This window comes from Pristiophorus japonicus, unplaced genomic scaffold, assembly GCF_044704955.1.
Source record: "Pristiophorus japonicus isolate sPriJap1 unplaced genomic scaffold, sPriJap1.hap1 HAP1_SCAFFOLD_637, whole genome shotgun sequence".
Taxonomy (NCBI): domain Eukaryota; kingdom Metazoa; phylum Chordata; class Chondrichthyes; family Pristiophoridae; genus Pristiophorus; species Pristiophorus japonicus.
The window spans coordinates 145,148-288,512 of NW_027254549.1; the positions used below are offsets into that span (position 1 = coordinate 145,148).

Genomic DNA, 143,365 nt, shown 5'->3' on the forward strand with positions numbered 1-143,365 from the left:
AGTTCACAAGTGATTGCAAGGGTTACATTCTGCTGTTATTGCTGCTGTTAATCTCATCCCGACTGAATCATCTTCATTCTGACAGTGGATTTTGTTTCTGCTGATATTAATAACCCCTGTAACTGGGCTGGAGTTTAATATTTTGATATTTCAAATAACAGTCTGTTGATATTTGATGTCTCCATGATGAGAGGAGACAAATTGTTGTCCTGTTACCGACTGCTCCATTTTGGGGCCTTTTCTCCTTCCTAACTAGATTATTTCAGTTCTCATACCTTTGGTTACTCTTATGGACAAGTTCCAGCTCCCCATACATTCCAGTGTGCCGCTCCTAGTCTTGGTATCCAGGGAAGGTCTCAGTAACAAGCCTAGGATCACAAAACCCAGTCCTATCTGCACAGGAGAAAGTCTGTTATCTAACTCCTCGAATAGGCAAAATAGAGAATGATCCCAACTCTAAGAACATCTAGAATCTGTTGTAAATATCTTCCAAATCCTTACTGGTACAATCTGTCAATTGAAGTGAATGGAAGATGAGAGCGGTGAGGGAACTTGGATTTTTTCATCATAGAATGTTTAGATTCAAAATATTACATTAGGATAAGAAAAGACTAAAGATCAGTGGTTTGTGCTTGCCACAGGAAGGCCACAGTGTTTTTATGTGCTTCTAACGTTGTTGACGTATGTTGAAGAAAATGTAGACTTGTGTCTCTGGACTATGCCGTATCCAGAGACTACCTTATTGGGCAATGCCCAATTATTGGGATAAATTATTATAAAATTGAATTGTTATAGAATGGAAAAGTAGTGAAGTAATGCTAAGCTTACATCAAACCTTGGTTAGAACACAGAGGGTGCAAAGAAGATTTACAAGTATGATACCAGAAATGAGAGTGTATACCTATCAGGAAAGGATAGGCAAGCTGGGTCTCTTTTCTCTTGAAAAAAGAAGGCTGAGTGGTGACCTAATAGAGGGCTTTAACATTATGAATGATTTTGATAGACTAAATACAGAGAGAGTGTTTCCACTTATGGGAAAGAGCATAATTAGAGGCCATAAATATAAGATAATCACCAAGAAATCAAATAGGGAATTCAGAAGAAACTTCTTTACCCAGAGAGTAGTGAGAATGTGGAATTCACTACCACAGGGAGTGGTTGAAGCGAATAGTATAGATGCATTTAAGGGGAGGCTAGACAAGCATATGAGGGAACAGGGAATAGAGGATTGTGCTGATAGAGTTAGATGAGGAAAGACAGGAGGAGGCTCGAGTGGAGTGTAAATGCCGGCATGAACTGGTTGGGCCGAATGGTATGTTTCTGTGCTGTATATCCTACGTAATCCTAAAGTAAAATACTGCAGATGCTGAAATCTGGAATAAAAACAAAATGCTGGCTATCTCAGCAGGTCAGGCAGCATCTGTGGAGAGAAAGCAGAGTCTCGGGTCGATGACCCTTCATCAGAACTGGAGAGTGTTTGGAAAGAACAGTTTCTTAACAAGTGCTGAAAGGAGGAGGGGAAGAAAGAAAAAAGGGAAGGTCTGTGATAGGTTGGAAGACAGGAGAGATTAGAGAAACAGAATGGATGATGGCCCAAATTCAAATGGCAATGCCAGGAGTTAGAAAAACATGAGTCAAGATAGGGTGTGAATGGCAGGATAATGACCAACTACCATTAGAGACAAGGAGAAAAAAAGAAACAGGCTGAGGGGGGGCGGGGGGGGGGGGGGCGGGTGCGCGGAAAGAGAGCCAAAGGTTGGCTCTGAAATTTTTGAACTCGATGTTGAGTCCCGAAGGCTGTGAAGTGCCTAAACGAAAGATGAGGTGCTGTTCCTCGAGTTTGCATTGAGCTTCATTGGAACAGTGTAGGAACCGAGTATGGAGAGGTCAGAGTGGGAATGGAGTGGAGAATTAAAGTAACAGGCGACCGGAAGCTCGGTCACACTTGCGGACTGAACAGAGGTGCTCCGCAAAGCAGTCACCCAATCTACGCTGTAGAGGAGACCACATCGTGAGCAGTGAATACAGTATACTAAATTGAAAGAAGTACAAGTAAATCGCTGTTTCACCTGGAAGGAGTGTTTGGGACCCTGGATAGTGGAAAGGGAGGAGATAAAAGGGCAGGTGTTGCATCTCCTGTGGTTGCATTGAAAGGTGCCGTGGGAAGGGGAGGGGTGCTAGGGGTGACTGTGGAATGGACCAGGGTGTCGCGGGGGAATGGTCCCTTTGGAATGCTGAGAGGGGAGGGGAGGGGAAGATGTGATTGGTGGTAGGACCTATCACAGACCTTCCCTTTTGTTCTTTCCCTCCCTCCCCCTTTCAGTGCTTGTTAAGAATCTGTTCTTTCCGAACACTCTCCAGGTCTGACGAAGAGTCATCGACCCGAAACGTTAACTCTGCTTCCTCTCCTATGTAATCCTATTTTTCAAGACACATTGGTCGAAGGGGAAGATAAATAGCTTGCATCCAAATGTAATTGTTACTTTTGTCTTCTTTGTAAAATCACAAAGTCTGGGCATAATTTTTTGTAAAATTAAAATTGATGATATAAATTGATAAGAGTTGCTGGTCAAGCACATGGGAAGGGAAATTTAGCTGAAATTTAAGGGGATAATCAAGTTTTATTTTTGAAAAGGTCCAGTCTATGTGGTTCCGTCCAAACTATGTATTCAGGAAGAAGTTTTGGGGGGGAAGGTTGTTGTGTTAAAGGTAACTAACATCCTTCATCTTGCAGACTGACGTGCTCTCTAGCATATTTTGGGGAATAAAAGGTCCAAGAAGAGGTTCGTTTAAATAAAATTAAATAAACAAAATGGGTTGAAACTTGGAGCAAGTGGGAATGTTTGATCTATATTTTAAGATATTATGATAATATTGTATTAGACAGTAAAGTTCCTCTGGGGCCCAGTGAACACTCCATAAAATTGAATGAGAGGACATGAGTGAGGATATAAGATGAAACCAGGAAAATTACACCATCAAATGGGAATTTTTTTAAATCATTGATATTTGGTGAATTGGCATAAATCACCTGGGTGCAATCTAATGTTAATGTAAATTCTTGTGAAAGTCAGAGAAGTGTAGTAAATTGATAAGCTTTCTCTTGGGGTGTTTGTCTCATTGCCTATACTGAACAATAAGGAAACTGAATTTGATAGCTTGGCCATTACCCGAGACATCGGGACCATGCAAAGGGAGATGAGCAAAGATCTGCAGACACCCTACGATTTTTTGATAAGATCACCTGAAAGCCCGAGAATGGCTTGGATCAGATGTTATGGCATGATATTAAGATACTCGTGTGTGTGTGTGTGTGTGTGAACAAACGAGTCTCAGACGTGCTCAGTTATCGACAACAGCACAACATGAAATGGCTACTGTGGCTCAGGTGAGACAGATTTTTAAACCATCAAGGCTATGACACATTCTCCAGAGAGAAACCAACTTTGAAATAATCAGGATAGAGTTAAACACATTGCTACCTGCCAGAGGCATTAATATTAAAAGTAAAGAGCATGCTGATCAAATTAGGATTTCCTTACAGCAAGAATGGTCATCAGTTTCAAGGCCTCCACTAAGTACTGAACAAAGAAAGCTTGTAGGGAGGCCAAAAACAAAAAATATCAGTCTGTCTTTGTCTGGATAAAGTGGCCATGGCTGTATAAAAATCAGCTACAAGCTGAAGGTGGGAGACAAGGAGGCCATACCTAACAGGTTCCATATCAAAGCATGGATCCAAGTGAGTGGTGTATTTGGACTTCCACAAGGCATTTGTTAAGGCGCCACATAAAAGGTTATTGCACAAGATAAAAGTTCATGGGGTTGGGGGTAATATATTAGCATGGATAGAGGATTGGTTAACTAACAGAAAACAGAGAGTTAGGATAAATGGTTCATTCTCGGGTTGGCAAACAGTGACTAGTGGGATACCGCAGGGATCAGTTCTGGGACACCAACTATTTACAATCTATATTAACGACCTGGATGAAGGGACCGAGTGTAATGTAACCAAGTTTTATGGTGATACAAAGATGGGAGGAAAAGCAATGTGTGAAGAGGATACAAACAATCTGCAAAAGAACATATATAGGCTAAGTGAGTGGGCAAAAGTTTGGCAGATGGGGTATAATGTTGGAAAGTGTGAGGTCATGTACTTTGGAAGAAAAAAAATCAAAGAGCAAGTTATTATTTAAATGGAGAAAAATTGCAAAGTGCTGCAGTACAGCGGGACCTGGGGGTGCTTGTGCATGAAACACAAAAGGTTAGTATGCAGGTACAGCAAGTGATCAGGAAGGCCAATGGAATCTTGGCCTTTATTGCAAAGGGGATGGAGTATCAAAGTAGGGAAGTCTAGCTACAGTTGTACAGGGTATAGGTGAGGCCACACCTGGAATACTGCATGCAGTTTTGGTTTCCATATTTACGAAAGGATATACTTGCTTTGGAGGCAGTTCAGAGAAGGTTCACAAGGTTGATTTTGGAGATGAGGGGGTTGACTTATGAGGAAAGGTTGAGTAGGTTGGTCCTCTACTCATTGGAATTCAGAAGAATGAGAGATGATCTTATTAAAACATATAAGATTATGAGGGGGCTTGACAAGGTGGATGCAGAGAGGATGTTTCCACTGATAGGGAAGAATAGAACTAGAGGGCATAATCTTAGAATAAGGGGCCACCCATTTAAAACTGTGCTGAGGAAGAATTTCTTCTCTCAGAGGGTTGTAAAATAATATGGTAGAATTCTTTATTAAGTTGGAGAGTGACACAGTTAATTCAGAGACTAGGGTCTTGAACTTAAAGAAAGGTAGCTTCGATGGTATGAGACGTGAATTGGCTAGGATAGACTGGCGAATGATACTCAAAGAGTTGACGGTGGATAGGCAATGGAAGACATTTTAGATCACATGGATGAACTTCAACAATTGTACATTCCTGTCTGGCATAAAAATAAAACGGGGAAGGTGGCTCAACCGTGGCTAACCAGGGAAATTAGGGATAGTGCTAAATCCAAGGAAGAGGCATATAAATTGGCCAGAAAAAGCAGCAAACCTGGGGACTGGGAGAAATTTAGAATTCAGCAGAGGAGGACAAAGATTTAATTAGAAGGGGGAAGATAGAGTATGAGAGTAAGCGTGCAGGGAACATAAAAACTGACTGCAAAGCTTCTAAAAATATGTAAAGAGAAAAAGATTAGTGAAGGCAAATGTACGTCCTTTGCAGTCAGAATCAGGGGAATTTATAACGGGGAACAAAGAAATGGCAGACCAATTGAACAAATACTTTGGTTCTGTCTTCACTAAGGAAGACACAAATAACCTTCCAGAAATACTAGGGGACCGAGGGTCTAGCGAGAAGGAGGAACTGAAGGAAATCCTTAATAGTCAGGAAATTGTGTTGGGGAAATTGATGGGGTTGAAGGCCGATAAATCCCCAGGGCCTGATAGTCTGTATCCCAGAGTACTGAAGGAAGTGGCCCTAGAAATAGTGGATGAAATAGTGGTCATTTTCCAACATTCTATAGACTCTGGATCAGTTCCTATGGATTGGAGGGTAGCTAATGTAACCCCACTCCCAAAGGAGGGAGAGAGAAAACAGGGAATTATAAACCAGTTAGCCTGACATTAGTAGTGGGGAAAATGTGGAATCAATTATTAAAGATGTAATGCAGTACATTTGGAAAGCAGTGACAGAATCAGTCCAAGTCAGCAAGGATTTATGAAAGGGAAATCATGCTTGACAAATTTTCTAGAATTTTTTGATGATATAACTAGTAGAGTGGACAAGGGAGAACCAGTGGATGTGGTGTATTTGGACTTTCAAAAGGCTTTTGACAAGGTCCCACACAAGAGATTAGTGTGCAAAATTAAAGCACATGGTATTGGGGGTAATGTATTGATGTGGATAGAGAACTGATTGGCAGACAAGAAGCAAAGTGTAGGAATAAACGGGTCCTTTTCAGGCAGTGACTAGTAGGGTACCACAAGGTTCCGTGCTGGGACCCCAGCTACTTACAATATACATTAATGATTTAGACGAAGGAATTGAATGTAATACCTCCAAATTTGCAGATGACACTAAGCTGGGTGGCAGTGTGAGCTGTGAGGAGGATGCTAAGAGGTTGCAGGGTGACTTGGACAGGTTAGCTGAGTGGGAAAATGCATGGCAAATGCAGTATAATGTAGATAATTGTGAGGTTATCCACTTTGGTGGCAAAAACAGGAAGGCAGAATAATATCTGAATGGTACAGTTGTACAGGGCATTGGTGAGGCCACACCTGGAGTATTGTGTACAGTTTTGGTCTCCTAACCTGAGGAAGGACATTCTTGCTATTGAGGGAGTGCAGCGAAGGTTCACCAGACTGATTCCCGGGATGGCGGGACTGACCTATCAAGAAAGACTGGATCAACTGGGCTTGTATTCACTGGAGTTCAGAAGAATGAGAGGGGACCTCATAGAAACGTTTAAAATTCTGACGGGGTTAGACAGGTTAGATGCAGGAAGAATGTTCCCAATGTTGGGGAAGTCCAGAACCAGAGGTCACAGTCTAAGGATAAGGGGTAAGCCATTTAGGACCGAGATGCGGAGGAACTTCTTCACCCAGAGAGTGGTGAACCTGTGGAATTCTCTACCACAGAAAGTTGTTGAGGCCAATTCACTAAATATATTCAAAAAGGAGTTAGATGAGGTCCTTACTACTAGGGGGATCAAGGGGTATGGCGAGAAAGCAGGAATGGGGTACTGAAGTTGAATGTTCAGCCATGAACTCATTGAATGGCGGTGCAGGCTAGAAGGGCCGAATGGCCTACTCCTGCACCTATTTTCTATGTTTCTATGTTTCTATGTGACAGATTAGGAAAAGAGGAGGTGCAATGAGACCTGGGTGTCATGGTACATCAGTCATTGAAAGTTGGCATGCAGGTACAGCAGGCGGTGAAGAAGGCAAATGGCATGTTGGCCTTCATAGCGAGAGAATTTGAGTATAGGAGCAGGCAGGTCTTACTGCAGTTGCACAGGGCCTTCATGAGGCCACACCTGGAATATTGTGTGCAGTTTGGTCTCCTAATCTGAGGAAGGACATTCTTGCTATTGAGCGAATGCAGCGAAGGTTCACCAGACTGATTCCCGGGATGGCAGGACTGACATATGAGGAAAAACTGGATTGAGTAGGCTTATGTTCACTGGAATTTAGAAGAATGAGAAGGGATCTCATAGAAACATATAAAATTCTGACGGGATTGGACAGGTTAGATGCAGGAAGAATGTTCCCGAAGTTGCGGAAGGCCAGAACTAAGGGTAAGGGGTAAGCCATTTAGGACCGAGATGAGAAACTTCTTCACTCAGAGAATTGTGAACCTGTGGAATTCACTGCCACAAAAAGTTGTTGAGGCCAGTTCGTTAGATATATTCAAAAGGGAGTTAGATGTGGCCCTTACAGCTAAAGGGATTAAGGGATGTGGAGAGAAAGCAGGAAAGTGGCACTGAAGTTGCATGATTAGCCATGATCATATTGAATGGTGGTGCAGGCTAGAAGGATGGAATGGCCTACTCTTGCACCTATTTTCTATGTTTCTATCTATCGTGTGTGACCTTTGTGATGAATGTGGTACAGAATGGACTGGGCAACACAGAGGGTAGTCAAACCCCTTTGTTTATTCAAGAAGAACAAATGCTTTAAAGGAACCAAGACATAAACTATGATGTGATGCAGAAAATGAGAATGGGGTCTTTGGCCCCCAGGGAACGGGAAATAAATGAAGATATTAGACTAGTGGGATCGGTCTTGTCTTTGTTAAGGAAAAATGGAAATGAAACGACACATTGGAAGGTGTAAAGGGTAGAATCGGTTGCAATGTTGGTAGACTCTGAGCTAGGTCTGATCCATAAACAGTATGAGGAGTATCCAAGATATCTGATTAAGAAGGGAGGAACTTGGATAGCACCAGATATGCAGTGGTGTACTCTGAAAGGGATAACATGGGTTTGTAGTTGTGACAAAGTCCATCAACACACTGTTCCAGCTTGTGGGTTCACCCTCAACAAAGAATCATCAAAATGCCAGATTGGAATAATTAAATGGGGCGAAGACCAAACTAATACCATGTATAAAGGAAAAGGACAGTTTTGTGTGGCTACTGCTGCCACGTAAATGATTGTGGGTTCAACCCGAAGCCCCATGCTAAAACATCACTTTTGCTTGATTTCACTGAGGAACATGCCTATCGGTGCTAAAACATTGGTACTGGTACATCATCATAATGCCACTAGTCTGTAGATAAGACAGCCTCTGGAGGATGAAGCCATTCGAGCCATTCCGCATCTGGGACACTATACACCTCCCCTGTCGATGACTTTAAAGCTCATAATTGAGTGAATTAAGATACCCCAGAAACACATAGTGCAAATGATACAGACAAATATCGAGACAGAAAAGGCAATCCTGGGCCTTGGGAATCATGAATGGTGTGAAGTAGGATCTAATGTTGAACTACATCCTTGGGCTAGACTGTTCCAGATGGGATTGGTGAGTAGTGGTGCGACCGAGTCAGCCTTAGTGATGGACTTTGGACTAATAAAGTTACGCACCAAACTTATGTATCTTTGTTAGTTTGTTGAATCGATTGACGTGCCACCTGGTGAGCGCGATAACGTCAAATCAATCAGCGTTAAGAAAGAAAAAGAGCACGTTTCATGGCCACAGGATGTCCCAAAGTGCTTTACAGCCAATTAAGTTTAGAAATGTAGGAAATATGACATACAATTTGTGCTCACAGCAAGCTCCCACAAACAGCAATGTGATAATATCCAGATTACCTGTGGTATTGGTTGTCATTTCGCTGTCATTCTGCCTTTGAAACTGACGGTAATTCAGGATTTAGCGCATCTGCAACATAATGCGTAAATACTAAAGTTGTGGTCTGTCATTCACTGCTCCCCCACAGGATGTGATGTTCCCCCCAGCGCAGAGTTGGCAATCATGGAATTCTCTCGACTCTGGGAAACTGATGAAAACTACTGCTCTTCCGCAGAAATACCGCTGTTAAATTCTCCATTAAAAGTTAGGTATAACTGGGATTTTAACAGCGTGCTGACTGCTTAAGAAAGAAAAAGGTTGGGCAGTGTCAAATTTATCCATTTTAATAAAAAAATAAAATTGTTAAGTAACTTTAAAAAAAAGTTAGTTCACCTTTATTTCAGATTTGTCATTTCCCCATGTGCAAGCCACAATCTTTGTTTTGCTCTAACATTTTTTAAGTTAGAATTTGAAGAGCTTAGCCACCTCCTTGTTCACGGCCTGTGAAAATTCTGCATTAAGATTGGATGTTTAGACAGCTTGTTGACATTGCAGCAGCTCGCGCTAGGAGATTCCCACTGTACTCTCTTGATTTGAATTACATGTCAGAAAACCCAAACTTCTTGACACAGAGATCGCCACATTTTTGTGCAAAGCTTACTTCGGGGCTGGGGGTGAAAGTCTTCGCTTCGCCACTGGCCGCAAATTCCGAGCCATTATGGAACAGTTTTTGCAGAGTGACCGAGGCTGCCTCTGAAACTGCATACAATTAGTATTTAAATAAGCTCGTATGGTGAAGCTGCTATCCCTTTGGCCCTTCGAAAAGCTGCTCATTGTGGCCCCTCTCCCAGATTCCAGCCCCAGCTCTGTGCTCACTGTGGTCCCTCTCCCAGATTCCAGTCCCAGCTCTGTGCTCACTGTGACCTCTCTCCCAGATTCCAGCCCCAGCTCTGTGCTCACTGTGACCTCTCTCCCAGATTCGGCCCCGCCCACAACCAGGCTCAACCCCGCCTCTCGCACACTCCGATTGGTTGGAGGACCAACTGCCCGCTCGATCCTCCAGCCCCGCCCCCGCTCTTTCTATTGGTCCAGAGCTGCTGTCAATCACCCGGGCAATGTGAGCTGAGCATGCGCGGTGGGGCGGCTGTGTCTGAGGCAGCAGGTGAGAGATGGGCGTAGGGAGGGAGCGGGTTAATAAACCCCGGGGGGGCCGCGGGCTTCACACACACCGAGTGCAGGCCCAGGCCCCGCCCGTCCAAGAGACAACATTCCGCATTATCCGCTTCACACACACCCGCTGTGGGCCTCAGGCCCCGAACAACAACCTGCGGCTCCGGCTCCGGCTCAGGGAGGTTGGTTGCTAGGCACTGCAGTGATGTCATAAAGCAGGGCCATTCAGCCCAGTGGGTCCTCTCCTTGTCCCTTTAAAGGTGGAGAGCTGGGACATCCTGTCTCAACACACATCCCCCTGTTCATACTGAGAATCCCCAGGGAAGCGCCAGGGCCAGGGCCCAGAGTGTGCAACACAACCAAGGGGGAAAGAGAAGGAGAGCTGGGACATCCTGTCTCAACACACATCTCCCTGTTCATACTGAGAATCCCCAGGGAAGGGCCAGGGCCCAGAGTGTGGAACACAACCAAGGGGGAAAGAGGAGAGCTGGGACATCCTGTCTCAACACACATCCCCCTGTTCATACTGAGAATCCCCGGGGAAGGGCCAGGGCCCAGAGTGTGCAACACAACCAAGGGGGAAAGAGGAGAGCTGGGACATCCTGTCTCAACACACATCTCCCTGTTCATACTGAGAATCCCCAGGGAAGGGCCAGGGCCCAGAGTGTGGAACACAACCAAGGGGGAAAGAGGAGAGCTGGGACATCCTGTCTCAACACACATCCCCCTGTTCATACTGAGAATCCCCGGGGAAGGGCCAGGGCCCAGAGTGTGGAACACAACTAAGGGGGAAAGAGGAGGCGAGACGGTGCAGTGTGGGAAATGAGGGAGGAATCTGCTCATTCCCAGGGGCAGATCGGACAAAGTGCTTTGAGTGGTGGGTCCAGCAATGAAAGTGAAACCAAACCAGAGGGAACAAATAAAATGCAATCCAAGGGAACGGGAAGCGGGAAGAAACCACAACCAGCCCAAAAGTGGGACTAATCACCCAAAAAGGTCACTCTAGACCGTTAGAAACTGCTCCTAGTGACTGTGTGGCTGCAGGACTCGGCTTCACACCAGTGTTTAACGGCACAGAGTGCTGGCCTCACACCCAGGAGTCAATGTGTTAGAATTCCAGGGGCAGTGAGAACATGCTTGGAAATATCCTGGAGAATATAAGAAATAGGAGCGGGAGTAGGCCATTTGGCCCCTCGAGCCTGCTCCGCCATTCAATAAGATCATGGCTGATTTGATCTTGGTCTCAACTCCACTTCCCTGCCCGTTCCCCAAGCCCTTGACTCCATTCTCCTTCAAAAATCTGTATCACCACCTTAAATATGTTCAAAGACCCATCCTCCACAGCTCTCTGGGATAGAGAATTCCAAAGATTCACGACCCTCTAAGAGAAGAAATTCCTCCTAATTTCTGTTTTAATTGGGCGACCCTTTATTCTGAAACTATGCTCCCTAGTTCTGGATTCCCCCATGAGGGGAAACATTCTTTCTCCGTCTACCCTGTCAGGAGCAGTGAAAGCTCACTGGGCCCCAGCATATGCTCATCGCAAAACACCGGGAAAGGGAAAAGTCAGCTCTGAAGCCAGTTTGCTGCTCCTTCTGCCCAGCACTGCCTGCACCCCCGGCACACGGAGGGGGAATTTTAGCCTCAGTATTACAGGTTTCATTTACAGGCTGGTGAGAGAAATAGTTCATACTGACACCGAGCTGTGTGATTGGTTCAGTCTGTATGTGACTGACGGGCTCTTTTAAATTTGAGTGGTCATGTATTCGAATTCCCCGTAACTCTAATGGTGGATATAAAAGAGAGATGTGTTCAAATCAAAGAGTCTCCTTGGAGATTCTCAGAGAAGTAACGGGTCAGCTTAAAACTCTGAAAAAGAGAAATTTTTTTAGAAGTTTCCAATCAGCAGTTTTTGACCGATATTGACTCCCACAGGGACGGAGAATTCTACAATAAGAAAGAACTGGTCACGATTTGAAAGGTATTAAAGGATTCGAGGTGCTCTTACATTTGGGCTCTTTATTTTGTTTACTCGAGGAGTTAGACAACAGACTTCCTGCTGTCAATAAGGAGTTGGATTATTGGACCATGATGTATTTACTTGTTCATATTTTGTTAAATAAATTTGCTGAGTGGATTTAAATTCAAGACGAGGTTTGCAGGCATGATGATTTATTCACACATCGAAAGTGAGAGAAATGCTGTGGGGCACATGCTAAGTCCAGTAGCTGAACGTGATTAACAAACTGTGTTTTGTGTTTAGTGATCCCGGGCATGTTACCGAGCCCGTCCCTGGATACCAAGGCAAGGAGAGGCACTCTGGAAGGTAGGGGGAGCTGGGACTTGTCTATGAGAGTAACGAACAGATTTGAGAACTGAAATAATCTAGAATTAGAAAGGAGAAAAGGCCCAAAATGGAGCAGTCAGTAACAGGACATCAATTAGTCTCCTCTTATCTTGGAACATTAAATATCGACACTGTTTTATTTGAAATATCAAAATATTAAACAGCAGCCCAGTTACAGGGGTTATTAACATCAGCAGAAACAAACCCCAACTGTCAGAATGAACATGGTTCAGCCGGGATGTGATTAACAGCAGCAATAATAGTAGACTCCCACCCCTGCAGTCACTTGTGAACTTGCTGGTGTGTCAGCAGGATGGATGAGTGAATCTCTTCCCACACTCAGAGCAGGTGAATGGGCTCTCCGTGGTGTGAACTTGCTGGTGCGATAGAAGGTTAAATGAACTAATGAATCTCTTTCCACACTCAGAGCAGGTGAACGGTCTCTCCCCAGTGTGAATACGCTGGTGCGTTAGAAGGTTGGATGAACTAGTAAATCCCTTCCCACACTCCAAACAGGTGAATGGCCTCTCCCCAGTGTGAACTCGGTGGTGTTTCAACAGACTGGATGACTGAGCGAATCCCTTCCCACACTCAGAGCAGGTGAACGGCCTCTCCCCAGTGTGAACTCGCTGGTGTGTCAGCAGGTTGGATGACTGAGTGAATCCCTTCCCTCACTCAGAGCAGGTGAACGGTCTATCCCCAATGTGAACTCGCTGGTGCTTTAGCAGGTCGGATGACAAATTGATTCCCTTCCCACACTCACAGGTGAACTGTCTCTCTGTAGTGTGAGCTCCCTGGTTTGTCAGCAGGTGGGATAACTGAGTGAATCCCTTCCCACACTCAGAGCAGGTGAAAGGCCTCTTCCCAGTGTGAATACGTTGGTGCTTTAGAAGGTTGGATGACTGAGCGAATCCCTTCCCACACCCAGAGCAGGTGAATGGCCTTTCCCCAGTGTGAACTTGCTGGTGTGTCAGCAGGTTGGATGACTGAGTGAAATGCTTTCCACAGTCAGAGCAGATGAACGGCCTCTCCCCAGTGTGAACTCGCTGGTGTGTCAGCAGGGTTGATGATGAAGGGAATCCCTTTCCACACATGGAGCAAGTGAATGGGCTCGCCCCAGTGTGAACTTGTTGGTGTGTCAGCAGGTTGGATGACTGAGTGAAAAGCTTCCCACAGTCAGTGCAGATGAACGGCCTCTCCCCAGTGTGAACTCGCTGGAGTGTCAGCAGATGGGATGACCGAGTGAATCCCTTCCCACACATGGAGCAGGTGAACGGTCTCTCCCCGGTGTGACTGCGTCGATGAGTTTCCAGCTCAGACGGGTAACTGAATCCCTTTCCACAGTCCCCACATTTCCACGGTTTCTCCGTGGTGCAGGTGTCCTTGTGACTCTCCATGGTTGGATGATCAGTTGAAGCCTCATCCACACACACAACACGTGTAATGCTTTCTCCGTGCTGTGAATGGTGCGATGTTTTTTCAGGTTGTGTAACTGGTTAAAGCTCCTTCCACAGTCAGTGCACTGGAACACTCACGCGGGTGTGTGTGTCTCGGTGCTTCTCTAGTCACGCCGATTTGTGAAATCTTTTCCTAAAGACAGAACAAGCAAATAATTCTCCTGCCATATTCAAAGGCCGATGATATTCAGGTCCGGAGGAATCAAGTGACTCTGTCAGATCTTGATGTGATGTTTGGTTTATGTTTCCTGTCTGAAAATCTCCCCTTCTAATACTCTGTAAAAGGAGATTACTGAACTCATCACTAAGTACAGAACAGACAATTCTAGTTTCTATGGAACATTCTTTCCTCTCTTGTTTCCCCAAAGCTGCAAATCCCCGTTCCGCACTCTCCCTCCTCCCTGTGCTGAAAGCCAAACACATCGCATGTCTCAAGACAGTTTGTCCTCCGCTCCCAGTTTTCACCACCAACTCTGGCTGGGTGCAGTTTTACACTCACTGGTTCCCCTCCCTCTCCTCCCCTGAAAGTGCTGACTCTGGCAGGTTTCAGTTCGACACTCACTGGTTCCCCTTCCTCTCCTCCCCTGAAGGTGCTGACTCTGGCAGGTTTCAGTTCGACACTCACTGGTTCCCCTTCCTCTCCTCCCCTGAAGGTGCTGACTCTGGCAGGTTTCAGTTCGACACTCACTGGTTCCCCTCCCTCTCCTTCCCTGAAGGTGCTGACTCTGGCTGGGTTCAGTTCTACACTCACTGGTTCCCCTCCCTCTCCTTCCCTGAAGGTGCTGACTCTGGCTGGGTTCAGTTCTACACTCACTGGTTCCCCTTCCTCTCCTCCCCTGAAGGTGCTGACTCTGGCTGGGTTCAGTGCTACACTCACTAGTTCCCCTCCCTCTCCTCCCCTGAAGGTGATGACTCTGGCAGGTTTCAGTTGTACACTCACTGGTAACCTGAAATATAACAGAAAATAATGGAAATACTCAGGCAACATCTGTAGAGATAGAAATTAGAGTTAAGGTATCAGGTCACTTTCTTTTCATCAGAACTGGAAAATAGGAGCAGGGGTCGGCCCTCCGCCCCCTCGAGCCTGCTCCGCCATTCAATAAGATCATGGCTGATCATCAACCTCAACTCCACTTTCCCGCCCCATCTCCCTATCTCTTGATTCCCCGAGACTCCAAAAATCTGTCTATCTCAGTCTTGAATATAAGTTTTAAATAAGTGCAGAGGCAGGGAAAGGGGAGGAAAGACAGGAGTGATTAAATGACAAAAGGGATGATGGAGCAAGGCAAAAGGAGATGGTGATGGGACAAGAAACAAAAGATGGGTCTGGAGGAGGTGTAAATGGTAATAGGAGATCATTACCAACAGCTGCTGTACTAAACAATGGGAGCAGTGGTTATGGTGAAATTGTGGAAATCAATGTTGAGTCCGGAAGATGAAATTCTGTGCCTCGAGCTTTATTAGAACAGTGGAGGAGGCCGAGGACAGCGAGGTCAGAGTGGGAGTGGTCCGGAGAATTTCAGTAACAAGCGATCGGAAACTCAGAGTCATGCTTGCGACTGAACGAAGGTATTCCGCGATGCGATCACCCAATCTGCATTTGGTCTCTCCAATGTCGAGGACACTGCATCACGAGCAGCGAATACAGTATACTAAATTCAAAGTAGTACAATAAATCGTTGTTTCACCTGGAAGGAGTGTCTGTGGCCCTGACGGTGGGAAGGGAGGAGGTGAAAGGGCAGGTGTTGTATTTCCGATTTTAAAGTAGGAAATGAGGCAATTAATTTGTGCACAGAAAGCTCCCACAAACAGCAATGAACAGATAACGTATTTTAGTGATGTTGATTGAGGGATATATATTGGCCAGGACACCGAGGTAACTCCCCTGCTCTTCTTCAATATAGTGCCATGGGATCTTTTAAATCTACTCTAGTTGCAGTCGGGTCCTCGGTTTAACGTCGCATCACAAGAGACGACACCTCTGACAGTGCAGTGCTGCACTGGAGTGCCAGCCTGGATTTTTGTGCTCAAGTCTCTGGAGTGGGACTTAAGCAGCTCTGAGAACAAGGGGATCTAAATCTGGACCCATCTGTTACAATTCTATGGGCTGTAAACTGTCTCCCCAGCATTTACCAGTGCCTTCAGGAGAGATGCTGAGAAAGCCCCTGTGTGCAGAGTGAGAACAAAATCAATGAGTCAATGATTTTCTCTCCCGGTCACTGGGACCCTGAAGCCCCGCCCACTCTTTGTTGCTTTACAAATATGGACAAAGAAGTTCCTTTGAACCATCCCGTAATATAACTATATCACATAAGATGTGAAATCAGTTATTTTCTGCATAATTTATCTTTTTTGATCCGATTTCATAAAAATCCTCCACACACATTGCATATGACAGGGGACAAGAGAGAGAGAGGGAAACCAGTCTCCATTTCTCCTTCATTTACAGACCCTCCCTGGTCTGTCACCAATTCTCCTTCATTTACAGATGCTCCCTGACCAATCACCAATTCTCCTTCATTTACAGACACTCCCTGACCATTCACCATTTCTCCCTCAATGACAGATGCTCCCTGACCAATCACCAATTCGCCTTCATTTACAGACCGGTCTGTCACCATTTCTCCTTCATTTACAGATGCTCCCTGACCACTCCATGTTTCTGCTTCATTTGCAGATGCTCCCTGACGAGTCACCGCTTTGTGGACCTTTCTGTTGTGGCTTTCAACAATAAAAACCCTGTGGGGTGGAGCAAACATTGCAACATTTGGTAGTGAAATGGATTAGTGCAGGACAGACAGCAGGGATTATTTGAGGAAATAACACAGTGCAGTGAGAAAGGAAATGCAGGGGATGTTGTGTAGATGGATTGTCAAAGGGTGTTTGATAAGGTGCCGGACAGGAGGCTTGTTGATCAAATCACGGTATTAAAGGGAGTGGGGCAGCGTGGAGAGGATGTTGGGTAAAGGGCAGAAAACAGAGAGTAGTGGTTAATGGAGGTTTTTCAGAGTGGAGGAATGTAAACAGTGGTGTCCCCAGGGTCAGTATTGGGACCATTGCTCTGCTCAATATAGAGAAATGATCTGGGCTTGGATATATGGGGCACACGATCAAAATCTCCAGAGGAGACCAAAAAAGGGACGATGGCCAACTGTGAAATGACTAAGTAGTTTCAGTATGAATACACAGGTTAGTAAATAGGGTGGGTAGATGTCAGATGAAATGTAACCGAGATAAATGTGAGGTGATATTTCTTTGTCCCAAAATGTGTGAGGAAAAGTACATTAAATGGTAAAAATGTAAAAGCAGTAGAGAAGCAGAAAAGGAAAGGGGTGTTAGATTCTAGCTAATGCCTTGTAACATCGGTGGTATGAGACGTGAATTGGCTAGAATAGACTGGCAAATGATACTTAAAGGGTTGGTGGTGGATAGGCAATGGCAAACATTTAAAGATCACATGGATGAACTTCAACAATTGTATATCCCTGTCTGGAGTAAAAATAAAACGGGGAAGGTGGCTCAACCGTGGCTAACAAGGGAAATTAGGGACAGTGTTAAGTCCAAGGAAGAGGCATATGAATTGGCCAGAAAAAGCAGCAAACCTGAGGACTAAGAGAAATTTAGAATCCAGCAGAGGAGGACAAAGTGTTTAATTCGGAGGGGGAAAATAGAGTATAAGAGGAAGCTTGCTGAGAACATAAAAACTGACTGCAAAAGCTTCTATAGATATGTGAAGAGAAAGAGATTAGTGAAGACAAATGTAGGTCCCTTGCAGTCAGAATCAGGTGAATTTATAATGGGGAACAAAGAAATGGTGGACCAATTGAACAAATACTTTGGCACTGTCTTCACGAAGGAAGACTCGAATAACCTTCCGAAAATACTAGGGGACCGAGGATCTAGCGAGAAGGAGGAACTGAAGGAAATTATTATTAGTCAGGAAATTGTGTTAGGGAAATTGATGGGATTGAAGGCTGATAAATCCCCACGGCCTGATAGTCTGCAGCCCAGAGTACTTAAAGAAGTGGCCTTAGAAATAGTGGATGCATTGGTGATCATTTTCTAACAGTCTGTCGACTCTGGATCAGTTCCTATGGACTGGAGGGTAGCTAATGTAACACCACTTTTTAAAAAAGGAGGGAGAGAGAAAACGGGGAATTATAGACCGGTTAGCCTGACATCGGTAGTGGGGAAAATGCTGGAATCAATTATTAAAGATGAAATAGCAGCGCATTTGGAAAGGATTGACAGGATCAGTCCAAGTCAGCATGGATTTATGAAAGGAAATCATGCTTGACAAATCTTCTATAATTTTTTGAGGATGTAACTAGTAGAGTGGACAAGGGAGAACCAGTGGATGTGATGTATTTGGACTTTCAAAAAGCTTTTGACAAGGTCCAACACAAGAGATTGGTGTGCAAAATTAAAGCACATGATATTGGGGGTAATGTATTGACGTGGATAGAGAACTGGTTGGCAGACAGCAAGCAGAAAGTCGGGATAATCGGGTCCTTTTCAGAATGGCAGGCTGTGATTAGTGGGGTACCATAGGGCTCAGTGCTGGAATCCCAGCTATTTACAATATACATCAATGATTTAGATGAAGGAATTGAGTGTAATATCTCCAAGTTTGCAGATGACACTAAGCTGGGTGGCTGTGTGAGCTGTGAGGAGGATGCTAAGAGGCTGCAGGGTGACTTGGACAGGTTAGGTGAGTGGGCAAATGCATGGCAGATGCAGTATAATGTGGATAAATGTGAGGTTATCCACTTAGGTGGCAAAAACATGAAGGCAGATTATTATCTGAATGGCGGGCAGATTAGGGAAAGGGGAGGTGCAACGAGACCTGGGTGTCATGGTACATCAGTCATTGAACGTTGGCATGCAGGTACAGCAGGCGGTGAAGAAGGCAAATGGCATGTTGGCCTTCATAGCTAGGGGATTTGAGTATAGGAGCAGGGAGGTCTTACTGCAGTTGTACAGAGCCTTGGTGAGGCCACACCTAGAATATTGTGTTCAGTTTTGGTCTCCTAATCTGAGGAAGTACGTTCTTGCTATTGAGGGAGTGCAGCGAAGGTTCACCAGACTGATTCCCGGGATGGCAGGACTGACATATGAGAAGAGACTGGATCGACTGGGCCCGTATTCACTGTAGTTTAGAAGAATGAGAGGGGGATCTCATAGAAACATATAAAATTCTGACCGTTAGATGCAGGAAGAAAGTTCCCAATGTTGGGGAAGTCTAGAATCAGGGGTCACAGAGTAAGACTAAGGGGTAAGCCATTTAGGACCAAGATGAGGAAAAACTTCTTCACTCAGAGAATTGTGAACCTGTGGAATTCTCTACCGCATAGAGTTGTTGATGTCAGTTCGTTAGATATATTCAAGAAGGAGTTTGATATGGCCCTTATGGCTAAAGGGATCAAGGGGTATGGAGAGAAAGCAGGAAAGGGGTACTGAGGTGAATGATCAGCCATGATCTTATTGGTGCAGGCTCGAAGGGCCGAATGGCCTACTCCTGCACCTATTTTTTATGTTTCTATGTTTCCAGACTCCCACCACCCTTTGGGTAAATAAATTTCCCCTCAATACTTCCATGCAATTACTTTAAATCTGGCCCTCTGGTTGTTGAACCCTCTGCCAAGGAACACAGGTCCTTTCTATCCACTCTATCCAGGCCCCTCATAATCTTATACACCTCAATCAGGTCTCCCCTCAGCCTGCTCTGTCCCAAAGAAAACAGACCTAGACTATCCAATCTTACCTCATAGCCAAAGTTCTACAGACCAGGCAACAATCTGGTAAATTTCCTCTGCACCCTTTGCTGTAATATGGTGACCAGAACTGCATACAGTACTCCAGCTGCAGCCTAACCAGTGTTTTATGCAGTTCAAGCATACGTCCTTGCCTCTTGTATTCCAGGCCTCGACTGATAAAGGTTAAGTATTCCACATGCCTTCTTAATCACCTTATCTACCTGGCCTGCTACCTTCAGGGATCTGTGAACCTGCACTCCAAGGTCCATTTGTTCCTCTACATCTTTCAATGCCGTACCAGTTAATGTGTATTCCTTTGTCTTGTTAGACCTCCCCAAATGCATTACCTCGCACTTCTCCGGATTGAATTCCATTTGTCACTGTTCTGCAGCTTTCTTAATTATCAACTACACAGCCTATTTTAGTGTCATCTGCAAACTTCTTAATCATATCCCCAACATTCAAGTCTAAGTCATTGATACATACCATAAAAAGCAAGGGACCCTGCACTGAGCCCTGCAGAATCTCACTGGATACAGCCTTCCAGTCACAAAAACAACCATCAACCATTACCCTTTGCTTCCTTCCTCTGAGCCAATTTTGGATCCAACTTGCCTCTTTACCTTGGATCCCATGGGCTTTTACTTTCGTAACCAGTCTGCCATGTGGGACCTGATCAAAAGATTTGCTAAAATTCATGTGCACGACAATATATGCACTGATCTCATCGACCCTTCTGGTTACCTCCTTGAAAAATTCAATCAAGTTAGTCAGGCACGACCTTCCCTTAACAAATCCATGCTGACTGTCCTTGATTAATCCATGTCTTTCCAAATGAAGATTTATTCTTTCCGTCAGGATTTTTTGCAATACTTTTCCCACCACTGAGGTTAGCTGACTGGCCTGTAATTACTTGGTCGATCCCTTTCTCCCTTTTTAAGCAAAGGCCTTGGTCGGCTGGCGCGGACACGATGGGCCGAAATGGCCTCCTTCTGTGCTGTACATTTTTATGATTCTATGAAAAAGTATCGTTTATTCCTACTCTGTTTTCTGTCCATTAACCAATCATCAATCCAAGATAATATATTACCCTTAATCCCATGAGATGTATTTTAGCCATATTATGTTAAAGGCAAAGAGGTTGTTTCCACTGGTCGGGAAGACTAGAACTAGGGGGCACAGCCTCAAAATACGGGGAAGCCAATTTAAAACCGAGTTGAAAAGGAATTTCTTCTCCCAGAGGGTTGTGAATCTGTGGAATTCTCTGCCCAAGGAAGCAGTTGAGGCTAGCTCATTGAATGTATTCAAGTCACAGATAGATAGATTTTTAACCAATAAGGGAATTAAGGGTTACGGGGAGAGGGCGGGTAAGTGGAGCTGAGTCCACGGCCAGATCAGTCATGATCTTATTGAATGGCGGAGCAGGCTCAAGGGGCTAGATGGCCTACTCCTGTTCCTAATTCTTATGTTCTTATGTTATCTCTAAAACCTACAAGGGGTTCAGATACACAAATCTTTAAAAGTAGGAGGACAAGTTGATAAAGTGGTTAAAAAACACATGGGATCCTAGGTTTTATAAATAGGGCTGTGGAGTACAAAAGGGCAAAGGTCATGTAAACCTGTACAAATCATTGGTTGGACTGCAGTTCGAATATTGTGTCAGGTTTTGGGGATCTTACACCAGGAAGGATGTGGAGGCCATGGAGAGGGTGCAGAGAGATTCACTGAGACATAGAAACATAGAAACATAGAAAAATAGGTGCAGGAGCAGGAGCAGGAGCAGGCCATTCAGCCCTTCTAGCCTGCACCGCCATTCAATGAGTTCATGGCTGAACATGAAACTTCAGTACCCCCTTCCTGCTTTCTCGCCATAACCCTTGATCCCCCGAGTAGTAAGGACTTCATCTAACTCCCTTTTGAATATATTTAGTGAATTGGCCTCAACTACTTTCTGTGGTAGAGAATTCCACAGGTTCACCACTCTCTGGGTGAAGAAGTTTCTCCTCATCTCGGTCCTAAATGGCTTACCCCTTATCCTCAGACTGTGACCCCTGGTTCTGGACTTCCCCAACATTGGGAACATTCTTTCTGCATCTAACCTGTCTAAACCCGTCAGAATTTTAAACGTTTCTATGAGGTCCCCTCTCATTCTTCTGAACTCCAGTGAATACAAGCCCAGTTGATCCAATCTTTCTTGATAGGTCAGTCCCGCCATCCCGGGAATCAGTCTGGTGAACCTTCGCTGCACTCCCTCAATAGCAAGAATGTCCTTCCTCAAGTTAGGAGACCAAAACTGTACACAATACTCCAGGTGTGGCCTCACCAAGGCCCTGTACAACTGTAGCAACACCTCCCTGCCCCTGTATTCAAATCCCCTCGCTATGAAGGCCAACATGCCATTTGCTTTCTTAACCGCCTGCTGTACCTGCATGCTAACCTTCAATGACTGATGTACCATGACACCCAGGTCTCGTTGCACCTTCCCTTTTCCTAATCTGTCACCATTCAGATAATAGTCTGTCTCTCTGTTTTTACCACCAAAGTGGATAACCTCACATTTATCCACATTATACTTCATCTGCCATGCATTTGCCCACTCACCTAACCTATCCAAGTCACTCTGCAGCCTAATAGCATCCTCCTCGCAGCTCACACTGCCACCCAACTTAGTATCATCCGCAAATTTGGAGATACTACATTTAATCCCCTCGTCTAAATCATTAATGTACAATGTAAACAGCTGGGGCCCCAGCACAGAACCTTGCGGCACTCCACTAGTCACTGCCTGCCATTCTGAAAAGTACCCATTTACTCCTACTCTTTGCTTCCTGTCTGACAACCAGTTCTCAATCCACGTCAGCACACTACCCCCAATCCCATGTGCTTTAACTTTGCACATTAATCTCTTGTGTGGGACCTTGTCGAAAGCCTTCTGAAAGTCCAAATATACCACATCAACTGGTTCTCCTTTGTCCACTTTACTGGAAACATCCTCAAAAAATTCCAGAAGATTTGTCAAGCATGATTTCCCTTTCACAAATCCATGCTGACTTGGACCTATCATGTCACCATTTTCCAGATGCACTGCTATGACATCCTTAATAATTGATTCCATCATTTTACCCACTACTGAGGTCAGGCTGACCGGTCTATAATTCCCTGTTTTCTCTCTCCCTCCTTTTTTAAAAAGTGGGGTTACATTGGCTACCCTCCACTCCATTGGAACTGATCCAGAGTCAATGGAATGTTGGAAAATGACTGTCAATGCATCCGCTATTTCCAAGGCCACCTCCTTAAGTACTCTAGGATGCAGTCCATCAGGCCCTGGGGATTTATCGGCCTTCAATCCCATCAATTTCCCCAACACAATTTCCCGACTAATAAAGATTTCCCTCAGTTCCCCCTCCTTACTAGACCCTCTGACCCCTTTTATATCCGGAAGGTTGTTTGTATCCTCCTTAGTGAATACCGAACCAAAGTACTTGTTCAATTGGTCTGCCATTTCTTTGTTCCCCGTTATGACTTCCCCTGATTCTGACTGCAGGGCACCTATGTTTGTCTTCACCAACCTTTTTCTCTTTACATACCTATAGAAACTTTTGCAATCCGCCTTAATGTTCCCTGCAAGCTTCTTCTCGTACTCCATTTTCCCTGCCCTAATCAAACCCTTTGTCCTCCTCTGCTGAGTTCTAAATTTCTCCCAGTCCCCAGGTTCGCTGCTATTTCTGGCCAATTTGTATGCCACTTCCTTGGCTTTAATACTATCCCTGATTTCCCTAGATAGCCACGGTTGAGCCACCTTCCCTTTTTTATTTTTACGCCAGACAGGAATGTACAATTGTTGTAATTCATCCATGCGGTCTCTAAATGTCTGCCATTGCCCATCCACAGTCAACCCCCTAAGTATCATTCGCCAATCTATCCTAGCCAATTCACGCCTCATACCTTCAAAGTTACCCTTCTTTAAGTTCTGGACCATGGTCTCTGAAATTACTGTTTCATTCTCCATCCTAATGCAGAATTCCACCATATTATGGTCACTCTTCCCCAAGGGGCCTCGCACAATGAGATTGCTAATTAATCCTCTCTCATTACACAACACCCAGTCTAAGATGGCCTCCCCCCTAGTTGGTTCCTCAACATATTGGTCGAGAAAACCATCCCTTATGCACTCCAGGAAATCCTCCTCCACCGTATTGCTTCCAGTTTGGCTAGCCCAATCTATGTGCATATTAAAGTCACCCATTATAACTGCTACACCTTTATTGCATGCACCCCTAATTTCCTGTTTGATGCCCTCCCCAACATCCCTATTACTGTTTGGAGGTCTGTACACAACTCCTACTAACGTTTTTTGCCCTTTGGTGTTCTGCAGCTCTACCCATATAGATTCCACATCATCCAAGCTAATGTCTTTCCTAACTATTGCATTAATCTCCTCTTTAACCAGCAATGCTACCCCACCTCCTTTTCCTTTTATTCTATCCTTCCTGAATGTTGAATACCCCTGAATGTTGAGTTCCCAGCCCTGATCATCCTGGAGCCACGTCTCCGTAATCCCAATCACATCATATTTGTTAACATCTATTTGCACAATTAATTCATCCACCTTATTGCGGATACTCCTTGCATTAAGACACAAAGCCTTCAGGCTTGTTTTATTAACACCCTTTGTCCTTTTAGAATTTTGCTGTACAGTGGCCCTTTTTGTTCTTTGCCTTGGGTTTCTCTGCCCTCCACTTTTCCTCATCTCCTTTCTGTCTTTTGCTTTTGTCTCCTTTTTGTTTCCCTCTGTCTCCCTGCATTGGTTCCCATCCCCCTGCCATATTAGTTTAAATCCTCCCCAACAGCACTAGCAAACACTCCCCCTAGGACATTGGTTCCGGTCCTGCCCAGGTGCAGACCGTCCGGTTTGTACTGGTCCCACCTCCCCCAGAACCGGTCCCAATGCCCCAGGAATTTGAATCCCTCCCTGCTGCACCACTGCTCAAGCCACATATTCATCTGCGCTAGCCTGCGATTCCTACTCTGACTATCACGTGGCACTGGTAGCAATCCCGAGATTACTACTTTTGAGGTCCTACTTTTTAATTTAGCTCCTAGCTCCTTAAATTCGTTTCGTAGGACCTCATCCCTTTTTTTACCTATGTCGTTGGTACCAATGTGCACCACGACAACTGGCTGTTCTCCCTCCCATTTCAGAATGTCCTGCACCCGCTCCGAGACATCCTTGACCCTTGCACCAGGGAGGCAACATACCATCCTGGAGTCTCGGTTGCGGCCGCAGAAACGCCTATCTATTCCCATCACAATTGAATCCCCTATCACTATCGCTCTCCCACTCTTTTTCTTGCCCTCCTGTGCAGCAGAGCCAGCCACGGTGCCATGAACTTGGCTGCTGCTGCCCTCCCCTGATGAGTCATTCCCCTCAACAGTACCCAAAGCGGTGTATCTGTTTTGCAGGGGGATGACCACAGGGGACCCCTACACTACCTTCCTTGCACTACTCTTCCTGCTGGTCTTCCATTCCCTATCTGGCTGTGGACCCTTTCCCTGCGGTAAGACCAACTCGCTACACGTGATACTCACGTCATTCTCAGCATCGTGGATGCTCCAGAGTAAATCCACCCTCAGCTCCAATTCCGTAACGCGGACCGTCAGGAGCCGGAGGTGGACACACTTCCCGCACACGTAGTCGTCAGGGACACCGGAAGTGTCCCTGAGTTCCCACATGGTACAGGAGGAGCACAACACCCGACCGAGCTCTCCTGCCATGTCTTAACCCTTAGATACACTTAAACTGGTAATAACAATGTTCAAAGTTACTGACCAATATAAGAAGAAAAAGAAAAACTACTCACCAATCACCAGCCAATCACTTACCCCCTAGACGATACCAGGGAAGAGAGGCTTTAGTTATCGGGAGATTGGAGAAACTGGGGCTCTTTTCATTAGAACAAAGGGTAATTGGAGATCTGAGGGAGGTGTTCAAAGTTTGATCAGGTAAATGAGGAAAAACTATTTCCACCAGTTGGAGAGTCAGTAACTCGAGGACATCAAATTCAAATCATCACCAAAAGGCTCAGACCCAGGGAGGAACTATCGAGCACACTATACAACAATGTTTGGGACACTCACTGTCCCTCCGGATCTGTGTCCGGGGGAGGAACTGATGCGTTTTTCTTATCTTTGTGTTAAATGATGTTCACATCGAGGTGACAGATGTCAGTGCTGGCGAATGGGGTATTCTGAGATCATATTGTCTGCCTGAAGCACTCTGCAGTCAGGTACAGCATGGGTTAAATACAGAGTAAAGCTCCCTCTACACTGTCCCATCAAACACTGCCAACCCATAATGAGCAGAGCTCAGGGAGATTGGTTGCTAGGCACTGCAGTGATGTCATAAACAGGGCCATTCAGCCCAGCTGGTCCTCTCCTTGTCCCTTTAAAGGTGGAGAGCTGGGACATCCTGTCTCAACACACATCCCGCCCTGTTCATACAGAGAATCCCCGGGGAAGGCCCAGGGCCCAGAGTGTGGAACACAACCAAGGGGGAAAGAGGAGGAGAGAAGAGGAGGTAAATGAAGGAGTTGGGACTGAGGGCCACCAAGCTGAAGTTTTAGAGGAAGAGTGAGTTCAGTAGTTTAAGATCCAGGGAGAGAACAAGGCACATTGCACAAATTGCTACTATTTTACCCTTCTCTTCACTCTACCCCTGAAGGTGCTGACTCTGGCTGGGTTCGGTTCTACACTCACTGAATCCCCTCCCTCTCCTCCCCTAAAGGTGCTGACTCTGGCTGGGTTCAGTTCTGCACTCACTGGTTCCCCTCCCTCTCCTCCCCTGAAGGTGCTGACTCTGGCTGGGTTCAGTTCTACACTCACCAGTTTCTCTCTAATATGTGACCCATGTGCCCAATCTCCATGTGTGAACCTCGACAGTGAGTGTCGACAGGCTATTCCACTGTCCTCACCCGAGGCCTCATACGTGCATTTTCCAGCAGGGTCACTGATCCCTCCTCCCAATGGCTCAGTGGGTAAAGGTAGCGCCCAGTGTGACTGAGTCACATTAACAGGACAGACCCAGGTTTAATCCCGTCTGCATATCCTCACCACCTAATCCCCTGTAAAAGGAGTTTACAAATGTCATCACTGTAGGAACATAGGAACAGGAAAAGGCCATTCGGCCCCTTGAGCCTGTTCCGCCATTCAATTAAATCATGGCTGATCAGTATTTCAACTCCGTCTACCTGCCTTGGTTCCATCGCCCTTAATACCCTTGCCTAAGGAGAATCCATCAATCTCAGTTTTGTAATTTTCAATTATCTCCCAGCCTCAGTTTTATTGGGAACAGAGTTCTGGATTTCCACTATCCTTGAAGAATATAAGAGGATATTAAATAGGAGCAGGAGTGGGCCATGCGATCCCTCGAGCCTGCTCCGCCATTCAATAAGATCAAGTCTGATCTTGTATTTCAGCTCCACTTTCCCGCCCTATCCCCTTTTCCCTTGATTTCTTTAGTGTCCAAAAATCTATCGATCTCAGCCCTGAATATACTCAATGAGCATTTAGGGCAGAGAATTCCAAAGATTCACTACCCTCTGAATGAAGAAATTTCTCCTCATCTCGGTCATCTCTGGGCCTTAGCCTGAAACTGTGACCCCCTAGTTCTAGACTCTGAGCCAAGAGAAACAGCCTCTCAGCATTTGTGTGAGGAAGTGCTTCCTGACATCACCCTGAACGGCCTAGCTCTGATTTGAAGGTTATTTCCCCATGTTGTGGACTCCCTCTCCACTCCTTAAGTGGTCTGCACAGAGTGGTCTTAAACGGAGTGCACTTAAACAGAATGGTTTATTTGGGAACTTGGAAAGAGTGGGAATTGGGAGAAGAGGGGGAAGGAGTTGCAGTTTTTTGCCCACACTGTTTGTAGTGTTTTGTGTTACAGGTAGATATTTAATGTCATTATCCATTATTAAATGCAGATCAAGTAAGAAGTCAAAGAACTAAACTGTAAACTAAGTTACTTAAATACAAATGTAATTACATTTAATTAAATAGAACAAGGTGATACAAGGCTGACAGTGCAGGTGGTGTGCCACAATTGCAGCATGTGGGAGTTTGTGAGAGCATTGTGATATCCCAGACAAACACCTTTGCAGGAAGTACCTGCATCTTGAGGAGTTTCAGCTCAGAGTTGTTGAGCTGGAGTCTGAGGTGCAGATATTGCAGGGTATCCAGGAGGGGGAGAGTTACCTGGACACTTTGAAAAGGAATGTAGTTGTGGCAGGGGACAGTATAGTCAGAGGGATAGATACTGTTCTCTGCAGACGCGACCGGGATTTTTGACGGTTGTATTGCCTGCCTGGTGCCGGGGCTAAAGAATCTCCTCACGGCTGCAGAAGAACTTGGAGTGGGAAGGGGAGGATCAGTTGTCGTGGTCCATGTAGGAGCCAACGACATAGGTAGAACTAGGAATGAGGTTCTGCTGAAAGAGTTTCAGGAGTTGGGGTCCAAATTAAAAAGCATTTTCAGGTTGGCAGGCTGTAACTAGTGGGGTGCCGCAAGGATCAATGCTTGGGGCCTCAGCTATTCACAATATATATCAATGATTGGGATGAGGGGACCAAATGTAATATATCCAAGTTTGCTGATGACACAAGCTAGGTGGGAATGTAGTTGTGAGGAGGCTGCAAAGAGGCTTCAAGGGGATATAGACAGGCTACGTGAGTGGGAAAGAACATGGCAAGTGGAATATAATGTGGAGAAATGTGAGGTTATCCACTTTAGTAGGAAAAATAGAAAAGCGGAGTATTTTTTTAAATTGTGAGAGATTGGGAAATGTTGGTGATCGGGTGTCCTTGCATACAAATCACTGAAAGTTAACATGTAGGTACAGTAAGCAATTAAGAAAGGAAATGATATGTTGGCCTTTATTATACGGGGATTTGAGCATAAGAGCAAAGATGTCTTGCTGTAATTATATAGAGCCACGGTGAGACCACACCGAGAGTATTGTGTACAGTTTTGGTCTCCTTACCTAAGGAAGGATATACTTGCCACAGAGAGAGTTCAACAAAGGTTCACCAGACTGATTCCTGGGATAGGGGGATTGTCCTCTGAGGAGAGATTGAGTAGACTAGGCCTATATTTTCTAGAGTTTAGATGAAATGCAATCTCATTGAAACATACACAATTCTTACAGGACTTGACAGGGTAGATACAAGGAGGATGTTTCCTCCCTGGCTGGGGAGTCTAGAACCAGGGGTCACAGTCTCAGAATAAGGGGTCGGCCATTTCGGACCGCGATGAGAAGAAATGTCTTCACTCAGAGGGTGGTGAATCTTTGGAATTCTCTATTCTAGAGGTCTGTGGCGGCTCAGTCGTTGAGTATATTCAAGACAGAGATTGATAGATTTTTGAATATTAAAAGGAATCAAGGGATATTGGGACAGTGCAGGAAAGTGGAGTTGAGGCAGAGGATCTTATTGACTGGCGGAGCAGGCTCGAGGGGCTGAATGGCCAACTCCTGCTCTTATTTCTTGTGTCTTATCTCCTTACGGACCTGCCACATAAATACTGTGGCTACAAGAGCAGGTCAGAGGCTGGGTAATCTGCAGCAAGTGTCTTAACTCCTGACTCCCCAAGCCTTTCCACCATCGACAAGGCACAAGTCAGGAGTGTGATGGAATACTCTCCATTTGCCTGGAAGAGTGCAGCTGCAACACTCAGAAGCTCAACATCCAGGACAAAGCAGCCCGCTTCATTGACACCCCATCCACCACCTTAAACATTCACTCCCACCACCACCAGCGCACCGTGGCTGCAGTGTGTACCATCTACAAGATGCACTGCAGCAACTCCCCAAGGCTTCTTCGACAGCAGCTGCCAAACCCACAACCTCTACCAGCTAGAAGGACACAGGCAGCAGGCACATGGGAACATCACCACCTCCACGTTCCCTTCCAAGCCACCAAGACACCATCCTGATGGGAATATATCACTGTTCCTTTATCGTCGCTGAGTCAAAATCCTGGAACTCCCTCACTAACAGCACTGTGAAAATACCTTCACCACGCGGACTACAGCAGTTCAAGAAGGCGGCTCACCATCACCTTCTCAAGGGAATTGTTTAACAGGGGTTCACACTGACTCACCTGACAGGCCGACTCAGGATCCACCCCTCAAGCACTGCGATTGGTTGTAGAACACGCTGCTCCCTGGGCCCTCCGGCCTCTGAGCTCTCTTCCTGTTGGTTCCCAGGGCAATCAATCACCACTCGCCAACATTATACTGCCAGATGAAGTTGAGGGGCTCAGAGGAAAAAATATAATGAGGCCGTGAATCTGAGTTAATAAATAAAATTAGAGAAGCATGATTAAATTTATAAACAAAACTATTGAAAGTCAAATCAAATGGATTGTTGCACTTAATATATTCCTTTTGGGCCAAGTGGAAAACTTGTGATGTGTGGGCTGTGCAGAGTGACTGTGCCCGGTTACACAGCGTGTCCCTGGCTCTCCGCTCCAAGTGCACATGTTTCAGCTCACATCCAACTGACTGGATAAACCTCGTCCGTCTAAACTCCATCACAGAAATATCAGCATTTGATGTTTAGTTATGCTAAACCTTTATAAAACACTGGTTAGGCCTCAGCTGACACATTGTGTTCAATTGTGGGCACCACACTTTCAGAAGGATGTCTATGCCTTAGAGAGGGTGCAGAAGAGATTTACTAGAATGGTACCAAGGATGAGGGACTTCAGTTATGTGGAGATACTGGAGAAGCTGCGGTTATTCTCCTTGGAGCAGAAAAGGTATAGAGGAGATTTGATAAGAGTGTTCAAAATCATGAAGAGTTTTAATAGACTAAATAAGGCGCAACACTTTCCAGTGGCAGAAGGTTTGGTAACATGAGGACACAGAGTTCAGGTGATTGGCAAAAGAAGCAGAGGCGACATGAGGAAACATTTTATAAGCAGCGAGTTGTTGCAATCTGGAATGCACTGCCTGATAGGGTGGTGGAAGCAGATTCAATAATAACTTTCAAAAGTGAATTGGATAAATACTAAAGGGACAATATTTGCAGAGTTATGGGGAAAGAGCAGGGGAGTGGAACAAACTGGATAGCTCTACCATAGAGCCAGCACAGGCATGATGGGCCGAATGGCCTCCTGCGCTTTTTCATTCTATGAAAATGGCAGATGATCTTCCCAGAATGCTCCGACCACATATCGCCAGCATAACCAAGACTGCCTATTTCCACCTCCATAACATCGGCGGTATCCGCCCTTGCCTCAGCTCATTCTCTGCTGAAACCCTCATTCATTCCTCGGTTACCTCTAGACTTGATTATTCCGACACAGTCCTGGCTGGCCTTCCACATTCAACCCGACATAATCTTGAGCTCAGTCAAAACTCAGCAGCCCGTGTCCTAACTCGCACCAAGTCCCGCTCACCCATCACCCCTGTGCTCGCTGACCGACATTGGATCCCAGTTAAGCAACATCTCGATTTCAAGATTCTCATCCTTGTTTACAATTCCTTCCATAGCTAACCCCTCCCTATCTCTGTTATCTCCTCCAGCCCCACAACCCGCCCCGCCCCCAGCCCCACCATGTCTGCGCTCCTCTAATTCTGCCCTCTTGAGCATCCCTGATTATAATCACTCAACCATTGGTGGCTTGTCTTCTGTTGCCGAGGCCCCAAGCTCTGGAACTCACTGCCTAAACCGCTGTGCCTCTCTACCTCTCTTTCCTCCTTTAAGATGCTCCTTACAACCTACCTCTTTGACCAAGCTTTTGGTCACCTGCCCTAATTTCACCATATGTGGCTCAGTGTCACATTTTTTGAGAAAAGCAATATATTATATAATATAATACAAGATTACAAGATGTCGTTGGCAGGACCACACCGCGCATGGTCAGCACACGACCACACCGAGCATGGTCAGCACACGACCACACCGCACATGGTCAGCACACGACCACACCGCACATGGTCAGCACACGACCACACCGCACATGGTCAGCACACGACCACACCGCACATGGTCAGCACACGAACACACTGCACATGGTCAGCACACGAACACACCGAACATGGTCAGCACACGACCACACCGAGCATGGTCAGCACACGAACACACCGCACATGGTCAGCACACGAACACACCGAGCATGGTCAGCACACGACCACACCGCACATGGTCAGCACACGAACACACCGCACATGGTCAGCACACGACCACACCGCACATGGTCAGTACACGACCACACCGCACATGGTCAGCACACGAACACACCGCGCGTGGTCAGCACACGAACACACCGCGCATGGTCAGCACAAGACCACACTGAGCATGGTCAGCACACGACCACACTGAGCATGGTCAGCACACGACCACACTGAGCATGGTCAGCACACGACCACACCGCACATGGTCAGCACACGACCACACCGCACATGGTCAGCACACGACCACACCGCACATGGTCAGCACACGACCACACTGAGCATGGTCAGCACACGACCACACCGCACATGGTCAGCACACGACCACACCGCACATGGTCAGCACATGACCACACCGCACATGGTCAGCACACGACCACACCGCACATGGTCAGCACACGAACAGACCGCACATGGTCAGCACACGACCACACCGCACATGGTCAGCACACGACCACACCGAGCATGGTCAGCACACGACCACACCGCGCATGGTCAGCACACGACCACTCCCCCATCCATCCGGCTCGCTCTCGCCTGCGCGCTGGCGGCCTTTACCCGAGGCTCTGTGGCGGGCGGTGATTCTCCCGACCCGGAAGCTCTCCGGGCGGGGGAGTGACGTTTGCTTAACATCCGAATGCAAGCAGGGCCGAGCCGGAAAATCGACCCCCAAGAGTCCCGGGTGGCCCACCCTGGCCACGAGCCGATTCCGTTTGACCACAGCCACGTGATCCGCACAGCGCCACAGTGAGTGGGCGGTGCCTGGAGGACAGAGAGCGCGGCGGATCCTCCAACCAATCCGGGGGCCCAAGGGGCAAGGCTTCAGGGGAACTTCACTCAGCATCAGTGCCGCACCTGCCCTGGGAGTGTTTGATGGGACAGTGTAGAGGGAGCTTTATTCTGCCCATCGTGTCCACGCCGGCTGACCAAGAGCTATCCAGCATAATCCCACTTTCCAGCTCTTGGTCCGTAGCCCTGTAGGTTACGCCACTTAAGTGCACATCCAAGTATTTTTTAAATGTGTTGAGGGTTTCTGCCTCTACCACCCTTTCAGGCAGTGAGTTCCAGACCCCTACCTCTCTGGGTGAAGAAATTTGCCCTCATATCTCCTCTAAATCTTCAACCAATTACTTTAAATCTGTGTCGCCTGATTGTTGAGCCCCTCCGCCAAGGGAAACATATCCTTCCTATCCACTCTATCCAGGCCCCTCATAATTTTATACACCTCAATCAGGTCTCCCCTCAGCCTCCTCTATTCTGAAAAAAACAGACCCAGCATGTCCAATCTTTTCTCATAGCCAAAATTCTCCAGTCCAGGTAACATTCTTGTCAATCTTCTCTGCACCTGTTCCAGTGCAATCACATCTTTCCTGTAATGTGGTGATCAGAACTGCACACAGTACTCCAGCTGCAGCCTGACCAGTGTTTTATACAGTTCAAGCATAACCTCCTTGCTCTTGTATTCCATGCCTCGACTAATAAAGGCAAGTATTCCACATGCCTTCTTAACAATTTTATCTACCTGGCCTGCTACCTTCAGGGATCTGTGAACTTGCACTCCAAGGGCCCTTTGTTCCTGTACACTTTTCAGTGTCGTACCATTTGATGCGTACTGCCTTGCCTTGTTAGACTTCGCTGAAGTGGGGCTAATGAGCTCTGTTATAATTAAAGCATTAAGAATGGATCTCGGAATTAAAACGAGCTGACATAGGCTTTTGTAGTGGTCAAATTTACAAGGGTGTTTAAAAGGAAATGACATATCAGAATGATTAATTGTTACAAGCTGTGTAACCTGAGGACAATTACAGGATGCCCAATTACAGGAGGCCCAACTGTTGAACCACCGGAAACCCAGAGGGGCAGATAAACAGGGCAAGGGGTCAAAAGTGACACAATGGAAAAACTCCATCTGGTCAAGGCAAGAGAGATAAGATAACATTCCAATTTGCTAATGAACTTTTGGGACACAGTGAGGTTTATGGAAAAATACTGGAGATAGGCGTGGTCAGGATTCTACCTTTTACTTTGAGTGACAAGGGTTTTGACCATTCAAATCAAAGTATGTCTCATATATTGAATGTCTGGCCATTATAGGCTGAGGAACTGTATTAAAAACCCTGTGTTTTCTTTGTTCTGAGGACAGCTCAGCAACCGATTGACTGCAGACTTGTCTCTCCCTTGCAAGAAATTAAAGACTACTTGAATCTTCGAATCCAGACCTGGTGTTGAGTGTTAATTTTAAAAATTCCACTACAATTGGCGCTGCGAGCAGGATCTCAAACAGGCGGCGGACACCAGCTGATGGAAGCCATGTCAAAGGTGTGAGTATGCTTTAATTACAACGCACAGTTAGGACAAGGGCAGAAATCTGTCTGATGTCAACTGCCTGAAAGATCTGAATCTGCAGATCTGGCCGAGACTTCAAGTAGTCAGCGGAAGATCTCAGGTGAAACAATTATGATTGGTTATGTAGAAGTGTGACTGTGTAACGTTGCGATTGATAATTGATAAGATTGCAAGTAATAGTCTCACTCATGAGGAGTAAGTAAGGGACGTACTGCTGACAACCAATAAGGTTGCAAGTATTAGTCTCACTCAGGGCAGGTAAGTAAGGGACGTACCGCTTACCACCAATAAGGTTGCAAGTAATGGTCTCACTCGTGAGGAGTAAGTAAGTAACATAGAAACATAGAAAATAGGTGCAGGAGTAGGCCATTTGGCCCTTTGGGCTTGCACCACCATTCAATATGATCATGGCTGATCATGCAACTTCAGTACCCCATTCCTGATTTCTCTCCATACCCCTTGATCCCTTTAGCTGTAAAGGCCATATCTAACTCCCTTTTGAAAATATCTAATGAACTGGCCTCAACAACTTTCTGTGGTATAGAATTTCACAGGTTTACAATTCTCTGAGTGAAGAAGTTTCTCCTCATTTCGGTCCTAAATGGCTTGCCCCTTATCCTTATACTGTGACCCCTGGTTCTGGACTTCCCCAACATCTGGAACATTCTTACTGCATCTAACCTGTCCAATCCCATCAGAATTGTAATATGTTTCTATGAGATCCCCTCTCATTCTTCTAAATTCCAGTGAATATAAGCCTAGGGATGTACCAATAGGTTACAAGTATTAGTCTCACTCAGGGACATACCGTTGATAACCTATAGCCATGGGAAGTGAGAAACTCGAGTGGGGACCAGGAATCCCTGACACGGTACCTAGCAGACAAAAATTGAAAACTAATTGAAATAATGATTAAACAAAATTGGAAACCAGACGACCCACCCGCTGAACAAAGAAAATGGTTGGAGTCGGAAAAGAAACAAAAGGAGGAGGAAGCCCTCGTTTTAGTCACTCACACGTATTATCAATTAAGTAAATGGCCCAGACTATTGACTGAGAAAGTGACGAAATAAACTGACAGTAGATGTGATGATGACAGCATCCATCAGGACACACAAAAAGGAACAAGAGTTATAACAGACTTCGGGTGTTCTACCCCCGCCAGCAGCCCCCATCAATTAGAAACGTGGGGGGAGCGGGGGTAGGACACCCGAAGTCTGTTATAACTGCAACAGACTGACAAATGTGGTGGAAATGTAGAGCGAGAAAGGCTCTTTGTAATGCAAAAAAATGAGGGGGTCGAAGTTAGTTGCTATGGCGACCATTTCAACAACAAAAAAAGCAGGAAGCAATTCTAAAAGGAGATGTTCAGGAATTGTAGGCATTTAACAGCAAAAAGTGCTAAAATCTACAGGGGCAACAGATTATGGTGCAGATTATAAAACTAACATTAAATGGTACGACACTGAAAAGTGTAGAGGAGCAAAGGGACCTTGGAGTGTAGGTCCACCGACCCCTGAAGCTAACAGGCTAGGTAGATAAGGTGGTTAAGAAGGCATATGGAATACTTGCCTTTATTAGTCACGGCATGGAATACAGGAGCAGAGACGTCATGCTTGAACTGTAGAAAACTAGTTGGGCCACCACATTACAGGAAAAATGTGATTGCATTGAAGAGTGCAGAGGAGATTTACAAGAATGTTGCCTGGACTGGAGAATTTGGCTGTGCAGAAAGATTAGAGATGCTGGGTCTCTTTTCTTTGGAATAGAGGAGGCCTGAGGGGAGAATTTATTGAGGTGTATAAAATTAGGTGGGGCCGAGATAGAGTGATAGGAAGGTCCTGTTTCCCTTGGCGGAGAGGTCAACAAGCAAAGAGCATAGGTTTAAAGTAATTGAAGGGAGGTTTAGAGGAGATATGATAGGGATCAGAAAATGAAAATTGATTTAAGGAATAATGGATAACTAGTTATGACCGAATCAAAAGGAGAAAAGGGAAGATCATGTTTCTTTCTTACTGTTCGTGTTTTTCTTTGATGTTTCAGCAAAGTTTTAAGAAAACATGTTTGGCTGTGGTTCCTCCCCCTTTTCCAAGTGGCATTGGGAAGTTTAATATTGGAGTTGCTGAGATTAATTAACCTATTAAAAACCAGACTTTTATTATGGCCATGATCAAATTCTGGTTGATGTAAATTGTGTGGAGAGTTTTTAGTTCCGGACATAAGGCATTTCACATTAATAATTGGTATGATTTTTTAAAAATTTTGACCAATGTGTAACTGGGGAGAAAACGATGAAATACTATTATGTGCAAAGGTGTTTTACTGAATGTTAATTTTGAGAATAAAAACACGGAGACTTTATAAAAGTAAAATTTTTAACTGGAGAGTTTAAACTGACAAAGACTGCAGGCTGAAGTCGACAATGATTAATGGTGTCTGTGTTTGTCAGCTTTCGAAACAAAGGAAGTTAACTCTTCACAGGCAGCTGTGAACTGTTTTAACTCAGTGGGTAATACTGTGGATATCTGAACGGAATATATGGAATTAAGGATAGTAAAGTAAACGGGATATATGAAAATGTATAAGCCATGGAAGAATAGCTGGGAGAATGTCAGATTGCAAATAGTGCAACATCAGCATAGCTAACAATCTGTCTCAAGGTTTCAAGTCACTAATCCTGCCAATAATATATAATTGTAACATGAAATACATCTGCAGAATTGCAAGGTCTCAGTAAATAGTCACACCATTAGATTGAAACATTTGGAGGCAATACTTGAGCTTTCAAGAAGAACATCTCATATAGATTGACTAATGAGTGTCTGAGTTAGACTGTCAATCCATTTGTATTTTGTTATCTGATTTCAAAACTGTATAACTGTTAACGCTTTACGATGTAACTTCACCTATCCGTAGGGAGTGTGTACGCTCTATCCAGAGAGTATATCTTCTGTCTGATAGGTCTTACTGGCCGGTAATAAAGACTGCTTTGTTCAAAGCACAAGAGGTATTCGACTCAGTAATTTTACTGAACCAGATTGAAGTAAAAGAATCCAGGAATTAACATTTGGTGTCAGAAGTGGGATCTCAACGGACGACTGCTGAAAACTTGCGAATTAAGAGCCAGACTAGCCTTGGACGAGACGAGGGGAAAATGGCCACTGGAGTGAGTATGATTTCAATACTGCTCCAGTTTCCCCCGGTTTCAAAAGTCTGAGGAAAGTTTAGCCACTCGCTGGTTCTCAGGTAGTGTCTGAACGAGATCCAGGACAATCTGGTGAATACCTTTCAAACTTAGAATAGGGATAGAGATAGGGAAATTGTGCGATGACGCAAACCAAGCGGCGACTTGGAAAGATAGTTAGAGCTAGATAGGGATAGATGATCAATCATGGATCCAAAAAAAAAAAAAAAAAAAATTAATAGGAAAGAAAAGAGACTCTTGTGAATGTCTGTTTAAATGAGAAATGCTTCTGTGACTTTTACTGTAAAAAAAAGCCGGGGAGTTGTGGTTTGTTTTATCTCAAACAGAATGAAAGTTTGTTTTAACCCTTCGTAGTGTTGTCCTGTATGTGGGAAGTTTAAGAGTGTGAACCTTATTGAATTACGTATATTCGGATGATAAGTTGCGGAGCCAGGAAATGCCCAAAGGATAGATTTGTTAAAAAAAGAAAAAATTACATGGTCCCGGTGGTTAAAAAAAAAAAGAAAAACTTGTTGAAAGCAAACATTCAGAGAAGGCACAGCAAAACAACTGAGATGGATTCAAAAGGATTTTTAAAAAAAAAATAATTATATTAAATAACACGACCTTGAGGCTGGAACAATTGAGATAACGAAAAGCAGTCCACAGCCTACGTGCCAGACTTCTCTCTAGTTATAAAAAAAAAGTAACGTACTAAATAGGTGCCGAAAGAAAAAAATGTTCTGAGATTTTAAATTATGAAAAATATAAAATCACTCCTGTCCAGTTGGCAGAAAAACTCCATTAAATTAGGGCTTTCATTGACTGATTGAATTTAAACTGCGCAGTGACGCGAAAGGATAGAGAAATTTGGAGACTAAAAGAAATTAATTGAGGCTCATAAGAAATCAAAATTAGAAAATTAGGCTCACAGGGAATAAAATGGGGATTTAAATAGAGGATAGGTGTTCAACTCAGGTACGACGTCGACCTTGAATATCACTTGGCCCGTCTAGGCTCTGATTGAATTTAAAAAAAAACCCCGCAGCAACTCGGAAGGTAGGGCCGACGCGAACGCGCGGCCGAGAGGAGAAGGGCCGAAGCGAACGCGCAGTGACATAAACGCGCAGTGAAGCGAACGCGCAGTGACGTCAACGCGCAGTGACGTAGACGCGCGGTGACGTAAACGCGTAGTGACGCAGAGGCGCAGCAACGCGAATCGCGAAAGTCAGTGCAAATGGCAGTAAGTCTGTAAGTCTTAAAGTGTTTAGAGTTTTAAGTTTAGTTTTAAGATCGCGCGGCTATGCGGACCGTGCGGCGATGCGGGTAATTTTGTAGACCGTGCGGCTATGCGGACCGTGCGGCGATGCGGGTAAGTGTTAGAAGTCTTTGTCTATTTTGTAGATCATGCGGCGATGCGGATCATGCGGGTAAGTGTTTGAAGTAAAGTTAAAGTATCTTAACTCGCGCGGCGACGCGAGCCACGGGTCGACGCGGATTGCGCGGCGGCGTGAACTGCGAGGCAACGCGGATTGCGAGGCGACGTGAACTGCGAGGCGACGTGGTAGTTTAGTATTGAGATCGTGCGGCGACGCGGACCGTGCGGCGATGCGGGTAAGTGTTAGATTTGGAGTTAGTTAAAGTCCGTGTTAGTTCTGTAAAGTCTGTGTCTATTTGTAAGTTTGTTTAAATTGCACGACGACACGAACGCGTAGCGACACAGTAATACGAGGGGCAGTGTGAAAATGGGTAATCAGTTAGATAAAACCACGGATGCGGATAGTCCGCTACAAAAGCTATATGAGGAATTCCCTGAAAGAGCTGAAGACTTTAGAAAATTATCAGGAGCCCTGAACAAATTATTAGGAGATGACCAGTGGCCTCTAAGTGACACTAGAAGCGTAGAGGTAAAAAAAAAAGCACAGGGATTAATTTGGAGAAGGGGACGAGGAAAAGGGGATGAAAAAATTTAATTGCAACCTGGCGACATTATTGTCAGAAATTAAAAGATGCATCACTTCTATCGAGTTGGCAAACAAATGCTATTAAATTAGGACTTGCATTGACAGAGGGAACACATGTTAAAACTGTAGACGTCTTTTAAAAAAAAAGAATGAATGTGCGCACGAGAAACTTGCTAAGAGATCCTCTGGGATCTCTGAGAAAGGTATTGATCAACTACAAGTTAAAATGGCTGGCTTTGTGTTAACCGAGGCTGATGATGAAATTGATGAGTGGCCACTGACTCAGCGCCCAACGGCGCCTCCCGCACCCCCTGGCCTCTTGCTCCAGTCCTCTTCCCAACACCCTCCACCTAACACTCCGGTAAAAAGAGTTAGGAACAACCACATATCACCAAAGCAACAAACCCAAACTGACTCCTCATCCTCTGATAGCGATTCGGATCCCCAGTTTACAAGCAATACAGCCGAAAGGACCAGATCTCACACTCGAAAGGGCAGAACTATATCTCAACATCACAAACAGTCCCGTAAATCTTCTAGTCAACCTACCAGTCCAAGTTGTGAAAGACATAGCAAACACCCCCGCCGATCGAGACGCAGAACTGTCAAGCAGTCAGACAGCTCTGAAACATCCTCCGGCCTGGAAATGATTTCCAAGATCCCAAAGTCCCGACACCAATTCCCTGTCAGACCAATGCCAAACCCTGATGCACAACAAGCTGCAGACCACCTCTCTATAGATGTCTGTGATCTTCAAACAACTATTTGATTGCTCACGCTATCCGGACAGATGGAAAGGGCAGTTAGATATTATTGGCAGAAAAAGAAAGGGGAGGGGGGAGGTGCGCCCCCAACCCGGGTCAAGACTGAATACGTGACTAGAAAGGAAGAGCCATCTCGGGAGGAAGGATCAATAGAACCGCAGTGTTGCATACAGGATTGGATGGATAAGCAAGGATACGGTTATACTAAACAACCAAACGGCCCGAGCCCTGCTAATAAACCTCCCTATTGTCCCCGGCATGGTATGGGAAGAGGCCGGGACTGGGTAAGAGGAATTGACTGTTTTAATTGTGGGCAGGAAGGACATTGGAATAAAAATTGCCCCTACCGTCAGCATGGAAAAGGAAGAGGAGGAAGAGGAGGAGGGCAAGGGGGGAGAGGAGGATCTTACACTAACTTCTCCCAGAACAACCCCTTTGGTCAATTGTCCCCCGATTGACTGCGCAGCTTGATTGTGCAGGGATCCTCCCCGGACGACGAACCCATTCTGAATGAGTGGCAACCCTTTTTGATAGATACGGGAGCCTTCATGTCTTCTGTACAATCAAAGCTTAAACTCCCTGCTTCTACTGAAACACAGGAACTTTCAGGATTCCTGGGACAAATCTCGACATTCCCAGTGTCAGAACCGGTTAAAATGGGTTACCAGGAAGAATCGGTGGAACATCGAGTTGTTATCACAACCAATCTGGACTGTAACTTGATGGCTAGAGACCTCCTTTGCAAATTCCAGTTGCATTTGGAGTGTGGAGATAATGGGATTATTGTAAAACAGGAAACCCTTAAGCGGCAGTATTATACCACTAGAACCCCTCAGTGGTGGTCTCTGGACCTGCCGCAGGCACCCTGTCACGTGACCCTAGCATACGATCCCAGTGGAAAGAATCAGGACCTGCAGAACTTTTATCAGAATCACGAAGGGGAAGTGAAGGGAATTCTATTAAGGGCTAGAGTGACTGGACTGGAAAGAGAGGCAGATTTTGTGGAAGTGGATAAGAATCTGTGGAAACAGCCCCTAACAATGGCACCGCATATTGCTCGTGAAGTATTAGCCCCTCACCATGCTAAGGATTTGGGAGTTATGGTACGCAAGGCCATAGATGAGGCTGACCCTACCAGCCGGGATGTGCAAATAAAACATGGCCGAACAGTCCAATTTAATGGGGACCCCGAGAAAGTATTAACAACTCTATGGCATCATACTGGCTCGGACATACCTGACTATGTGGATCCTCATGTGTGGGCAGAGGACCCCTCCCAAGTGGGTTATACTCCCATTAATTGAGATCCCAGTGCAGGGCAATGTGGACTGGCCCTCTATCCGACAGAACCCACTGAAATCACAGGCAATCCTAAACTGACTTTTCGGCACTGTACTGCAATTAATCCGGCCTGTTTTCTTACTGAGCCACCCCAAGATGAGGAAGAACCCAGTCATGATTGCTTATCTTTAATTTAAGAGGCCACATCAGTCAGGGAAGATTTAGTTGATGGAAGATCCAGACTGTATTCTTACTGAGCCACCCCAAGATGAGGAAGAACCCAGTCATGATTGTTTATGTTTGTTGACGGAAGTACTTCTATTAATCCAGAAGATACACAAATCTCAGGATACGCCATAGTAAACCAGGAGAATCAGGTCTTGGAATCTGCTGCTTTGAAACCGCCTATTCTGCTCAACAAGCTGAACTATTCGCCCTCACCCAAGCCTGTATCTTGGCCAACGATCTCAAAGTCAATATCTATACCGACTCTAGGTATGCCTTTGGGGTGGCGCATGATTTCGGACAATTATGGAAAAATAGGGGATTCCTAACCTCACAGGGGAATGAGATATCTCAAACAGCTAGTATCTGATTTGTTGCAAGCCCTCATGTTCCCCAAACGCATTGCCATTGTACCAAGAGGCCAAACAGGCCTCTCATGACCAACAGATGGTAGTGCCCAAAATTATGAGTCAGACTAAAAATCCTGCGAAGGATAAGTTAGCCTCGGAAAAACCAATGCCAACCATCCAAGATGTTATAAAAGCACAGGGGGACGCTCCTGAAAAAGATAAACTGTTGTGGAAATATTATGCATGTACTTATGACAATGTTTCTAAACTCTGGACCACTCCCGCGGAACAGACTTGCATGTCTGACGAGTTGGCTTCATGGGTTATAGAATGTCTGCATTTTGCTACTCATTGTGGAGCAAGGGCAACCAGTGATACGCTTTTGGCTACTTGGTGGCACCCTAAACTCCAGGCGCTCACCCAGAACATCAGTAGTCGTTGCCTGGTTGGCCAGCAACATATTCCAGGGAAGGGAGTCCCCTATGATTGGGGTAAAACCCCCTACCCGAAGGTCCCTTTGAGACATTTCAGTTGGACTACATTGAGTTGCAAAAAGTTCAGTGTTACAGATATGTGTTAGTAATAGTAGATGTGTTTAGCAGATGGATTGAAGCCTACCCTAACCTGGACAATAAGACTCAGACTGTTGTTAAGGTGTTAATGAGGGAAATTGTTCCTAGATATGAGATCTCAGCTAGACTGATGACCACCTATGTTCTTTCTCTGACTCAGGCTCTGCGACTAGTTCACAACCAGGTTCAAGATGCTCACCTCGACCTCCCAGTTTTACCCGAATTGTCCCTCGTGGCACCAGGGAAGTATGGATTCGGAAGGGATTAGAGCCACAATGGGAGGGGCCTTTTTAGGTGTCACTCACTACCCCCACTGCAGCCAAGGTTGAGGGGAAAAGTGCCTGGGTTCACCTGCACCACTGCAAGCTCATCACCATTTAAACAAATTTTGCTGGTTAGTCTAATTCCTGTTTCTGTTCCAGATCTCCTCCCTATAGCTGAATAAGGCAGTTGAAGGAGGATCAGTTTGAACTCTTACCTGTCAGAAAGCCAAATACACTGACGGAGACCTGAAGGGAAACGTGAAAACAGAACTCTTTTTATCAGCTAAATAATTGGACTATTTATAAGATGAGACTGTGTCTGTATGCTACTGTCTGCATAATAGTGTTGATATATGACAGTTTTGGTGAACGGGAAGGAAGACAAAGGCGAGAGCTCCATGTAAACACCTTTTTGTATATGTCTTACGTTTATGCGGAAAAAGGGCACTTCACTAGATGCTGGGTGTGTTCACATATCCCTATACATTCCAAAGGGGGAATTCCTTTGCGCACCGTTCCCCTGACCCTAACTGAGACTGTTAGATGGATTCAAAGAAACGATATTGGAACAGGTAGCTAACCGCACTGCTGAGGCTCTGGAGGGCATCACAGCTGAAATGGTAACGATAAGGACCGTAGCATTACAAAACCGAATGGCCCTCGATTACCTGTTAGCTGAAAAAGGGGGAACGTGTGCCCTGATAGGATCTGAATGTTGCACTTACATTCCTGATAGTTCAGAAAACATAACCCACCTTGCCGATCACATAAGGAAGGAGGTGAAAAAGTTATCCACACCAGCAAAAGAACTTAGCAGGTTTGATTGGTTTCTCATCATAATAATTACCTGCTGTTTGATTGTTGGTTGCCTTAACCTCTGCTGTAAAGCAATGACAAGGTTAGCAGACCCTCTTGTGGTCAAGGGTTCCCGGTTATGATCCAACAAACTAGAGAACTACTCAACAATGCAATACTCATAGAATGATCCTAAATGTTATCATAGAATGATAAAAGGGGGGATGTGGATATCTGAACGGAATATATGGAATTAAGGATAGTAAAGTAAACGGGATATATGAAAATGTATAAGCCATGGAAGAATAGCTGGGAGAATGTCAGATTGCAAATAGTGCAACATCAGCATAGCTAACAATCTGTCTCAAGGTTTCAAGTCACTAATCCTGCCAATAATATATAATTGTAACATGAAATACATCTGCAGAATTGCAAGGTCTCAGTAAATAGTCACACCATTAGATTGAAACATTTGGAGGCAATACTTGAGCTTTCAAGAAGAACATCTCATATAGATTGACTAATGAGTGTCTGAGTTAGACTGTCAATCCATTTGTATTTTGTTATCTGATTTCAAAACTGTATAACTGTTAACGCTTTACGATGTAACTTCACCTATCCGTAGGGAGTGTGTACGCTCTATCCAGAGAGTATATCTTCTGTCTGATAGGTCTTACTGGCCGGTAATAAAGACTGCTTTGTTCAAAGCACAAGAGGTATTCGACTCAGTAATTTTACTGAACCAGATTGAAGTAAAAGAATCCAGGAATTAACAATACCTTTGAAACAGTATGATCCAAAGGGAAGTGGACAGGACACGGGAACTGGAAGAATCTCCTCGGGTCCCAGATTTAGAACTACCTCCTGTCCACAGACATACCTCGCAAACCCTGCCAATCTCACAGAGTAGTAAGAGACATATCGTGAATGGTCGAAGTAGGGAACGGCCGACGGTATAGGATAGGGGTACATTTACAGCTGCATGGTAATCATACCGCTGTAACCGCCCATTATATCAAGGGGTGTAAGGACGGGAGCGCGGTTGTACAATCAGTAGTTTTAAAAAAAGACTCATCCAAAGGCTCCTTCTCCAACGAATAAACAGATTTGTGGGAAAAGCGAATTGTTTGTCATAAACACATCCCAGGGCCAACAAATGGGCTAATGGTAATCTCAACTCAGGTGATATTGTACCATGATGTGCATCACAAAGTGGCACCTGTAATATTGAATCTGACCAAAGTGGGACTACCTGGGTGGTGCAAGCCTAAAACAGCGCAGCTACATAGGAGAATGAGCAAGGGAGTTTGGAAAACAGCCAGTATAACCTGCACTGAATTCAGGGAGAGTGATGGGCTTGATCGTATCTTGTTAAGAATGATGCCGAGACTATTGGGGAGAATCATAACAGGAGGCAGTGAGGCCTGATTAATATGTTGCAACTGGTTTAATGCTAAAAGGGGGTAAACAAGATTATAGAAGGAGAACAAATAGTCTTCAACAAAACGGTTCGAAGTAATGTATGGATCTTGGTAAGTGGAACAAGCCCAAGGAAACCTGCAGCATATTGCAGAGGGAAAGCTCTCTTTCTGGGTAACTGATCAAGACCTAGGGCAATGTCCACTTATCAACTTACTAAGACTCTGTGCCAAGTCAGAAGGTTGGTACAGGTGTACCCGGTGGCACGAGTGTCATTTACAGGAACAGACTGACATCACCCTGTTAGAGATAGTAGGGTATTACTCAAGCATGCCGGAGAAAATTTAGTAGGATACAATGAACACGGAAAATTAACCCGGATGGATGGGATAACATGGAATTGCACCATGAAGGTAATTGCGGGACAGCATTTTCCTGTATGATCTGTATAAAGAGGGAAGGTGAATATTGTGTCAGCACCATACACCGGGAATACCAGTATGGTACCAACCTGACTTGTCCCATTGCGACAGGAACCTTTTGTATTACCCCAGTCCAAACTGTGAGATTTGGGGCGCGGGTTTCATTAAGTAATTATTTGCGAAGGTAATAAATATCATGAGAAAGGAGTTAAAAGTTTAGCTGCCAAAGGGAAGATATAATGAATTTGGATAGTTAATTGGGCCAATTGAGGACCAAGTACAATGGGCATTAAGCGAAATGGGGACGAGAGAGTCACAACGGTTAGACGCTGAGGTGATACTTATGGAACATATGATCGAGATAGTCCGACAATGAACCATGAGACTGTGTGGTTTTTATGTTATCTATTGTCTATCAACAACCGACACACACTATTGGTATGCGACAAGGGTGGCAGCTGTTAACACATTTGACATAGCCAGTATAGACCAAGATGTTCAAGACTTAGCCCATCGTTTGAGAACCCTTTTGCGAAAGAAAAACGATCGGACTTCGCAGTTGTCAGAAATTGGGGACGAGGTCGCCAGAAAAATGCTGCAAATCGAGGAAATCCGAGAGCCTCATGCCCAAACTGTCAATAAGATAAGTGTGCGACTTAATGATCTAACCCAAGAAACACAAAGAACTTGTATGTGCAATGTACATAGAACATAGAAAATATGTGCAGGAGTAGGCCATGGCTGATCATTCACCTCAGTATCCCTTTCCCGCTTTCTCTTCACACCCCTTGATCCCTTTAGTCGTAAGGGCCACATGTAACACCCCTTTGAATATATCTAATGAACTGGCCTCAACAACTTTCTGTGGGAGAGAATTCCACAGGTTCACAATTCTCTGTGTGAAGAAGTTTCTCCTCATCTCAGTCCTAAATGGCTTACCCCTTATCCTTAGGCTGTGACCCCTGGTTCTGGTCTTCCCCAACGTCGGGAACATTCTTCCTACATCTAACCTGTCCAATCCCGTCAGAATTTTATATGTTTCGATGAGATCCCCTTTCATTTTTCTAAATTCCAGTGAATACAAGCCCAGTTGATCCAGTCTTTCTTGATAGGTCAGTCCCACCATCCCGAGAATCAGTCTGGTGAATCTTCGCTGCACTCCCTCAATAGCAAGAATGTCCTTCCTCAGATTAGGAGACCAAAACTGGACACAATATTAAAAGTGTGGTCTCACCAAGGCCCTGTACAACTGCAGTAAGACCTCCCTGCTCCTGTACTCAAATCCTCTCGCTATGAAGGCCAACATGCCATTTGCCTTCTTCACCGCCTGCTGTACCTGTATGCCAACTTTTAATGACTGATGTTCCATGACACCCAGGTCTTGTTGCAGCTCCCCTTTTCCTAATCTGTCACCATTCAGATAATAGTCTGTCTCTCTGTTTTTGCCACCAAAGTGGATAACGTCACATTTATCTACATTATACTGCATCTGCCATGCATTTGCCCACCCACCGAACCTGTCCAAGTCACCCTGCAGCCTCTTGGCATTCCCCTCACAACTCACACTGCCACCCAGCTTAGTGTCATCTGCAAACTTGGAGATATTACATTCAATTCCTTCGTCTAAATCATTAATGTATATTGTAAATAGCTGGGGTCCCAGCACTGAACCTTGCAGTACCCCACAAGTCACTGCCTGCCATTCTGAAAAGGACCCGTTTATTCCGACTCTTTCTTTTCTGTCTGCCAACCAGTTCTCTATCCACGTCAATACATTACCCCCAATACCATGTGCTTTAATTTTGCACACTAATCTCTTGTGTGGGACCTTGCCAAAAGCCTTTTGAAAGTCCAAATACACCACAAAAGTTTCTATAGATATGTAAAGAGAAAAAGGTTAGTAAAGACAAACGTAGGTCCCCTGCAGTCAGAATCAGGGGAAGTCATAACGGGGAACAAAGAAATGGCGGACCAATTGAACATGTACTTTGGTTCGGTATTCACGAAGGAGGACACGAACAACCTTCCGGATATAAAAGGGGTCGGGGGGTCTAGTAAGGAGGAGGAACTGAGGGAAATCCTTATTAGCCGGGAAATTGTGTTGGGGAAATTGATGGGATTGAAGGCCGATAAATCCCCAGGGCCTGATGGACTGCATCCCAGAGTACTTAAGGAGGTGGACTTGGAAATAGTGGATGCATTGACAGTCATTTTCCAACATTCCATTGACTCTGGATCAGTTCCTATAGAGCGGAGGGTAGCCAATGTAACCCCACTTTTTAAAAAAGGAGGGAGAGAGAAAACAGGGAATTATAGACCGGTCAGCCTGACATCGGTAGTGGGTAAAATGATGGAATCAATTATTAAGGATGTCATAGCAGTGCATTTGGAAAGAGGTGACATGATAGGTCCAAGTCAGCATGGATTTGTGAAAGGGAAATCATGCTTGACAAATCTTCTGGAATTTTTTGAGGATATTTCCAGTAGAGTGGACAAGGGAGAACCAGTTGATGTGGTATATTTGGACTTTCAGAAGGCGTTCGACAAGGTCCCACACAAGAGATTGATGTGCAAAGTTAGAGCACATGGGATTGGGGGTAGTGTGCTGACATGGATTGAGAACTGGTTGTCAGACAGGAAGCAAAGAGTAGGAGTAAATGGGTACTTTTCAGAATGGCAGGCAGTGACTAGTGGGGTACCGCAAGGTTCTGTGCTGGGGCCCCAGCTGTTTACACTGTACATTAATGATTTAGATGAGGGGATTAAATGTAGTATCTCCAAATTTGCGGATGACACTAAGTTGGGTGGCAGTGTGAGCTGCGAGGAGGATGCTGTGAGGCTGCAGAGTGACTTGGATAGGTTAGATGAGTGGGCAAATGCATGGCAGATGAAGTATAATGTGGATAAATGTGAGGTTATCCACTTTGGTGGTAAAAACAGAGAGACAGACTATTATCTGAATGGTGACAGATTAGGAAAAGGGGAGGTGCAAAGAGAACTGGGTGTCATGGTACATCAGTCATTGAAGGTGCAGCAGGCGGTTAAGAAAGCAAATGGCATGTTGGCCTTCATAGCAAGAGGATTTGAGTACAGGGGCAGGGAGATGTTGCTACAGTTGTACAGGGCATTGGTGAGGCCACACCTGAAGTATTGTGTACAGTTTTGGTCTCCTAACCTGAGGAAGGACATTCTTGCTATTGAGGGAGTGCAGCGAAGGTTCACCAGACTGATTCCCGGGATGGCGGGACTGACCCATCAAGAAAGACTGGATCAACTGGGCTTGTATTCACTGGAGTTCAGAAGAATGAGAGGGGACCTCATAGAAACATTTAAAATTCTGACGGGGTTAGACAGGTTAGATGCAGGAAGAATGTTCCCAATGTTGGGGAAGTCCAGAACCAGAGGTCACAGTCTAAGGATAAGGGGTAAGCCATTTAGGACCGAGATGCGGAGGAACTTCTTCACCCAGAGAGTGGTGAACCTGTGGAATTCTCTACCACAGAAAGTTGTTGAGGCCAATTCACTAAATATATTCAAAAAGGAGTTAGATGAGGTCCTTACTACTAGGGGGATCAAGGGGAATGGCGAGAAAGCAGGAATGGGGTACTGAAGTTGAATGTTCAGCCATGAACTCATTGAATGGCGGTGCAGGCTAGAAGGGCCGAATGGCCTACTCCTGCACCTATTTTCTATGTTTCTATGTTTCTACATCCACTGGGTCTCCCTTATCCACTCTACTAGTTACATCCTCAAAAAATTGTAGAAGATTTGTCAAGCATGATTTCCCTTTCATAAATCCATGATGACTTGGACCTATCCTGTCACTGCTTTCCAAATGCGCTGCTATTACGTCTTTAATAATTGATTCCAACATTTTCCCCACTACCGATGTCAAGCTAACCCCTGTTTTCTCTCTCCCTCCTTTTTAAAAAAGTTGGCTTACATTAGCTACCCTCCAATCCATAGCAACTGATCCTGAGTCTATAGAATGTTGGAAAATGACCACCAATGTGTCCACTATTTCTCGGGCCACTTCCTTAAGTATTCTGGAATGCAGACTATCAGGCCCTGGGGATTTATCGGCCTTCAATCCCATCAATTTCCCAAACACAATTTCTTGACTAGTAAGGATTTCCTTCAGTTCCTCCTTCTCGCTAGACCCTCGGTCCCCTAGTATTTCCGGAAGGTTATTTGTGTCTTCCTTAGTGAAGACAGAACCAAAGTATTTGTTCAATTGATCTGCCATTTCTTTGTTCCCCATTATAATTTCACCTGATTCTGACTGCAAGGAACCTACATTTGTCTTCACTAATCTTTTTCTCTTCCTATATCTATAGAAGCTTTTGCAGTCAATTTTTATGTTCCCTGCAAGCTTACTCTCATACTCTATTTTCCCCCTCCTAATGAAACACTTTGTCCTCCACTGCTGAATTCTAAATTTCTCCCAGTCCTCAGGTTTGCTGCTTTTTCTGGCTAATTTATATGCCTCTTCCTTGAATTTCACACTATCTCTAATTTCCCTTGTTAGCCACGGGTGAGCCACCTTCCCCATTTTATTTTTACACCAGACAGGGATGTACAATTGTTGAAGTTCATCCATGTGATCTTTAAAAGTCTGCCATTGCCTATCCACCGTCAGCCCTTTAAGTTTCATTCGCCAGTCTATCCTAGCCAATTCACGTCTCATACCATCGAAGTTACCTTTCTTTAAGTTCAGGACCCTAGTCTCTGAATTAACTGTGTCACTCTCTTTCTTAATGAAGAATTCTCCTGTATTATGGTCACTCTTCCCCAAGGGGTCTCGCACAACAAGACTGATAATTAATCCTCTCTCATTACACAACATCCAGTCTAGGATGGCCAGCTCTCTAGTTGGTTCCTCGACATATTGGGCTAGAAAACCATCCCTCCATGCACTCCAGGAAATCCTCCACCGTATTGCTACCAGTTTGGTTAGCCCAATCTATATGTAGATTAAAGTCACCCATGATAACTGCTGTACCTTTATTGCACTGTTTGATGCCATCCCCAACCTCACTACCACTGTTCGGTGGTCTGTACATTTCTCCCACTAGCGTATTCTGCCCTTTGGTGTTCCGCAGCTCCACCCATACAGATTCCGCATCATCCAAGCTAATGTCCTTCCTTACTATTGTGTTAATTTCCTTTTTAACCAGCAACACTACCCCATCTCCTTTTCCTTTCTGTCTATCCTTCCTGAATATTGATTATCCCTGGATGTTGAGTTCCCACCCTTGGTCACCCTGGAGCCATGTCTCCGTAATCCCAATTACATCATATCCGTTAACAGCTATCTGCGCAGTTAATTCATCCACCTTATTACGAATGCTCCTCGCACTGAGACACAGAGCCTTCAGGCTTGTTTTTTTAACACTCTTTGTCCTTTTAGAATTATGTTGTAATGTGGCCGCTTTTGATTTTTGCCTTTGATTTCTCTGCCCTCCACCTTTCCTTATCTCCTTTCTACTTTTTGCTTCCGCCTCCATTTTACTCCCATCTGTCTCCCTGCATAGATTCCCATCCCACTGCCTTATTAGTTTAAACCCTCCCCAACAGTACTAGGAAACAATCCCCCTGGGACATTGGTTCCAGTCCTGCCCAGGTGCAGACCGTCCAGTTTGTACTAGTCCCACCTTCCCCAGAACTGGTTCTAATGTCCCAGGAATTTGAATCCCTCCCTCTTGCACCATTCCTCAAGCCACGTATTCATCTTAACTATCCTGCTATTTCTACTCTGACTAGCATGTGGCCCTGGTAGCAATCCTGAGATTACAACTTTGAAGTCCACCTTTTAATTTAATTCCTAGCTCCCTAAATTCAGCTTGTAGGGCCTCATCCCGTTTTTTACCTATATCGTTGGTACCTATATGCACCATGACAACTGGCTGTTCACCCTCTCCCTCCAAAATGCCCGGCAGCCACTCCGATACATCCTTGACCCTTGCACCAGGGAGGCAACATACCATCCTGGAGTCTCGATTGCGGCCGCAGAAACGAAATCCCCTACCACTAAAGCTTGCCCACTCTTTTTCCTGCTCTCCTGTGCAGCAGCGCCATCCATGGTGCCATGAACTTGGCTGCTGCTGCCTTCCCCTGATGAGTCATCTCCCCCAACAGTATCCAAAACGGTATATCTGTTTTGGAGGGAGATGACCGCAGCGGACCCCTGCATTACCTTCCTTCCACTGCTCTGCCTGATCGTTATCCATTCCCTATCTGCCTGAGTAACCTATACCTGCGGTGTGACCAACTGACTAAACGGGCTATTCACGACATCCTCAGCATTGCGGATGCTCCAGAGTGAGTCCATGCGCAGCTCCAGTGCTGCAATGCGGTCTGTCAGGAGCTGCAGCATTTATGAGAATGATTCCAGGGATGTGGGACTTCAGTAACATGGATTAACTGGAGAAGCTGGAGTTGTTCTCCTTAGAGCAGAGAAGATTTCATAGAGGTGTTCAAAATCCTGAGGGGTCTGGACAGAGTAGAGAGAAATTGTTCCCATTGGTGGAAGGATCGAGAACCAGAGCAAGTTGTCAGGATCCAGAATGCACTGCCTGAAGGGGTGGTGGAGGCAGAGTCAATCACTGCTTTCAAAAGGGAGTTGGATAAGTACCTGAAGGAGAGAAATCTGTCGGGCTGCAGGGAAAAGGCAGATGAGTGGGACTAGCTGAGGTGCTCTTGCAGAGAGCCGGCAAGGGTTCGATGGGCCCAATGGCCTCCTTCTGTGCTGTAACCATTCTATGATTCTAACGACACCCAGCTCTACCTCACCACCACTTCTCTCAACCCCTCCACAATCTCTAAATTGTCAGAGTGCTTGTACGACATCCAGTACCAGGTGAGCAGAAAATTCCCTGTCACAAAATCCGTTCCCTAGCCACCGACTCCATCTCTCTCTCTAGCATCTGCCTGAGGCTGAACCAGACTCATCACAAACTTGGTTTATATTTGACCCTGAAATGAGCTTCTGAGCACATATCTGCACCTTAACTAAAACCACCCATTTTCACCCCCATAACATTGCCCGTCTGCATTCCTGTCTCAGCTCATCTACTGCAGAAGCCATCAAGCATGCCTTTGTTACCTCTCGACTTGACTATTCCAACAAACTCCTGCTGGCCTCCCACAATATACGCTACATTATCCTGAGGTCATCCAAAACTCGGCGTCCTAACTTGCACCAAGTCCCGCTTACCCATCACCCCTGTGCTCGCTGACCTACACTGGCTCAGTTTTGCAACACCTCATTTTCAAAATTCTCATCCTTGTTTACAAATCCCTCCATGGCCTCGCCCCTCCCTATCTCTGTAATCTCATTCAGCCTCACAAGCCCAACCCTCTCCCCATATATCTGATCTCCTTAAATTCTGCCCTCATGAGGATCCCAAATTATAAACAGTTCGCCATTGGTGGTCCTGCCTTCTGTTTTTAGGCCCCAAACTCTGAAACTCCCTCACTCTGCAGGTAGGGGGATTAGAGGGTAAATTTCTTCACCCAGAATTTAGTGGGAGTCTGGAACTCACTGCCTGAAAGGGTGGTCGAGGCAGAAACCATCATAACATTTAAAAAGTGCTTGGATCTGCACTTGAAGTGCCGTAACCTACAGGGCTACAGACCAAGAGCTGGAAAGTGGGATTAAGATGGATAGCTGTTTGTCGGCCGGCGCGGTCATGATGGGCCGAAATGGTCTCCTTCCATGCTGTAAATTTCTGTGATTCTAAATCTCTCTGCTTCGGTGACAAACTATTCTCTTATAACGCTTCTCTCAAGCACCTTTGGATATTTTACTAGGTTGAAGGCGCTATATAAATCCAGGATGGTGTTGTGAGGTGATGAAAAGCCTGTGCCCTGGTTACGGTGGTGAGGTGATGACACGCCTGTTGCCAGGGTTACTATTGTGAGCTGATGACGCGCCTATTGCCCAGGTTACTGTGGTGAGGTGATGACGCGCCTGTTGCCAAGGTTACTCCATCTCGCGGGCACTGGGACACTGAAGCCCCGCCCACTCAGTGTTTCTGGCCATGGAGATTGCGCAAGCGCCGTGACCCCGCCCTGTGCAAAATGGAGGCCAGTGACCGCGCTGCCCGGGCCTGTCACCACGGGGCAAACCCGGGGCCTGTGGGCTATGATTCTGCGCCTGAGGCCTACAGCGGGGGTGGGGGTGTGTGTGTGTGAAGCTCCCCGGCCCACCTGCGGATCCAGATCCTCCCCCGCGCCCACAATCTCCTACCGCCTCCCTGAATAGTCCAGTCCAGTGACGTCCGTCTTCTCCGCTCGCGCATGCTCAGTGAGAGAGACACGGGCTCAGCCCCGCCCATTGGGGGCGCCTCAAACCCCGCCCCTCACACACTCCGATTGGTTGGAGGACCATTACCCGCTTGGTTCTCCTGTCCCGCCCCTGCTCTTCCTATTGGTCCGCAGCTGCCGTTAATCTCTCGGGCAGTGTGAGCTGAGCATGCGCAGAGCGAGCACTGGAGACACACGGACGCTGAGACGAGCTCAGGCTGGAGCGGGACTCTGCACCGGGTGAGAATCAGCGGGGCGCAGGGGAGTCATCGATCGGCAAGTGGGCGGGGAGGCTTCATAAACAACTGGTGTAGGCCGCCAGCCCCGAGTAATAACCCGGAACTCCCGCGTTTGCAACGACGGGTTTTTCTCCCAGGAACAGGCCCCGATTATCCGCCATCTTGGCACGGGAACACTGGGCGGGGCTTCAGTGTGTCATAAGAACCGGGTCATAACATAAGAATTAGGAACAGGAGTAGGCCCTCGAGCCTGCTCCGCCATTCAAAAAGATCATGGCTGATCTGGCCGTGGACTCAGCTCCACTTACCCGCCCTCTCCCCGTAACCCTTAATTCCCTTATTGGTTAAAAATCTATCTATCTGTGACTTGAATACATTCAATGAGCTAGCCTCAACTGCTTCCTTGGGCAGAGAATTCCACAGATTCACAATCATCTCGGAGAAGAAATTCCTTCTCAACTCGGTTTTAAATTGGCTCCCCCGTATTTTGAGGCTGTGTCCCCTAGTTCTAGTCTCCCCGACCAGTGGAAACAACCTCTCTGCCTCTATCTTGTCTATCCCTTTCATTATTTTAAATGTTTCTATTAGATCACCCCTCATCCTTCTGAACTCCAACGAGTAAAGACCCAGTCTACTCAATCTATCATCATAAGTTAACCCCCTCATCTCCGGAATCAGCCTAGTGAATCGTCTCTATATCCCCTCCAAAGCCAGTATATCCTTGAGTAAGGTGACCAAAACTGCACGTAGTACTCCAGGTGCAGCTTCACCAATACTCTGTACAGTTGCAGCAGGACTCCCTGCTTTTGTACTCCATCCCTCTCGCAATGAAGGCCAACATTCCATTCGCCTTCCTGATTACCTGCTGCACCTGCAAACTAACTTTTTGGAGGTTTCTGTAGTGTAGTGGTTATCATGTTTGCTTTACACGCAAAAGGTCCCTGGTTCAATCCTGGGCAGAAACATTATTCCTAAAAGAGTTTCATGCACAAACACCCCCAGGTCCCAATCTCCGGGAGTGAAAGTCATTGCCTCATTTATTTTATTCTCACTCTCCACACATCGGACTTTTCACCTTCTCTTCTGAAAGTGATGGTAAGTGCCTAACTTACGGTTTACATCACACAATTCTAACAGAAGAGCCCTCTTTCTACAGTCCCAGGCTTGGAATCCCCATGTACAGTCCCAGGGTTAGAATCCCCATGTACAGTCCCGAGGTTAGAATCCCCATGTACAGTCCCAGGGTTAGAATCCCCAGGTACAGTCCCAGGGTTAGAATCCCCATGTACAGTCCCAGGGTTAGAATCCCCATGTACAGTCCCAGGGTTATAATCCCCATGTACAGTCCCAGGGTTAGAATCCCCATGTACAGTCCCAGGGTTAGAATCCCCATGTACAGTCCCAGGGTTAGAATCCCCATGTACAGTCCCAGGGTTAGAATCCCCATGTACAGTCCCAGGGTTAGAATCCCCATGTACAGTCCCAGGGTTAGACTCCCCATGTACAGTCCCAGGTTTGGAACCCGGCGCACGGAAGTGAAATTTCAGCCTCAGTATTACAAGTTTCATTGGTTAGAGGTTGGAGAGAGGAATAATTCGCTGAGGGGTCGTTTTAAATTTGTGTGGTCGGGTATTCAAATTCCCCTTAACTCTAATCCTGGATTTAAAGGAGGGGAGAGCTGTGCTCTTTGGAGATTTTCTGAGAGAAGGATCTGGTCAGCTTGAAACTCTGAGTGTAAAAATCGGTTCGAAATTTACAATTAGGTTTTGACCAATATCGACTCCCATAGGGAGGGGGAATTCTGCAATAAGGAAGGAACCGGGTAAGATTTGAAAAATTTTAACACAGGATTCGAGGGACTCTTGCATTTGGCATCTTTATTTTGTACACTTGAGGATTTAGATAACAGACTCTCTCCTGTGAATATAGAGCTGTATTATTGGGCTGTGATCTGTTTACATGTTCATCTTCTGTTAAATAAATTTGCTGAGTGAATTTAAATGTAAAACCAGGTGTGCTGGTGTGATGCTCTATTCACATCAATGGTGAGAGAGATGCTGTGGGCACACGCTAAGTCCCCAACTGAAAGTAATTAACAGACTGGGTTTTGGATTAAATCATCCCCGGCATTTGAAGGAACATTGTATAGAAACCAGAGTTATCTGTTCTGAACTTCTATCCTGTACTTACAGTGATGACTTTTGTAAACTCCTTTTACAAGGTATTAGAAGGGGAGCATTTATAGATGGGAAACTCAAACGAAACAGTACATCAAGAGCTGCCAGAGTCACTCAATTCATCAGGACCTAAATATCATCGGCCTTTGTGGATGGAGAAATGTCTATCTGTTCTGTCTATGGGAACAGATTTCAAACATTAGTGTGACTGGAAAAGCACCAAGACACACACACCCGAGTGAGAGTGTTCCAGTGCACTGAATGTGGAAAGAGCTTTAACCAGTTACACAGCCTGAAAAAACATCGCACCATTCACAACGGGGAGAAACCGTACATGTGTTCTGTGTGTGGGCGAGGCTTCAACTGATCTTCCAACCTGGAGAGACACAAAGACACCCGCACCATGGAGAAACCGTGGAAATGTGGGGACTGTGGGAAGGGATTCAATTAGCTGTCCCGGCTGGAGATTCATCGGTGCAGTCACACCGGGGAGAGGCCGTTCACCTGCTCCATGTGTGGCAGAGGTTTTACTCAGTCAGATACCGTGTTGACACATCAGCAAGTTCACACTGGGGAGAAGCTGTTCACATGCTCCATGTGTGATAAGGGATTCGCTTGGTTATCCAACCTGCTGACACACAAACGAGTTCACACTGGGATGAGGCCATTCACCTGCTCCATCTGTGGGAAGGGATATGCTCGGTTAGCCATTTTCCAGAAACACCAGCGAATTCACACTGGAGAGAGGCTGTTCAGCTGTTCTGTCTGTGGGAAGAGATTCACTCAGTCATCCAGCCTGCTGGCACACAACAAGCAAGTTCACACGAAGGAGAGACCGTTCACCTGCTCTGAGTGTGGGAAGGGATTCACTTGGTCATCTGACCTCCTGAGACATCAGCGAATTCACACTGGGGAGAGGCCGTTCACTTGCTCCATGTGTGGGAAGGGATTCGCTGTCATCCAACATGCTGGCACACAACAAGCAAGTTCACACGAAGGAGAGGCCGTTCCCTTGCTTTGTGTGTGGCAAGGGATTCGCTGTGTCATCCGACCTCTTGAGACACCAGCAAATTCATACTGGGGAGAGGCCGTTCACCTGCTCTGTGTGTGGGAAGGGATTCACTCAGTCATCCGACTACCTGAAACACCAGCGAGTTCACACTTGACTGCAGGGGTTGGATTCTGCTGTTAATCACCATGTTCATTCTGGCAGTTGGCGTTTGTTTTTGCCGATGTTAATAACCCTGTAACTGGGCTATAGTTTGATATTCTGTAAATATCAATACATCAGCTTTCCTTTAAACACCCCGTGCCTAGTCCTTGATATCTCAATGATAAGACGAGCTGATTGACTTGTTATGAACTGGGTGGAATCTATCTTAGAACGGACATCGCACAACTTTTTAAAAGATGGATCTACAAGATGTCCAAGTCTGACATTCGATTTCACCCGATGAGAAATATTCTGATAATCTGTAACTGTCACGGAGCAAAGCAGCATTGTTACTTTAACATCAGTTTAATCAAACTCAATGGGCAATCCGATCTCCAAAGGGAAACGTCTCCTTAAAGCAGACGGTATCGGCAGTTCTGCAGCTCATCTCTCACTGTATTTGTTCTTTAATTATTCATTCTCGGGATGTGGGCGAACCAGCCTGCATTTATTGCCCATCCTTAATTGCCCCTTTAGAAGGTGATGGTGAGCCGCTGCCTTCTTGAACCGTGCTGCAGTCTATGTGGTGAAGGTGCACCCACAGTGCTGAGGTCAGGATGCTGCGTGACTTGGAGGGGAACTTGGAGGTGCCGGTATTCCCATGCACCTGCTGTCCTTGTTTTTCTACACGGAGGAGGTTGTCGGTTATGAAGGTGCTGTCGAAGAAGCCTTGCTGACGCTGCCGTAGATGGTGCACACTACAGCCATAGTGGCCTCATGTTTTTAGCCAAGGCAGGCCTCAGCCCAGTCATTTGTTCCCAATGTTGATGCAGTGGTTCAAGAGGTGCCGGGTGTCGGGAGCAGTATCGAGAGGTGCCGGATATCAGGAGCAGTATCGAGGGATGGGTGGGACAGTAAGCTGTGAGGAGAACACAAAGCATGTGCAGAGGGATATGGATAGGTTAAGAGAGTGGGCAATAAGGTGGCAGATGGAGCATAATGTGGGGAAATGTGAGGTTATTCACTTTATTAGGAAGGTCAGAAAAACTGAATTTTTTAAATTGTGAGAAAATGTTAAATGTTGGGTGTTCAGAGAGGCTTGGGTGTCCTCGTACAGGAAACACACAAAGTTAGCATGCAGGTACAGCAATCAATTAGGAAGGTGAATGGCATATTGACCTTTATTGCAAGGGGGTTGGAGTACAAGAGTAAGGAAGTCTTACTACAATTGTACAGGGTTTTGGTGAGACCACAGAGGCGGTCCAACGAAAGTTCACTAGATTGATCCTTGGGATGAGAGTGTTGTTGTATAAGGAGAGATTGAGTAGATTATACTCTCTGGAGTTTAGAAGAATGAGAGGGGATCTCATTGAAAAATATAAGATTCTGAGGGGCATTGACAGGGTAGATGCTGAGAGATTGCTTCCCCCAGCTGGAGAGTCTAGAAATAGGGGGCAGTCTCAGGATAAGGGGTGGGCCATTTCAGACTGAGTTGAGGAATGTCTTCACTCAGAGGGTTGTGAATCTTTGGAATTCTCTACCTGAAAGGACCGTGGATGCTGAGTCGTTGAGTATATTCAAGGCTAAGATAGATAGATTTATGGACTCTCAGGGAATCACGGGACTATGGGGAATAGGCGGGAAAGTGGAGTGGAGGTCGATGATCTTATCGAGTGACGGAGCAGGCCCAAAGTGCTGTATGGCCTACTCCTGCTTCAAATTCTTATGCTCTTGTGTTCTTAAATAGTTTCCAGAGGCTGAAGGGTCTGTAACCAGAGGACACAGATTTAACTAGCATAAGAATCAGAGGCAAAATGAGGAAATAAATACGCAATGAGCTGTTATGATCTGGAATACACGGCCTGAAAGGGGGCCAGGAGCAGATTCAGTAACAAGTTTCCAAAGGGAATTGGGTCAATGCTTGAATTGGAAAATTGCAGAGATATTGGGAAAGAGCAGGGGGAGTGGGACTAATTGGGATATTGGGAAGGAGCAGGGAGAGTGGGACTGATTGGGATAAGGGAAGAAGCAGGGAGAGTGGGATGAATTGGGATATTGGGAAGGAGCAGGGGGAGTGGGACTAATTGGGATATTGGGAAGGAGCAGGGAAGTGGGACTAATTGATTTATTGGGAAGGAGCAGGGGAAGTGGGACTAACTGGGATATTGGGAAGGAGCAGGGGAAGTGGGACTGATTGTGATATAGGGAAGGAGCAGGGAAGTGGGACTAATTGGGATATAGGGAAGGAGCAGGGAGAGTGGGACTGATTGGTTAGATCTTTCAAATGAGTGTCGGCACATGCACCAGTGGGCTGGATGTACACAATCTGAAATGTATCATTCTTCGATTCTGTGATTCTGTAACTACATCATGTCTCTGTTTATATTACACTAGACCCTGTCTCTGTTTATATTACATTACACCCTGTCTCTGTTTATATTACACGAGGCCCTGTCTCTGTTTATATTACACGAGGCCCTGTCTCTGTTTATATTACACGAGGCCCTGTCTCTGTTTATATTACACTAGACCCTGTCTCTGTTTATATTACACGAGGCCCTTTCTCTGTTTATATTACACTAGACCATGTCTCTGTTTATATTACACAAGGCCCTGTCTTTGTTTATATTACACTAGACACTGTCTCTGCTTATATTACACTAGACTCTATCTCTGTTTACATCACACTGGGCCCTGTGTCAGTTCTAACTGCACTAGACCCTGTCTCTGTTTATATTACACAAGACCCTGATTCTGTTTACTTGACACAATTTCCTTTCTCACTTTATATTACAATAGAACCTGTCTCCGCTAATACTGCAGTGGACCTTGTGTCTGTAAGATATATTTGCACGTGTGGGAGGATGCAATCATTTTTTTTTACTTAGAAGCAGATTTATTCTTGTTAATAGCTATCAGCAGCTGTGGGCAATGTCTAATTGATCTGGTATTGTGTGGGTAATCTTTGTGTTGAGAGGATAGGGTGAAGCTTGTAACAATCTCCCAGAGATGGACTGGGATTGAGGGACAGGACTGAGGGGAGCAATTCACTGCACTTTGCACTACTTAGTGGCACTCTGTGTGTTGAAGGTTACTAATTCACACTTGTGTTGTCCTATGCCTACTGCTGACAGATTTTAATGCAAAGGATTGTTTTTCCTGCAGTATTTTCCATTGAGCTTTGTCTGGCCCACTGATTGTGTCAGACAGAGCCTGGAACCGTGACCTCACATCACCACTGGATGGGCAGCCGCAGGGTCCTAATGTCCTAATAACTGTCATCTGGTTAAGAGGAACAACTGAAAAAAAACACACACCTCGCTCTATATATGTGTGATGTGTGGGTGTACAAAGTACATCATAATGTTTTCAAGTGCATTCTGCAAAAAATAAATGATTAACCTCACCATTTATCTTTCACCATTTTATATCCTTTTATTCAAAATGTAATTGCAGAGTGTTTAATATCATTACCATTTATTGATAACCCATTGTCTTGTGTGCTCTTGTTCAGAAAATGATGTCACACTGACCATTCTGTTACCAAGGTGACCATGTCTGTCCACAGTATTCAGTGGGAAGGGGATTAAATCACACTGAGGATAATGAGCAGCTCCCCACCAGTCTCTGAGCTTTATTGTCCAGTGATCACATCAGCATCACCCAGAAGCTCCTGATATACATGTCGAGTGTGTGATGATTGGTGAAAGTGATGGTAAAAATAAAACTACCTGTGCCTGACATGAAGTTAATAAACCTGTAATTCTCTGACCGAGTATTTCCCTCATTTGAAAAGAATGAAACACTTGTTACTCTCCAGAGAATTGTGCACTATTTCTGTTTCCACAGTCTTCTTTCTTTTGATTGTTACCTTCACTGTTTCCTCCTCAACCTCTTCCAACATTTGTGGGAATGGTCTAGTGTAGTAATAATTGGGGCCGGGACGAGGAAGAAACGAGTTTTTGTGATAATAGAAACAATATTTGCGCAATGATAACTGAAAGATGTCATAGTACTGTGTGTGGTCTAACCAAGGTTCGATACAGGTTTAGCATAACTTCCCTACTTTTCAATTCTATTATTTTTTTCCTATGTATCAAAAGAAAATTGAAATTTAGATGCTTCATCAACCATCCCCCATCTTTTAATCAAAAGCAGCAGTCATCAAATGCTCCCATGACTGTGCCAATAGCTTGACGTTGCTCCCAGGTGGTGTCCCAGAGCAGCCACCCTCTTGCTCAGGTAAAATTGTTTTGCTGCATTTCCTATACTACAACAGTGAATGCAGTTCAAATGTACTTTGATGTTGTTGTACTTCATTGGCTGTAAAGTACTTTGGGACATCCTGAGGTCACATAAGGAGCTACATAAGGACAAGTCTTTGTTAAATGGAGGAGAAAAGTTCCAAAAAAGGAACAGTCGGTAACAGGGTATCAATTAGTCTCCTCTTATTGGAGATATCAAGGAATCGACACAATGTGTGCTTGAACCAAAGCTGATTTATTTTCAGATATCCAGAAAATTAAAATCCAGCCCAGTTGCAGGGGAAACACAACCCAACTGTCAGAATGAACACGGTTCAGTCCTGATGTGATTATCAGCAGAATCCAAACCCTGCAGTCGCTTGTGAACTCGCTGGTGTTTCAGCAGGGTGGATGACTGAGTGAATCTCTTCCCACACACGGAGCAGGCGAATGGCCTCTCCCCAGTGTGAACTCGTTGGTGTTTCCTCAGATCACTTTTGCTTTTAAAGCTCTTCCCACAGTCAGAACATTTAAATGCTCTCCTATTGGTATGAACAACTTGGTGTGCAGTGAGGCTGGATGAACAAGTGAATCCCTTCCCACACTCAGCAGGTAAACGGCCTCTCCCCAGTGTGAATATGCTGGTGAGCCAGAAGATGGGGTGAATTTGTGAATCCCTTTCCACACACGGAGCAGGTGAATGGCTTCTCATCAGCGTGAAAATGCAGGTGTCTCAGATGGTGAGATGATTTCATGAATCGTTTCCCACACACACAGCATATGAACGGTCTCTCTCCAGAGTGAACTCGCTTGTGATCAGTGAGGTGAGATGAACAAGTGAATCTCTTCGCACAAATGGAGCTGGTGAACGGCCTCTCCCCAGTGTGAACCCGCTGGTGTTCATTGAGGTTGGATGAACAAGTGAATCCCTTCCCACACACAGAGCAGGTGAACGGCCTCTCCCCGGTGTGACTGCGTCAATGAGTTTCCAGCAGGGACGGGGAATTAAATCCCTTTCCACAGTCCCCACATTTCCACGGTTTCTCCGTGGTGCGGGTGTCCTTGTGTCTCTCCAGGTTGGACGATCTGTTGAAGCCTCGTCCACACAGAACACATGTACAATTTCTCCCTGCTGTGAATGGTGCGATGTTTTTTCCGGCTGTGTAAATGGTTAAAGCTCTTTCCACAGTCAGTGCACTGGAACACTCACTTGGGTGTGTGTGTCTCGATGATTTTCCATTCACACTGATGTTTGAAATCTTTTCCCACAGATAGAACAGACAAACATTACTCTTTCCACATTCAAAGGCTGATGATATTCATGTTGCGGTGGATTGAGTGACTGTCAGATCTTGGTGATGTTTGGTTCGAGTTTCCCTTCTGCAAATCCTCCCTTTCTAATCCCCTGTAAAATGAGTTTACAAAAGTCATCACTGTAAGGACAGGATAGACATTCAGAACAGTCAATTCTAGTTTCTATGGTACGCACATTCATAGAAACAAGAAACATAGAAAATAGGTGCAAGAGTAGGCCATTCGGCCCTTCTAGCCTGCACCGCCATTCAATGAGTTCATGGCTGAAAAATGCAACTTCAGTACCCATTCCTGCTTTCTCGCCAGACCCCTTGATCCCCCTAGTAGTAAGGACTTCATCTAACTCCTTTTTGAATATATTTAGTGAATTGGCCTCAACAACTTTCTGTGGTAGAGAATGCCACAGGTTCACCACTCTCTGGGTGAAGAAGTTTCTCCTCATCGCGGTCCTAAATGGCTTACCCCTTTTCCTTAGACTGTGACCCCTGGTTCTGGACTTCTCCAACATTGGGAACATTCTTCCTGCATCTAACCTGTCTGAACCCATCAGAATTTTAAACGTTTCTATGAGGTCCCCGCTCATTCTTCTGAACTCCAGTGAATACAAGCCCAGTTGATCCAGTCTTTCTTGATAGGTCAGTCCCACCATCCCGGGAATCAGTCTGGTGAACCTTCGCTGCACTCCCTCAATAGCAAGAATGTCCTTCCTCAAGTTAGGAGACCAAAACTGTACACAATACTCCAGGTGTGGCCTCACCAAGGCCCTGTACAACTGTAGCAACACCTCCCTGCCCCTGTACTCAAATCCCCTTGCTATGAAGGCCAACATGCCATTTGCTTTCTTAACCGCCTGCTGTACCTGCATGCCAACCTTCAATGACTGATGTACCATGACACCCAGGTCTCGTTGCACCTCTCCTTTTCCTAATTTGTCACCATTCAGATAATAGTCTGTCTCTCTGTTTTTACCACCAAACCTTACATTTATCCACATTATCCTTCATCTGCCATGCATTTGCCCACTCACCTAACCTATCCAAGTCACTCTGCAGCCTCATAGCATCCTCCTCGCAGCTCACACTGCCACCCAACTTAGTGTCATCCGCAAATTTGGAGATACTACATTTAATCCCCTCGTCTAAATCATTAATGTACAATGTAAACAGCTGGGGCCCCTCTCTGGTATCCCCACAACTGTAAATCCCAGTCCCACACACTATCCCTACTCCTCGTGCTGAAATCCAAATCCATTACATCAACTCCAACATTTTTTCCTTCTTGCTGAAGATGCTGACTCTGTCTGGGTTCAGTTCTACACTCAATGGTTTCCCCCTCCCTCTCTTCCCCTGAGGATGCTGACTCTGGCTGGGTTCAGTTCTACACTCACTGGTTCCCCTCCCTCTCTTCCCCTGAAATGCTGATTCTGGCTGGTTTCTAGTTAGGCCACAGCTAGAGTATGTGTACAATGTGTACCAGCCAGAGTCCGCACCTTCAGGGGAGAAAGGGTGCTCAGAATTCCCCGGCACTGACATCCATCACCTCGGTGAGAATAATATTTAATCCAAAGATAAAAGAAACCCATCAGATCCTCCCCTGAACACAGATCCGGAGGGATAGTGAGTGTCCCGAACATTGTTATACAGTGTGCTCAATAGTTCCTCCCTGGGTCTGAGCCTTTTGGTGATGATTTGAACTAAACCCAGAAAGAGTCAACACCTTCAGAAGAGGGAGAAAAGTCAACTTAAAAGAAAAATGTTGGGATGTCTGCACAGGGTGGAGGGATTTACAGCTTTGGGGGAACAAGAGAGGATAGAATGTTCCATAGAAACTAGAATGATCTTTTCTGAATTTATATCTTGTATTTAGTGATGAGTTTTGTAAACTCCTTTTACAGGGTATTAGAAGAGGAGGATTTGCAGACGAGAAACTCAAACCCAACATCACGTCAAGATCTCACAGAATCACTCAATACATCTGGATCTGAATATCATCGATGTTTGAATGTAGAAGGAGAAATCTTTTAACCAGTTACACAGCCTGAAATACATCGCACCATTCACAGCGGGGAGAAACTGTACACGTGTTCTGTGTGCAGGTGAAGCTTCAACTGATTATCTAACCTGGAGAGACACAAGAACACCCGCATCATGGAGATACCGTGGAAATGTGGGGACTGTGGGATAGGATTTAATTACCCATCCCTGCTGGAAACTCATCGACGCAGTCACACCGGGGAGAGGCCGTTCATCTGCCCTGTGTGTGAGAAGGGATTCACTCAGTTATCTGGCCTACTGGCACACCAGCGAGTTCACACTGGGGAGAGTCCGTTCACCTGCCCTGTGTGTGAGAAGGGATTCACTCAGTTATCTGGCCTACTGGCACACCAGCGAGTTCATCTGGGGAGAGTCCGTTCACCTGCCCTGTGTGTGAGAAGGGATTCACTCAGTTATCTGGCCTACTGGCACACCAGCGAGTTCACACCGGGGAGAGGCCATTCACCTGCCCTGTGTGTGAGAAGGGATTCACTCAGTTATCTGGCCTACTGGCACACCAGCGAGTTCACTCTGGGGAGAGGCCATTCACCCGCTCCGTGTGTGGGAAGGGATTTGCTCAGTTATCTGGGCTACTGGCACACCAGCGAGTTCACTCTGGGGAGAGGCCATTCACCTGCTCTGTGAGTGGGAAGGTATTCACTCAGTCATCCAATCTGCTGAAACACCAGCGAGTTCACAAGTGACTGCAAGGGTTGGAATCTGCTGTTATTGCTGCTGTTAATCACATCCCGACTGGACCATGTTCATTCTGACAGTTGGGGTTTGTTTCTGCTGATGTTAAAGCACTATAACTGGGCTGGACTTTAATATTCTGGACATATTGCTGATTGTGTTCTCGGGGCTGCAGTGTCCATTTAAGATCCGCTATCTGTGATCTTTCCCCTTAATTTAGGGACGCTCATCAGAAATTAGTTTAAAATAAAATTATGAACTTTTACTTCAATCCTAAATTGATCTTTGGTACAAAATCTAGAATTCACTGTCTGAAAGATTTCACTGATTAACTTCTCCAATTAGAAAGTGTTGGTTAATCCTTGCTGACAATTCTTACTGACTTGCACATTACACACAGTGGCCCCTCCATTATCCACCAGAAAGAAGGGGAATGGGAATTGTTGGGGAATCGGTGTCCCCAAATGTTGCCCCTCCGTCTGGTACAGCAACCCCCTCGGCACGGGAATGGAGATGTCCAGACCAAGTAACGGGCTGAGTTTAAACTTTCTGGGCCTGTGGGGTTGGTTTATATCAGACAGGAGGAGATTGGTATCAGTGACTGTGGGGTGGGTTTATATCAGACAGGAGGAGATTGGTGTCAGTGACTGTGGGGTGGGTTTATATCAGACAGGAGGAGATTGGTGTCAGTGACTGTGGGGTGGGTTTATATCAGACAGGAGGAGATTGGTGTCAGTGACTGTGGGGTGGGTTTATATCAGACAGGAGGAGATTGGTGTCAGTGACTGTGGGGTGGGTTTATATCAGACAGGAGGAGATTGGTGTCAGTGACTGTGGGGTTGATTTATATCAATCAGGAGGAGATTGGTGTCAGTGACTGTGGGGTGGGTTTATATCAGACAGGAGGAGATTGGTGTTAGTGATTGGGCTTGGTTTCTATCAGACATGATAAACTAATCACATTTGGAGAAGAGATATAATTTTTATATCTAATGTTATTCTTATATTTTAGAAGGGAGACACAACAAGTGCACTAAACCACAGACCAGCTTAATGCAGTCAGCATGGATTTCAAAAGGGAAGGTCATGCTTGACCAACGTTAGTGAATTCTTTGAAGAAGGAACAGAAACGGTAACCAAGGGTAATGTAATATACTTGGATTTTCAAAAGGCTTTCGATAAGATACCACACAGTGGACTCATGACTAAAGTCAGAGCATATGCCCCTGGTTGTTGACCCCTCTGCTAAGGGAAATAGGTCCTTCCTAGCCATTCTATCTAGGCCCCTCATAATTTTATACACCACAGTTAAATCTCCCCTCAGCCGCCTCTGTTCCACAGAAAACAACCCCAGCCTACCCAATCTTTCCTCATAGCTAAAATTCCCTAGTCCTAGCAACATCCTTGTAACCTGTACCCTGTTTAGTGCAATCACATCTTTCCTGTAATGTGGTGACCAGAACTGCATGCAGTACTCTAGCTGTGGTCTAACTAGTGCTTTATACAGTCCAAGCATAACCTCCCCGCTCTTATATTCTGCGGCTAATAAAGGCAAGTATTCCGTATGCCTTCATAATCACCTTATCTACCTGGCCTGCTACCTTCAGGGATCTGTGCACTCCAAGGTCCCTTTGTTCCTCTACACTTCTCAGAATCCTACCATTTAATATGTGTTCCCTTGCCTTGTTAGCCCTCCCCAAATGCATTACCTCACACTTCTCCAGATTGAATTCCATTTGCCACTTTTCTACCCACCTGACCGGTCCATTGATATCTTCCTGCAGTCTACAGCTTTCTTCCTCATCATTAATCACACGGCCAATTTTTGTATCGTCTGCAAACTTTTTAATCATGCACCCCTACATTCAAGTCTAAATCATTGATGTATACCACAAACAGCAAGAGACCCAGTACTGAACCCTGTGGAACCCCACTGGAAACAGTCTTCCAGTCACAAAAACACCAGTTGACCATTACCCTTTGCTTCCTGTCCATGAGCCAATTTTGGATCCAACTTGCCACCTTCCCTTGGATCCCAGGGCGTTTACTTTTCTGACCAGTCTGCAATGTGGAAACTTGTCGACGGCCTTGGCCAAGGGCAGGGGAGTGGGACTTGCTGAGGTGCTCTTGCAGAGAGCTGGCACAGGCTCAACAGGCCGCATAGTCCTCTTCCGTGCTGTAACCATTCTATGATTCTATGGGAAGATCCTTGTAGACTACATCAAATGCGCTCATTGACCTTCCTTGTTACCTCCTCAAAACATTCAATCAAGTTAGACACGACCTTCCCATAACAAATCCATGCGTACTGTTCTTGATTAATCGATACCTTTCTAAATGATAATTAATACTGTCCCTCAGAAATTCTTACATCAATTTTCTCACCACCGAGGTTAGGCTGACTGGCCTGTAATTACTCGGTCTATCCGTTTCTCCCTTTTTAAATAACAGTATAACGTTAGCAGTCCTCGGCACCACACCAGTAGCCAGAGAGAATTGAAAATGATGGTTAGAACCTCTGCTATTTTCTCCCTTGCTTCTCCTAACTGCCTGGAATACACTTCATCTGGGCCTGGGGATTTATCCACTTTCAAAAGATGCTACCCTTAATACTATCTCTCTCACTATATTTATCTCACCTAATATTTCACACTCCTCCTCCTTAACTACATTGTCTGCATCGATCCTCTCTTTTGCAATATATTCATTAAGAACCATTCCCACATCTTCCGTCTTCACACACAACCTTCTTTGTTGGTCTCCTACTCTTTCTTTAGTTATCCTCTTGCTCTTAATGTATTTATAAAACATCTTTGGGTTTTCTTTGACTTTACTTGCCAATATTTTTTCATGCTCTCCTAATTTCCTTTTTAGTTTCACCCCTGCACTTTCTATACTCGTCTCGGGTTTCTGCAGTATTGCGCTCTCGGTATCTGACATAAGCTTCCCTTTTTTGCCTTATCAAAACCTTTATGCCCCTTGATATCCAGGTGACTCTAGATTTGGGAGTCCCACCCTTTTTCTTGTGGGAACATATTTGGTCTGAACCCTCAGGATCTCCTCCTTGAATGCCTCCCACTGCTCTGACATTTCAAGTAGTTGTTTCCAGTCCACTTTTGCTAATTCACATCTCAGCTTATTAAAATTGGCCTTTCCCCCAATCGAGAACTTTTACTCTTTGTCTACTTTTGTCCTTTTCCATAACTACCCTAAATCTAACTGAGTTATGATCACTACCACCAAAATACTCTCCCACTGATACCCCTTCCACCTGCCCAGCTTCATTCCCTGAAACTAAATCCCTCACTTGTTGGGCTTGCTAGGTACTGGCTAAAAAAGTTCTCCTGAAAGCATTTTAAGAATTCTGCTCCCACTATACCTTTCACATTGATTCCATCCCAGTTAATGTTAGGGTAGTTGAAATGCCCTACTCTTATTGCCCTATTATTTTTGCACTTCTCAAAAATATGCCGACATATTTGCTCGTCTATCTCCTTCTGTCTTTTTGGGGGTCCCAGCATTGTAACAATCCCTTTACATGATGTTTGGTTTGCACTTCCTAGCTATAAATGCTCCACTTCTAAAACCCTGTAGTGAGTTTAGAAAGGGGTAACAAGGAGAATGTTGCCTCGTGTCCCCCTTTCCCTGCCCAGGGGCAGTGAAGCTGATTTTCAGGCCCCAGCTGCTGCACAGGTTGGTTGAAAGTATCAACAGTAATGGCGGCTGCAATACCCACAAGCCCCCACGTTCCAGCCGCCATGCTAAGTTGTCGCTGACAACACAAATGTGCCATTATCGATGGAACTTTCTCGGTGCCGTGCATGCTCACTTTCACATGGTTCATCTCTGACTCTTCCCTTCCCTTCCTCGACTTCTCTGTCTCCATTTCTAGGGACAGGCTATCGACAAACATCCACTATAAGCCCACTGACTCCCACAGCTACCTGGACTACACTTCTCCCACCCCACTTCCTGTAAGGACTCCATTCCATTCTCCCAGTTTCTCTTGTCTCCGTTGCATCTGTTCTGATGATGCCACCTTCCTTACTAGTGTTTCTGATAAGTTTTCCTTTTTCCTCAACCGAGGATTCCCTCGACCGTGTCCGTTCTATTTCCCGCACCTCTGCTCTCACCCCTTCCCCTCCCTCTCAGAACCACGACAGGGTTCCCCTTGTCCTCACCTTTCACCCCACCAGCCTCAACAGATCATCCTCTACCATGTCTGCCACCTCCAGCGTGATCCCACCACTAATCATATCTTCCCCTCCCCTCTCAGCATTCTGAAGGGACCGCTCCCTCCACAACACCCTGGTCCACTCCACAATCACCCCCAACACCCCCTCCCCTTCCCACGGCACCTTCCCGTGCAAGCACAGCAGATGCAACACCTGCCCTTTTCCCTCCTCCTTTCTCACTATCCAGGGGCCCAAACACTCCTTCCAGGTGAAACAGCGATTTTCTTGTGCTTTTTGCAATTTCGTATACTGTATTCATGATCACGATGCATAGGATTATATAGGATATACGGCACAGAAACAGGCCATTCGACCCCAGCAGACCATGCCGCTGTTTATGCTCCACTCCCATCTTTCCTTATCTAAATCTATCAGCATAACCCTCTATTCCCTTCTCCCTCATATGCTTGTCTAGCCTCCCCTTAAATGCATCTATACTATTCGCTTCAACCACTCCCTGTGGTAGCGAGTTCCACATTCTCACCACTCTCTGGGTAAAGGATTTTCTGAATTCCCTATTGGATTTCCTGGTGACTATCTTATATTAATAGCCTCTAGTTATGCTCTTCCCCACAAGTGGAAACATTCTCTCTATCCACCCTATCAAAAATGTTCATAATTTTAAAGATCTTTATTATGTCATCCCTCAGCCGCCTTTTTTCAAGAGAAAAGAGACTCAGCCTGTTCATCCTTTCCTGATGTGTATACTCTCGCATTTCTGGTATCATCCTTGTAAATCTTCTCTGCACCCTCTGCAGTGCCTCTATATCCTTTCTACAATATGGCGACCAGAACTGTACACAGTACTGTGTGTGGTCTAAGCAAGGTTCAATACAGGTTTAGCATAATTTCCCTATTTTTCAATTCTATACCTCCAGAAATAAACCCGAGTGCTTTGTTTGCATTTAAATGGCCTTGCTAACCTGGGTCACAACTTTTTGTAATTTGTGTACTTGTACTCCGAGATCCCTTTGTTCCCCTACCCCGCCCTTCTCACACCCTTCATAAAATAAATTAATTCCCTCTTCTTCCTAATAAAATATAATACAGGTACAACGTCTGAAATCCAGCAACCTCGGGACTGAATCCGTGCCGGTTTTTGCCTTTTGCCAGATTTCAGACCTCGCTGTTGGCGCTTCTCACTGGCCGCCGATTCATGCCGCCCGCGGCCCCCGGCACTGTGTTTTTTACCGGTTTCCTCGTCCCTCGCCGCCCGATGTTGCCATCTTGGCCGCCTCAAAAATGGCCGGTTTTCGGATAATTACGGTTTTCAGAATTCCGGATTCAGGACATTGCACCTGTACCTCACAATTATCCGTGCTAAACTTTATTTGCCAAATATATGCCCATTCTGCAAGTTTAGTAATGTCCTCCTGTAATTTCTTGCAGTCCTCCTATCTCCCCCAATTTGGTGTCATCCACAGATTTGGAAATTGTGTTTTTGGTTTCAAATATAATTTGTTATTATAAATTGTGAACAGCAGTGGTCCCAGCATTGATCCTTGTGGGACACCACTACCCCATTCTGCCACTGTGAATAGCTATCCTTTACCCCTATTCTCTGCTTTCTGTCTTGAAGCCAGATTGCTATCCATTCTGCTGCTTGTCCCCTGACTCTGCATTCTCTGACCTTGTTCATCAGTCTATTATGGTGTACATTATCGAAGGCCTTTTGAAAATCTAGATAAATTACATCAACTACATTATCATTGTCTACTCTCTTACCTCTTCAAAAAATTCAATGTTGATCAAGCAAGACTTTCCCTTTTGAAATCCATGCTGACTATTCATAATATATTTTGAGAAACATAGACATAGAAAACATAGAAAAATAGGTGCAGGAGTAGGCCATTCGGCCCTTCGAGCCTGCACCACCATTCAATAAGATCATGGCTGATCATTCACCTCAGTACCCCTTTCCTGCTTTCTTTCCATAACCCATGATCCCTTTAGTCATAAGGGCCATATCTAACTCCCTCTTGAATATATCTAATGAACTGGCATCAACAACTCTCTGCGGTAGAGAATTCCACAGGTTAACAACTCTCTGAGTGAAGAAGTTTCTCCTCATCTCAGACCTAAATGGCTTATCCCTTATCCTTAGACTGTGTCCCCTGGTTCTGGACTTCCCCAACATTGGGAACATTCTTCCTGCATCTAACCTGTCCAGTCCTGTCAGAATTTTATATGTTTCTATGAGATCCCCTCTCATCCTTCTGAACTCCAGTGAATACAGGCCCAGATGATCCAGTCTCTCATCATATGTCAGTCCAGCCATCCCGGGAATTAGTCTGGTGAACCTTCGCTGCACTCCCTCAATAACAAGAACGTCCTTCCTCAGGTTAGGAGACCAAAACTGAACACAATATTCCAGGTGAGGCCTCACCAAGGCCCTGTACAACTGCAGTAAGACCTCCCTGCTCCTATACTCAAATCCCCTAGCTATGAAGGCCAACATACCATTTGCCTTCTGCACCGCCTGCTGTACCTGCATGGCAACTTTCAATGACTGATGTTCTTCTATTTTTTCCTTTAGCAGGGATTCCATTATTTTTCCTACCTCCGATGTTAAACTGCCTGGTCTATAATTATCTGGACATGTTCTGTCCCCTTTCTTAAATATAGCTATTACATTAGCTATCCGCCAGTCATCTGGCACTACACCTTTTTCTAACGAATTACTAAACATGTACAGTAATGCCTTTTCTATCTTTTCCCTAGATTATTTTAAAATGCGTGGGTGCAATCCATCCGGACCAGGGGTTTTATCCTCTTTGAGCATGATTAGTTTATTTAATATATCCCCTTTTTTAATTTAAATGCACTTATCTAATTTCTAATCTCATCATCCAATGTCATGTCCACCTGTTCTATCTCCCTGGTAAATACTGAAGCGAAATAATTATTTAATATTGCTGCCGACTCTCCACCGTTACCGATGGTATTATCCTGTCTATCCCTTAATGGCTCTATTCCCATCCCAGCCTTCCTTATTTTATTGATGTGCCTGTAAAATATTTTACTATTTTGTTATTTAGCTGGTTCTGATTTGTCCCCATTTTTGAAAATGGGAACTACGTGCGCTATCTTCCAATTTTAGGCAACAATCCCTGACTCTGTTGAGCTGTTGAGGATACGGGCAAGGCGCTAACTCCTGGAGGCTCCACTCCATGAGCCTACAACCTTCAGCGGGGTCAGTGGTGGAGTTCCGCAGTGGGAGTGATCCCAGAGTAACTGTCGGGATCACACACCAGTGGAAGTTCCGGGTTGTGTATTTTTAGTTATCCTGGTGTCTAACTTGCACACATCACTAAAACAGGGAATTCCTGAAAACACACTGCAGGTCCTTTATTTGGAGATAAAATGTCTTGTTGTATAATTGTACTAGCAGTTAACAGGCTCCTGTGAACTTCTCCGTCTGCTATTTTAATGCAGACTTTAACCAATTTATTTTAAACGGATTTGTTTTAAATGTGTTAATGCCTGCCTTAAAATGGTAGACTCAGGACTGTCCCACAAACACATTAAATCTTCCTAGAATAATTACCACAGTCATCTTTATACTGGAAACATAAACCTGCCGTTCCACTTTCAGTCAGGACCAAATCACAGTTTTACACCAATCTCTGATTGGACAGCACGTTCCCAGCATTCACCGTTGTTCTTCCCGACTCTAAACACTATTGTAAAGGAGCCTTCTGTTCCATGCCCAGGAACTCTGAACCATGGACGAGACGGCTGGAACACTTTTCTTACACACCTCAAGATTACCTCGCACGGCGACTTTGCTGTCAGTGAAGAGAGCTGAGAAAGACCAAAGTGCCATTTGCTCCTCTCAGTGTGGCTCTGAAGGACTGTGTCCAGGCTGAAGTTCTGTTCCCGCCGTACAATCCTCCCCCCAGATTGTTCTCTCTGAGCTCCAGCCATGTGATGCTAAACACTCAGGTGGGAAAGTCAAAAATCTACAGCAAAGCTGATTTATTTGACTTCTATCCAGAATATCCTGGCCACCTACTCATCATCTTCTTCTTTTGTATAGCAGTAGCAAAGCAAATCAAATGTCAATATCTAAGTTGGATATCCAGGCCAAAGCTTCCTGTGTATCAGTGTGGGATATCTTGTAGGCTGCCTGCGAATGTCCTCTGATGGCAGTGGGAAGGATAGAGAGAAGCAAATTTGCAGGGAAATTACAGAGAGGTGCAAGAACTATAGAATAGTGATAACAGGGACTTCAATTATCTTAATATAGACTGGGATAGTAATAATGTAAAGGGCAGAGAGGGGGAAGAATTTCAAAAGCATGTTCAGGTGAACTTTCTTGATCAGTATGTTTCCGGCCCAATGAGGAAGGAGGTATTGCTGGATCTGGTCCTGGAGAATGAGGTGGGTCAAGTGGAGCATGTTTCACTTGGGGAACATTTAGGGAACAGTGATCGTAGTATCCTAATGTTTTGGTTAGCTATGAAAAAGAACAGAGAGCAATCTATAGTCAAAATACTTAATTGGAGGAAAGCCAATTTCAGTGGGATGAGAATGGATCTGGCCCAGGTAAATTAGAATCAAAGTTTGGCAGGCAAAACTGCAATTGAACAATGGAGATGGTTCGGACAAGTGTGGATTAATTAAGGAAAGCCAACATGGATTTGTTAAAGGCAAATCGTGTTGAAATAATTTGATTGAGATTTTTGATGAGGTGACAGAGACAGCTGATCAGGGCAAAGTGGTTGATGATCTGTACATGGACTTCCAATTTGTTTGTTAAAGTTCCACATTATAGGCTTGCCAGCAAAGTTGAAGCCCATGGAATAAAAGGGACAGTGGCAGCATGGATACAAAACTGGTTAAGTGACAGGAAAGCGAGAGTAGTGGTGAATGGTATACAGTGGTGTTCCCCATAGGTCGGTACGAGAACCACTGCTTTTCCTGATGTATATTAATGATTTGGACTTGGATGTAGAGTGCGGTATTTCAAAATTTGCAGATGACTCAAAACTTGGAAGTCTAGTGAACAGTGAGGAGGATGGTGATAGACTTCAAGAGATCATAGACAGGCTGGTGCAATTGGTGGACACTTGGCAGATGAAGTTTAACACACAAAAGTGCAAAATGATACATTTTGGGGGGAAGAATGAGAAGAGGCAATATAAATGAAAGGGTATATTTTGAGAGGGGGTGGGTGCAGGAACAGGGAGACCTGCTGGTATATGTGCACAAATTATTGAAGTTGACAGGGCAAGATGAGAAAGCAGTTTACAAAGTATAGGGGATCCTGGGCTTTATAATTTGAGACGTAGAGTATAAAAGCAAGGAAGTTATGATGAACTTTTATAAAACACTGGTTCAGCCACAATTGGAATATTGTGTCTAATTCTGGGCACCACACTTTAGGAAGGATGTGAAAGCTTTAGAGAGGGTTCAGAAAAGATTTACAAGAATGGTTCCAGGGAAGAGTGACTTCAGTCACGTGGCTAGACTGGAGAAGTTGTGGCTGCTCTCCTTAGAGCAGAGAAGATTGAGAGGAGAATTGATAGAGGTGTTCGAAATCATGAGGGGTCTGGACAGAGTGGATAAAGAGAAACTGTTCCCATTGGCCGAAGAATCGAGAACCAGAGGACACAGAGTTAAGGTGATTGGGCAGAGGAACCAAAGGCGACATGAGGAAAAACTTTTTAATGCAGCGATTGGCTAGGATCTGGCCTGAAAGAGTGGTGGAGGAAGATTCAATCGTGGCTTTCAAAAGGGAATTGGATAAGTACCTGAAAGAAATATATGTGCAGGGCCATGGGGAAAGGGCGAGGGAGTGGGACAAGCTGAAATGCTCCTGCACAGGTACAGGCTTGATGGGCTAAATGGCCTCCTTCTGTGCTGTAAGAATTCTATGATTAAACTCCAGCCCAGTTACAGGAGTTATTAACATCAGAAGAAACAAAGCCTAACTATCAGAATGAACAGCAGCAATAACAGCAGAATCCAACCCCTGCAGTCACTTGTGAACTTGCTGGTGTGTCAGCAGGTGGTATGACCGAGTGAATACCTTCCCACACTCAGAGCAGTTGAATGGCCTCTCCCCAGTGTCAGTGCGCTGGTGTACAGTGAGTCCAGATGATCGCCTGAACCCAGTCCCGCAGTGAGAGCACCTGAATGGACTATTGTCAGTGTGAACACGTTGATGACAGCTCAGTTCCCTGGAAGTTTTATAACACTTCCCACAGTCCGAGCATTTAAAAGGTCTATCCTCAGTGTGAACTCGCTGATGATTTTCCAGCTCAGATGGGTAATTGAATCACTTCCCACAGACCCCACATTTACACGGTTTCTCCCCGGTGTGACTGCATTTGTGTTTCGCCAGGCCAGAGGATCGACTGAAGCCCCGTCCACACAACAAACATGTACACGGTTTCTCCCCGCTGTCAACGCTGCTTTTTGATTCCATGTTCAAAGACTAGTGATAGTTAGGTCATGATGACACGAGTGACTCTGTCAGATCTTGATGTGATGTTTGGGTTGAGCTTCGCGTCTGCAAATCCTCCACTTCTAATGCCCTGGGAAATGAATATAAAACAGGAAAAAGGGAGTATGAGAGAGAAAAAATGAATGGCAGGTTGTGAAATTGAGCTGAGTGAATCTGGTCATTTATGGGTTCGCACTATAAAAAAGTGACCACCATTGGCGGAAGGGTCGAGAACCAGAGGACATAGATTCAAGGTGCTTGGCAAAAGAACCAAAGGTGACATAAGAAAAAAAATTTTTACGCAGCGAGTGTTTAGGATCTGGAATGCACGGCCTGAAAGGGTGGTGGAGGCAGACTCAACTGTGGCTTTCAAAAGGGAATTGAATAATTATCTAAAATAAAACTATTTGTAGGGCCACGGGGAAAGGATTGGGGAGTGGAACTTGCTGAAGTGCTCTTGCAAAGAGTCAGCATGGGCTCGACAGGCTGAATGGTCTCCTTCCACGCTGTAACCATTCTATGATTCTAACATCTCCAAGTTCCCCTCCAAGTCACACACTATCCTGAATCAGACATATATTGCCATTCCAGGTACTCCCTATCTAACTGTGGGAGCAAATGCGGACTGCAGCAATCAACGGGAAACTGGGGAGTGGCAATATATTGCCAGTGACTGCCACATCCAAAGAATGAATTAAAACAAATCTGTATATGTAAAAAGGACGTAAAGCCTCTGCAGAAATACTTAATCCTAAAACTCTTTTCTATTGTGCACAGTGTCTGTTTAACAATCTAATCTCCCCCAGAACCCATCACCCCGGACAGCCCCACATGGGCAATTGTTGGTCCCACTAGGCCCAGGGCCCAGAGCCCACCTCCCCGGACAGCCCCACATGGGGAATTGTTGGCCCCACTGGGCCCAGAGCCCACCTCCCCGGACAGCCCCACATGGGCAATTGTTGGTCCCACTGGGCCCAGAGCCCACCTCCCCGGACAGCCCCACATGGGCAATTGTTGGTCCCACTGGGCCCAGAAGTACCTGGGGTGAAACCCAGCAGCTTCTACTCCATCCCCACTCCCGCTCAAACTGCTGCAACAAACAGAGCCCCACAGGAGGCCCGGCAGCGCCTCCTACCCGCACCGAGTGCCCACCCCTGGACAGAGCGGCCTGCAATTGCTGGGCCTGCTGTATAAATACAAGGTGTTGTTGTCCTTGTGTGGGGGAGCCTCTCACTGCCCCCGGGCGGGTGGGCTCTGACTCGGGCCTGAGATCCGCACTTGGTGTTGCTGAGGCCGCGCTCAGTTTCCAGGAGCCGCACCGTGCATGCTCCACGCAGGGAGACGGTCTCCGGGCAGCAGCCCTTCACGCGCCTGCACGTTATGCCCCCACTGATGGAGATAGGGCCTATTCAACCACGCGGAGCCCTCTGCGTAAGGACATCCGCCATAATCGCTTTTTGCTCTAGCAACACTGAAAGAAGTTAATTTGGAGCGGAGACATGCTGTGTAATCGGGCGCAAACGCTCCTGCACAGCCCAGACATCACTTGTTTCCCACTTGGCATGAGATGAATATATTAATTGTAACAATTGATTTGATTTTAAATAATTTAGATTACATATTGAACCATGATTCTCTAATTGTATTTCCCAACTCAGATTCAACTCCTCGTTTATTTTCTTCCTCTCAACTAGACAGGTGTTGAAAAGATCATTCAGTTCCCTCTTTCCATGTCACTGTTAGTTAAAGATACAGAGGTTGATTGATTGTGGAAAACAGTGACTAGGCCCCCCACCCCCCCATCATGCAGCACCTTCAGTATTGACCCACAAGCTCAGAATTACTACTTGGCAAGGTACTGGAGGACAAACAGTGACTGGGACTAAACGCCAGCATCACGCAACAAGTTCAGGAGTGAAATGGAGAAAAATCCGAGAATGCGATGAATCTGGATTTTAAACAGCTAGGATGTGACAAGGAGGGTGTTATGCTCATAATAAATGGTCAGACCGAGTACTGTGTGTAATGAGCAAGTGTGACCGTAGCTCCTTTACTGTAGTTCCAGAACGCAGGCACTTGTGGGTGGTCTGTTTATATACTGTGCTCCCAAGGGATGCTGGGATCCCTTGGGACTCCCAACAGGTAGGCCCTCTGGTGGACAGGTGTGATGCAGGTTACAAGGGGTTAAATACATAACATCACTTCCCCGTAAAGTCAACAATATACACTTATTAACAAGGTGAGACGATCTGGGGCTTTGCGTTCCCTTGTCAATCGTCTCGGTACAAATACTGGTGTGGTTGGGTTGGTCAGTTCTTCATTGGGCTGTTGGGCAGCCAGCCTTGCCGGGCTGCTGGGGATGATGAGTTCTGTTTCGTGGTCAACTTGATGTCAGTTACCACGTGTGTGTGTGTTGGAAGGTCAAAGTTGGTGGTGTCCTCTTCAGGTTGTACGTAGCTGTTGGTGAACCGCAGCTTAATTTGGTCCAAGTGTTTTCTGTGCATTTGTCCATTGGTCAGTTTGACCTGAAACACCCGACTCCCCACTTTGGCTGTGACTATGCCAGCAAGTCATTTGGGCCCATGTCCATAATTGAGCATAAACACAGGATCATTGATCTCAATATCGCATGACAAGTTTGCGCAGTCATGGTACACACTTTGTTGAAGCCGCTTGTCCTCCACGTGATCATGTAGATCAGGGTGGACCAGTGAGAGCCTTGTTTTAAGCACCCTTTTCATGAGCAGCTCGGCGGGGGAATCCCTGTGAGTGAGTGGGGTTTGGTGCGGTAGCTGAGCAGTACTCGGGACAACTGGGTCTGCAGGGAGCCTTCCGACACGCGTTTCAAACTTTGCTTGATGGTCTGAACTGCCCGTTCTGCCTGGCCATTGGATGAGAGCTTGAACGGCGCAGGTGTGACATGTTTGATCCCATTGCAGGTCATGAACTCTTTGAATTCGGCAATGGTGAAGCACGGCCCATTGTCGCTGACTAGGACATTGGGCAGGAAATGCGTGGCAAACATAGCTCGTAGACTTTCAATGGTGGCCGTGGACGTGCTTACACAAATTATTGCACGTTCATTCCACTTTGAGTAAGCATCTACGACAACCAAAAACATTTTGCCTCAGAATGGGCCCGCATAGTCTACATTGATCCTCGACCACGGTTTGGATGTCCAGGACCATAAACTTAGCAGTGCATTGCTCAACTGAGAGCAAGTGTTGCTCTGGTGCACACATGACTCTAAATCTGAGTCGATGCCTGGCCACCAACATGGGATCTGGCTATGACTTTCATCATCACGATGCCTGGGTGGGTGCTGTGCAGTTCACAAATAAATGTGTCTCTGCCTTTCTTGGCCAAAACCACACGATTGCTTCACAAGAGACAGTCCGCCTGCAGGGACAGCTCATCTTTGCATCTGTGGAATGGCTTAATCGCTTCCTGCATCTGCACTGGGACACTGGACCAGCTCCCATGGAGGACACAGTTTTTTTTACCAGGGAAGTAAAGGATCCTGGCTGGTCCAGGTCCTAATCTGGCGGGCCGTAACAGGGGATTTCTCGTTCTCAAATGCCTCCATGACCATAAGTAAGTCCACTGGCTGTGCCATTTCCACCCTAGTGGTGGGCAATGGTAGCCAACTGAAAGCATCTGTGCCCGGTCTGTGGCGAATTACATAGTTGTATGCCGACAACGTGAGCGCCCATCTTTGGATGTGGACAAAGGCATTGGTATTAATCCCTTTGCTCTCCGAGAACAGTGATATGAGCGGCTTGTGGTCAGTTTTAAGCTCAAACTTGAGGCCAAACAAGTTCTGGTGCATTTTTTCTACCCCATAAATGTACGCCAGAGCCTCTTTTACAACCATGCTGTAGGCCCTTTTGGCCTTGGACAAACTCCTGAATGCATACGCAACCGGTTGCAAAATTCCCGATTCATTAGCCTGTTGTAACACACACCTGACCCCATATGATGATGCATCACAAGCTAACACTAGTCGTTTACATGGGTTATACAGGACAAGCAGTTTGTTAGAACACAGTAAATTTCTGGCTTTTTTAAAGATAGCCTCTTGTGAATTCCCCCATACCCAGTCATCTCCCTTGCGCAATAGAGCATGCAGGGGATCTAGCAGGGTGTTTAACTCAGGTCGGAAATTATCGAAGTAGTTAAGGAGTCCCAGGAACGACCGCAGCTCCGTCACTTTCCGTGGTCGTAGCGTGTTCTTGATGGCCTCCGTCTGAGCATCGGTGGGTCTGATGCCATCAGCTACAATCCTCCTTCCTAAGAATTCAACGTCCTGTGCCAGGAAAACACACTTTGAGCATTTCAACCTGAGCCCAACGCAATCCAACTGACTCAGAACCTCCTCCAGATTCTTCAAGTGCTCCATGGTGTCCCGACCTGTACCAATATATCGTCCTGGAAGACCACTGTGCAAGGAACTGACTTTAGCAGGCTTTCCATGTTTTGCTGGAAGATCGCTGCAGCCGACTGAATCCTGAAGGGGCACCGGTTGTAAATAAACAGACCTTTGTGCGTGCTGATGCAGGTGAGGCCCTTCGAAGACTCCTCCAGCTCCTGCATCATGTCCAGCTTGGTGAATGTCTTTCCTCCAGCTAGGGTCACAAATAGGTCGACTGCCTTGGGTAGCGGGTACTGGTCCTGCAGCGATAAACGGTTAATCATTATTTTATAACCCCACAAATTCTAACCGTACTATCCTCGAGTACCGGAACAATCAGACTGGCCCAGTTGTTGAATTCCACCAGTGTGATGATATCTTCATGTTGCAGCATGCCCAGCTCGATTTCCACTTTTTCACGCATCATGTACGGTATCACCCGAGCACTGTGATGGATGGGTTGGGTACCGGGAACCAAATGGATCCGCACTTCCGCCCCTGACAAACTTCCAATGCCTGGCTCAAATAACAAAAGGAATTTGCTTAGAAACTGGGTACATGCAGTGTCATCAACTGCCGAGAGCGCTCGGATGTCGTCCCAGTTCCAGCGGATTTTTCCCAGCCAGCTTCTGCCAAACAACGTGGGGCCATCCCCTGGCACAATCCACAGCATGAGTTCGTGTACTGCTCCATCATAGGAGACTATGACTTCAGCACTACCATTTATAGGGATTAGTTCCTTTGTATAAGTCCTTAGTTTGGTGTGAATGGGGCTGAGCTTTGGCCTGTGTGCCTTCTTCCCCGACAGCCTGTCGAAGGCCGTTTTACTAATTATGGACTGGCTTGCCTCCGTGTCCAGCTCCATAGACACTGGAATACCGTTCAGTTCAACTTTCAACATTATTGGTGGGCATTTCGTCATGAACATGTGTACCCCCGTACACCTCTGCCTCCTCCGTACGAGTTTCCAATTCCGTCTGATCCACTGAGGACTGATCTTCCCCTGCAACGTGGTAGTTTGCAGGGTTTGCAGCTCACCTGCACATTCGTTGGAGGTGTCCCATTGTTCTGCAACCATTGCATGCATAGTTCTTAAAGCGGCATTGATGGGGCCAATGATCACCCCCGCAGCGCCAACAGGGTGTTAACTGCCTCGCATTAATAGATGATGGCGGACTCTGGGTCAATTGAGGTCGGGCCACAGCAGCCGGCGTGTACATTCTGCCCTGTACATTTCTGCTCAAAATCGACATTACTTTATGCACAGTACTGGCCGATACTTCTTCTGCAAAAGCTGCTTGGTGTTGTCGCTGGTGGACATAGAAACATAGAAAATAGGTGCAGGAGTAGGTCATTCGGCCATTCTAGCCTGCACCGCCATTCAATGAGTTCATGGCTGAACATGCAACTTCAGTACCCCATTCCTGCTTTCTCACCATACCCCTTGATTCCCCTAGTAGTAAGGACTCCATCTAACTCCTTTTTGAAGATATTTAGTGAATTGGCCTCAACAACTTTCTGTGGTAGAGAATTCCACAGGTTCACCACTCTCTGGGTGAAGAAATTCCTCCTCATCTCGGTCCTAAATGGCTTACCCCTTATCCTTAAACTGTGTCCCCTGGTTCTGGACTTCCCCAACATTGGGAACATTCTTCCTGCTTCTAACCTGTCTAACCCCGTCAGAATTTTAAACGTTTCTATGAGGTCCCCTCTCATTCTTCTGAACTCCAGTGAATGCCTGGGCCTGGGCTATCGTTATGGCTTTACTCAGATTTGGGGTTTTAACAGTCAACAGTTTGCAAAGAATTGTCTCATGTCCGATGCCCAGTACAAAAAAGTCTCTGAGCATTTGTTCTTGGAATCCCTCAAACTCACAATATCCTGCAAGGCGCCATAGTTCAGCGACGTAGCTCGCCACTTCCTAGCCCTCCGATCATTGACATGTGTAGAACCGATATCTCACCATTAAAACACTTTCCTTAGGATTTAGGTACTTCCGGACCAGCGTACACAGTTCTTTGTAGGATTTCTCTGTTGGTGTAGCCGGGGCCACGAGGTTCTTCATGAAGCCATAGGTTGTTGCCCCACAGACAGTTAGGTGGATCGCCCTTCGTTTGACCGCGTTCTCGTCCCCTTCCAGCTCGTTGGCTACGAAGTATTGGTCGAGTCTCTCGACGAAGGCCTCCCAATCGTCCCCCTCTGAGAACTTCTCCAGGTTGCCGACTGTTCTTTGCATTTTTGCGCGGTTCATTACCTCGTCACCAATTGTTATGCTCATAATAAATGGTCAGGCTGAGTACTGTGTGCAATGAGCAATTGTTACTTTCCCATCCGCTGGGACTGTTCTAGAATCTAGGGAACTTTTCTAACATCACAGGGCAGGTACAGCATGGGATAAAATCAGAATAAAGCTCCCTCAACACGAGGGGTGTCAAACTCATTTTCTATGGTGGTCCGATATCTTGGCACTTGGCATGGCTCACATTCAGAAAAAGTTATTAAAATATGAATAAATGAAGATAATTTATGTCGGTCCTGATACCCGGCACCTCTGGATACTGCTCCTGATACCTGGCACATCTCAATACTGCTCCTGATACCTGGCACCTCTCGATACTGCTCCTGATACCTGGCACGTCTTGAACTACTGTATCAACATTGGGAACAAATGACTGGGCTGAGGCCTGTCTTGTATTAAAAAGATGAGGACCACTATGTCTGTAGTGTGCACCAACTAGAGCAACAAGTCACCAAAGCTTCTTCAACAGCACCTTCTAAACCCATAATCTCCACCGTGTAGAAGGACAAGGAGAGCAGATGTATGGAAAGACCAGCACCTCCAAGTTCCCTTCCAAGTCACGCACCATCTTGACCTCAGAAACATAGAAAATAGGTGTAGGAGTAGGTCATTTGGCCCTTCGAGCCTGCACCACCATTCAATATGATCATGGCTGATCATGCAACTTCAGTACCCAATTCCTGCTTTCTCTCCATGCCCCTTGATCCCTTTAGCCGCAAGGACCATATTTAACTCCCTTTTGAGGTCAGTTCGTTAGATATATTCAACAACTTTCTGTGGTAGAGAATTCCACAGGGTCACAACTCTCTGAGTGAAGAAGTTTCTCCTCATTTCAGTCCTAAATGGCTTACCCCTTATCCTTAGACTGTGACTCCTGGTTCTGGACTTCTCTAACATCGGGAACATTCTTCCTGCATCTAACCTGTCCAATCCCATCAGATTTTTATATGTTTCTATGATATCCCCTCTCATTCATAGACTGCAGCACGATTCAAGAAGGCAGCGGCTCACCACCTCCTAAACGGGCAATTATGGATGGGCAATGAATGCCAACCCGGCTCGCGCACCTCCCGAGAATGAATGAATAAATAAAGAATGAACACTGAGAAATGAGCTGCAGAACTACCGACACCGTCAGCTTTAAGGAGACGTTTAACTGTGGGGATCGGATTGAGATCATTGAGTTTGATTAAACTGATGTTAAAGTAACATTGCTGCTTTGCCCTGTGACAGTAACATATTATCAGAATATTTCCCATCGGGTGAAATCGAATGTCAGACTTGGACATCTTGTAGATTCATCTTTTAAAAAGTTGTGGGAACTCCGTTCCAAGATGTATTCCACTCAGTTCTGAACAAGTCCTCAATCAGCTCGTCTTATTATTTGAGATATCAAGGACTAGGCACACGGTGTTTAAAAGAAAGCCTATTTATTTGACATTTACAGAATATTAAACTATAGCCCAGTTATAGGGTTATTAACATCGGCAGAAACAAACTCCAACTGCCAGAATGAACATGGTTCAGTAACGAATGTGATTAACAGCAGATTCCAACCCCTGGAGTCAATTGTGAACTCGCTGGTGTCTCAGGAGGTCAGATGACACAATGAATCTCTTCCCACACACGGAGCAAGAGAATGGCCTCTCCCCAGTGTGAACTCGCTTGTTGTGTACCAGCAGGTCGGATGACTGAGCGAATCCCTTCTCACACATGGAGCAAGGGAACGGCCTCTCCCCAGTGTGAAATCGCTTGGTGTGTACCAGCAGGTCGGATGACCGAGTGAATCCCTTCCCACATTTGGAGCAAGAAAACGGTCTCTCCCTAGTGTGAACTCGCTGGTGTTTCAGGAGGCCGGATGACAGAGCGAATCCCTTCCCACATTCGGAGCAAGTGAATGGCCTGCCCTCAGTGTGAACTTGCTTGTTGTGTGCCAGCAGGTTGGAGGACTGAGTAAATCCCTTTCCACACTTCGAGCAGGTGAACAACCTCTCCCCAGTGTGAACTAGCTGGTGTTTCTGGAGACTGGCTAGTGCAGTGAATCCCTTCCCACAGACGGAGCAGGTGACCGGCCTCTCCCCAGTGTGAACTCGTTTATGCGCCAGCAGGTTGGATGACCGACTGAATCGCTTCTCACACACGAGGCAGGTGAACGGTCTCTCCCCAGTGTGAACTCGCTGGTGTATCAGCAAGCTGGATGAATCAGTGAAACCCTTCCCACACTCGGAGCAGGTGAACGGCCTCTCCCCAGTGTGAACTCGCTGGTGATTCCGCAAGGTGGATAACTGAGCAAATCCCTTCCCACACTCGGAGCAGGTGAACGGCCTCTCCCCAGTGTGAACTCGTTTGTGTGTCAGCAGGCTGGATAACTGAGCGAATCCCTTCTCACACACGGAACAAGTGAACGGCCTCTCCCCGGTGTGAACTTGCTTGTTGTGTGCCAGCAGGTTGGATGACCGAGTGAATCTCTTCCCACATTTTGAGCAAATGAATGGCCTCTCCCCAGTGTGAGCTCGCTGGTGATTCAGGAGGCCGGATGAATGAGTGAATCCCTTCCCACACTCAGAGCAGGTGAACGGTCTCTCCCCAGTATGAATTCGTTGGTGTTTCTGCAGGGTGGATAACTGAGTGAATCCCTTCCCACACTCAGAGCAGGTAAACGGCCTCTCCCCAGTGTGAACTCGTTTATGTGCCAGCAGGTTGGATGACAGAGTGAATCCCTTTCCACACACACAGCAGGTGAACGGCTTCTCCCCGGTGTGAATTCGCTGGTGCATCAGCAGTTTGGATGACTTAGTGAATCCCTTCCCACACACGGAGCAGATGAACGGCCTCTCCCCACTGTGACTGCGTCGATGAATCTCCAGCTCAGACGGGTAATTGAAGCCCTTCCCACATTCCCCACATTTCCACGCTTTTTCCGTGGTGCAGGTGTCCTTGTGCCTTTCCAGGTTGGACGATCAGTTGAAGCCTCGTTCACACACAGAATACGTGTATGGTTTCTCCCCGCTGTGAATGGTGCGATGTTTTTTCAGGCTGTGTAACTGGTTAAAGCCCTTTCTACAGTCAGTGCACTGGAACACTCTCACTCAGGTGTGTGTGTCGGTGCTTTTCCACTCACACTGATGTTTGAAATCCTTTCCCACAGACAGAACAGACAAGTATTTCTCCTTCCACATTCAAAGGCCGATAATATTCAGGTCCTGATGAATCGAGTGACTCTGTCAGATCTTGATATGATGTTTGGTTTGAGTTTCCCATCTATAAATCCTCTCTTTCTAATATCCTGTAAAAGGAGTTTACAAAAGTCATCACTGTAAGTACAGGATAGAAATACAGAACAGACAATTCTAGTTTCTATACAATGTTCCTTCACATGCCTGGGATCATTTAACCCATAACCTAGACTGTTAATCACTTTCAGCTAGGGACTTAGCATGTGCCCCACAGCATCTCTCTCACCTTTGCTGTGCGGATAGAGTCTGCAAACCAAGTTTTAAATTTAAATTCACTCAGAAAATGTATTTAACAGAAGATGAACATGTAAACAGATCACGGTCTAATACTCCAGCTCTACATTCACATGAGGAAGTTTGTTATCTAACTCCTCGAGTGGACAAAATAAAGATCCCAAATGTAAGAGTCTCTCGAACTCTTTGTTAAAACCTTTCAAATCTTGCCCGGTTCTTTCCTTGTTACAGAATTCCTCCTCCCTGGTGAAAAACAACTAATTGGAAATTTCCAACCAATTATTTCACTTTCAGAGTTTCAAACTGACCAGATTCTTCTCTCAGAAAATCTCCAAAAAACTATTTGATTTAAACACAGCTCTCCCCTCCTTTAAACCCAGGATTAGAGTTATCCGGGAATTTGAATACCTGACCACAAACATTTTAAAAGGCTATAACCGATGAAACTTGTAACACTGAAGCCTAATTTCCACTTCCGTGCGCCGGATTCTAAACCTGGGACTGTACATGGGGAGTCTAACCCTGCGACTGAACATGGGGATTCTAACCCTGCGACTGTACATGGGGATTCTAACCCTGCGACTGTACATGGGGATTCAAACCGTGAGACTGTACATGGGGATTCAAACCGTGAGACTGTACATGGGGATTCAAACCGTGAGACTATACATGGGGAGTCGAACCCTGGGAGTATACAAGGGGACCCAGCTCTGGGGCTCTTCTGTTAAAATTGTGTGGGATGTAAATCATAAGCTGGGCACTTACCAACGCCTTCAGGAGAGATGGTGAGAAATACGATTTGTGGAGAGTGGGAATAAAATAAATGAGACAATGATTTCTGTCCTGGGCACTGGAGCCCCGCCCACTAATTGTTGCCCTGCCAAGTTGGCTGCGCATGCGCGGTTACGCCGTGAAGCGAGCGGGCTGCACTCTGAACCTTCCTGCACAAAGATGGTGGTTAATCCGGGCCTGTTACCGGAAGAAAAAAATCCGTCGCTGCAAACGCGGGAGTTTCGGGTTATTACTCGGGGCTTGCGGCCTACACCAGTTGTTTATGAAGCCTCCCCGCCCACTTGCCGATCGATGACTCCCCTGCGCCCCGCTGACTCTCACCCGGTGTAGAGTCCGGCTCCAGCCTGAGCTCGTCTCAGCGTCCGTGTGTCTCCAGTGCTCGCTCTGCGCATGCTCAGCTCACACTGCCCGAGAGATTGACGCCAGCTCCGGAACAATAGGAAGAGCGGGGGCGGGGCTGGAGGAACAATAGGAAGAGCGGGGGCGGGGCTGGAGGACCTAGCGGGCGGTTGGTCCTCCAACCAATCGGAGTGAGAATGAGGCGGGGCTTCCTGCGGTGGGCGGCGCTGAGCCCGGATCTCCCTCAATGAGCATGCGCGGCTGGTGCAGCAGACGTTGGTCGAAGAGACGCTTCGGGTAGGCGGTAGGAGATTGTGGGCGCGGGGGAGGATGTGGACCCGTGGTTGGGCCGGGGAGCTTAATAAACACCCGGTGTAGGCCTCAGGCGCGGAATCAGAGTCCACAGGCCTCGTGTTTGCCCCGCGGTGACAGGCCCGGGTCAGCGGGATCACTGGCCGCCATCTTGCACAAGGCGGGGTCACGGCGCATGCGCGGCCACCTTGGGCAGGAACAATGAGTGGGCGGAGCTTTGGGATCCCAATGCTCGCGAGACGGAGCAACCTGGGCAACAGGTGCATCATCACCTCACAGCGGTAACCTGGGCAACAGGCTCTTCATCACCTCACAGCGGTAACTCGGGCAACAGGCTCTTCATCACCTCACAGCGGTAACTCGGGCAACAGGCTCTTCATCACCTCACAGCAGTAACCTGGGCAACAGGCTCTTCATCACCTCACAGCAGTAACCTGGGCAACAGGCTCTTCATCACCTCACAGCAGTAACCCGGGCAATAGGCTCTTCATCACCTCACAGCAGTAACCTGGGCAACAGGCTCTTCATCACCTCACAGCAGTAACCTGGGCAACAGGCTCTTCATCACCTCACAGCAGTAACCCGGGCAACAGGCTCTTCATCACCTCACAGCAGTAACCTGGGCAACAGGCTCTTCATCACCTCACAGCAGTAACCTGGGCAACAGGCTCTTCATCACCTCACAGCAGTAACCCGGGCAATAGGCTCTTCATCACCTCACAGCAGTAACCTGGGCAACAGGCTTTTCATCACCTCACAGCAGTAACCTGGGCAACAGGCTCTTCATCACCTCACAGCAGTAACCTGGGCAACAGGCTCTTTATCACCTCACAGCAGTAACCCGGGCAACAGGCTCTTCATCACCTCACAGCAGTAACCTGGACAACAGGCTCTTCATCACCTCACAGCAGTAACCTGGGCAACAGGCTCTTCATCACCTCACAGCAGTAACCTGGACAACAGGCTCTTCATCACCTCACAGCAGTAACCTGGGCAACAGGCTCTTCATCACCTCACAGCAGTAACCTGGGCAACAGGCTCTTCATCACCTCACAGCAGTAACCTGGGCAACAGGCTCTTCATCACCTCACAGCAGTAACCTTGCCAACAGGCTCTTCATCACCTCACAGCAGTAACCCGGGCAACAGGCTCTTCATCACCTCACAGCAGTAACCTGGGCAACAGGCTCTTCATCACCTCACAGCAGTAACCTGGGCAACAGGCTCTTCATCACCTCACAGCAGTAACCTGGGCAACAGGCTCTTCATCACCTCACAGCAGCAGCCTCTATTTATATTGCGCCTTTAATGTAGTAAAATATCCAAAGGCACTTCACAGGAGTGTTATAATTTGTCACCGAGGCGAAAAGATTTAGAATCATAGAATCACAGAAACTTACAGCATGGAAGGAGGCCATTTCGGCCCATCGTGTCCGTACCGGCCGACAAACAGCTATCCAGGCTAATCCCACTTTCCAGCTCTTGATCTGTAGCCCTGTAGGTTACGGCACTTCAAGTGCAGATCCAAGTACTTTTTAAATGTTATGATGGTTTCTGTCTCGACCACCCTTTTAGGCAGTGAGTTCCAGACTCCCACTAAATTCTGGGTGAAGAAATTTACCCTCTAAACCTCCTACCTGCAGAGTGAGGGAGTTTGAGTTTTGGGCCTAGGCAACAGAAGGCAGGACCACCAATGGTTTAAGTGTTTATAATTAGGGATCCTCAAGAGGGCAGAATTTGAGGAGATCAGATAAATGGGGAGATGTGGGCTTATGAGGCTGAAGGAGATTACAGAGATAGAGAGGGGCGAACCCATGGAGGTATATGTAAACAAGGATGAGTATTTTGAAATTGAGGTGTTGCAAAATGGAGCTAGTGTAGGTCAGCGAGCACAGGGATGATGGATGAACGGGATTTGGTGCGAATTAGGACATGGGCTGCCGAGTTTTGGATGACCTCAGGATAACGTAGGGTAGATTGTGGGAGGCCAGCCAGGAGTTTGTTGGAGTAGTCAAGTCTAGGGGTAACAAAGGCCTGCTTGAGGGCTTCTGCAGCAGATGAGCTGAGGCAAGGGCGGAGACGAGCAATGTTATGGGGGTGGAAATGGGTGTTTAATTAAGGTGCAGATATGTGCTCGGAGCCCATTTCAGGGTCAAATATGACACCAAGTTTGCGAACAGTCTGGTTCAGCCTCAGACAGATGCTAGAGAGAGGGATGGAGTTGGTGGCTAGAGACCGGAGTTTGTGATGGGGAAATTTCTGTTCACCTGCTACTGGATGTTGTACAAGCAGTCTGACAAATTAGAGACTGTGGAGAGGTTGAGAGAAGTGGTGGTGAGGTAGAGCTAGGTGTCGTTAGAATCACAGAATGGTTACAGCACTGAAGGACATTCGGCCTGTCAAACCGTTGCCGGCTTTCTGCAAGAGCACCTCAGCTAGTCCCACTTACTTGCCTTTGCCCCCTAGACCTAAAGATTTCCCTCCTTCAGGTACTTATCCAACTCCCTTTTGACTCAGCCTCCACCACCCCTTCAGGCCGTGCATTCCGGATCCTGACCACTTGCTCTGGTTCTTGACCCTTCCACCAATGGGAACAGTTTCTCTCTATCTACTGTGTCCAGACCCCGCATGATTTTGAACACCTCTGTTAAATCTGCTCTGCTCTAAGGAGAAACCCCAGCTTCTTAGTTTATCCACATTACTGAAGTCCCTCATCCTTGGCATCATTCCCATAAATCTTTTCTGCACCCTCTCTTAGGCCTTCACATCGCTCCTAAAGTGTGGTGCCCAGAATTGGACACACTACTCCAGTTGAGGCCGAACCAGTCTTTTATACAGGTTGATCATAATTTCCACGCTTTTGTACTCTAAACCTCTATTCATGAAGCCTAGGATCCTGGAAGCGTTTTGAACTGCTTTCATAACCTGTCCTGCCACCTTCAATGATTTGTGCACATAAACCGTTAGATCTCTCAGATGTATTCTCGACCTGACATCTGTCATACGCATTCTTTTTCTGCTTCATCCTACTCCCGGGCCGTCTGTGATGTTTGTGGCCTAGAGGAGTCCATGGGCCATGTATATATTCAGTGTGAGAAGTTGCAGCCCCTCAATAGTTACCTGAAGGGGCTGCTCCTTAACTCTTGGTTACAATTTAGCTCCGTGCTCCTAATCTTTGGTCGCCCGGTGCGGAGTGAGGGTGGGTAAGACAGAGGTTCTTCTCCTGGGCCTGGCTAAAACAGCAACTTGTAGGTCCAGAATGGGCAGGGCCCGGGGGTGGGTCACTCTGGCTGCCTGCCTCACTTCCACGGTCAAGAAAGGAGGGAGAGCGAAAACGGGGAACTGCGGGCCAGTTAGCCTGACATCAGTCATTGGGAAAATGCTGGAATCCATTACTACAGAAGTGGTAACAGGGCATTTAGAAAATCATGGTCTGGTTATGCAGAGTCAACATGATTTTATGGAAGGGAAATCGTGTTGAACAAATTTATTACCTTTTTAGCAGGGTGGATGAAGGGGAACCAGTGGATGTAATATTGCAGGATTTCCAAAATGCATTTGATGCGCCACATGGAATTGGGGGTAATATATTAGCATGGATAGAGGATTGGTTAACGGATGGAAAACAGAGATTAGGGATAAACGGGTTATTATCCGGTTGGCAGGCTGTAACTAGTGGGGTGCTAGTGCTTTGGTCTCAGCTATTTACAATCTATATTAAACATAATAAGAACATAACATAAGAACATAAGAATTAGGAACAGGAGTAGGCCATCTAGCCCCTCAAGCCTGCTCCGCCATTCAAAAAGATCATGGCTGATCTGGCCGTGGACTCAGCTCCACTTACCCGCCCGCTCCCCATAACCCTTAATTCCCTTATTGGTTAAAAATCTATTTATCTGCGATTTGAATACATTCAATGAGCTAGCCTCAACTGCTTCCTTGGGCAGAGAATTCCACAGATTCACAACCCTCTGGGAGAAGAAATTCCTTCTCAACTCGGTTTTAAATTGACTCCCCCATATTTTGAGGCTGTGCCCCCTAGTTCTAGTCTCCCCGACCAGTGGAAACAACCTCTCTGCCTCTATCTTGTCTATCCCTTTCATTATTTTAAATGTTTCTATAAGATCACCCCTCATCCTTCTGAACTCCAATGAGTATAGACCCAGTCTACTCAACCTATCATCATAAGGTAACCCCCTCATCTCCGGAATCAGCCCAGTGAATCGTCTCTGTACCCCCTCCAAGGCTAATATATCCTTCCTTAAGTAAGGTGACCAAAACTGCACGCAGTACTCCAGGTGCGGCCTTACCAATACCCTGTACAGTTGCAGCAGGACCTCCCTGCTTGGATGAAGGGATCAAGTACAGTGTATCCAAGTTTGCTGACGATACAAAGCCAGGTGGGAAAGTACGCTGTGAGGAGGACGCAAAGACCCTGCAAAGGGATATGGACAGTTTCAGTGAGTGGGCAATAAGGTGGCAGATGGAACATAATGTGGGGAAATGTGAGGTTATTCACTTTGGTAGGAAGAATAGAAAAACAGAATATTTTTTAAAAAGTGAAAAACTAATAAATGTTAGTGTTCAGAGAGATTTAGGTGTCCTCGCACAGGAAACACAGAGAGCTGGCATGCAGGTACAGTAAGCAATTAGGAAGGCATGTTGGCCTTTATTGCAAGATGGTTGGAGTACAAGAATAAGGAAGTCTTGCTACAACTGTAAAAGGCCTTGGTGAGACCACACCTGCAGTGCACAGTGTCCTTATCTGAGGAAGGGTCTACTTGTCTTAGAGGGAGTGCAATTCACCAGATTGATTCCTGAGTTGGGGGGATTGTCCTAATAGGAGAGATTGAGTAGAATGGGCCTATACTCTCTGGAGTTTAGAAGAATAAGAGGGGATCTCATTGAAAGATGTAAAATTCTGAGGGGCATTGACAGGGTAGATGCTGAGAGGTTGTTTCCCCTGGCTGGAGAATCTAGGAATAGGGCCCACAGTCTCAGGATAAGGGGGTTGGCCATTATAAGACTGAGATGAGGAGGAATTTGTTCACTCAGAGGGTTGTAAATCTTTGAAATTCTCCACCCCAAAGGACTGTGGGTGCTGAGGTGTTGAGTATATTCAAGACTGAGATAGATAGATTGTTGGACTCTGGGGTATCAAGGGATATGGAGATAGGGCAGGAAGGTGGAGCTGAGTTTGAAGATCAGCCATGAGCTTATTGAATGGTGGAGCAGGCTCGAGGGGCCGTATGGCCTATTCCTGCACCTAATTCTTGTGGTCTTTTGCCTTGTCGGTGCCCGGATGGCCCTGGAGAGGGAGCATGTGGTGTGCACTGGTTCCTTGATGCCTTCCGCGACGGTGGCACCTCAGGGTATAGAGTGTCTCATACACACTGGGAACAACATTCTGGTTCAGTTGGGAAGGTGCCCTTTGCTTTTGTTGCTTATTTTGGCTTCTTTTAGTTTGATTGGATCACATGTTTGTGGGAACAAAAGAGGAAAGAATATTCTATAGAAGCTGGAATTGTCTGTTTAGATTTTCTACCTACCCTGGACTTACATTGATGACTTTTGTAAACTCTTTTACAGCGTATTAGAAGGGGAGGATTTACAGACGGGAAACTCAAACCAAACATCACATCAAGATCTGACCGAGTCACTCGATTCATCGTTACCTGAATATCATTGGCCTTTGAATGTGGAAGGAGAAATGTTTGTCTGTTCTATCTGTGAGGAAAGATTTCAAACATTAGTGTGACTGGAAAAGCACCGAGACACATGAGTGGTAGTGTTCCAGTGCACTGCCTGAGGAAAGAGCTTTAACCAGTTACGCAGCCGTAAAAAACATTGCACCATTCACAGCAGGGAGAAACCGTACACGTGTTGTGCGTGTGGACAAGGCTTCAACTGATCGTTCAACCTGGAGAGACACAAGGACACCCGCACCATGGAGAAACCGTGGGAATGTGAGGACTGTGGCAAGGGATTCCGTTCCCCGTCCCTGCTGGAAATTCATTGGCGCAGTCACACCGGGGAGAGGCCGTTCACCTGCCCCGTGTGTGGGAAGGGATTCACTATTTCTTCCCAGCTGAAGACACACCAGCGAGTTCACACTGACGAGAGACCTTTTAAATGTCCGGACTGCGGGAAGTGCTTTAAAAGCTCCGGGGAGCTGAGGCGCCATAAACTTGTTCACTCTGACGAGAGGCCGTTCACCAGCTCCGTGTGTGGGAAGGAATTCACCTGTTCAGCGAATCTACTGTCACACCAACTTGTTCACTCTGATGAGAGAGCTTTTAAATGTTCTGACTGTGAGAAGAGCTTTAAAACCAAAATTGATCTGCTGAGACACCAGCGAGTACACACTGGGGAGAGGCTGTTTACCTGCTCCATGTGTGGGAAGGGATTCACTCAGTCATCCCAGCTCACTACACACCTCCTTATTCATACCAGTAAGAGGCCTTTTAAATGTTCTAACTGTGAGAAGAGCTTTAAAAGCAGAAATAGTCTGATGAGACACCAATCTTTTCACACAGGGGAGAGGCCGTTCACCTGCTCTGTGTGTGGGAAGGGATTCACTCAGTCATGCAATCTCACTACACACCAAGTTGTTCACACCAATAAGAAGCCTTTTAAATGTTCTGACTGTGAGAAGAGCTTTAAAAGCAGAAATCAGCTGATGATGCACCAACGCACTCACACTGGGGAGAGGCCGTTCACCTGCTCAGAGTGTGGGAAGAGATTCACTCGTTCATCCAGCCTCACTGCACACCAAGTTGTTCACTCTGATAAGAGACCATATAAATGTTCTGACTGTGAGAAGAGCTTTAAAACCAAAATGGAGCTGATGATACACCAACGTATCCACACAGGGGAGAGACCATTCATCTGCTGTGTGTGTGGAAAGCGATTCACTCAGTCATCCAACCTCACTGTACACCAGCTTGTTCACACCAATAAGAGACCATTTAAATGTTCTGACTGTGAGAAGAGCTTTAAAATCAGAAATCATCTGATGATGCACCAACGCACTCACACTGGGGAGAGGCCGTTCACCTGCTCTGTGTGTGGGAAGGGATTCTCTGATCCATCCAACCGGCTGAAACACCAGCAAGTTCACATGTGATTGCAGGGTTGGATTCTGCTGTTAATCACATCGGGACTGAACCGTGTTCATTCTGACAATTGGGCTGTGTGTCCCCTGTAACTGGGCCGGAGTTTAATTTTCTGGATATCTGACATAGCTTTCTGGATATAGCTTTGGTTCCAACACACAGTTTGTCGATTCCTTGATTTCTCCAATATAAGAGACGACTAATTGTTGTCCTGTTACCAACTGTTCCTTTTTTGGAGCTTTTCTCCTCCATTTAACAAAGACCTGTCCTTATGCAGCACCTCACATGACCTCAGGATGTCCCAAAGTGCTTTACAGCCAATGAAATACCACAACATCAATGTACATTTGAAGTACATTCACTGTTGTATCAGAAATGCAGCAGATGATTTGTGCACAGCAAGCTGCTATGAACAGCAATGGCCAGATAATCAGTTTGAGTGATATTGGTTGAGAGCTGATGGGGCCTCGGTTGAAATCCTGTGCTGTACCTGCCCTGGGAGTGTTTGATGGGACAGTGTGGAGGAAGCTTTACTCTGTATCTAACCCGTGCTGTACCTGACTGGAGAGTGTTTAGGCACACACTAGGTGCTCAGAATATCCCATTTCCCCAGCACTGACATCCATAACCTCGATGAGAACAAAATTTAACCCAAAGATAAGAGAAACCCATCAGGTTCTCCCTGGACACAGATCCGGAGAGACAGTGAGTGTCCCGAATATTGTTGTACAGAGTGTTCGATAGTTCCTTTCTGGGTCTGAGCCTTTTGGTGATGATTTGAATTTGATGCCCTCGAGTTACTGACTCACCGACTGGTGGAAATAGTTTATCCTCATTTACCTGATCCAATTTTGAACACCTCCCTCAGATCTCCAATTCCCCTTTGTTCTAATGAAAAGAGCCCCAGTTTCTCCAATCTCTCCAATAACTAAAGGCTCTTGTCCCTGGTATCATCTCAGTGAATCTCTCTGCACCCTCTCCATGGCCTTGACATCCTTCCTGGTGTAAGATGCCCTAAAGCCTGACACAATATTCGACCTGCAGCCTAACCAATGATTTGTGCAGGTTTACATGACCTTTGCCCTTTTGTACTCCACACCCCTATTTATAAAACCTAGGATCACATGTGCTTTTTAAACCACTTTATCAACTTGTCCTCCTACTTTTAAAGGTTTCTGTATCTGATCCCCTTGTAGGTTTGAGAGATATTAACATAACATGGCTAAAACACATTGACATAAACTGGCTGATATAATGTGTATAGCGTGAAAGAGAAGTTTAGTCTGAGTTAGAAACTCAAACAATCGATTCGCTGCAGACAGGTTGCCATGGCAACACTGATGAGACATTCCATTCACTGAACCCACTGTTGGAATCTGTAATCAGATCAGGGGAAAGAACAGGGTTTGTCTGTTAGTAACCACAATGTAAGCTCAAACCAGAGTGAGTAACACAATAGATTAGATTATAACATGTGATGTTTATACCTATAATTGTGAAACTATAAAAAATAACAACTAACAGCAGGCAGGGGAGTTTAGGGATGATGAGAAAATTACTGAAGAAAAGTAACTGCTGTGAACCAGGGAAAGTGTCCTTGTAAATCACAGATTAGAGAAGTTCCAGCTGTCTTTTCCCAGCTTCCTGCCAAAACCCAGCAGAGAAGACAAAGAAGAGTCAGGTGCCAGAGGTGGATCACTGCAGGGTATAAAAGTGACGGGAGACTGATGTAAGGGGGCAGTCAGGACTGGAGACACCGGAGATCAAGCTCAGGGCACCCGAGGTTTTATCCAGTGGGCTGACATCGTGTCAGTTACTGTGGACACACGGGACTTGCATGTTTACTCTGATAGAAACATAGACATAGAAAATAGGTGCAGGAGTAGGCCATTCGGCCCTTCAAGCCTGCACCGCCATTCAATGAGTTCATGGCGGAACATGCAACTTCAGTTCCCCATTCCTGCTTTCTCGCCATACCCCTTGATCCCCCTAGTAGTAAGGACTACATCTAACTTCTTTTTGAATATATTTAGTGAATTGGCCTCAACAACTTTCTGTGGTAGAGAATTCCACAGGTTCACCACTCTCTGGGTGAAGAAGTTTCTCCTCATCTCGGTCCTAAATGGCTTACCCCTTATCCTTAGACTGTGATCCCTGGTTCTGGACTTCTCCAACATTGGGAACATTCTTCCTGCATCTAACCTGTCTAAACCCGTCAGAATTTTAAACGTTTCGATGAGATCCCCTCTCATTCCAGTGAATACAAGCCCAGTTGATCCAGTCTTTCTTGATATGTCAGTCCCGCCATCCCGGGAATCAGTCTGGTGAACCTTCGCTGCACTCCCTCAATAGCAAGAATGTCCTTCCTCAAGTTAGGAGACCAAAACTTGTACACAATACTCCAGGTGTGGCCTCACCAATGCCCTGTACAACTGTAGTAACACCTCCCTGCCCCTGTAGTCAAATCCCCTCGCTATGAAGGCCAACATGCCATTTGCTTTCTTAACCGCCTGCTGTACCTGCATGCCAACATTCAATGACTGATGTACCATGACACCCAGGTCTCGTTGCACCTCCCCTTTTCCTAATCTGTCACCATTCAGATAATAGTCTGTCTCTCTGTTTTTACCACCAAAGTGGATAACCTCACATTTATCCACATTATACTTCATCTGCCATGCATTTGCCCACTCACCTAACCTATCCAAGTCACTCTGCAGCCTCATAGCATCCTCCTCGCAGCTCACATTGCCACCCAACTTAGTGTCATCCACAAATTTGGAGATACTACATTTAATCCCCTCGTCTAAATCATTAATGTACAATGTAAACAGCTGGGGCCCCAGCACAGAACCTTGCGATACCCCACTAGTCACTGCCTGCCATTCTGAAAAGTACCCATTTACTCCTACTCTGCTTCCTGTCTGACAACCAGTTCTCAACCCACGTCAGCACACTACCCCCATTCCCACGTGCTTTAACTTTGCACATTAATCTCCTGTGTGGGACCTTGTCGAAAGCCTTTTGAAAGTCCAAATATACCACATCTACTGGAAACACCCTCAAACAATTCCAGAAGATTTGTCAAGCATGATTTCCCTTTCACAAATCCATGCTGACTTGGACCTATCATGTCACCTCTTTCCAAATGCGCTGCTATGACATCCTTAGTAATTGATTCCATCATTTTACCCACTACTGATGTCAGGCTGACCGGTCTATAATTCCCTGTTTTTAAAAAGTGGGGTTACATTGGCTACCCAACACTCCATAGGAACTGATCCAGAGTCTATGGAATGTTGGAAAATGACTGTCAATGCATTGCTATTTCCAAGGCCACCTCCTTTAGTACTCTGGGATGCAGACCATCAGGCCCTGGGGATTTATCGGCCTTCAATCCCATCAATTTCTCCAACACAATTTCCCGACTAATAAGGATTTCCCTCAGTTCCTCCTTCTTACTAGACCCTCTGACCCCTTTTATATCCGGAAGGTTGTTTGTGTCCTCCTTAATGAATACCGAACCAAAGTACTTGTTCAATTGGTCTGCCATTTCTTTGTTCCCAGTTATGACTTCCCCTGATTCTGACTGCAGGGGATCTATGTTTGTCTTTACTAACCTTTTTCTCTTTACATATCTATTGAAGCTTTTGCAGTCCGTCTTAATGTTCCCTGCAAGCTTCCTCTTGTACTCTATTTTCCCTGCCCTAATCAAACCCTTTGTCCTCCTCTGCTGAGTTCTAAATTTCTTCCAGTCCCCGGGTTCGCTGCTATTTCCGGCCAATTTATATGCCACATCCTTGGCTTTAATACTATCCCTGATTTCCCTTGATAGCCACGGTTGAGCCATCTTCCCTTTTTTATTTTTACGCCAGACAGGGATGTACAATTGTTGTAGTTCATCCATGCGGTCTGTAAATGTCTGCCATTGCCCATCCACTGTCAACCACTTAAGTATCATTCGCCAGTCTATCCTAGCTAATTCATGCCTCATACCTTCAAAGTTACCCTTCTTTAAGTTCTGGACCATGGTCTCTGAATTAACTGTTTCATTCTCCATCCTAATGTAGAATTCCACCGTATTATGGTCACTCTTCCCCAAGGGGTCTCGCACAATGAGATTGCTAATTAATCCTCTCTCATTACACAACACCCAGTCTAAGATGGCCTCCCCTCTAGTTGGTTCCTCGACATATTGGTCCAGAAAACCATCCCTTATGCACTCCAGGAAATCCTCCTCCACCGTATTGCTTCCAGTTTGGTTAGCCCAATCTATATGCATATTAAAGTCACCCATGATAACTGCTGCACCTTTATTGCCTGCACCCCTAATTTCCTGTTTGATGCCCTCCCCAACATCACTACTGCTGTTTGGAGGTCTGTACACAACTCCCACTAACGTTTTTTGCCCTTTGGTGCTCTGCAGCTCTACCCATATAGATTCCACATCATCCAAGCTAATGTCCTTCCTAACTATTGCATTAATCTCCTCTTTAACCAGCAATGCTACTCCACCTTCTTTTCCTTTTATTCTATCCTTCCTGAATGTTGAATACCCTTGGATGTTGAGTTCCCAGCCCTGATCATCTTGGAGCCACGTCTCTGTAATCCCAATCACATCATATCTGTTAACATCTATTTGCAGTGTTAATTCATCCACCTTATTACGGATACTCCTTGCATTAAGACACAAAACCTTCAGGCTTGTTTTTTTAACACCCTTTGTCCTTTTAGAATTATGATGTAGTGTGGCCCTTTTTGTCTCTTGCCTTTGTTTGCCTGGCCTTCCACTATTGCTTTTTACCTTTCTACCATCTGTTTCTGACTCCATATTATTTCGCCCTGTCTCGCTGCATAGGTTCCCATCCCCCTGCCATATTAATTTAAACACTCCTGAACTGCATTAGCAAATGTTACCCCTAGGATATCAGTTGTGGTAGAGCACAGAGAATCTGGTCAAATTATATTTCTTAAGATATTAAAATTGCTAATAATAATCATTGAACATATTTAAGGTGGAGATAGACAGAGTTTTGAAAGATTAAGAGAGTCAAGGGTTATGGGGAGAGGGCAGGGAAGTGGAGTTGAGGCCAGGATCAGATCAGCCATGATCTTATTGAATGGTGGAGCAGGCTCGAGGAGCCAGATGGCCTACTCCTGCTCCTATTTCTTATGTTCTTATGTTCTAACACTAGACTCTCAGTCCTTAATAAGATAAGGAATTAGCTAGAATCTTACAACCCTAAATCTCTCTGCTCCTCTACTCCATTGAAAGTTTTACCATTTCCTCCCAAAATCTATCACAGCACATTTCTCTGAATTAAATTTCATTTCACATCTACCTGCCCCAATTACTAACCTGTGCATTGACAATGAAGGCACTTAAAGTACTCTTCACAGTTGGCCATGGGCCCTTTTTGGTGTTCCCTGGGGATTTTTATCGTGTGCCCCATATACCCAAGCCCAGATTATTTCTCTATATTGAGAAGAGCATTGGTCCCAACACTCTCCCTGGGGACACCACTGTTTACATCCCTCCAGTCTGAAGAACATCCATTAACCACTACTCTGTTTTCTGCCCTTTATCCAACTTCCTCTCCACACTGCCCCACTCCCTTTAATACCGTGAGCCTTAATTTGATCAACAAGCCTCCTGTCTGGTACCTTATCAAACACCTTTTGACAATCCATCTACACAACATCCACTGCATTTCCTTTCTCACTGCATTGTGTTATTTCCTGAATCCCTGCTGTCTGTCCTGAATCAATACATTTCACAAACAAATGATGCAATGTTTGCTCCACCCCACAGGGTTCCATCTGTTTAAAGCCACAACAGGAAGGTCCCGTTTCCTCCTGGAGTTTGAGAGAAATCAGCTTTAACAATGGGGCAGAGTTTCAGCCAATCAGGGAGATCCGGGCTCAGCCCCGCCCACTGGGTGCCGCAAGCCCCGCCCCTCGGACACTGATTGGTTGGAAGACCAGCCGACGACTTGCTCTGGCCCCGCCCCCGCTTTTCCTAACCCCTGGGGGGTCTTCACACACACCAAGTGCGGGCCCAGGCCCGAGAGACAACACTCCGCATTATCCACCTCCCCACAACTACCCGCCAGTTTCAGACACAAACTCCAGGTCAACCAGGAAGTGCCAGGAAATCCCCAGCGAGTCAGGAGCGTGTGTAAATGTAGGAGAAATGGGGACTGGTCAGGGAGTGTCTGTAAATGGAGGAGAAATGTGGACTGGTCAGGGAGCATCTGTAAATGGAGGAGAAATGTGGACTGGTCAGGGAGCATCTGTAAATGGAAGCAAAATGGGGTCTGGTCAGGGAGTGTCTGTAAATATAGGAGAAATGGGGACTGGTCAGAGAGCGTCTGTAAATATAGGAGAAATGGGGTCTGGTCAGGGAGTGTCTGTAAATATAGGAGAAATGGGGACTGGTCAGGGAGTGTCTGTAAATATAGAAGAAATGGGGACTGGTTAGGGAGCGTCTGTAAATGGAGGAGAAATGGGGACTGGTCAGGGAGCGTCTGTAAATGGAGGAGAAGTGGGGTCTGGTCAGGGAGTGTCTGTAAATGGAAGAGAAATGGGGACTGGTCAAGGAGCATGTGTAAATGGAGGAGAAATGGGGAATGGTCAGGGAGCATCCGTAAATGGAGAAATGGGGACTGGTCAGGGAGTGTCTGTAAATGGAGGAGAAATGGGGACTGGTCAGGGAGCATCTGTAAATGGAGGAGAAATGGGGACTGGTCAGGGAGTGTCTGTAAATGGAGGAGAAATGTGGACTGGTCAGGGAGCATCTGTAAATGGAGGAGAAATGTGGACTGGTCAGGGAGCATCTGTAAATGGAAGCAAAATGGGGTCTGGTCAGGGAGTGTCTGTAAATATAGGAGAAATGGGGACTGGTCAGAGAGCGTCTGTAAATATAGGAGAAATGGGGTCTGGTCAGGGAGTGTCTGTAAATATAGGAGAAATGGGGACTGGTCAGGGAGTGTCTGTAAATATAGAAGAAATGGGGACTGGTTAGGGAGCGTCTGTAAATGGAGGAGAAATGGGGACTGGTCAGGGAGCGTCTGTAAATGGAGGAGAAGTGGGGTCTGGTCAGGGAGTGTCTGTAAATGGAAGAGAAATGGGGACTGGTCAAGGAGCATGTGTAAATGGAGGAGAAATGGGGAATGGTCAGGGAGCATCCGTAAATGGAGAAATGGGGACTGGTCAGGGAGTGTCTGTAAATGGAGGAGAAATGGGGACTGGTCAGGGAGCATCTGTAAATGGAGGAGAAATGGGGACTGGTCAGGGAGTGTCTGTAAATGGAGGAGAAATGGGTACTAGTTAGGGAGCATCTGTAAATGGAGAAATGGGAACTGGTCAGGGAGCATCTGTAAATGGAGAAATGGGGACTGGTCAGGGAGTGTCTGCAAATGGAGGAGAAATGGGTACTGGTTAGGGAGCGTCTGTAAATGGAGAAATTGGGACTGGTCAGGGAGCGTCTGTAAATGGGGACTGGTCAGCGAGCGTCTGTAAATGGAGAAATGGGGACTGGTCAGGGAGTGTCTGTAAATGGAGACTGGTCAGGGAGTGTCTGTAAATGGAGAAATGGGGACTGGTTAGGGAGCGTTTGTAAATGGAGGAGAAATGGGGACTGGTCAGGGAGCGTTTGTAAATGTAGGAGAAATGGGGACGGTCAGGGAGTGTCTGTAAATGGAGAAATGGGGACTGGTCAGGGAGCGTTTGTAAATGTAGGAGAAATGGGGACGGTCAGGGAGTGTTTGTAAATGGAGAAATGGGGACTGGTTAGGGAGCGTTTGTAAATGTAGGAGAAATGGGGACTGGTCAGGGAGCGTTTATAAATTAAGGCAAAATTACTATTTTAGTTATCAAATGTACCAGTGATTTGAATGGGACTCTTTCCTTGTCCCAGCTCTTGTAAATACAAGCTGTAATGGGGCCGGACTCTCAGGAGGCTCCCACGCTGGCTGTTCATGTGTCAGTGATCTCCCATTAGATTAATGTGCTTCTGCTGGGTATATGTTTAATAAAGTTCCCAAAGCATTTCACAAAAGGTGGGGAACCAGTGAGTGTGGAATTGAACCCACCAGAGTTAGCACCTTCACGGGAGGAGAGGGAGGGGAACCAGTGAGTGTAGAACTGAACCCAGACAGAGTCAGCACCTTCAGGGGAGGGAGGGAGAGGGGAACCAGTGAGTGTAGAACTGAACCCAGCCAGAGTCAGCACCTTCAGGGGAGGAGAGGGAGGGGAACCAGTGAGTGCAGAACTGAACCCAGACAGAGTCAGCACCTTCAGGGGAGGAGAGAAGTCGACCAAAAGGGAAAACATTGCAGATGGTGCAATGGATTTGGGCTTCAGTACAGGGAGGAGGGAGCGTGTGTGGGACGGGGATTTACAGCTTTAGGGGAAAGAAGAGAGGAAAGAATGTTCCATTTGAACTAGAATTGTCTCTTCTGAATTTCTATCCTGTACTTAGTGATGATTTTTGTAAACTCCTTTTACAGTGTATTAGAAGGGGAGGATTTGCAGACTAGAAAATCAAACCAAACATATAGTCAAGATCTGACAGAGTCACTCGTTTCATCACCACCTGAATATCATCGGCCTTTGAATGTGGAAGGAAAAATGTTTGTCTGTTCTGTCTGTGGGAAAAGATATCAAACATCAGTGTGACTGGAAAAGCACCGAGACACACACACCCGAATGAGAGTGTTCCAGTGCACTGCCTGAGGAAAGAGCTTTAACCAGTTACACATCGCACCATTCACAGCGGGGAGAAACCGTACAGGTGTTCTTTGTGTGGACAAGGCTTCAACTGATCATCCAACCTGGAGAGACACAAGGACACCCGCACCACGGAGAAACCGTGGGAATGTGTGGACTGTGGGAAGGAATTCAGTTACCTGTCTGAGCTGGAAACTCATCGCTACAGGCACACTGGGGGGAGGCTGTTCATCTGCTCCATGTGTGAGAAGGGATTCACTAATTCATCACACCTTCTGAAACACCAACAGGTTCACAATGATGAGAAACCTTTTAAATAATCCGACGGTGTGAACTGGTTTAAAAGCTCTGAGGATCTGATTCAACACCAGCGAGTTCACACTGACGAGAAACAGTTCAGTTGCTCTCACCGTGGAAAGAGGTTCAGTCGTTCACCCTCATTGCACAATAATGCACTCACACTGGGGGAGGCCGTTTACCTGCCCCATGTGTGGGAAGGGATTCGCTTGCTCATCCACGCTGCTGACACACCAGCGAGTTCACACTGGGGGAGGCCGTTCACCTGCTCTGTGTGCGGAAATCGATTTGTGTGCTCATCCACGCTGCAAAATAAGGGGTAGGACATTTAGGACAGAGATGAGGAGAAATTTCCTCACTCAGAAGATGGTGAATCTTTGGAAATCTCTACTCCAGAGAGCTGTAGATGCTCAGCCATTGAGTAGATTCAAGACAGAAGGCGATCATTTTTGGGGAACTAAGGGAATTAAGGGATATGGGGATAGTGCAGGAAGATGGAGTTTAGGTAGAAGAGCAGCCATGATCTTCTTAAATGGCGGAGCAGACCCGAAGGGCCAAAATGACCTACTCCGGCTCCTATCTGTTATGTTCTTATGCACCCTGCATGGAGAGCCCTCCACTGGGGATCCCCGCCTCCACTGGACAGCAAGATGACCCGCCATTCGACTGAGACTGGGCAATGAACAAAATTCATCAATGATACAGAGACCTGAGTGCCCAGGTTCTCAGCCCTGGGGCCAAGTACGCTGGCCACCACTTTTCCATCACTAACTCGCACCTTAGGCCCGGCCCAGTCTGGCTCAGTCACTAAATGCTTTCTAGCTGTGATTCTAACTCTGATAGAAAGCTATCAGGCCTCATTGTATTGTACGACCTATCGGAGAGGCTTTTAATGGCTTTAATAAACTGGCAATAAGATTATTTTAAAAACTGGAAAGAGGTGAAAATGCCACTAGCGCTGCCTCAAAACTCAGAGAAATCCACTTCATCAATGTCCCTGTCCAGGACTCAATCTCCACCCCCTCCCACCACTGGTTCACTGTGTCTGCAGTATGTACCGTCTTACAAAATGACCACGGTCAGGTCGTGTGGAGTCAAACGTCAGGTAACAGAATGGATGAAAATATGGCAACAAACTGCCCTCAACTCCAACAAATGATTTCTGTTTAGCAGCCATTTTTCCATCCACTCTGCTGCCTGGCCCTTCACTCCACGCGGCCTGACTTTGGTCATCTTGTAGATCTTACATACTGTTGTGGATAGCAAGCTGGTTATAAAACAAGAAACAGAGAGTAGGCTTAAGAGTAGCTACTCAGACTGGCAAAGGGTGGGAGTGGTGTTCCACAGGGATCTGTGCTGGGACCACTGTTCTGGCAATAGGTGGGAGGTGGTGTTCCACAGGGATCGGTGCTGGGACCATTGTTCTGGCAATAGGTGGGAGGTGGTGTTCCACAGGGATCGGTGCTGGGACCACTGTTCCGGCAATAGGTGGGAGTTGGTGTTCCACAGGGATCGGTGCTGGGACCACGGTTCTGGTAATAGGTGGGAGGTGATGTTCCACAGGGATCAGTGCTGGGACCACTGTTCTGGCAATAGGTGGGAGGTGGTGTTCCACAGGGATCGGTGCTGGGACCACTGTTCTAGCAATAGGTGGGAGGTGGTGTTCCACAGGGATCGGTGCTGGGACCACTGTTTTTCACCATTTAAATAAAGGATTTGGACTCAGGAATCAGAAGTACAATTTCCAAATTTTTAGATGACACAAATTGGGAGGTAGAGTTAATACTGAGGAAGACTGTGACAAAATGCAAGACGTTAAAAAGTTTGCAGAATGCGTGTGTAATTGGGAAATGAATTTCAGTATAGATCAGTGTGAGGTGGTGCGTTTTGGTAGGAAGAATAAGGAGGCCACATTCTGTTTGGGAAATAAGAGTATAAATGGGGTTGAGCGGCAAAGGGATCGAGGGGTACAGATACACAAATCACTAAAAGTAGCGACGCGGGTTAATACAGCCATTTAAAAAGTAAACAAAGCACCGGGGTTCATACCTAAAGGAGTCTGAACCATGGAAGAGAGCACTGGGAACATTTCTTACACAGCTCAAGATTAACCTGCATGGCGACTTTGCTGTCAGTGCAGACAGACGAGAAAGACCAACGTGCTGTTTGGCCCTCTCAGTGTGGCCCTGAAGGACTGTGTCTAGGCTGAAGTTCTGTTCCCACCGTATGATCCTACCCCCAGATTGTCCTCTCTGAGCTCCAGCCAGGTGATGCTAAACACTCAGGTGGGAAAGACAAAAATCTACAGCAATGTGTTTAAAGCAAAGCTGATTTATTTCCCATTCATCCAGAATATTAAACTCCAGCCCAGTTATAGGGTTATTAACATCAGCAGAAACAAACCCCAACTGTCAGAATGAACAGCAATAACAGCAGAATCCAACCCCCGCAGTCACTTGTGAACTCGCTGGTGTGTCAGCAGGTTGGATGAACGAGTGAATCCCTTCCCACACTCAGAGCAGGTGAACGGCCTCTCCCCTGTGTGAACACGTTGATGGCAGCTCAGTTCCTGGAACTTTTATAGCACTTCCTGCAGTCTGGGCATTTAAAAGGTCTCTCGTCAGTGTGAACTCGCTGGTGTCTCAAAAGGTCGGATGACTGAGTGAATCCCTTCCCACACTCAGAACAGGTAAACGGCCTCTCCCCAGTGTGAGTGCGCTGGTGTACAGCGAGTTTAGATGATTGACTGAACCCAGTCCCGCAGTGAGAGCACCTGAATGGTCTCTCCCCATTGTGAACATGTTGATGGTATGTCAGTTCCCCAGATCTTTTATAGCAGTTCCCACAGTCCGGACATTTAAAAGGTCTCTCGTCAGTGTGAACTCGCTGGTGTATCAGAAGGTGGGATGAACGAGTGAATCCCTTCCCACACTCGGAGCAGGTGAATGGTCTCTCCCCAGTGTGAACTCGCTGGTGTATCAGCAGGCTGGATAACTGAGTGAATCCCTTCCCACACTCGGAGCAGGTGAACGGCCTCTCCCCGGTGTGACTGCGCTTGTGTCTCGATAGGCCAGAGATTCGGCTGAAGCCTCGTCCACACACAGAACACGTGTACACTTTCTCCCCACTGTCAACGATGCTTTTTGCTTCCATATTGAGAGGCCGATGATATTCAGGTCCCGATGAATCGAGTGACGCTGTCAGATCTTGATACGGTCTGCGATTTGAGTTTCCCGTCTGCAAATCCTCCCCTTCTAATATCCTGTAAAATTAATTTAAAACAGGAAAAAGGGAGTTTGAGAGAGAAAACAAAGAGACAGATTAGTCATTTGAATTTAATGAATCTGCTAATTTGTGGGGCATGCATGACAACAAAGTGACCTTGAAAGCGGCCGGATTGTCGTAAAAACCCAACTGGTTCACTAATATCTGACTCTGGCTGGGTTCAGTTCTACACTCACTGGTTCCTCTCCCCCTCCCCCCCTGAATGTGCTGACTCTGGCTGGGTTCAGTTCTACACTCAGCAGTTTCTCTCCAATATGTGACCCATGTGCCCAATGTCCATGTGTGAAACTCGACAGTGAGTGTCGACAGGCTATTCCATTGCCCTCGCCTGAGGCCTCACACGTGCATTTTCCAGCAGGGTCACTAGACTATCCTCCCAATGGCTTATTGGGTACAGGCACTGACCAGTGTGACTGAGTCATAGGAACAGGAGGGACGCAGGTTTAATCCCCTTGGTGTATCCTCCCCTTCTAAACCCCTGTAAAAGCTGTTTACAAAAGTCATCACTGTAAGTAGGAACATAGAAAGAGGAATAGGCTATTCGGCCCCTTGAGCCTGTTCAATTGGCCCCCAGCCTCAGTTATATGGGCAACATCGAGTTCTGCATTTCCATTAGCCTTTAAGAACACAAGAAATTGGAGCAGGAGTAGGCCCATTGGCCCCTCGAGCCTGCTCCACCATTCAGTAAGATCATGGCTGATCTTCTACCTCAACTCCACTCTGGTTACCGACCCTTCTGACACTGAAAATTGTTTCTCCTTATTAAGAGGGTTGGCAGGCTGGAGGAGGTTACAGAGATAGGGAGGGGCGAGGCCTTGGAGGGATTTGAACAAGAGGAGGAGTATTTTAAAGGCTGAAGCCCCAGCCATCTCTCCCAGTGCAGAATCTGACTCACTACGAACAGGAAGAATTTTTGTTTAACTACTAAAGATGCATAATGAGGGGGAAATCAATCTCTGTATCTTTAACTAACAGCAACATGGAAAGAGAGAAATCTTTAAACACCTGGTCCACTTGGCACCGAAGTTTCTGAAACTCATAATAGGAACTCCAGGGAAACAAAATAGCTGTGTTGATAAAGGATGGAATCACTGCAATAGTGGGAGACGACATTGGCTCAAATGATCAGGATGTTGAAACAGTTTGGATGGAGATAAGGAATAATAAGGGGAAAAAAGTCACTGGTGGGCGTCGTCTTTCGGCCCCCTAACAGTAGCAACTCTGTTGGTCGGAGTATAAACCAAGCAATAGTGGGTGCTTGTAAAAAGGGAACAGCAATAACCATGGGTGATTTTAACCTCCGTATTGATTGGACAAATCAAATTGGTCAGGGTAGCCTTGAGGAAGAGTTCATAGAGTGCATAAGGGACGGGTTCCTGGAGCAATATGTAATGGAACCAACCAGGGGGCTGGCTATCTTAGATCTAGTCCTGTGTAATGAGACAGGATTAATAAACAATCTCCTGGTAAAGGATCCCCTTGGAATGAGTGACCATAGCATGGTTGAATTTCAGATTCAGATGGAGGGCGAGAAAGTTGGATCTCAAACCAGCATACTAAGCTTAAATAAAGGAGACTACAAAGGTATGAGGGTAGAGTTGCCTAAAGTGGACTGGGAAAATAGATTAACGTGTAGGACGGTTGATGAACAGTGGTGTACATTTAAGGAGCTAGTTCATAACTCTCAAGAAAAATATATTCCAGTGAGGAGGAAAGGGTGTAAAAGAAAAAATAGCCATCTGTGGCAAAATAAAGAAATAAAGGACGGTATCCAATTAAAAACAAGGGCATACAAAGTGGCCAAAACTAGTGGGAGGACAGACGATTGGGAAGCTTTTAAAAGCCAGCAAAGAATGACTAAAAAAATTATTAAGAAAGGGAAGATAGACTATGAAAGTAAACTCGCACGAAATATAAAAACAGATAGCAAAACTACGACAGTAATAATATAACAGAACCAACCCCTAAACAATAACAAAAAACAAAACAAAAAATGTATTTAAAAACATTTTTTTTTAATTATTTAATTCAAAAACAAAAATTTATGGAAAGTAAGGGAAAAGGAGATATAAGGCAGAAAAGAAACAAACAAACCACGAGGAAATTAAAACATTAGCCCCCTACCTACAAAAAATCCCCACCCCAAACCACGGACATTGAACGAGGTAAGGCATCACATGCTACACACTAACAAAGAGAAGGCGGACTCTACATTTTCACAGAACAAACAGATAGGACAACAGACCACACAGAGAGAACACATCAGAAGGAGAAATAAGAACCAGAAGACCAGACAAAGCAAACAATTAACACCACATCACTGAGAAAAACAGTAGGTTTAAATAGTTCTTGTCCCTCCTCACAGCCCTTCTCGTTTTGACTGACCTAGTGGAAGGTAAGGAGTTCTAAACCCTCCATAACCTCTCACTAAGCTTTTCGATCTAATACTCTCTGACTGTTGAATCCCCACCACCCGCCTGTTTACTTTCCCTGGCCTCAGATGAAGCCCCAGTAAGTGTGAAACGTTAGGTCTACAGACTACAATCAGCCACCTTGCCGACGGATCGTGAAGTGAGTTTCAATCCTCCCCACTAAAAATCCCCCTCTGACCTTTTTCTCCCCCCTCCCTGGTGGATTTCTCTCTCACTCTATCCAGATTTCAGACCCATGGTGCTGTCTTTAAAAAAAACTCTCTCTCATTTTTCTCCACTTCTAAATAAAACCTTTCCTGTACCAGCTCTAACTGTACCATTAGTTAGAACTAAATAATGTAAGTGTATGCTGCGGTGCCGTGATTTCCCTGTTCCCCCTTGTCCCCCCGCCCCCCCCCCTCACACACCCCCAACCGATAATTATTGCTGTTGACCCGTAGTGTACACATACAAAAATAAATTGAAAAACAAGAAAAAATTGCGTCCTAAATTCACCCCCCCGTCCAGCCCCAACACGGTCAGTCAACACGGCACAGACCCTGATCAACCCACCAAAACCATTCACAATTTAAGGGCCATAATCCCCCTTCCCCACCATACAGCCCAGTCATTGATAATCCCCCTTCCCCACCCTACAGCCCAGTCATTGATAATCCCCCTTCCCCACCCTACAGCCCAGTCATTGATAATCCCCTTCCCCACCCTACAGCCCAGTCATTGATAATCCCCTTCCCCACCCCACAGCCCAGTCATTGATAATCCCCTTCCTCACCCTACAGCCCAGTCATTCATAAAAATACTCACGTAAAAATAGTTTTTTAAAATTCTTTTAAAAATAATTTAAAAATTACAATTAATTAATTTAAAAATCCCAAAATAAAAAGCAGTCCACCAAAGTACAAAACTCAATCTCTGCAAAGAACATAACAGCGAGTTAAAATCAACCCCCTAAAAAACACGGAGACTGATCCCTTCCCCGGGAACAACAGGACCTCCGCTCCAACCCGCCTCCCTCCCGGGCCACACAGAAATCCTGCCCGAGGCCCATCATCGGCACTAGGCCCGAACACACAAACCACCGATTGACCCGAGGCACCATCCCGAAAACCACCACAATTAACCCACCGCTCAAACCCGGTAACACCCCCCCGCACTGCCCAAACCCGGTAACATCCCCCCCGCACTGCCCAAACCCGGTAACATCCCCCCCGCACTGCCCAAACCCGGTAACACCCCCCCCCACTGCCCAAACCCGGTAACATCCCCCCCCACTGCCCAAACCCGGTAACACCCCCCCCCACTGCCCAAACCCGGTAACACCCCCCCGCACTGCCCAAACCCGGTAACACCCCCCCCCCCCACTGCCCAAACCCGGTAACACCCCCACCCACTGCCCCAAACACAGAAACCTCCCCCCCCCCACTGCCCAAAACACAGCAACAACCCCGCCCTCCCCCCACTTCCCAAAACACAGTACCCCCCCCAATGCCCAAAACACAGTACACCCCTACTGCCCCAAACACAGAAACCTCCCCCCCCCCACTGCCCAAAACACAGCAACAACCCCGCCCTCCCCCCACTGCCCAAAACACAGTACCCCTCCCCCCACTGCCCCAAACATAGTAACACCCCCCCACTGCCCCAAACATAGTAACAGCCCCCCCACTGCCCAAAACACAGTAACACCCCCCCCACTGCCCAAAACACAGTAACACCCCCCCCCCACTGCCCAAAACACAGTAACAACCCCCCCACCGCCCAAAACACAGTAACCCCCCCCACTTTGTCCCAAACACCGTAACCCCCCCCCCCCACTGCCCAAAACACAGTAACCCCCCCCACTGCCCAAGACACAGTAACATCGCCCCTCCCCCCAGTCTGCCCAAAACACAGTAACCCCACGCCACTGGCCAAAACACAGTAACACACCCCGCCCCACTGCCAAAAACACAGTAACATGCCCCCCCCACTGCCCAAAAGACAGTAACACCCCCCCCACTGCCCAAAAGACAGTAACGCCCCCACCCACTGCCCAAAACACAGTAACACCCCCCCCCACTGCCCAAAACACAGTAACACCCTCCCCCCACTGCCAAAAACACAGTAACACTGCCCCCCCACTGCCCAAAACACAGTAACACCCGACCCCACTGCCAAAAACACAGTAACACGCCCCCCCACTGCCCAAAAGACAGTAACACCCCCCCCCACTGCCCAAAAGACAGTAACACCCCCACCCACTGCCCAAAACACAGTAACACCCCCCCCCACTGCCCAAAAGACAGTAACACCCCCACCCACTGCCCAAAACATAGCAACACCCCCCCACCACTGCCCAAAACACAGTAACACCGCCCCCCCTCCCCTCACTGCCCAAAACACAGTAACACCGCTCCCTCCCAATCTGCCCAAAACACAGTACCCCCCCCCACTGCCCAAAACACAGTACCCCCCCCACTGCCAAAAACACAGTAACACCGGCCCCCCCACTGCCCAAAACACAGTAGCCCCCCCACTGCCCAAAACACAGTACCCCCCCCACTGCCCAAAACACAGTAACCCCCCCCCACTGCCCAAAACACAGTAATACCCCCCCCACCAATGCCCACACCGCTCCCCCACCAATGCCCAAAACACAGTAACACCCCGCCACCCCCCACTGCACAAAACACAGTACCCACCCCACTGCCCAAAACACAGTAACACCGCGCCCCACTGCCCAAAACACAGCAACAACCCCCCCTCCCCCCACTGCCCCAAACACAGTAACCCCCCCCACCCACTGCCCCAAACACAGTAACTCCCCCCACCCACTGCCCAAAACACAGTAACCACCCCCCCCACTGCCCAAAACATAGCAACACCCCCCCCCCACTGCCCAAAACGCAGTAACACCGCCCCCCTCCCCCCACTGCCCAAAACACAGTAACACCGCTCCCTCCCAATCTGCCCAAAACACAGTACCCCCCCCACACTGCCCAAAACACAGTACCCCCCCCACTGCCCAAAACACAGTAACACCGCCCCCCCACTGCCCAAAACACAGTACCCCCCCCCCCACTGCCCAAAACATAGCAACACCCCCCCCCCACTGCCCAAAACACAGTAACACCAATCCCTCCCAATCTGCCCAAAACACAGTACCCCCCCCACACTGCCCAAAACACAGTACCCCCCCACTGCCCAAAACACAGTAACACCGCCCCCCCACTGCCCAAAACACAGTACGCGCCCCCACTGCCCAAAACACAGTACGCCCCCCCACTGCCCAAAACACAGTACCCCCCCCACTGCCCAAAACACAGTAACCCCCCCCCACCAATGCCCAAAACACAGTAACACCGCCCCCCCACCAATGCCCAAAACACAGCAACACCCCGCCCCCCCCCACTGCACAAAACACAGTACCCCCCCCCCCACTGCCCAAAACACAGTAACACCGCGCCCCCACTGCCCAAAACACAGCAACAACCCCCCACTCCCCCCACTGCCCCAAACACAGTAACCCCCCCCACCCACTGCCCCAAACACAGTAACTCCCCCCACCCACTGCCCAAAACACAGTAACACCGCCCCCCCCACTGCCCAAAACACAGTACCCCCCCCACTGCCCCAAACACAGTAACACACCGCCCCCCCCGACTGCCCAAAACACAGTAACCCCGCCCCCCACTGCCCCAAACACAGTAAAACAACCCCCACTGCCCCAAACACAGTAACACCCCCCCCACTGCCCAAAAGACAGTAACACCCCACCCCAGCCCAAAACACAGTAACACCCCCCCCACTGCCCAAAACACAGTAACACCCCCACGCACTGCCCAAAAGACAGTAACACTCCCCCCCTCAACTGCCCAAAACACAGTAACAAACCCCCCACTGCCCAAAACACAGTAACCCCCACCAGACTGCCCAAAAGACAGTAACCCCCGCCCCCCACTGCCCCAAACACAGTAAAACACCCCCCCACTGCCCCAAACACAGTAACACCCCCCCCACTGCCCAAAACACAGTAACACCCACCCACTGCCCAAAACACAGCAACACCCCCTCCCCGCAGTGCCCAAAAGTCAGTAACACCCACCCCACTGCCCAAAACACAGTAACACCGCCCCACTGCCCAAAACACAGTAACACCACCGCCCCCCCACCGCCAAAAACACAGCAACACACACCCCCACACTTCCCAAAACACAGTAATCCCCCCCAACTGCCCAAAACACAGTAACCCACCCCCCCTCCACTGCCCCAAAGACAGTAAGCCACCCCCGCCATTGCCCAAAACACAGTAACACCCCCCCACTGCCCAAAACACGGTAACACCCCCCCACTGCCCAAAACACAGTAACCCCCCCCCACTGCCCAAAACACAGTAACCCCCCACCCCCACTGCTCAAAATACAGTAACACCACCGCCCCCCCACCGCCAAAAACACAGTAACACACACCCCCACACTGCCCAAAACACAGTAATCCCCCCCGCACTGCACAAAACACAGTAACCACCCCCCCCACTGCCCAAAACACAGTAATCCCCCCCCACTGCCCAAAACACAGTAATCCCCCCCCACTGCCCAAAACACAGTAACCACCCACCCCACTGCCCAAAACACAGTAACACCGCCCCCCCTCCCCCCACTGCCCAAAAAACAGTAACACCGCTCCCTCCCAAACTGCCCAAAACACAGTACCCCCCCCACTGCCCAAAACACAGTAACCCCCCCCCCACTGCCCAAAACACAGTAACACCGCCCCCCCACTGCCCAAAACACAGTACCCCCCCCCACTGCCCAAAACACAGTAACCCACCCCCCCTCCACTGCCCCAAAGACAGTAAGCCACCCCCGCCATTGCCCAAAACACAGTAACACCACCCCCACTGCCCAAAACACAGTAACACCCCCCCACTGCCCAAAACACGGTAACACCCCCCCACTGCCCAAAACACAGTAACCCCCCCCCACTGCCCAAAACACAGTAACCCCCCACCCCCACTGCTCAAAATACAGTAACACCACCGCCCCCCCACCGCCAAAAACACAGTAACACACACCCCCACACTGCCCAAAACACAGTAATCCCCCCCGCACTGCACAAAACACAGTAACCACCCCCCCCACTGCCCAAAACACAGTAATCCCCCCCCACTGCCCAAAACACAGTAACCACCCCCCACTGCCCAAAACACAGTAACACCGCCCCCCCTCCCCCCACTGCCCAAAAAACAGTAACACCGCTCCCTCCCAATCTGCCCAAAACACAGTACCCCCCCCACTGCCCAAAACACAGTAACCCCCCCCCCCACTGCCCAAAACACAGTAACACCGCCCCCCCACTGCCCAAAACACAGTACCCCCCCCCACTGCCCAAAACACAGTACCCCCCCCCACTGCCCAATACACAGTAACACCCCCCCCGCCGCACTGCCCCAAACACAGTAACCCCCACCCCCCCCCACTGCCCAAAGCACAGCAACACCCCCCCCACTGCCCAAAAGACAGTAACACCCCCCCCACTGCCCATAACACAGCAACACCCCCCCCCCACTGCACAAAACACAGTAACACCCCCCACCTCCCCCCACTGCCCAAAACACAGCAACACCCCCCCCCACTGCACAAAACACAGTAACACCCCCCACCTCCCCCCACTGCCCAAAACACAGTAACACCTCCCCACCACTGCGCAAAACACAGTAACACCCCCCCCACATTGCTCAAAACACAGTACCCCCTAACCCCACTGCCCAAAACACAGTACCTCCCGCCCCACTGCTCAAAATACAGTAACCACCCCCCGCCACTGCCCAAAACACAGTAACACCACCCCGCCACTGCCCAAAACACTGTAACACCCCTCCACACTGCCCAAACACTGTAACACCCCCCCACTGCCCAAAACACAGTAACCCCCCCCCCCCACTGCCCAAAACACAGTAACCCCCCCCCCCCACTGCCCAAAACACAGTAACCCCCCCCCCATTGCCCAAAACACAGAAACCCCCCACCCCCACTGCCCAAAACACAGTAACACACCCCCCCCACTGCCCAAAACACAGTAACACCCCACACCTCCCCCCACTACCCAAAACACAGTAACACCGCTTTCTCCCAATCTGCCCAAAACACAGTACCCTCCCCCACTGCCCAAAACACAGTAACCCCCCCCACTGCCCAAAACACAGCAACACCTCTCCCGCACTGCCCAAAACACAGTAACACCCCCCCCACACTGCCCAAAACACAGTACCCCCCCAACCCCACTGCCCAAAACACAGTACCCCCCCAACCCCACTGCCCAAAACACAGTACCTCCCCCCCACTGCTCAAAATACAGTAACCACCCCCCCCCCCACTGCCCAAAACACAGTACCCCCCCAACCCCACTGCCCAAAACACAGTACCTCCCCCCCACTGCTCACAATACAGTAACCACCCCCCCCCCCACTGCCCAAAACACAGTAACACCACCTCCCACTGCCAAAAACACTGTAACACCACCCCACACTGCCCAAAACACTGTAACACCCGCCCCCCCGACTGCCCAAAACACAGTAACCCCCCCGCCACTGCCCAAAACTCAGTAACCCCCCCCACTGCCCAAAACACAGTAATCCCCCCCCACTGCCCAAAACACAGTAATCCCCCCCCACTGCCCAAAACACAGTAATCCCCCCCCACTGCCCAAAACACAGTAACCACCCACCCCACTGCCCAAAACACAGCAACACCCCCACCACTGCCCAAAACACAGGAACACCGCCCCCCCCTCCCCCCACTGCCCAAAAAACAGTAATACCACCCCCCCACTGCCAAAAACACTGTAACACCCCCCACACTGCCCAAAACACTGTAACACCCCCCCCCCCGACTGCCCAAAACACAGTAACCCCCCCCCACTGCCCAAAACACACTACCCCCCCCACTGCCCAAAACACAGTAACACCACCCCCCCACTGCCAAAAACACTGTAACACACTCCACACTGCCCAAAACACAGTAACACCACCCCCCCACTGCCAAAAACACTGTAACACACTCCACACTGCCCAAAACACAGTAACACCACCCCCCCACTGCCAAAAACACTGTAACACACTCCACACTGCCCAAAACACAGTAACCCCCCCCCACTGCCCAAAACACACTACCCCCCCCACTGCCCAAAACACAGTAACCCCCCCGCCACTGCCCAAAACACAGTACCCCCCCCACTGCCCAAAACACAGTAACCCCCCCCCCACTGCCCAAAACACAGTAACACCGCCCCCCCACTGCCCAAAACACAGTACCCCCCCCCACTGCCCAAAACACAGTACGCCCCCCCCCCACTGCCCAAAACACAGTAACCCCCCCCACTGCCCAAAACACAGTAACACCGCCCCCCCACTGCCCAAAACACAGTACCCCTCCCCACTGCCCAAAACACAGTAACACCCCACCCCACCAATGCCCAAAACACAGTAACACCGCGCCCCCACCAATGCCCAAAATAAAGTAACACCCCCCCCCCCCCCCACTGCTCAAAACACAGTAACACGCCCCCCCACTGCCCAAAACACAGTAACACCCCCCCCCCACTGCCCCAAACACAGTAACCCCCCCCACCCACTGCCCAAAACACAGTAACTCCCCCCCCCACTGCCCAAAACACAGTAACCCCCCCACCCCCACTGCCCAAAACACAGTAAGACCGCCCCCTCCGACTCTGCCCAAAACACAGTAACACCCCCCCCCCCCGACTGCCCAAAACACAGTACCCCCCCCCACTGCCCAAAACACAGTAAAACACCCCCCCACTGCCCCAAACACAGTAACACCCCACCCCCCACTGCCCAAAAGACAGCAACACCACCCCCCACTGCCCAAAAGACAGTAACACCCCCCCCACTGCCCAAAACACAGTAACACCCCCCCCACTGCCCAAAACACAGTAACAACCCCCCCACTGCCCAAAACACAATAATACCCCCCCACTGCCCAAAAAACAGTAACACCCCCCCCCCACTGTCCAATACACAGTAACACACCCCCCCACTGCCCCAAACACAGTAACCCCCACCCTCCCCACTGCCCAAAGCACAGCAACACCCCCCCCACTGCCCAAAAGACAGTAACACCCCCTCCACTGCCCATAACACAGCAACACCCCACACCACTGCCCAAAAGACAGTAACACCCGCCCTCCACTGCCCAAAACACAGCAACACCCCCCCCCACTTTGCCCAAAACACAGTAACCACCCCCCACTGCCCAAAACACAGTAACCCCCCCCCACTGCCCAAGACACAGTAACACCGCCCCCCCCACTCTGCCCAAAACACAGTAACCCCCACACACTGCCCAAAACACAGTACCCTCCCAACCCCACTGCCCAAAACACAGTACCTCCGCCCGCACTGCCCAAAACACAGTAACCCGCCCCCCCACACTGCCCAAAACACAGTAACACCACCCCCCACTGCCCAAAACACAGTAACACCCCCCCCCAACACTGCCCAAAACACTGTAACACACCCCCCCACTGCACAAAACAGAGTAACACCCCCCACCTCCCCCCACTGCCCAAAACACAGTAACACCGCTTACTCCCAATCTGCCCAAAACACAGTACCCTCCCCCACTGCCCAAAACACAGTAACACCCCCCACTGCCTAAAACACAGTAACACCTCCCCACCACTGCGCAAAACACAGTAACACCCCCCCAACCCCACTGCCCAAAACACAGTACCTCCCCCCCACTGCTCAAAATACAGTAACCCCCCCCCCCACTGCCCAAAACACAGTAACACCACCCCCCCACTGCCCAAAACACTGTAACACCCCCCCACACTTCCCAAAACACTGTAACACCCCCCCACTGCCCAAAACACAGTAACCCCCCCCCCACTGCCCAAAACACAGTAACCCCCCCCACTGCCCAAAACACAGTAACCCCCCACACTGCCCAAAACACAGTACCCCCCCAACCCCACTGCCCAAAACACAGTACCTCCCCCCACCACTGCCCAAAACACAGTAACCCCGCCCACTGCCCAAAACACAGTAACACCCCCCCCACTGCCCAAAACACAGTAAAACCGCGCCCCCACTGCCCAAAACACAGTAACACCCCCCCACCCACTGCCCCAAACACAGTAACTCCCCCCCCCCACTGCCCAAAACACAGTAACACCCCCCCCCACTGCCCAAAACACAATAATACCCCCCCCACTGCCCAAAACACAGTAACACCCCCCGCCACTGCCCAAAACACAGTAACACACCCCCCCAACTGCCCCAAACACAGTAACCCCCACCCCCCCCACTGCCCAAAAGACAGTAACACCCGCCCCCCACTGTCCAAAACACAGCAATACCCCCCCACCAACTTTGCCCAAAACACAGTAACCCCCCCCCCCCCCGACTGCCCAAAACACAGTAACCCCCCGCCACTGCCCAAAACACAGTAAAACCGCGCCCCCACTGCCCAAAACACAGTAACACCCCCCCACCCACTGCCCCAAACACAGTAACTCCCCCCCCCACTGCCCAAAACACAGTAACACCCCCCCCCACTGCCCAAAACACAATAATACCCCCCCCACTGCCCAAAACACAGTAACACCCCCCGCCACTGCCCAAGACACAGTAACACCACCCCCCCCCACTCTGCCCAAAACACAGTAACCCCCCCACACTGCCCAAAACACAGTACCCCCCCAACCCCACTGCCCAAAACACAGTACCTCCCCCCCCACTGCCCAAAACACAGTAACCCCCCCCACTGCCCAAAACACAGTAACACCCCCCCCACTGCCCAAAACACTGGAACACCCCCCCCCCCACTGCACAAAACACAATAACCCCCCCCCCCCCACTGCCCAAAACACAGTAACCCCCCACCCCCACTGCTCAAAACACAGTACGCCCCCCAGTGCCCCAAACACAGTAATCCCCCCCGCGCTGCCCAAAACACAGTAACACCACCGCCCCCCCACCGCCCAAAACACAGTAACCCCCCACCCCCACTGCTCAAAACACAGTACGCCCCCCAGTGCCCCAAACACAGTAATCCCCCCCGCGCTGCCCAAAACACAGTAACCCTCCCCCACCGCCCAAAACACAGTAACACCCCCCCCGCCACTGCCGAAAACACAGTAACCAACCCCCCCACTGCCCAAAACACAGTAACACGCCCCCCCACTGCCCAAAAGACAGTAACACCCCCCCCACTGCCCAAAACACAGTAACACACCCCCCCCCCCACTGCCCCAAACACAGGAAACCCCACCCCCCCCCACTGCCCAAAAGACAGTAACACCCCCCCACTGCCCAAAAGACAGTAACACCCCCCCCCACTGCCCAAAACACAGCAATACCCCCCCCCACTTTGCCCAAAACACAGTAACCCCCCCGCCACTGCCCAAGACACAGTAACACCATCCCCCCCATCTGCCCAAAACACAGTAACCCCCCCCACACTGCCCAAAACACAGTACCCCCCAACCCCACTGCCCAAAACACAGTACCTCCTCCCCCACTGCCCAAAACACAGTAACCCCCCCATTGCCCAAAACACAGTAACACCCCCACCACTGCCCAAAACACAGTAACACCCCCCCACTGCCCAAAACACTGTAACACCCCCCCTCCATTGCACAAAACACAGTAACCCCCCCCCACTGCCCAAAACACAGTAACCCCCCACCCCCACTGCTCAAAACACAGTACGCCCCCCAGTGCCCCAAACACAGTAATCCCCCCCGCACTGCCCAAAACACAGTACCCTCCCCCACTGCCCAAAACACAGTAACCCCCCCCGTGCTGCTCAAAACACAGTAATACCCCCCCTACACTGCCGAAAACACAGTAACACACCCCCCCACACTGCCCAAAACACAGTAACACCGCTCCCTCCCAATCTGCCCAAAACACAGTACCCTCCCCCACTGCCCAAAACACAGTAACCCCCCCACTGCCCAAAACACAGTAACACCCCCCCACACTGCTCAAAACACAGTACCCCCCCAACCCCACTGCCCAAAACACAGTAACACCCCCCACCACTGCCCAAAACACTGTAACAGCCCCCCCCCACTGCCCAAAACACAGTAACACCACCACCCCCCCACCGCCCAAAACACAGTAACACCCCCCCCCACTGCCCAAAACACAGTAATTCCCTCCCCGCCACTGCCCAAAAGACAGTAACATCCCCCCCACTGCCCAAAATACAGTAACACACCCCCCCCCACTGCCTAAAACACAGTAACACCGCCCCCCACTGCCCAAAACACAGGAACACCGCTCCCCCTCCCCCCACTGCCCAAAACACAGTAACACCGCCCCCCACTGCCCAAAACACAGGAACACCGCTCCCCCTCCCCCCACTGCCCAAAACACAGTAACACCCCCCCCCACTGCCCAAAACACAGTAACACCACCCCCCACTGCCCAAAACACAGTAATCCCCCCCCCACTTCCCAAAACACAGTAATCCCCCGCCCACTGCCCAAAACACAGTAACACCCCACCACTGCCCAAAACACAGTAACCACCCCCCCCACTGCCCAAAACACAGTAACACACCCCCCCCCACTGCCCAAAACACAGCAACACCGCCCCCCCCTCACCCCACTGCCCAAAACACAGTAACACCGCCCCCCACTGCCCAAAACACAGTAACACCGCCCCCCCCTCACCCCACTGCCCAAAACACAGTAACACCGCCCCCCCCACTGCTCAAAACACAGTAATAGCCCCCACACTGCCAAAAACACAGTAACACGTCCCCCACTGCCCAAAAGACAGTAACACCCCCCCACCACTGCCCAAAACACAGTAACACCCCCCCCCACTGCCAAAAACACAGTAACATGCCCCCCACTGCCAAAAACACAGTAACATGCCCCCCCCACTGCCCAAAAGACAGTAACACCCCCCCCCACTGCCCAAAACACAGTAACACCCCCCCCACTGCCAAAAACACAGTAACATGCCCCCCCCACTGCCCAAAAGACAGTAACACCCCCCCCTCTGCCCAAAACACAGTAACACCCTCCCCCCACTGCCAAAAACACAGTAACACTGCCCCCCCACTGCCCAAAACACAGTAACACCCGACCCCACTGCCAAAAACACAGTAACACGCCCCCCCACTGCCCAAAAGACAGTAACACCCCCCCCACTGCCCAAAAGACAGTAACACCCCCACCCACTGCCCAAAACACAGTAACACCCCCCCCACTGCCCAAAACACAGTAACAACCCCCCCCACTGCCCAAAACACAGTAACCACCCCTCCCCACTGCCCAAAACATAGCAACACCCCCCCACCACTGCCCGAAACACAGTAACACCGCCCCCCCTCCCCTCACTGCCCAAAACACAGTAACACCGCTCCCTCCCAATCTGCCCAAAACACAGTACCCCCCCCCACTGCCCAAAACACAGTACCCCCCCCACTGCCAAAAACACAGTAACACCGGCCCCCCCACTGCCCAAAACACAGTACCCCCCCCACTGCCCAAAACACAGTACCCCCCCCACTGCCCAAAACACAGTAACCCCCCCCACTGCCCAAAACACAGTAATACCCCCCCCACCAATGCCCACACCGCTCCCCCACCAATGCCCAAAACACAGTAACACCCCGCCACCCCCCACTGCACAAAACACAGTACCCACCCCACTGCCCAAAACACAGTAACACCGCGCCCCACTGCCCAAAACACAGCAACAACCCCCCCTCCCCCCACTGCCCCAAACACAGTAACCCCCCCCACCCACTGCCCCAAACACAGTAACTCCCCCCACCCACTGCCCAAAACACAGTAACCACCCCCCCCACTGCCCAAAACATAGCAACACCCCCCCCCCACTGCCCAAAACGCAGTAACACCGCCCCCCTCCCCCCACTGCCCAAAACACAGTAACACCGCTCCCTCCCAATCTGCCCAAAACACAGTACCCCCCCCACACTGCCCAAAACACAGTACCCCCCCACTGCCCAAAACACAGTAACACCGCCCCCCCCACTGCCCAAAACACAGTACCCCCACCCCACTGCCCAAAACATAGCAACACCCCCCCCCACTGCCCAAAACACAGTAACACCGCTCCCTCCCAATCTGCCCAAAACACAGTACCCCCCCCACACTGCCCAAAACACAGTACCCCCCCCACTGCCCAAAACACAGTAACACCGCCCCCCCACTGCCCAAAACACAGTACGCGCCCCCACTGCCCAAAACACAGTACGCCCCCCCACTGCCCAAAACACAGTACCCCCCCCACTGCCCAAAACACAGTAACCCCCCCCCCCACCAATGCCCAAAACACAGTAACACCGCCCCCCCACCAATGCCCAAAACACAGTAACACCCCGCCCTCCCCCCCTGCACAAAACACAGTACCCCCCCCCCCCACTGCCCAAAACACAGTAACACCGCGCCCCCACTGCCCAAAACACAGCAACAACCCCCCACTGCCCCAAACACAGTAACCCCCCCCACCCACTGCCCCAAACACAGTAACTCCCCCCACCCACTGCCCAAAACACAGTAACACCGCCCCCCCCACTGCCCAAAACACAGTACCCCCCCCCACTGCCCCAAACACAGTAACACACCGCCCCCCCCGACTGCCCAAAACACAGTAACCCCGCCCCCCACTGCCCCAAACACAGTAAAACACCCCCCCACTGCCCCAAACACAGTAACACCCCCCCCACTGCCCAAAAGACAGTAACACCCCCCCCCTCTGCCCAAAACACAGTAACACCCCCCCCCACTGCCCAAAACACAGTAACACCCCCCCCCACTGCCCAAAACACAGTAACACCCCCACGCACTGCCCAAAAGACAGTAACACTCCCCCCCTCAACTGCCCAAAACACAGTAACAAACCCCCCACTGCCCAAAACACAGTAACCCCCACCAGACTGCCCAAAAGACAGTAACCCCCGCCCCCCACTGCCCCAAACACAGTAAAACACCCCCCCACTGCCCCAAACACAGTAACACCCCCCCCCACTGCCCAAAACACAGTAACACCCCCCCACTGCCCAAAACACAGCAACACCCCCTCCCCGCAGTGCCCAAAAGTCAGTAACACCCACCCCACTGCCCAAAACACAGTAACACCGCCCCACTGCCCAAAACACAGTAACACCACCGCCCCCCCACCGCCAAAAACACAGTAACACAAACCCCCACACTTCCCAAAACACAGTAATCCCCCCCAACTGCCCAAAACACAGTAACCCACCCCACCTCCACTGCCCCAAAGACAGTAAGCCACCCCCGCCATTGCCCAAAACACAGTAACACCACCCCCACTGCCCAAAACACAGTAACACCCCCCCACTGCCCAAAACACGGTAACACCCCCCCACTGCCCAAAACACAGTAACCCCCCCCACTGCCCAAAACACAGTAACCCCCCACCCCCACTGCTCAAAATACAGTAACACCACCGCCCCCCCCACCGCCAAAAACACAGTAACACACACCCCCACACTGCCCAAAACACAGTAATCCCCCCCGCACTGCACAAAACACAGTAACCACCCCCCCCACTGCCCAAAACACAGTAATCCCCCCCGCACTGCACAAAACACAGTAACCACCCCCCCCACTGCCCAAAACACAGTAACACAACCCCCCCACTGCCCAAAACACAGTAACCCCCCCCATTGCCCAAAACACAGTAACCCACCCCACTGCTCAAAACACAGTAATCCCCCCCGCACTGCACAAAACACAGTAACCACCCCCCCCACTGCCCAAAACACAGTAACACAATCCCCCCACTGCCCAAAACACAGTAACCCCCCCCATTGCCCAAAACACAGTAACCCACCCCACTGCCCAAAACACAGTAACACCTCCCCCCCACTGCCCAAAACACAGTAACACCCCCCCCCACACTGCCCAAAACACTGTACCCCCCCAACCCCACTGCCCAAAACACAGTACCTCCCCCCCACTGCTCAAAACACAGTAACCCCCCCGCACTGCACAAAACACAGTAACCACCCCCCCCACTGCCCAAAACACAGTAACACAACCCCCCCACTGCCCAAAACACAGTAACCCCCCCCATTGCCCAAAACACAGTAACCCACCCCACTGCCCAAAACACAGTAACACCTCCCCCCCACTGCCCAAAACACAGTAACACCTCCCCCCCCACACTGCCCAAAACACAGTACCCCCCCAACCCCACTGCCCAAAACACAGTACCTCCCCCCCACTGCTCAAAACACAGTAACCCCCCCCCCAACTGCCCAAAATACAGTAACACCCACCCCCCACTGCCCAAAACACAGTAACCCCCCCCCCACTGCCCAAAACACAGTAACCCCCCAACCCCACTGCTCAAAACACAGTATCCCCCCTACTGCCCCAAACACAGTAACCCCAACCGCGCTGCCCAAAACACAGTAACCCCCCCCGCGCTGCCCAAAACACAGTAACACCACCGCCCCCCCACCGCCCAAAACACAGTAACCCCCCACCCCCACTGCTCAAAACACAGTACGCCCCCCAGTGCCCCAAACACAGTAATCCCCCCCGCGCTGCCCAAAACACAGTAACCCTCCCCCACTGCCCAAAACACAGTAACACCCCCCACTGCCGAAAACACAGTAACCAACCCCCCCACTGCCCAAAACACTGTAACAGCCCCCCCACTGCCCAAAACACAGTAACACCCCCCCCACTGCCCAAAACACAGTAACACCCCCCCCCCACTGCCCCAAACACAGTAAACCCCACCCCCCCCACTGCCCAAAAGACAGTAACACCCCCCCCCCACTGCCCAAAACACAGCAATACCCCCCCACTTTGCCCAAAACACAGTAACCCCCCCGCCACTGCCCAAGACACAGTAACACCATCCCCCCCATCTGCCCAAAACACAGTAACCCCCCCACACTGCCCAAAACACAGTACCCCCCCAACCCCACTGCCCAAAACACAGTACCTCCCCCCCCACTGCCCAAAACACAGTAACCCCCCCATTGCCCAAAACACAGTAACACCCCCCCCACTGCCCAAAACACAGTAACACCCCCCCACTGCCCAAAACACTGTAACAGCCCCCCTCCACTGCACAAAACACAGTAACCCCCCCCACTGCCCAAAACACAGTAACCCCCCACCCCCACTGCTCAAAACACAGTACGCCCCCCAGTGCCCCAAACACAGTAATCCCCCCCGCACTGCCCAAAACACAGTAACCCCCCCCCGCGCTGCCCAAAACACAGTAACACCACCACCCCCCCACCGCCCAAAACACAGTAACACACACACCCACACTGCCCAAAACACAGTAATACCCCCCCTACACTGCCGAAAACACAGTAACCAACGCCCCCACTGCCCAAAACACAGTAACACACCCCCCCACACTGCCCAAAACACAGTAACACCGCTCCCTCCCAATCTGCCCAAAACACAGTACCCTCCCCCACTGCCCAAAACACAGTAACCCCCCCCCCACTGCCCAAAACACAGTAACACACCCCACCACAGCCCAAAACACTGTAACAGCCCCCCCCACTGCCCAAAACACAGTAATTCCCCCCCCGCCACTGCCCAAAAGACAGTAACATCCCCCCCCACTGCCCAAAATACAGTAACCACCCCCCCCACTGCCCAAAACACAGTATCACACCCCCCCCACTGCCTAAAACACAGTAACACCGCCCCCCACTGCCCAAAACACAGGAACACCGCTCCCCCTCCCCCCACTGCCCAAAACACAGTAACACCGACCCCCCTTCCCCCCACTGCCCAAAACACAGTAACACCGACCCCCTCTCCCCCCACTGCCCAAAACACAGTAACACCGCACCCCACCTCTCCCCACTGCCCAAAATACAGTAACACACCCCGCCCACCGCCCAAAACACAGTAACACCACCCCCCCACTGCCCAAAACACAGTAATCCCCCCCCCACTTCCCAAAACACAGTAATCCCCCCCCCCACTTCCCAAAACACAGTAACACCCCACCACTGCCCAAAACACAGTAACCACCCCTCCTCCACTGCCCAAAACACAGTAACACCCCCCCCCACTGCCCAAAACACAGCAACACCGCCCCCCACTGCCCAAAACACAGTAACACCGCTCCCTCCCAATCTGCCCAAAATACAGTACCCCCCCCCCCCACTGCCCAAAACACAGTAACACCCCCACCCACTGCCCAAAACACAGTAACACCCCCCTCCACTGCCAAAAACACAGTAACACCCTCCCCCCACTGCCAAAAACACAGTAACACTGCCCCCCCACTGCCCAAAACACAGTAACACCCGACCCCACTGCCAAAAACACAGTAACACGCCCCCCCACTGCCCAAAAGACAGTAACACCCCCCCACTGCCCAAAAGACAGTAACACCCCCACCCACTGCCCAAAACACAGTAACACCCCCCCCCACTGCCCAAAACACAGTAACAACCCCCCCCACTGCCCAAAACACAGTAACCACCCCTCCCCACTGCCCAAAACATAGCAACACCCCCCCACCACTGCCCAAAACACAGTAACACCGCCCCCCCTCCCCTCACTGCCCAAAACACAGTAACACCGCTCCCTCCCAATCTGCCCAAAACACAGTACCCCCCCCCACTGCCCAAAACACAGTACCCCCCCCACTGCCAAAAACACAGTAACACCGGCCCCCCCACTGCCCAAAACACAGTAGCCCCCCCACTGCCCAAAACACAGTACCCCCCCCACTGCCCAAAACACAGTAAACCCCCCCCACTGCCCAAAACACAGTAATACCCCCCCCACCAATGCCCAAAACACAGTAACACCGCTCCCCCACCAATGCCCAAAACACAGTAACACCCCGCCACCCCCCACTGCACAAAACACAGTACCCACCCCACTGCCCAAAACACAGTAACACCGCGCCCCACTGCCCAAAACACAGCAACAACCCCCCCTCCCCCCACTGCCCCAAACACAGTAACCCCCCCCACCCACTGCCCCAAACACAGTAACTCCCCCCACCCACTGCCCAAAACACAGTAACCACCACCCCCACTGCCCAAAACATAGCAACACCCCCCCCCACTGCCCAAAACGCAGTAACACCGCCCCCCTCCCCCCACTGCCCAAAACACAGTAACACCGCTCCCTCCCAATCTGCCCAAAACACAGTACCCCCCCCCACACTGCCCAAAACACAGTACCCCCCCCACTGCCCAAAACACAGTAACACCGCCCCCCCACTGCCCAAAACACAGTACCCGCCCCCCCCACTGCCCAAAACATAGCAACACCCCCCCCCCCACTGCCCAAAACGCAGTAACACCGCCCCCCTCCCCCCACTGCCCAAAACACAGTAATACCGCTCCCTCCCAATCTGCCCAAAACACAGTACCCCCCCCACACTGCCCAAAACACAGTACCCCCCCCCACTGCCCAAAACACAGTAACACCGCCCCCCCACTGCCCAAAACACAGTACGCCCCCCCACTGCCCAAAACACAGTACGCCCCCCCACTGCCCAAAACACAGTACCCCCCCCACTGCCCAAAACACAGTAACCCCCCCCCACCAATGCCCAAAACACAGTAACACCGCCCCCCCACCAATGCCCAAAACACAGTAACACCCCGCCCCCCCCACTGCACAAAACACAGTACCCCCCCCCCCCACTGCCCAAAAGACAGTAACACCCGACCCCACTGCCCAAAACACAGTAACACGCCCCCCCACTGCCCAAAAGACAGTAACACCCCCCCACTGCCCAAAAGACAGTAACACCCCCACCCACTGCCCAAAACACAGTAACACCCCCCCCCACTGCCCAAAACACAGTAACAACCCCCCCCACTGCCCAAAACACAGTAACCACCCCTCCCCACTGCCCAAAACATAGCAACACCCCCCCACCACTGCCCAAAACACAGTAACACCGCCCCCCCTCCCCTCACTGCCCAAAACACAGTAACACCGCTCCCTCCCAATCTGCCCAAAACACAGTACCCCCCCCCACTGCCCAAAACACAGTACCCCCCCCACTGCCAAAAACACAGTAACACCGGCCCCCCCACTGCCCAAAACACAGTAGCCCCCCCACTGCCCAAAACACAGTACCCCCCCCACTGCCCAAAACACAGTAAACCCCCCCCACTGCCCAAAACACAGTAATACCCCCCCCACCAATGCCCAAAACACAGTAACACCGCTCCCCCACCAATGCCCAAAACACAGTAACACCCCGCCACCCCCCACTGCACAAAACACAGTACCCACCCCACTGCCCAAAACACAGTAACACCGCGCCCCACTGCCCAAAACACAGCAACAACCCCCCCTCCCCCCACTGCCCCAAACACAGTAACCCCCCCCACCCACTGCCCCAAACACAGTAACTCCCCCCACCCACTGCCCAAAACACAGTAACCACCACCCCCACTGCCCAAAACATAGCAACACCCCCCCCCACTGCCCAAAACGCAGTAACACCGCCCCCCTCCCCCCACTGCCCAAAACACAGTAACACCGCTCCCTCCCAATCTGCCCAAAACACAGTACCCCCCCCCACACTGCCCAAAACACAGTACCCCCCCCACTGCCCAAAACACAGTAACACCGCCCCCCCACTGCCCAAAACACAGTACCCGCCCCCCCCACTGCCCAAAACATAGCAACACCCCCCCCCCCACTGCCCAAAACGCAGTAACACCGCCCCCCTCCCCCCACTGCCCAAAACACAGTAATACCGCTCCCTCCCAATCTGCCCAAAACACAGTACCCCCCCCACACTGCCCAAAACACAGTACCCCCCCCCACTGCCCAAAACACAGTAACACCGCCCCCCCACTGCCCAAAACACAGTACGCCCCCCCACTGCCCAAAACACAGTACGCCCCCCCACTGCCCAAAACACAGTACCCCCCCCACTGCCCAAAACACAGTAACCCCCCCCCACCAATGCCCAAAACACAGTAACACCGCCCCCCCACCAATGCCCAAAACACAGTAACACCCCGCCCCCCCCACTGCACAAAACACAGTACCCCCCCCCCCCCACTGCCCAAAACACAGTAACACCGCGCCCCCACTGCCCAAAACACAGCAACAACCCCCCACGCCCCCCACTGCCCCAAACACAGTAACCCCCCCCACCCACTGCCCCAAACACAGTAACTCCCCCCACCCACTGCCCAAAACACAGTAACTCCCCCCACCCATTGCCCCCAAAACACAGTAACACGCCCCCGCACTGCCCAAAACCCAGTAACACGCCCCCCCACTGCCCAAAACACAGTAACACCGCGCCCCCACTGCCCAAAACACAGCAACAACCCCCCCTCGCCCCACTGCCCCAAACACAGTAACCCCCCCACCCACTGCCCAAAACACAGTAACTCCCCCCCCCACTGCCCAAAACACAGTAACCCCCCCACCCCCACTGCCCAAAACACAGTAACAACCCCCCCACTGCCCAAAACACAGTAACACCCCCCCCACTGCCCAAAAGACAGTAACACCCCCCCCCACTGCCCAAAACACAGTAACAACCCCCCCACTGCCCAAAACACAGTAACACCCCCCCGCACTGCCCAAAAGACAGTAACACTCCCCCCCCAACTGCCCAAAACACAGTAACAAACCCCCCATTGCCCAAAACACAGTAACCCCCACCAGACTGCCCAAAAGACAGTAACCCCCGCCCCCCACTGCCCCAAACACAGTAAAACACCCCCCCACTGCCCCAAACACAGTAACACCCCCCCCACTGCCCAAAACACAGTAACACCCCCCCACTGCCCAAAACACAGCAACACCCCCTTCCCGCAGTGCCCAAAAGTCAGTAACACCCACCCCACTGCCCAAAACACAGTAACACCGCCCCACTGCCCAAAACACAGTAACACCACCGCCCCCCCACCGCCAAAAACACAGTAACACACACCCCCACACTTCCCAAAACACAGTAATCCCCCCCAACTGCCCAAAACACAGTAACCCACCCCCCCTCCACTGCCCCAAAGACAGTAAGCCACCCCCGCCATTGCCCAAAACACAGTAACACCACCCCCTCTGCCCAAAACACAGTAACACCCCCCCCACTGCCCAAAACACAGTAACACCCCCCCACACACTGTCCAAAACACAGTAACCCCCCAACACCACTGCCCAAAACACAGTACCTCCCCACCCACTGCCCAAAACACAGTAACCCCCCCCACTGCCCAAAACACGGTAACACCCCCCCACTGCCCAAAACACAGTAACCCCCCCACTGCCCAAAACACAGTAACCCCCCACCCCCACTGCTCAAAATACAGTAACACCACCGCCCCCCCACCGCCAAAAACACAGTAACACACACCCCCACACTGCCCAAAACACAGTAATCCCCCCCGCACTGCACAAAACACAGTAACCACCCCCCCCACTGCCCAAAACACAGTAACACAACCCCCCCACTGCCCAAAACACAGTAACCCCCCCCATTGCCCAAAACACAGTAACCCACCCCACTGCCCAAAACACAGTAACACCTCCCCCCCACTGCCCAAAACACAGTAACACCCCCCCCCCCACACTGCCCAAAACACAGTACCCCCCCAACCCCACAGCCCAAAACACAGTACATCCCCCCCACTGCTCAAAACACAGTAACCCCCCCCCCACTGCCCAAAACACAGTAACACCCACCCCCCACTGCCCAAAACACAGTAACCCCCCACCCCCACTGCTCAAAACACAGTATCCCCCCTACTGCCCCAAACACAGTAACCCCAACCGCGCTGCCCAAAACACAGTAACCCCCCCCGCGCTGCCCAAACCACAGTAACAACCCCCCCTCCCCCCACTGCCCCAAACACAGTAACCACCCCCCACCCACTGCCCAAAACACAGTAACCCCCCCACCCCCACTGCCCAAAACACAGTAAGACCGCCCCCCCGACTCTGCCCAAAACACAGTAACACCGCCCCCCCCACACTGCCCAAAACACAGTACCCCCCCCAAACCCACTGCCCAAAACACAGTACCTCCCCCCCACTGCTCAAAACACAGTAACCCCCCCCCACACTGCCCAAAACACAGTAACACCCACCCCCCACTGCCTAAAACACTGTAACACCCCCCCCCCACTGCCCAAAACACTGTAACACCCCCCCCCCCACTGCCCAAAACACAGTAACCCCCCCCCAACTGCCCAAAACACAGTAAACCCCCACCCCCACTGCTCAAAACACAGTACCCCCCCTACTGCCCCAAACACAGTAACCCCCCCCGCGCTGCCCAAACCACAGTAACAACACCGCCCCCCCACCGCCCATAACACAGTAACACCCTCCGCCAACTGCCCAAAAAACAGTAATCCCCCCCAATGCCCAAAACACAGTAACACCCCCCCCACTGCCCAAAACACAGTAACCACCCCCCCACTGCCCAAAACACAGTAACCACCCCCCCACTGCCCAAAACACAGTAACCACCCCCCCACTGCCCAAAACACAGTAACACAACCCCCCCACTGCCCAAAACACAGTAACACCGCCCCCCTCCCCTCACTGCCCAAAACACAGTAACACCGCTCCCTCCCAATCTGCCCAAAACACAGTACCCACCCCCACTGCCCAAAACACAGTAACACCCCTCCCCATTGCCCAAAACACAGTAACCACCGCCCCCCCACTGCCCAAAACACAGTAACACACCCCGCCACTGCCCAAAACACAGTAACCACCCTCCCCACTGCCCAAAACACAGTAACACACCCCGCCACTGCCCAAAACACAGTAACCACCCTCCCCACTGCCCAAAACACAGTAACCACCCTCCCCACTGCCCAAAACACAGTAACACAGCCCCCCCCCACTGCCCAAAACACAGCAACACCCCCCCCCACTGCCAAAAACACAGTAACACTGCCCCCCCACTGCCCAAAACACAGTAACACCGCCCCCCCTCCCCCCACTGCCCAAACACAGTAACCACCCCCCACCCACTGCCCAAAACACAGTAACCCCCCCACCCCCACTGCCCAAAACACAGTAAGACCGCCCCCCCGACTCTGCCCAAAACACAGTAACACCGCCCCCCCCACTGCCCAAAACACAGTACCCCCCGCACTGCCCCAAACACAGTAACACCCCCCCCGACTGCCCAAAACACAGTAACCCCGCCCCCCACTGCCCCAAACACAGTAAAACACCCCCCCACTGCCCAAAACACAGTAACACCCCCCCCCCACTGCCCAAAACATAGTAACACCCCCCCCACTGCCCAAAAGACAGTAACACTCCCCCCACCCCCACTGCCCAAAACACAGTAACAACCCCCCCCCCCACCGCCAAAAACACAGTAACACACACCCCCACACTGCCCAAAACACAGTAATCCCCCCCGCACTGCACAAAACACAGTAACCACCCCCCCCACTGCCCAAAACACAGTAATCCCCCCCGCACTGCACAAAACACAGTAACCACCCCCCCCACTGCCCAAAACACAGTAACACAACCCCCCCACTGCCCAAAACACAGTAACCCCCCCCATTGCCCAAAACACAGTAACCCACCCCACTGCCCAAAACACAGTAACACCTCCCATCCACTGCCCAAAACACAGTAACACCCCCCCCCCACACTGCCCAAAACACAGTACCCCCCCAACCCCACTGCCCAAAACACAGTACCTCCCCCCCACTGCTCAAAACACAGTAATCCCCCCCACACTGCACAAAACACAGTAACCACCCCCCCCACTGCCCAAAACACAGTAACACAACCCCCCCACTGCCCAAAACACAGTAACCCCCCCCATTGCCCAAAACACAGTAACCCACCCCACTGCCCAAAACACAGTAACACCTCCCCCCCACTGCCCAAAACACAGTAACACCTCCCCCCCCACACTGCCCAAAACACAGTACCCCCCCAACCCCACTGCCCAAAACACAGTACCTCCCCCCCACTGCTCAAAACACAGTAACCCCCCCCCCACTGCCCAAAACACAGTAACACCCACCCCCCACTGCCCAAAACACAGTAACCCCCCCCCCACTGCCCAAAACACAGTAACCCCCCACCCCCACTGCTCAAAACACAGTATCCCCCCTACTGCCCCAAACACAGTAACCCCAACCGCGCTGCCCAAAACACAGTAACCCCCCCCACTGCCCAAAACACAGTAACACCCCCCACTGCCGAAAACACAGTAACCAACCCCCCCACTGCCCAAAACACTGTAACAGCCCCCCCACTGCCCAAAACACAGTAACACCGCCCCCCCACTGCCCAAAACACAGTAACACCGCCCCCCCCACTGCCCAAAACACAGTAACACCGCCCCCCCCACTGCCCAAAACACAGTAACACCCCCCCACTGCCAAAAACACAGTAACACGCCCCCCACTGCCCAAAACACAGTAACACCCCCCCCACTGCCCAAAACACAGTAACACACCCCCCCCGCCACTGCCCCAAACACAGTAAACCCCACCCCCCCCACTGCCCAAAAGACAGTAACACCCCCCCCCCCACTGCCCAAAACACAGCAATACCCCCCCCACTTTGCCCAAAACACAGTAACCCCCCCGCCACTGCCCAAGACACAGTAACACCATCCCCCCCATCTGCCCAAAACACAGTAACCCCCCCACACTGCCCAAAACACAGTACCCCCCCAACCCCACTGCCCAAAACACAGTACCTCCCCCCCCACTGCCCAAAACACAGTAACCCCCCCATTGCCCAAAACACAGTAACACCCCCCCCACTGCCCAAAACACAGTAACACCCCCCCACTGCCCAAAACACTGTAACACCCCCCCTCCACTGCCCAAAACACAGTAACACCCCCATTGCCCAAAACACAGTAACACCCCCCCCACTGCCCAAAACACAGTAACACCCCCCCACTGCCCAAAACACTGTAACACCCCCCCTCCACTGCACAAAACACAGTAACCCCCCCCACTGCCCAAAACACAGTAACCCCCCACCCCCACTGCTCAAAACACAGTACGCCCCCCAGTGCCCCAAACACAGTAATCCCCCCCGCACTGCCCAAAACACAGTAACCCCCCCCAGCGCTGCCCAAAACACAGTAACACCACCACCCCCCCACCGCCCAAAACACAGTAACACACACACCCACACTGCCCAAAACACAGTAATACCCCCCCTACACTGCCGAAAACACAGTAACCAACGCCCCCACTGCCCAAAACACAGTAACACACCCCCCCACACTGCCCAAAACACAGTAACACCGCTCCCTCCCAATCTGCCCAAAACACAGTACCCTCCCCCACTGCCCAAAACACAGTAACCCCCCCTACTGCCCAAAACACAGTAACACCCCCCACCACTGCCCAAAACACTGTAACAGCCCCCCCCCACTGCCCAAAACACAGTAATTCCTCCCCCGCCACTGCCCAAAAGACAGTAACATCCCCCCCCACTGCCCAAAATACAGTAACCACCCCCCCCACTGCCCAAAACACAGTATCACACCCCCCCCACTGCCTAAAACACAGTAACACCGCCCCCCACTGCCCAAAACACAGGAACACCGCTCCCCCTCCCCCCACTGCCCAAAACACAGTAACACCGACCCCCCCTCCCCCCACTGCCCAAAACACAGTAACACCGCACCCCACCTCTCCCCACTGCCCAAAACACAGTAACACACCCCGCCCACCGCCCAAAACACAGTAACACCACCCCCCCACTGCCCAAAACACAGTAATCCCCCCCCCACTTCTCAAAACACAGTAATCCCCCCCCCACTTCCCAAAACACAGTAATCCCCCCCCCACTTCCCAAAACACAGTAACCACCCCCCCCACTGCCCAAAACACAGTAACACCCCCCCACTGCCCAAAACACAGTAACCACCACCCCCACTGCCCAAAACACAGTAACACACCCCCCCCACTGCCCAAAACACAGCAACACCGCCCCCCACTGCCCAAAACACAGTAACACCACACCCCCCCTCACCCCACTGCCCAAAACACAGTAACACCGCTCCCTCCCAATCTGCCCAAAATACAGTACCCCCCCCTTTACTGCCCAAAAGACAGTAACACCCCCCCACCCTGCCAAAAACACAGTAACATGCCCCCCCCACTGCCCAAAAGACAGTAACACCCGACCCCACTGCCCAAAAGACAGTAACACCCCCACCCACTGCCCAAAAGACAGTAACACCCCCCCACTGCCCAAAAGACAGTAACACCCCCACCCACTGCCCAAAACACAGTAACACCCCCCCCACTGCCCAAAACACAGTAACAACCCCCCCCACTGCCCAAAACACAGTAACCACCCCTCCCCACTGCCCAAAACATAGCAACACCCCCCCACCACTGCCCAAAACACAGTAACACCGCCCCCCCTCCCCTCACTGCCCAAAACACAGTAACACCGCTCCCTCCCAATCTGCCCAAAACACAGTACCCCCGCCCACTGCCCAAAACACAGTACCCCCCCCACTGCCAAAAACACAGTAACACCGGCCCCCCCACTGCCCAAAACACAGTACCCCCCCCACTGCCCAAAACACAGTACCCCCCCCACTGCCCAAAACACAGTAACCCCCCCCCACTGCCCAAAACACAGTAATACCCCCCCCACCAATGCCCAAAACACAGTAACACCGCTCCCCCACCAATGCCCAAAACACAGTAACACCCCGCCACCCCCCACTGCACAAAACACAGTACCCACCCCACTGCCCAAAACACAGTAACACCGCGCCCCACTGCCCAAACACAGCAACAACCCCCCCTCCCCCCACTGCCCCAAACACAGTAACCCCCCCCACCCACTGCCCCAAACACAGTAACTCCCCCCACCCACTGCCCAAAACACAGTAACCACCCCCCCCACTGCCCAAAACATAGCAACACCCCCCCCCCACTGCCCAAAACGCAGTAACACCGCCCCCCTCCCCCCACTGCCCAAAACACAGTAACACCGCTCCCTCCAAATCTGCCCAAAACACAGTACCCCCCCCACACTGCCCAAAACACAGTACCCCCCCCACTGCCCAAAACACAGTAACACCGCCCCCCCACTGCCCAAAACACAGTACCCGCCCCCCCCCACTGCCCAAAACATAGCAACACCCCCCCCCCACTGCCCAAAACGCAGTAACACCGCCCCCCTCCCCCCACTGCCCAAAACACAGTAACACCGCTCCCTCCCAATCTGCCCAAAACACAGTACCCCCCCCACACTGCCCAAAACACAGTACCCCCCCCCACTGCCCAAAACACAGTAACACCGCCCCCCACTGCCCAAAACACAGTACGCCCCCCCACTGCCCAAAACACAGTACGCCCCCCCACTGCCCAAAACACAGTACCCCCCCCACTGCCCAAAACACAGTAACCCCCCCCCCCCACCAATGCCCAAAACACAGTAACACCGCCCCCCCACCAATGCCCAAAACACAGTAACACCCCGCCCCCCCCCACTGCACAAAACACAGTACCCCCCCCCCCACTGCCCAAAACACAGTAACACCGCGCCCCCACTGCCCAAAACACAGTAACCACCCTCCCCACTGCCCAAAACACAGTAACCACCCTCCCCACTGCCCAAAACACAGTAACACACCCCCCCCCACTGCCCAAAACACAGCAACACCCCCCCCCACTGCCAAAAACACAGTCACACTGCCCCCCCACTGCCCAAAACACAGTAACACCGCCCCCCCTCCCCCCACTGCCCAAACACAGTAACCACCCCCCACCCACTGCCCAAAACACAGTAACCCCCCCACCCCCACTGCCCAAAACACAGTAAGACCGCCCCCCCGACTCTGCCCAAAACACAGTAACACCGCCCCCCCCACTGCCCAAAACACAGTACCCCCCCCACTGCCCCAAACACAGTAACACCCCCCCCCGACTGCCCAAAACACTAGTAACCCCGCCCCCCACTGCCCCAAACACAGTAAAACACCCCCCCACTGCCCAAAACACAGTAACACCCCCCCCCCCACTGCCCAAAACATAGTAACACCCCCCCCACTGCCCAAAAGACAGTAACACTCCCCCCACCCCCACTGCCCAAAACACAGTAACAACCCCCCCCCCCCACCGCCAAAAACACAGTAACACACACCCCCACACTGCCCAAAACACAGTAATCCCCCCCGCACTGCACAAAACACAGTAACCACCCCCCCCACTGCCCAAAACACAGTAATCCCCCCCGCACTGCACAAAACACAGTAACCACCCCCCCCACTGCCCAAAACACAGTAACACAACCCCCCCACTGCCCAAAACACAGTAACCCCCCCCATTGCCCAAAACACAGTAACCCACCCCACTGCCCAAAACACAGTAACACCTCCCCCCCACTGCCCAAAACACAGTAACACCTCCCCCCCACACTGCCCAAAACACAGTACCCCCCCAACCCCACTGCCCAAAACACAGTACCTCCCCCCCACTGCTCAAAACACAGTAACCCCCCCCCCACTGCCCAAAACACAGTAACACCCACCCCCCACTGCCCAAAACACAGTAACCCCCCCCCCCACTGCCCAAAACACAGTAACCCCCCACCCCCACTGCTCAAAACACAGTATCCCCCCTACTGCCCCAAACACAGTAACCCCAACCGCGCTGCCCAAAACACAGTAACCCCCCCCGCGCTGCCCAAAACACAGTAACACCACCGCCCCCCCACCGCCCAAAACACAGTAACCCCCCACCCCCACTGCTCAAAACACAGTACGCCCCCCAGTGCCCCAAACACAGTAATCCCCCCCGCGCTGCCCAAAACACAGTAACCCTCCCCCACTGCCCAAAACACAGTAACACCCCCCACTGCCGAAAACACAGTAACCAACCCCCCCACTGCCCAAAACACTGTAACAGCCCCCCCACTGCCCAAAACACAGTAACACCGCCCCCCCACTGCCCAAAACACAGTAACACCGCCCCCCCCCACTGCCCAAAACACAGTAACACCCCCCCACTGCCAAAAACACAGTAACACGCCCCCCACTGCCCAAAAGACAGTAACACCCCCACCCACTGCCCAAAACACAGTAACACCCCTCCCCCCACTGCCCAAAACACAGTAACGCCGCCCCCCCCACTGCCCAAAACACAGTAACACCCCCCCACTGCCAAAAACACAGTAACACGCCCCCCACTGCCCAAAACACAGTAACACCCCCCCCCACTGCCCAAAACACAGTAACACACCCCCCCCCCCACTGCCCCAAACACAGTAAACCCCACCCCCCCCACTGCCCAAAAGACAGTAACACCCCCCCCCCCCACTGCCCAAAACACAGCAATACCCCCCCCCACTTTGCCCAAAACACAGTAACCCCCCCGCCACTGCCCAAGACACAGTAACACCATCCCCCCCATCTGCCCAAAACACAGTAACCCCCCCACACTGCCCAAAACACAGTACCCCCCCAACCCCACTGCCCAAAACACAGTACCTCCCCCCCCACTGCCCAAAACACAGTAACCCCCCCATTGCCCAAAACACAGTAACACCCCCCCCACTGCCCAAAACACAGTAACACCCCCCCACTGCCCAAAACACTGTAACACCCCCCCTCCACTGCACAAAACACAGTAACCCCCCCCACTGCCCAAAACACAGTAACCCCCCACCCCCACTGCTCAAAACACAGTACGCCCCCCAGTGCCCCAAACACAGTAATCCCCCCCGCACTGCCCAAAACACAGTAACCCCCCCCCGCGCTGCCCAAAACACAGTAACACCACCACCCCCCCACCGCCCAAAACACAGTAACACACACACCCACACTGCCCAAAACACAGTAATACCCCCCCTACACTGCCGAAAACACAGTAACCAACGCCCCCACTGCCCAAAACACAGTAACACACCCCCCCACACTGCCCAAAACACAGTAACACCGCTCCCTCCCAATCTGCCCAAAACACAGTACCCTCCCCCACTGCCCAAAACACAGTAACCCCCCCCACTGCCCAAAACACAGTAACACCCCCCACCACTGCCCAAAACACTGTAACAGCCCCCCCCACTGCCCAAAAGACAGTAATTCCCCCCCGCCACTGCCCAAAAGACAGTAACATCCCCCCCACTGCCCAAAATACAGTAACCACCCCCCCCACTGCCTAAAACACAGTATCACACCCCCCCCACTGCCTAAAACACAGTAACACCGCCCCCCACTGCCCAAAACACAGGAACACCGCTCCCCCTCCCCCCACTGCCCAAAACACAGTAACACCGACCCCCCCTCCCCCCACTGCCCAAAACACAGTAACACCGCACCCCACCTCTCCCCACTGCCCAAAACACAGTAACACACCCCGCCCACCGCCCAAAACACAGTAACACCACCCCCCCACTGCCCAAAACACAGTAATCCCCCCCCCACTTCCCAAAACACAGTAATCCCCCCCCCACTTCCCAAAACACAGTAATCCCCCCCCCACTTCCCAAAACACAGTAACACCCCACCACTGCCCAAAACACAGTAACCACCCCCCCCACTGCTCAAAACACAGTAACACCCCCCCCCCACTGCCCAAAACACAGCAACACCGCCCCCCACTGCCCAAAACACAGTAACACCACCCCCCCCCCCCCACACTGCCCAAAACACAGTACCCCCCCCACTGCCCAAAACACAGTAACACCGCCCCCCCACTGCCCAAAACACAGTACCCGCCCCCCCCCACTGCCCAAAACATAGCAACACCCCCCCCCCACTGCCCAAAACGCAGTAACACCGCCCCCCTCCCCCCACTGCCCAAAACACAGTAACACCGCTCCCTCCCAATCTGCCCAAAACACAGTACCCCCCCCACACTGCCCAAAACACAGTACCCCCCCCCACTGCCCAAAACACAGTAACACCGCCCCCCACTGCCCAAAACACAGTACGCCCCCCCACTGCCCAAAACACAGTACGCCCCCCCACTGCCCAAAACACAGTACCCCCCCCACTGCCCAAAACACAGTAACCCCCCCCCCCCCACCAATGCCCAAAACACAGTAACACCGCCCCCCCACCAATGCCCAAAACACAGTAACACCCCGCCCCCCCCCACTGCACAAAACACAGTACCCCCCCCCCCACTGCCCAAAACACAGTAACACCGCGCCCCCACTGCCCAAAACACAGTAACCACCCTCCCCACTGCCCAAAACACAGTAACCACCCTCCCCACTGCCCAAAACACAGTAACACACCCCCCCCCACTGCCCAAAACACAGCAACACCCCCCCCCACTGCCAAAAACACAGTCACACTGCCCCCCCACTGCCCAAAACACAGTAACACCGCCCCCCCTCCCCCCACTGCCCAAACACAGTAACCACCCCCCACCCACTGCCCAAAACACAGTAACCCCCCCACCCCCACTGCCCAAAACACAGTAAGACCGCCCCCCCGACTCTGCCCAAAACACAGTAACACCGCCCCCCCCACTGCCCAAAACACAGTACCCCCCCCACTGCCCCAAACACAGTAACACCCCCCCCCGACTGCCCAAAACACTAGTAACCCCGCCCCCCACTGCCCCAAACACAGTAAAACACCCCCCCACTGCCCAAAACACAGTAACACCCCCCCCCCCACTGCCCAAAACATAGTAACACCCCCCCCACTGCCCAAAAGACAGTAACACTCCCCCCACCCCCACTGCCCAAAACACAGTAACAACCCCCCCCCCCCACCGCCAAAAACACAGTAACACACACCCCCACACTGCCCAAAACACAGTAATCCCCCCCGCACTGCACAAAACACAGTAACCACCCCCCCCACTGCCCAAAACACAGTAATCCCCCCCGCACTGCACAAAACACAGTAACCACCCCCCCCACTGCCCAAAACACAGTAACACAACCCCCCCACTGCCCAAAACACAGTAACCCCCCCCATTGCCCAAAACACAGTAACCCACCCCACTGCCCAAAACACAGTAACACCTCCCCCCCACTGCCCAAAACACAGTAACACCTCCCCCCCCACACTGCCCAAAACACAGTACCCCCCCAACCCCACTGCCCAAAACACAGTACCTCCCCCCCACTGCTCAAAACACAGTAACCCCCCCCCCACTGCCCAAAACACAGTAACACCCACCCCCCACTGCCCAAAACACAGTAACCCCCCCCCCCACTGCCCAAAACACAGTAACCCCCCACCCCCACTGCTCAAAACACAGTATCCCCCCTACTGCCCCAAACACAGTAACCCCAACCGCGCTGCCCAAAACACAGTAACCCCCCCCGCGCTGCCCAAAACACAGTAACACCACCGCCCCCCCACCGCCCAAAACACAGTAACCCCCCACCCCCACTGCTCAAAACACAGTACGCCCCCCAGTGCCCCAAACACAGTAATCCCCCCCGCGCTGCCCAAAACACAGTAACCCTCCCCCACTGCCCAAAACACAGTAACACCCCCCACTGCCGAAAACACAGTAACCAACCCCCCCACTGCCCAAAACACTGTAACAGCCCCCCCACTGCCCAAAACACAGTAACACCGCCCCCCCACTGCCCAAAACACAGTAACACCGCCCCCCCCCACTGCCCAAAACACAGTAACACCCCCCCACTGCCAAAAACACAGTAACACGCCCCCCACTGCCCAAAAGACAGTAACACCCCCACCCACTGCCCAAAACACAGTAACACCCCTCCCCCCACTGCCCAAAACACAGTAACGCCGCCCCCCCCACTGCCCAAAACACAGTAACACCCCCCCACTGCCAAAAACACAGTAACACGCCCCCCACTGCCCAAAACACAGTAACACCCCCCCCCACTGCCCAAAACACAGTAACACACCCCCCCCCCCACTGCCCCAAACACAGTAAACCCCACCCCCCCCACTGCCCAAAAGACAGTAACACCCCCCCCCCCCCACTGCCCAAAACACAGCAATACCCCCCCCCACTTTGCCCAAAACACAGTAACCCCCCCGCCACTGCCCAAGACACAGTAACACCATCCCCCCCATCTGCCCAAAACACAGTAACCCCCCCACACTGCCCAAAACACAGTACCCCCCCAACCCCACTGCCCAAAACACAGTACCTCCCCCCCCACTGCCCAAAACACAGTAACCCCCCCATTGCCCAAAACACAGTAACACCCCCCCCACTGCCCAAAACACAGTAACACCCCCCCACTGCCCAAAACACTGTAACACCCCCCCTCCACTGCACAAAACACAGTAACCCCCCCCACTGCCCAAAACACAGTAACCCCCCACCCCCACTGCTCAAAACACAGTACGCCCCCCAGTGCCCCAAACACAGTAATCCCCCCCGCACTGCCCAAAACACAGTAACCCCCCCCCGCGCTGCCCAAAACACAGTAACACCACCACCCCCCCACCGCCCAAAACACAGTAACACACACACCCACACTGCCCAAAACACAGTAATACCCCCCCTACACTGCCGAAAACACAGTAACCAACGCCCCCACTGCCCAAAACACAGTAACACACCCCCCCACACTGCCCAAAACACAGTAACACCGCTCCCTCCCAATCTGCCCAAAACACAGTACCCTCCCCCACTGCCCAAAACACAGTAACCCCCCCCACTGCCCAAAACACAGTAACACCCCCCACCACTGCCCAAAACACTGTAACAGCCCCCCCCACTGCCCAAAAGACAGTAATTCCCCCCCGCCACTGCCCAAAAGACAGTAACATC

At 49.0% G+C, this 143,365-nt stretch overlaps 1 protein-coding gene, 1 long non-coding RNA gene, 1 other non-coding gene and 3 pseudogenes across 3 annotated transcripts; 4 read left to right on the forward strand and 2 right to left on the reverse strand.

The window, feature by feature from the left end:
* The first annotated feature begins 9,882 nt into the window (after positions 1-9,882).
* Positions 9,883-65,765, forward strand: LOC139255819 (zinc finger protein 239-like; annotated as a pseudogene).
* LOC139255817 (zinc finger protein 256-like) lies at positions 12,427-53,629 on the reverse strand (annotated as a pseudogene).
* LOC139255825 (uncharacterized) lies at positions 53,769-77,871 on the forward strand. The gene is made up of 3 exons (XR_011592125.1): positions 53,769-53,881; positions 66,507-66,636; positions 77,839-77,871. It is a non-coding gene; the product is annotated as an uncharacterized lncRNA (long non-coding RNA).
* Positions 54,773-54,845, forward strand: trnav-uac (transfer RNA valine (anticodon UAC)). Its single transcript has one exon. It is a non-coding gene; the product is annotated as a tRNA-Val (tRNA).
* Positions 77,872-84,320: 6,449 nt separating the features above from the next.
* On the reverse strand, positions 84,321-108,936 carry LOC139255822 (zinc finger protein 850-like; annotated as a pseudogene).
* On the forward strand, positions 87,755-95,077 carry LOC139255816 (zinc finger protein 182-like). Its single transcript, XM_070874005.1, has 2 exons — positions 87,755-87,788; positions 93,395-95,077. The coding sequence occupies exon 2, from the start codon at positions 93,753-93,755 to the stop codon at positions 94,929-94,931; it is 1,179 nt and encodes a 392-aa protein (XP_070730106.1). The 5' UTR covers positions 87,755-87,788; positions 93,395-93,752; the 3' UTR covers positions 94,932-95,077.
* Positions 108,937-143,365: the final 34,429 nt, after the last annotated feature.

Bases quoted from the DNA above. Each gene is read 5' to 3' on its own strand.
- LOC139255816 (XM_070874005.1), top strand. From the start codon at position 93,753: ATGGAGAAACCGTGGGAATGTGAGGACTGTGGCAAGGGATTCCGTTCC.